This window comes from Falco rusticolus, chromosome 14, assembly GCF_015220075.1.
Source record: "Falco rusticolus isolate bFalRus1 chromosome 14, bFalRus1.pri, whole genome shotgun sequence".
Classification (NCBI taxonomy): domain Eukaryota; kingdom Metazoa; phylum Chordata; class Aves; order Falconiformes; family Falconidae; genus Falco; species Falco rusticolus.
Window position 1 is genome coordinate 20260856 of NC_051200.1, and position 121896 is coordinate 20382751.

At 36.7% G+C, this 121896-nt stretch overlaps 1 protein-coding gene across 4 annotated transcripts; it reads right to left on the reverse strand.

Moving 5' to 3' along the window:
- Positions 1-11207: 11207 nt before the first annotated feature.
- KLHL4 (kelch like family member 4) lies at positions 11208-106398 on the reverse strand. 4 transcript variants are annotated; one of them, XM_037408253.1, is made up of 12 exons: positions 106236-106398; positions 39676-39751; positions 33353-33529; positions 32754-32890; positions 29723-29919; positions 26390-26602; positions 25225-25411; positions 21989-22213; positions 19933-20095; positions 17438-17650; positions 15571-15742; positions 11208-13778 (listed from the first exon to the last, which is right to left on the reverse strand). In XM_037408253.1, exons 3-12 carry the CDS (start codon positions 33496-33498, stop codon positions 13719-13721), a joined length of 1713 nt encoding a protein of 570 aa, XP_037264150.1. In that variant the 5' UTR covers positions 33499-33529; positions 39676-39751; positions 106236-106398; the 3' UTR covers positions 11208-13718. The 4 variants fall into 4 exon arrangements, with proteins under 4 accessions (XP_037264150.1, XP_037264152.1, XP_037264149.1 ...); XM_037408255.1 differs by lacking the exon at positions 39676-39751 and adding an exon at positions 57998-58397 and having other exon boundaries at positions 106236-106372; XM_037408252.1 differs by lacking the exon at positions 39676-39751.
- Positions 106399-121896: the final 15498 nt, after the last annotated feature.

The window sequence follows — 121896 nt, forward strand, 5'->3', positions numbered from 1 at the left end:
CATCGAGGAGTCCCAAGCCCCACCCACCATCCATGCCTTAACGGCAAGGCCAGCGCTCCAAGCCCATGTGTGTCAACGTGCGGTGTCCCTGCTCTTCTGCCGGTTACCTGGAGGGGTCCTTGGTACAGCTCAGGCCTTTACCTCCTTGGGAGCCTGTACCAAACTTCTGCTAGTCTGGTTAAGGGGATCAAGTGCATCCACCACAGCATTTTGAGTAAATGGCCACCCCTTCTCTCCCCCAAAGAAATAGGAGTCCACTGTGAAATTACCATACCCAGACAGTACTTGCCTTTTTTAAGGGCTGCATGCATCTATTTTTTCCCACTAACATCATTTCCTGCTGTTAAATCTGTTATTATTGAGACACATAAGAAGCTTTTAAACTTTTAAAACCCCTAAAAGTAATGGATATGTGGTCAGGGATATGCTGTATCTGTTTCTTTCATTTAAAATGCTGCTTCAGACCTGTTTCAAACTTTCTGTACAACCGAAACCTCAGTTTCTCCTGTGTTCAAATACAGTTTTTTCCTCTCTCTTCCTTTACACTATCAACAAAACAGTCTGCTGTTTGTGGTAGTTTTTTCAAGCTGAAATTAAGTTACTGATGTTGTAATTCAATACCATATTAAAAAAATTATTTTCTTTGTAAAAATAACTGGAAGTACCATTACAGATATACTGGCTAGACTGTGTGACTTCCTGAGATCTCACCTGAGGGAAGATAAAAATAAAATTTGTCTGTACTGAATTACAAGACTATTGTGCATGCCACTAGACAGAGGTGAAATGCCAGGAGTTTCAAGTTGTAGGGAGTTTTAAAGATACAACATTTAACGCAATACAAACTTTTCCTAAAAGTGAGATGCAAGCAAACCCAAAGTCATTCATTCAGAAGGATTACAGAATATATTGAGTGTTTTCTTGCTTTTATTGAATGGTTTCAGACATAGAGTTTATCTCATCTTGAATGATCAATTATTCTAGTATTAGCTAATAAAAGATTAGAAGTCAAAAGGTATATCGTATTTTTGTTTGTTGATTCTTCTCAGATAATTAATTTGCTTGTTTGCTCATGTTTAATCCTTGTTAGCTCTCCACAGTGAGACTGTTACACTTTTCTATTCCTTTGGCACAGTTTCAGAGGACAGTAATCTTAATTTAGGAATTTACACCTATACAAAGTTTTTGAGATCCACCACTTTTTTTTTTTTTTTTTCTAAAACAGGTTTTATTCTCCACACTTTTTGGGGGGCTCGATATGGGTAGAAAAGCTGATGACTGATTGTGAGAAGTAATATACATCTTTACATCTTTTAATCTCTAGTAATGTCACTTCCTATGAAAACTCTGGAGGGGAGAAATTCCTTAAGTCAAAGAAAATATCTTAATCAGAATATAAAGAAACTAACTTTAAAAACATCAGAGAACTGAACTATAGCATCTAATTATCCATTTTTCAAAATTTAAAAACATATTTATATTTCTCTTACACATACATACAGAAACTATGACACAATATATTTAGCTCAAAAGGGTGTTTAAAATTCAGTAGAGGGGGAGGAAATCATAGTAATGTTGCCAATATAAAATACTGTGGTAGGAAATAGAGTAAAGAGTCATGGTAGAGTGTAAAATGTGCCATGTAGTCACTGACATATACTGTAATATGTATAGGTATGTATATACACATTATACAGGTAATTTATCACCTGGAGTCCATTTTTTTCAGTTCATTAAGTTTGCTTTATTGGTTCCTCCCTTTTTCTTTCAGCCTCATCTCACATACACATCGTTATTTTCAACAATCTCATTACGTGGTCTCTAATAAAAAGTGTAGGTCTTTTAACACTGCTGTTGGACGAGTGGCTGTGTTGCCTTAATTTCTCATGTTTGGGCAGAAAGGCTGGCTAGGGGCAGCAGACCTCATCATGGTAACATAACTCAATTTCTATGAGGCAAAGTCTAGAAAATGCCACCAAATACACACAGTTTGGGTATGTATTTGGTACATGCCCATTTTAAGGATGCTTTTCTTTAGTCCTTGGTTTCAGTCCAGTTAGAAAGTTCTACACTGGATGAGCTCTGCTTGTTTCAGTTTATGGTTCCAAAGCACCAATATGAAAGTAATATCTCAAGTTTTCCTAAGTTAAGGTGAAATTTCAGTAAGATACTACATTTACATATTTTCATTGTGTGATAACAGAAATTACAGCTATTTGTCTAAAGAATTAGCCCGCACCCCACAGAAGGACTACACAAGACCTCAGTCGTCATGACCTGGGTTCATAATCATAGAAACTAAAAAACCCTCTCCTGTTCTTAGCTAATCTATACAGAAATACATAACTTTTTACAGAAATAAAGGTGACAAATTTTAGTATTGGTTACAATTAGCACCAACAATCTACCTATACCTCAAATTGGAAAGGTGAGCCACAGACCTACTTAGGTATGGGAGCAGAGTTTTGGTCTATAATCAGTTCCAGTCACAGTCATAACGAGTTTATGTAGAGATGAGGCTGGCAGTAGGCTGCCAAAAAAGTAAAAATATCACCACATTAGAATACATGTCTTCCAGGTATTTTAGTTTAAAATTAAGTTATTGTTTTATGAAGTGCATCTGTACTTTTTGTCGGTCATGAAACTTAGAAAATAAAATCTGTTTACCAGAAAGCTAAGGCATGGTATGATATACATAACAGAGATTTATTTCTCCATGAACCATAGAGCTTGAATTTATTTCACTTAACAGCAGTTTGTAACAGAAGAGCAAATGAACTTGTAACAGTGGAAAAGAGAAACTTTTAAAACACTGTACAGAAGATACTTTTTAATTTGCAAATCACTTTTAGACTCTCACAAGCCCTTTAAGTCTGGATTCTAGCAACATGTAAGTTTTAAAAAAGTGCTTTCAACTGTTGCTTTTAAGAAGTTGTTTTCTATTTCCCTTTGGAGGCATTACATCTATCATATTGTACTGTTTATTCACTCATTGGGCTCAAGTGCAGTTTCCTCTGGAAACCTATAACTAGCATCTGAAAAACAAGTTAGTCTCATGCTCAAATCAACAGCTTGTAACTAGCAATCAATATCTATGCACAACTACAAAATCCTGCCTTTAGCCTCTTACAAGCGCCTCCTCTCAAATGAGAATTTGAGAATGAAAAGTGTGACTCTACAGGACATTTAGAGCCAAATAGATAATAGTTTGATTCCTAGTTAACTTTTTACTTCTTTAAAACATGCTGCAGTGGTCAATGCATCAATGGCTGTGTGTGGTATACTGGGCTCATTATAAATTCTTTGGCTGTATGTCTGTTAATGTCGTTAATGCTTTAATGCCGACCATTCGGAGATGACATGAACCTGTACTACATGGAAAAAAGTGGGTTGTCCCCATAGTTACTATGAGGGAAAATAAGTGATCAGACTACATAAAGACATTTCAAGGTTGTTTCCCTGGGAAGGTTTTGTTTTAAACAATACTAAAAAAAATGCTATATAAATAAATTATGGGACTATAAACCTTTCAAGATAGTGACAATTATTGAATCAGTTTCCAAACAATATTCCTGAAATAACTGTGGCAAAAGTTTACTTTCATCTCTAGCTACAGTACCTTTATGACAAGATGCCAACATATGTAATATAACTTGCGTTACATCTGTCTCTTGAGGGTTGAACAAACTTGACAGTCCTGAGAGAATTATAAGGGCTTTATGATGACAACCTAGTGAGGAAAAAAAGAAAAAAAGAAAAAAAGAAAAAAAAAAAAGGAGAAAAAAATGTTTGACTGTGAACAAAAGAGAACAAATACAAGGAGATAACAGACAAAGTATATGTAAAGTGAAATTCATAGAGACTGATGTTTAAAATTTAAGAAAATTTTATCCTATTTTGGTTTTTGTTGTTTTTTAATCACTTTTTGGGTTTTGTTGATTTTTAACCAAGAATGAGTTCAGGCCCCTAAATCCTCTGTGGCTAAAATAAAATAAAAACCTTCTTTGTGTTTAATCGCTATGAATTTTAACTCCTTTGTTATTTCATGCTAGATAATTGAAATAGGAATATATATGAAATTTTCATCTCTAAGATACTAAATATAGATTGAAACAGATTCCAAACACCACATTGGTTTCTGATCTGACAAAAATATCTAGTTGGCAGGAAGGAAACAGGAAAAAAGTCAGTGACGAATACTCTTGAATACTCTTATAGCTTCATTGACTCTCCTCTGCTTCATGGTCCTTTTACTTCAGTGTAGTAAATCATCAAATGAGATTTTTATATTGTATTTTTCTGTATTTAAAAGATGAAATAGAGTTCAAGAGATTCCTCAGAGTTCTTCTAATCTATTCCCTCTAGAGTTTGGAGGGGGGAGGGAACCTGCTCTTTAGTGTCTGTTTTGGCTCCTGACCTATTCTCTCCAATCTTTCTCATTTTTATAGAATATTGTTAACGAAGTGTGTATAATGTTGCCTGGGAAAAACATGCCACAGTGATTTTTCTTTATTTTTAAAGTGTGTTTGATTCCATCTAGCAGCTGCAGGCCTCCTTTTTCACAAAAGAATCTGATTACTGACTGTGATTAAAATGAATTTCTCTTTATATGATGAACTGTTTTTCCCAACTGTGAATCTAACAAGCACATGTTTTTCTGAGTATCACTGTTATACTTGAAGTTGTAAAGACACAATCATCACAAGACTTTTTATTTACTATTGTTCAATACAAACAGTGTAGAGTGAAAGAAAATAATGAGGTCTTTGATAATCAATTCTTATCAGAAATGTCTTGGGCAGAATGTGGTTTTTCAATTATCATCAGTTGTTCGGTAGCTGTACGCATTGGCTTTTTTTTTCATCTAGAAGTGCTGATTTTATCTTTATTTTAAGAAAGATTAACTTACATTTGAATGCTTGAAATTAAAACTGTTCCTATTTGGACTGCTTTCTTGACAACTGGCATTATTTTGTCTTCCATGATTTTACATGTAAGCACTGTCATACAACTATTGAGCTAAATCTTTAGAAGGAAAAACTCCAAGGTAAGAAAAACAGGCAGCTGGCATGCAGAGGTTTGGGGAATTTGAGGGCAGGACTTTTGTTTTTAAGGAGTCTGTGAGAATAGAGAAGCAGGTAATGGGTAGAATAACCTAGGCATTCTCTAGGAAAATGATGCTTCCAAATTTTGAAAGAAATTGGAACAAAGTTGCTGGTTGGTTATGGGAGGAGGGGAGAGGGATGAAAAGACAGCCACCGAGACTGCCAATGTAAACAGTTGCATTGAAATATTAGCGCTAGCTTTTAAAAGGGACCAGTTGGAGAATGAGCAGTTTGAAAAGATAAAGTGTTGAATCCATTTGGATCTTTGGATCTCTTTCCAACTCTACAGCTTGCACCCCAGAAATAAAGACCTTTGGCATTTCTTTTGCTCCACAGCTGTAATTATTGAGGCAATGTCTTTGAGGGGAGGCGAAGGTGTCCTAAAAAGCAAAAGCAAGTTTTGCCATATAATAATGGTGGTTCATAATAGATTATTAATACATTTATGGTGTTTTAACTTGCCCAGATAGAGTATAGTCAAAAATCTCTGAGCTTGGACTTATCTTGAGTTGACAGAACAAGTCATTCGGTAATGAACAGTTATCTCTTTGATGTATGGCAGGGGGAAGGGTAGTTTTCAGGTGGTGTTATATGTAATTTTCCCCAACATATTTTAAATTTATTTGTAATTACAGCTGTGTTATATACTGTATAAAGGTGATAAACTGGTCTCTGTTTCCTGAAAGAAATAATTAATAAGCTGTATTTTTTTAAAATGTTGTACTTCAGAACCTCTTTCTGAATTCCAGAAGCAATGTCATCAAGTTGTACCTTAGTTCCAGGTAATAAGGATAAATAATTTGTATATATATAAAAGCAAGTTGCAGCTCAGTAGTTTTACAGAGAGGCGAGATGAGATGAGACTGCTGGAAAATCCTGGAAAAGCTACATCCAGTCTCTGGGAACAGTATCTCTGTTCACTGCTACAGAGAAGAGATGATGCCCTGCTTTATACCCTATTGAAAAAACCATTAGGATTATGTGAAGTTTCCTTATCTTTCACGTAAAGCACATTGTGTTCACCTTTGTCCCTTTTTCATGATTCTCCTAGTATGGAAAATGGGGAAACAGAAGAAAACACATTTCGTATTGTACTTAGGTTCTTAATATCTCTGAACTTTCTTGCTTAGAAAACATGTCTCTTCTAAAAGACAGGGATATATAGATGACAGCCCGTCTCAGGAACTGCATCTCCAATGTTAAGCCTGGGTCAGGTCAGGGCACGGCTGTGTGGGCTGGCTAGCTAGCTGGGGTGGGCTAATGGGCCGGGGGCAAAATAAAGGCTCCTCTTCATCAGCCCGTCCATATGCCATTGGCTTTTCATATTGAGCCTTTGCAACTACAGAAATGGTTTTTGTGATATGTACTCAGAAAAATGCAAACCAAGCAACTTTTCCAGTGTGCCAAAACCACCGGAGTGGCACCGGGCCAGGGATGCCAACTGGTGCCTTGGAAATGTTCACAAAAGGTGCTTTGCTGTTTCTTGTAACTTTGATTCCAAATTTGCTTTTAAAAGGTCTGTGTGTTTGTGCACATGGTGAAAGTGTAGGAATGGAAAACAGTTTTACTAAAAACTGTAGTCGTCCCTGGAGATTACAAAGTAGGGAAGTGTTTATTGACAGTCAAAGGAAAAATGCTACTATGAAGTAGCCTCATACTCGCTTATAAAGGCCAGAATTATCTAAAAATTGTTGCCTAGCACCATCTTCTGAGCACAGCCTGTACTGCAAACTGTCAGTCCTGAGCTGTCTGCATCACTGTGCACTCCACAGGACAAAACCCCAGTGCTCAGTACCTGCCTGTCAGGCACTACATCATGAGCAAATTTATCCAGTTTGCTGAGCTAGAGGGCTCACATTATTAAGAACTACTTATTATTAAGAATGTGTTTAACAGATTCATGTCTTCCCTAATTAAAAACTTTACTGACAGCCATCAAGTAACTCTAAGGAAATCCACAATGAGAAAATCCTCTGTAGGAAATGCAGTATCTGCCACACTGTTGATAAAAAGATCTCACGTTACTGCACAGGTTGAAGAAATACTGACATTGTTTCTATAAGCTTTGAACGTAGGCTACCCAGTCCTTCTGGGTAGCTTCTTCAATTCTAAGACATCTAGCACAGATCAGTTAAGATTGTGGTTTAGCAAAAATGTTTTATGCAAGAAATGAAAACTTATACTATATTTTTGTCTGCTATTTTTTTCGGGGTTTCAGTATTGCTCTTAATATTAATTACTATAATTAAAAATAAAAAAATAGCCCAAAATAGTTTCTGGGCTATATAATTGGCAATATATTATAGGGGTGTTGCAATATTTTTGTAATAACTGATTTTGCAATAGAATAGAGAGATGCTTATGATGCTTGAAAATTTGAAAATTACATGGCCAAAGAGCAGCAGTTTTAAAAGTGAGACAAAAATTGAGGAGGTTATAGAAAAACAAGAGAAATAAAAAACAGAAAGTACCTACAAGAAAGGTACCTCTGTTGGCCTCATAAACATCAAAACTGAAAACAATACGCCTATGAATTTGTAAAGTTCAGAAGAAAAGTACATTTCTGGAAGAAGAGAGAAAACCTAGTTAAAGATGAAAGCCTTACAAGTGTGTTTTTTTGATAATATATGTATATATCAGTCATATAACTGTTCTAAAGGATGCTTCACTCTCAAAGGAAGGAGATCAGAGGACATTTCAGTTTCAGATGACTGCAGTTAAAGTTAGATAGCATTCTTTTGATTGTTGTGACTTTTAGTAGTTATTGTAATTTACTGGAATTTACTCAACTTCTGTTGTGAAATTTATTCAGGAAAAGGGACAGTCTCCTTCTACCGAGTTTATCTATAGAATAGAAGGTAAAGCAATAATCTGCTAACAGAATGCCAGTCTGTCATCTGACAGTTCAAAGGCACTCCCATTTGTTATTGTTTCTGTGTATCAAGCTTGATTGGGTTTGGGTGGTTTTTTTAATATATATTTTTTTCTGCCTACATTTAAAGAAGGAGACAATGTGAGAGTCTGCCTCTCCAATGGGTCAGGGAATGCCACTTAAATTACAGGCACAAGAAGAGATAACGGACAGTAAATATAAGATGGAGAAAATCCTGCCTTGAAAAGCCAAAATTCTTAGTCACCTAGCTGATCTTTTGGGTTTGTATCCAAATGCACAGGGTCTTGCCCAAAACTAGCCTATTCTTCATACCCACTCCCTGTTCTTCAACACTTTTTGTAACTTTGAAAATGCAGAAATAGTTTGGGTTAAACTTCAGTGTGTTTTCTGTAAATTGAGACTTTTTTGACATTGAGTTTGATTGAAACAGATTCATTTTCTCAACGAAAAGGACAAGTGGAATGGAAAATGTCTTGTTTTAAACTTCCTGCTGCAGTAACATGCAAACACTTTCAGATGTAGTTTTTCTATTAAGTATAAAATATTAATCTATATTCAAAATACTGTATTTAAAAGATCATTCCTGGACAGTCTTACCCAAATAAGTTGCCCAAGCAAAAAGTGGGGGATATATTTTCTTCTTAGTCATATATGGTTGGCTTGTTAAAATCTGGATAGTGTGAAGTTAGTGTCGTCCTCTTCGGAACGCTCCATAAATATGATTATTCATGCACAAGAGAATAGAGTTTTTAGGTTTTTTTGCATATGTAGAATTGTGATGGAGGAAAAAAAAGTCCTCTGGGAGGTGGGAATGAGCAAGAAAAGGTGTGTAACCTTTAATGACTCCATGTGCGAACGGTGCAGCAGAGCTTTAATGAAGAGAGAGACATGATAGTGGTGAAGATACATAGAGATATCATAATGGTTAAGCTCAGCCTTCAGTCTTGCGCAGAATTGCTTTCACAGGGGCAGTGGTATCCTTGCTTCCCATAGATCACATTATAAAAATACAGTTGCTGGTCCATTTCATGTAAAGATTATCACCCAGTCTAAAGAAGAGTAAGGTGCTTTAAGGGCCAGAGCTTAAAAAGAAAGAAAACACAATGATTTGGGCAAAAAAAAAAAGAAAAGAAAAAAGAAATAGCACAAATAATAATCATTCTGCCAGTGAAAGTCCTGATGAAAAGCACTGAGCAGTCCAAGGTCAGAGATAAGAGAGGATGGCTCCCTCCCACGCCCTGCTGGCGAGCCAGCTGGACGTGCAGCTGTCAGAGCACCTAACAAGCAAAGATGCTACTTAACTATTGCACCTACTCATGTTTGGAGAAACAGAGGAAATGTGAAGGGATGACACCTCATCAGAGAATATCTCTAGTGTTTCCTTTCACCTAATAATGTCTAAACATCTCCAAATTCTCTCCAGTTTGCTTTTCTTCTCTCTTCCTGTTAGGTGTCCAGTTTCCTTTTGTGAATTGCTGGTTTCCTTTCACATGAATTTTCACTGCTGCACAAATAATGTGGAAGAAAAAAACCCCTAAACCAAACTTTAGTACTAAAAACACTGAGGTACTGCTTTCTCTAGAAAATTAAATTGTGCTATTTTATTGCTTAAATTCAAGTACCAGCTCAAATTTTATTTTGATGCTTTCTAACACTTAAGATTTTAGTCTCATGGTAATTCTTGTTATGTCATCCTAAAATCAATTATTTAAAAATCAATTCCAGATGTGAGTGTGTAATATTCCTCTTATTCTTTGCAATTTGAAATGAACTTTCATATCAATAGCTCCAAACGGGGTTGCCAGCCTGTGCACGACCTGATTCCGAGCTGTACAGAAGCACATATAAGTATCTTGGAAAGAAATGGAAACTTCATTACTCCTGATTTCCATGGCACCTTAACAGCAGATCTCTCAGTACCACCTCTTCAGACAGAGATTGAAGCTTGAGTTTTCACTCAAGGAGAGGAACATGTAGAATTAGTTGTCCACATGTAGTTTTAAAATCCATTGTTCCTCAGGCTGACCACTTTATAAGGTTGCATTCAGATTGCCCTCTGACTTCTCTGCTTCCTACCCTTCCCATCTTTTCCCATTTCCCCTTACCCATATTTATCTTCGTGGTATTTCTATAACAAGATACAATCTTAAACTTAGAATTTAAAAAGTGTAATAGTTACCACAGCCTTGCCGTAGGAATTAGTAGACCATCTCATCACACAACACGCATATGCAAATATTCACATACTCTGCCTCCGAGGTTGTGGTTCATGGTAGGGAGATTTGTCAAGCTGATAAATGTAGCTGCATGGTGCCAGCTAAAAGAATGCAACAATTTTTCTTTCTTACACTATGTTTTAAATAAGCAAACCTCTTGACACAATTTCTTCATAGAACAGTAAAGAAATACATAAAGTGTAATTTTCTTCTAATACTCTTTTTGAGACTATATTAAACTGGAAATGGTAGTATATTTAAAGATAACTTTAAGAGGATTGCTTCTATCTAGATGTTTATTCTAGGTGTCTCATGCCTTGTTTACTGATAAAGCATTTCATAAAAATTGCAAGCTGAAGGAGGGGACAAAGGCAGGGGAATTCTGTCATCTCTGCAGTTCTAACCTTTGCAAGCCATGCAGCTCTCAAAGGCTGGCCCTGTGTGTTTGCATTACAGTACTCACCCACAGCTGCTGTTCTTCAAAACTCACCTCTTCTGTGCTCAAGCCTTTATTTTCTTTCATTACTGTAGACTTGATTAGGTTTTTAGATATGGCTTTAGATTTTGTAAACCACACAGCTAAGGCCCCACGCCTGCTTTCTCTCACTTGAGGCTGTGTGCCACCTTTTACCCCAAGCAAATTTCAAATTCCGTGCAGAGGCTTTATGAGGAAGACCCTTTGCTACTGGCAGTTTACCAGTGTTTACTCTGATGTGCCTCTTGCACTTACGTTCCACATTGTTTGTATAATTTGTATTTTAGAGTTTTAAAAACGGGCATTCAATATTGGTGCTTTCCAAACAAGTGAAATAAGCAAGGTCATACTGGTTGCAGGAAATGGTGATGCGCTGTTATAGAAGAACATGAGAAAAGTGTGATTTAGAGCCTGAATGATGAGAGTAGTGACCCTCTTCCTCTGATCCACACAGGTCTTTATTTATATAAAAAAAGCATACATGGCTGTTGCACAACCAAAGCAGGGATGGACATGAATAGGGAAAAAATGTCAGTATTTTTATTTATAATGTTTAAAAGTACATATTTGATGCAAAAGATGTTCTATGTAGGTGGTGAGGCAGGCTCCCTATAGGACAGGGGAAGAGAGAGAGAAAATTAGCATCTGCTTCATACTCACAAATGTTTTACCATGCAGATTCACTGCCAAGCCTGGTAGTACACCCCCTTGCATTTGCTTCAGATTATTGATTTGGTGGGAAATAAAAATAACTTCCTCTGATGTGAATTCTCTAACCCATGGTCTCTAAACCATAGCTGGTTTAGGGTTTGTTTCCCACTTGCTTGTATCTTTCTGTTGTTTTGTGATGATAGGGTGGTGTTTGATTTGGTTTGGGTGGTTTGGTTTTGGGGGGGTCCCCTCCACAGAAATGCACACAAAATGAAAACAGTCATGCAATAAAGCTTGTTTCTGGCCCACCAAGCTAGCAAGGGATTTCTGTGTTGGTCTAGAAATTCACAACTAAATGAAGGTAGTTCTTAGCTGATACACTGGTTTTGTTGCATGGTAGCCTCATGTAATGTCCCCAGAAGAAATCATATTAAACTGTACCATGCTCTCAGCCTTCTGAAGGCGATCAGCTCAGGTTTGTCAAAGGCCGGGGGGGAGGGGCAGCACCTTTCGTAGAAAGGGCACCCTGACATGACAGTATTGGTAACTATTTGTGACTCTAAGAAAGAAAAAAAAAATGAACTTCCTCTAAAACCAAGTGCTAGAAGGAAGGTAAATTTTTGTTTATGTGGACCAGATGCAGTAAGGGCTCTAAGACAGGATTTTTTGTTCTTTTAGAGTACAAGAATGGGATTGATACTGCTGTGTTTTCTATTCCTGAAAAAACCACAAAGTTGTTAAAATATAGTCTAAACTTTCTTAGCAGAGAAATTAAAGTTTATTTGAATGTAGCATGCTATATATAAACATAATTGATTTTTAAAGTTAAAAACATTTTTCTTTTATAAATATGCTTATGAGATTTCATCTTTAGAAGCATTCAATAGGATTAATACTATAATTTTTTTTTAAAAATAGCATATTGCTGAATTCTGAAAACACAGTATTCTATGAGGAAAGTTAGTCTATATGTTCAGGGAATTTTCATCTCTGTCCTGAATTTTCTGATACTGACAAAACAACAACATAACAAACACCTAAGCAGATACTCTTCAAATATTGTGCTTTACAGCATGGAATATCTTACATACATTCTTTTTCTAAAATACACTTTCAGCATTTGAAATTATATAAAAGAACCCGAACAAATGAATGCAAAACAAATCAAAACCCTCATTAGAAACTGGCACACAAAAAGAAAATATCATGCATGTGGAATACTTTGTGCTGTTTTCAGGTGATTCTTTTCCCGTTCTTGATTCTTAGCATTCCATTTGTTTCAAATAAAACATAAACGTGCTTATATAAATGGTAAATAACATTACACAGTGGATGTGGGTTTTTTCTTATCATATTTCTACTGTACATGAGAGAAAGCTGGTAATCTTCAGCTGAGGTCAAAGACTGTCATATCAATATGATATAAAAATTTCATTTTGTAAGTTATATTCAAGGAGTGTAATTATATAATTGTTTTAAAATGTATATTATGGTGATTATCGCAAGAATAGTCAAATTACTTGAACGCATACTGACAGATGGTTAGTGGGCAAAGACAAATCCATGAATAAGCTGACACACTGATCAGAATTGAAATATCACCTATCTATGCACTGTGAAAATGATTGCAAATTATATTAGCATTGTGTTTTGACAAAACAGATTTCTTGCTGTTGGCACATACTTAGTAACATAAAGATACCTTAGCCCTACTGTTTCTTAACTTGCACTATTCCATTTAACATACTGCTAAAAGTGGGTATTCTGTCACAGTACTAGTAATACTGGCGGTTGAATAGCAACCACATTCTATGCTTCTTCGATTTGATTGTAAAATTTATTTAGTATTTTATTTTCTGAATATAGAAATGAAGTTACTTCTGCAGAGACTATTCTGTTGCCAGTGATATTTATGGACAAATATTTCCTTTTGTGTAGTTTTCTGTTGAAGGTGTTTCTCTTTTATTTATTTTCATTTGCTTAAAATATAAAAGCTCTTTTTATAAATGTCAGTGTTCCTGCCAACATAGAAAAGAAAAAAGTTTATGAAATCTTATACACCCGTTTATCACTTTACTACTGCATTTTATAAATAACAGATACAATTTTGTAACAAACTGGAACCATTTAAACATATTATTGAATTGTTATGTATTAAGCATAGTAAAATAATTCACTTATGCAAAACTCTCTGATTTTTGTAATGCAGGAAGACACTTTTGTGCTCTAATAGCATAATGGCTTAGAGATAAGTACTCTTTATCACGGAGGGCTGCTAAGATGCGTATAGTCTGTACTGCTTTTGGGAAAGGTTTCTTATCTTCCTGACTCAGTCTTCACGAAACTCCACGCAGTTTAGTTTCACAATATTTATAATCTCAGGGCAACTTCACAACTACAACACATGCTCCAGCTCTCCCAATATTGACAGGAACTTCCTATAAAAAGGAAAAAAAACAAAAGGAAAAGAAAGAGGAAACTTTTAAAGTATATTCCTATGGATAGGACTAGAAGAAGTTATTTGAAGGTTTAAAGGAAAGCAATTTGTTTATTTAAATTAATCTACTGCTAAAAAAGTTAGATTTAATTAGGGCTCTAAAAACAGTTTTGTTTTTTGGGGAAAAGGCTTTAGCAGCCATTGAGAATTGCAGCAGTGCAGGCTGCTGCTGTTACTCCTAAGTTTTGTAAAAAACCTACACATCCCATGTTCCAATCCCACGGACTGTGTAGCTACAAAAGGATCTTGACAGTTTTAAATATTTCCTCTTAGTCTCCGCTGCGGTGGTCATAAACACGAAAACTGGAAAGTGCCTCCAGGAGAGGGCATTGCCGGCAAACACGTCAGCTCTAACAGCAAATGTAGGCACTTCAAGCACAAAATGATCGGTGCAACATGACCCCCTTGGCCGTGCACTGCCTCCAGCCTTTAGGCTGAAAAATTCTGTACAGTTATTTCACAGAAAAGGCAACCAATATTTTATAAAACCTGACTACAGTATTACTGCATCCTAATATATCATTTTTTCACAAAACTGGTGATAATTTTGCGAGACAGTAATTTTTGTTTTGCCCACTACAGTAACACAGGGTGGTGGGGGCTGGACGGAGCCCACCGAGCCCAGCCCGCGGCTGCCCCCGGCCCTCCCAGGGCGCCGCACAGCATGGCCACCGGGCGGGTGGGGACGGCCCCAGCGAAGGAGAACAAAGCTCTTCCTCGTGTCCAGAAGGAGCTTCCCGTGTGGCAGTTTGTGCCCGGTGCCCCTTGTCCTGTCGCTGGGCACCACTGCCGGGAGCCTGGCCCCGTCCCCCTGGCCCCCGCCCTGAAGGCCCCTGGTACCTGTTGGTCAGACCCCCCTCAGCCGCCTCCTCTCCCGGCTGGACAGGCCCAGCTCTCCCAGCCCTCCCTCACCGGGGAGATGCTCCAGCCCCTCATCATCTTCCCAGCCCCGCGCTGGCCCCTCCCAGCAGCTCCCTGGCTCTCCTCAACTGGGGAGCCCAGCACTGGGCCCAGCACCCCAGATGTGCCTCACCAGGGCAGAGCAGGGGGCAGGATCCCCTCCCTCGACCCGCTGGCCACGCTCCTCCCGATGCACCCAGGGTCCCACTGGCCGCCTGGTCACACTGCTGGCCCATGGGCAACTGGCTGCCCACCAGAGCTCCCAGGTCCCTCTCCGCAGAGCTGCCCCCCAGCAGGGCAGCCACAGCCCATACTGGTGCGTGGGGCTGCCCATCCCCCACCCCCCAGGGGCAGGACCCTACACTCACCTTTGTGGAACTTCATGAGGTTCCTCTGCCCAACCCTCCAGCCTGCCCAGGTCTCGCTGAATGGCAGTGCAGCCTCTGAGGTGTCAGCCGCTCCCAGCTCTGTACCATCAGCAAACCTGCCCAGGGTGCTCTCTGTCCCTCATCCAGGTCACTGACAAACTGAACAGGACTGGACCCAGCACAGACCCCTGGGGAGCACCGCAAGCTCCAGGCCTTCAGGTAGTTCACAGCCCTCTGAGCTCTGCCATCCAGCCGGGTCTCAGCCCACCTCACTGCCCACTCACCTAACCCACACTGCCTGGGCTTACCTGCGAGGATGTTGTGGGAGAATGTCAAAAGCCTTGCTGAGGTTAAGGTAAACAACATCCACCACTCTCCCCTCACCCCCTGTCCCATTATTCAGATAGAATTCTTCCTGTCTGCAGGAAAAAATCCTATTATTTGTTAGGCAATTCTTCCTATTACCTCTGTCCACTCGTTATTTTGAGCATCGTAGGACTCCACGGTATCCAGGTACGTATGGCCGTCATAGCCCCCAACAGCATATAATCTGTCCCCCAGAGGACAGATTCCAACAGCATCCCGAGGTACACTCAAGGGGGCCACTGTTGTCCAGGCATCTGTTTTAGGATCATACCTAGGATATTTTACGATCAAAATTAGAAAAATACATTTTAGAAATATATTTCATCTTTGAATTGCTGATATTTGTTTTATTTTCTGTTGTATTGTAGTTCTATTTACACCATGAACTAGTATAGTTACAAGTAATGGGATTAAATATTCAATGTAGCCACTAGAGGGGTCTTCAAGCACATGAAAAATGCCCATATTTTCACTTTTTTATTACAGTCTCTCTATTTCTATCAGATTAAACAACTAATACAGTTTAAAACATAAAATAATGCTGGAGGGAATGATAGCATGGCCACCAATTGACTCAGCAGTTAATTTCAGTATATCCTTCTTTCTCCATTAAGATTTTTTGTTTTCTCTTTTTTGCCAGGACTCATGAGTTCAGAAAATTTCACTGTAGAAGTTAAATATTTCATATAGGTGATGAAAGTTTATAATGCAAAATGTATGGCAGCATTTTACATCAGTGTTGATTTCATTTCGATACGTATTCAGTCAACTTCCAATATAAATTCAAGTGAATTCCAGGGTAGTTCCCACTGTACGCCATCTAACTGAGAACAAAACTTAGCCATTGTTATTCACAACAAGGAGTTGAATACTGGCTCAGTTTCCCTTTCTTGCCCCCAAAGCACACAAGGGTGTCACTATGGGTGCCCAGGGCCCATTGAAGAGCCCGAGTTGCCCCCACTCATCGTGTTCCCCTCTCACCCAGGGCTCAAGTGTTCTCTTCTCCTTCTACACTGTGCCACATGCCACACAGTGGCAAAGCAACATTTGACACACGACACTTTCTGAAAAAGAAATGTCCAGAATTTGCATTTTCTTAAGAACTGTGCTTATCAGTGGAGAATACAGAAATGGGATTAAATAAGGATCAGATAAACAGTATTTTCATTTAAAAAAGGTAATTACTTTGAGAAATGGATATAAAACCAGGATTTCACTGCTTACACTCTGTGCTACCAAAATCATTAGGCCAACGTATTAATGCACTATTTAGTTCTAAAGTGTGAATTCAAGCTAAAGTAGTTTTCTTCAGTGTGCCTTTACTTTTTTTTTTTTATTTTTGCTTGCAAAATCAGACCCATGGCGTATGTTTTAGCCTGACTTCCTATAGCAACATAGTTTCTTACAGAAACAAGTTTAGCCTGACTTCCTATAGCAACATAGTTTCTTACAGAAACAAGGCTCTTTCTATCAGTTTTCTCCATCAGAAAATGCCTGTGTAGTTACTACTCCTGTTTGATATTCTTCTGTGAATTGTTTGGTATTCTTATGTGAATATCCTGTGATATTTCTTATATTTTTAACCTTTTGGCCAATATCAGCCAAATCATTGGAGGAAGAAACAACTGGGAAGTATTTAGTTCCTACCACCTATGACACAAGTAGCCCAAACCTGGGGTTTGGCACTTGAAAAATCAAAAGGCCACATACTGAATTTGTTTTACTTGTCTTTACTTGGCTCCTGGGCAGCTCAAACAGAAGGGAGAGCGGAAGGAGTTTGACTGTGAGGGTTAATTGTTTTGTTATCACAAGAGTATTGGAAATGTATTGGAAAAATATTATTTCAAAAAGTATATGTATTACAAACATACATTCCAATTGTGAAGAGATTTCCCTTGCTGCTATAAATTATTTTGTACTTCCTTCCTGGAAGGTAAAACAAAAAGGGAAGAAAAAAATTCCTTACCTTTCTACACAGTCGGAAAGCCGAGAGCAGTGGTTGGAAGCAGGTGCATCGTGACCTCCCACAGCATATAAAAACCCATTGTACGTTGCAACACCAACACCACCTCTTCTCTTGGACATCGAAGCACATATACTCCACTTGTTTGTGTGCGGATCGAAACATTCCATGGATTTTAAGCAGGAGCTCCCATCTCGACCACCAACAGCATACAGTCTGGGATAATAACCCACAAGCAGACCAACAATTTCAGTGTGTGCCAGTTGATCAGGTCCCTTTCAAACCCTGGCTATTACTTACTGCCATGAAATTGAATTTATTTAGTGCAACTAATTAGAGACCTATGGACTTGTCCAGAGTAAGTCACCTAAAAATATCATTGATTTGTTTTTTGTTGAATTTTGCTTCAGAAGTGCCTGTTTTTCTCCAGTGACTGCAAAAATTTTTAGACCAATCCTGTATAATGTAACTAGAAAATTCTTGACCACTGTTAGAATAATCCTTTTCTGGCTCACTCTTCTGATGTTTGCGAGTGGAAGACAGGAGAGTTCAGTTGTGCAGTTTGTCACTTGACCCATAAAAAGCTTGAGGATTTGATTTGTTTTTTCATGTCATGCCATTAGATACGGACTAGTTGTTTATACAGCTTTCACAGAGAGAGGAAATCATTGTATAGGCAAACAGATCAGTTGGGATTTTTTGTTTTCCATAACATGTGTGGAAACATGGTAGTGTTTCCCACTCTCTAAGGAAAAGAACAAATATACCATTATTGACTAATGTTTTCAATAGACCATTTACTGGTCAAAAAGTGTTTCTCCACAGAAGCTTAAAAGTTTTTTTCTGGTGGAGCTGAATAGAAAAATAATATGGCATGACTTAGGGAAACAGGAAAAGGAGAAGCATTCTGCTTGGATAGACTGTAGTGCTAGCACTGAATGATGGACGTCTGATCTCGGCTTCCCCTGGTATGCCAGAAATTACATCACTAGACTAACAGACATGATTTAAGCCAGGCTGGAGACAGCTTCTATCAGGAGTGATTGAGAACAGAGTCAGGATCAGGCTGGATTTCCTCTCTGACAAAGTGGTTTCCTGCATGTTGCTGTGGAAGGTACCAACAGGAGTTTCTGGTGAAGTTTATGCTGAGAACATTTCCTCTAAGATACAGTGGAGACTTGAACAGGCAGTTCTGCCTCTCTTGGACTTTTGAGTTAACAATTAAAATCATGTCAGTTTTGAATGCAAAACCCCAACCTGTATGTGAAGAGGTTTTGCATTTGCAAATATCTGTTTGCTGACATCCTTGTTTCTGCTTTTTATCTTTCTCTTTCTCTGCAATTTAAGAAGTGAACAAGGAAGCCAGTGATAAAGTTTCAGGATAAATGCAGTTGTCTGCCTGCAACTGTAATATTCCCAGCCCCTACAAACTGTCATTGCTAAGAGCTTTCCACAGATTTAAATAAGAAGCTTGGCTCAAGCCATGCTCTGCAACATAACCTGGGGCCTTTTGCAAGGATTTTGTATTTCCAGCACCAGACTATGTTCCTGAAGAAGGAAAACAGAATTCTGCCAGGCATTCATTTACAAATTGTTCTTCCTCGTGCTGAAATATAACTGCTTTCGAATAGGAATGTACAACAAGGTGTAATGCGCTGTTCACTGCAGGTTACACAGTGGATCAATGTGTGTGCCTGTTCCCATGTTAAAGTGTTTGAGTGGCTTTAGTGTCTTAGGAGGATGTTTAAATAAGTTTTGAAAATCTTATTGGGAAAAACAATGTACAGTGAATGCATGATCTCAGTGTATTTAAGCAATAGATGAAGGGCAGAATAAATCTAGGTAAGATAAGACTTATAGAAGGCTGTTTATTCCATACGCAGAATAAATCTAGGTAAGATAAGACTTATAGAAGGCTGTTTATTCCATATGCAGAATAAATCTAGGTAAGATAAGACTTATAGAAGGAAGGCTATTTATTCCATACCTAATTATTAGACTTGTCTTCCTTTCATTGAACACACCATATACCTTTAGCTTTTTAAAAATTATTCTCGACTGTGAACTTGTATGTTAAAGTTGTAGATGCATGTGGGAGCTGTAAAATGGCAGAGGATTGAGTGTTTCTGTACATGTTCTTTCACATGGTACTTAGACACAGAGATTTTAAAGTTTAAACATAAACTCGGAATATTTTTTTAAAGTAGCTGACCTAATATACCCAGAAGTTATATTCTAGGTAAAATTCTGATATGCATGTAATAACATTTTCAAATTGCTATAACTTAGAAGGGCTGAAATATGTTTAAAGCATGACTGCAAGTTTGAAAACAGTTTACTACACAACAGAGGAAAAGCCTTTCTTATTTTTGTATATTTTTCTTTGTTTTCTTGAGGTGATTAATTACTATAAGATTGAAAAGAAAATTTAAGGAACTATATTTCCAAGGAAGGAAGCAAATGAAAAAAAACAAAGAGAGTTTTTCCTGTTGACTTACTTGCTATTTAATGCTGCAACCCCTACGGTGCTTCTAGGGGTTGACATGCTAGCAACATAATTCCATTGCCGTGCTTGTGGGTCCCATCTTTCTACGGTGTTAAGGTAACTCCATCCATCATGGCCACCAACAGCATACATTGGTCCTTCAAGCATTGCTACTCCTTAAAAGGCAGAATTTGGGACAAATTACAGTATCTAATAATTTCAGTAACCAATATTGTATTAACTTCATACTTTAATTCCCTGTATGCAGAAAAGCCATTTCAGCAGGTATTAAACTATCTAAAAGCTACCTTGTCATCTGGCAGAATAAGCCAAAGATAAAAAAATACTTCATATACAGTCTTCTTCTGAATAAGCATTGTCTTTTGTCAAAAGGTTAGAGGAAAGTTTCTTTAGTTCTGATTTCTTCTTGGAGGACTTTCATCTCTTCCACTTCTGTTGACCTGTTCTGGAGTAAACTTGAGCCCCTAAATGAGAAGCAATGTTGTTCTTTTAAAGAATGGCAAAGGTTGAGCCTGGAAGTGAAAATATTCCCAGACCAACCACATATTCCAAGGCAGCTGAAGTTCTGTAGTCCTGCCAGCGTGGAGCCTGAGCGGGTGGGTAGCTGCCTGTCCTTACTGGCTAAAGCACCATAACATTTCAATGCCTGTAAGGGGAACACCCTTTTGGATAAGAGCTGGGCTTGTATCTGTAGCCCTTGGGGCACAGAGAGTGAACCTGGCTGTCTGCAAAGCTCTGTGTGGCCGTACCCTGTGTCTCTGTCCCCCTCCATAGAGAAGGGCTTTGGTGCTTCCCCTCTGGGGAGCTGCTGCTGCTGCTGTTTGCTTCATTTGTTAGGTAAGGCAAAATGTTTGAATCTGGCTGCTTAAAAGTTTTCTAAATCTGTCTTTTTCAGGCCTAAATATACATGGCCTGATTTTTTCAAAAGCACTAACTCTCCACTAAATCATATGAAGCTAATAGGAGCTGTAAGTGTAAGGCAGCTGTGCAAACCAGGCTGATGCACAGGTAGAAGCCAAACTTTGAGCAATCAGATTTAGCTCTGTGACCTACTTGCTGGGCAAAACTATGCCCCTGCAGTTGGTAATTGTAAAGACTGCAATGAAAATTATTTAATCTGTTTTATCTTCTTTCCCTTTACCACCTACTAGTATTTGCTTTTATAAATTTGACAGGCTAGCTGGTAAAAATGCTACACTATATATACATTCTCCACAAAGCAGTGGAGCAGGTAATATAGGTCACAAAGGTTTGCTGAAAAATTCTGGATCAATCTTTTTCTATTATTCATTAAAATAAGTATATTCTATGTCATTTGAACTTACCAATGATTTCAAGCAATACCTGTTGCTGTAAACTTAAGAGAAGCCAGCTTTTTCGTAAGAACAGTGATATATAAATCATTCAGAAATCATCATATTCCCTTCCTTGCAGTCTCCCCAACTGTAAGCTTATCCTTATCTTTTTTTAGTTCCAGAAATAAATTCTAGATTTCATATTATTCATTCACTGTGAATAATAGAAAGGTTTATTGTGCAGTAATGACCCATAGATACCAAGTCATGGCAGAACTCTGTAAAACTTATAATTACAACATTAACATTAGCGAAGTTGTATTTATTTCCTTACCACAATGGTTTTTTCAGTGTGGGTAGTTCTCTGATCTGATTTTCAGAGGTGCTCGGTACCTATGGGCTTAACTTAAGTCGTAATTTTAAAAAAAGCCAAACTGAAAATAGTTATTGTATCACAAACATATCTCTCGACCATTAAATTGGATAAAGACTAGATAATTTTCACTGTTGCTTATATTTTGAAATGTTCTAAAATTAAAATTAACTCTGGAAGACCAGTGTAAGTTAGGTGAACACTAATACATATCACTGTCATAAAATTATGGCAATAGGCAACTCTGTCTTTGAAAAATATCTACTACAAATATTGCCACGTGTTATCAAATGTTTCAAAAATTATCTCAACTGTAGTTTTGTCAATGAAAACTCATTTGTATGCAATGCAAGCATTTACAAAGAAAGAGCACCTCTTACCTAGGCCATGTCTGTGTGTTGACATAGGAGGCATTATAGTCCAAACTTTGGTGATAGGGTTGAAACATTCAACTATGTTAGAAGTTTTCAGACCATCTCTTCCTCCCACAATATAGAGCTTGTTGTCAATTACTGCAACTCCAAACTGTAATCGTCTACCATTCATAGTACCAATTTGTATCCAACTATTAGTCCTAAGGTCATATTTTTCAATTGTTGTGGTACCTGTAACAACATAATTATGATGAGATGGCCATGAACTGATCAGTACACAGCAGTCGGTAGCTGGTACAACCCAAAACATTATTAAATTGTAAAATTTTGAAATACTGTCTGTGGAGTTTTAACTGTGGCTCCTTGGTAACTTCAACTATGAAACGTGAACCTAGTAGAGAAAGCTTGCATTAACATTAATTGCATGCATATATAATTGTCAAATCTATGAGAATTAACTGGGGGCAAGAAGATGCAGAACTGAATGCCCTCAAAATTTCAATACTGAAAATTTTAGAGATGAATTAAACCTGTTATTTAAATACCATGAGGGTAGGGGTTTTATGGTTTGAGTTTTGGGGTCTTTTTTAATATCCTTATGAATATGGTACCTCACAACGACGTACACTTTAACCATGTTTGTGCTTAAATCATTAGTGATGATCAAAACCAGAAAATGGGTCCAGGTGTCTGTCTTAGGATTTGGGCATGCCTCTTCATGAATAGTTTGGATGTTTTCCTTGTTATGATGAAGACAGGTAGAAGCCTTAGTTGTGTGTGAGTACACATTTGGTTCCCACAGGTAGCTTCCCTGAGCTTCATCTTTGCAGCAGCCTTGCAGTAACTGCTTGTCTGCTGTAATATATAAGCTGTATTTTCAGTTTTTTCAGGTCACTGAAATTCTAGCCATGCTTTTGCTGCAAGTAATCATAAGGCCCTAGATCTGTGCCATTCAAAACTGACACCTTGCCATGCGCTGGCCCCATCGGTCACTCGTCAGCGGTGATTTCTCCGGTGAGAGCTGATTTAGCACAGTGGGGGGATGGCTGAGTAACGGCCAAGGTAGAAGAGGCAATTGCCAGCTGCAGGTACAGAGCACCCTGGAGGTCAGCCTCACTCAGCTGAAGGCAACCAGCTGAGAAAAGGAGCCGAGTTCCTGCCTGTTCCTCCACTGGGATTTGAGAGGAGAGAAGCAGTATTTTGAGAATTACAATAGGCAGTTAGTGGCTAAAGAATGATTTACAGCAGCAAAACCACCATGCGATAAAGCAGAAAAGAAAGGTAGCATCTGGTTTAGAAATCTGTTAGAGATCATGTGGTAGACTTAATGCATTTAGTGAAATATCCTTATATCTTTTCTCTCCTCTAACATGTTTTTCCGGATGCAGAGACTGGGAAAGAAACCAGCAGATCCATCTTCAATAAAAGAAAAAAATTCTTTTTCCCTTCTCCTGTCTTCTTTTATTCTGAGAAACTGCATTTCTTTGACTGTTCTTCCCCTTTTTTTTTTTTAGTCTGTTTGCTCTTCTTTGCTTTGATTCCTTCTCATTTATTCTATGCTAATACGCGACTGCCCCAAAGTTCTCAGCTTCAAAAGAAGTATCTCGCACACTAACTGAAAAACAGGGAAAATACATTAAGGTATACAGCGTGTTCATATATACCCTGTAGGCTGCAATTTTTACAGAGGCTGGAAGGTAGGTTTTTAAAGTTAATGTGGCTTGGGCACATTCACATTTTTCGAAATACCAGCCCAAAAGTAGCTCTTTGATCTTCTTTTGATCACTTGAAGTTGAGATTTGACTTCGTATACCACCTGAGATAAGCACAAAGCCAAACCTGGTGTTCCCTGCCAGTTTTCTTTATCACAGAAAGTGCATTATTGCCAGAGGTGTAAGTTACTCCCTTCTCAGAGCTGTTCTTCCAGTGCATCCCAGGCTCTTAGGTGGTGTTTCCTTTATTTTACAATCCAGCGCAGGCTCAAAGTATGAGTCAGAGCTGTAGAGGACAGCAGGGAGGAGAGGAAGTGCTGTTCTTCTTAACCATCAAAAGGCGAAAGTTCAAACAATTGGCTTCATTCCAAGGTGATCAGTAAAGGGGGCACCAATGGGAAGAGCAGCTGTTGACTGAAACAGCCCTTTGTGCGTAACCTTTACTGAGAAAAACCCATCAGAAAATCTTATTCTTAGTTCAGTCGAAGTTAGCTTAATGATTACCTTGAATTCTTGGTTGTTTTATATAATTCATAGTATTGCTAATTAAACTCTGCTAATTGATACAGTTTAACTTTATTTTGCTAAATTGTCCTAGGAATGCATGTTCTCATGTTGTGATGGCGATGAATGTGTATTTTGCACTTGATTTGATTGCATAGAGATAGTAAAGGTAGCATTGCACGAGCTCTCATATAGGAAAAAACAGTCATCAGCAACTTTTTGCAAACCATGTAATGGATTAGCTTCTTTGTGATTCTATTAAAAGTGAAGTCACACAGCTAAAAGTAATACTGTTCAGCAAGTCGCTAGACTTTAAACTAATTATAATTCTTTGGCTCCAAGCTGTGGGTTTGAAGTTAACATTCCTGTAGAAAATGATTCAATATACTGCCTACTAAATATAATACTGTAATGTGTAAAGCTGTAAGCTGATTGCAGTTGTGAAAATCAAATAATAAAAACTGGAATACATTTAAAACATTTAACTTTCAGCCACAAATCTGAGAAATCCCTGTGTATGAACTCCTGAAAAAAAAGCTGCACGTACTGTAGCACTTGTGAAAAAGTACAAATCTTCCCATCTGAAATTTTACAGTAAGGATTGATAAGCTTTAGCTAAGAACTCTCTATAGTTCAGTAATGCCTTTTGGTTTTATTTTCCTCCTCTTTAAAAATTTTTCCAGCCTTCTAACTTTGTCAAAAAAGAGCACAGGGTTCTAAAACAGCATTAAAAGAATCGTCAAACTGCATGCACAACTACCGACAAAACTTTTTTTAAAATCACCATCTGAATCAAACTTCTTCAGTCTGCACTTCAAGATACATGCATATCATTTACAAACATATGCTTCTTGTAAGAAGAAAGAACATCTAACACATGGGATTGTGTTCTGTGGGGCTTTCCCCCCCACCTTTTTCACCCTGAATCACTGTTTTCCTAACAGAAAACTTTAAATAATTTTCAGATATTCTCTCAGTGTATGTGATACAATTGATTAATACAATTAAATTAATTTCTGAACTTACCTTTAGTGGCATCCATACCTCCTACAGCATAAAGTGCACCCACTGTAGATTTTCTGGGCTTAGTTCGAGGACTCTGCATCATGGACCGTCTTTCTGGTAGAAGATGGTACTTCATAGCCTCCATAAGAAGTTTCTGACACTCCAGGTCGTCTGCAAACATTGGACTATTTTCTAGGTCGGCTAGTAACTAAGAAACAAAAAGTGAGAATCTTTTTTATATAGAAATAATTAAAATTCTATGTACTTTAGTAATTAAAGTATTTGTAGCTACAAATACTCATTTTCAGTTCACCGCTCACTCAAGCTTTGCTGGAAACTCTGCCTTAATGCAAGCAAAACAATATAAAGGTAGGCAAAAAAGTCTTTAAGTATGATGTCTTTGCTTTATTTTTTCAAAAACTTTCTTTTAACCTTCAGAAAAGGTTAAAATTGCAAATGTAGTACTGCACCTTCTGAATGCATATTATTTTGATACCTAATCCAAAGTTGAATATTTGCAGCTTCAGTCATGGAGTTCCATAAAGTAGCTGTAGTGTCCTGACAGTCGTGATTTTCCCATAAGCTTTTCTGATAAGATATATAGATTCTTCTATGACACAGATACAATAGTGTCAGCTTACTGTAAAACAGTTACGCCCATCTCTGATGCTTATTCGATGAAGTGCCTCAGTCTTAAAGGACAAGTAATGTCACCGCTCAGAATAGTCAGCAATAGTCTAGACCTTTTAATTTTTGTCTATACTTTATGGCAATAAAGAAATAAGTATTGTGCTTTATCTGTCCTGCAGTTTGATAAATCTAAACGTCTTTGCACGGTATCTTAAGCTGCTGTGTTATTAGAGGAAAACTACTACTGTTGCCGACCCACACAGGAGCACTGTACTTTTGTAATACCATTAGACTGGTATTTTTGTACAGGTAATTCTGAGTCTAGTAATTACACAGGCATTGTGGGTTGTTGGGGTTTTTTTTCATCTGTTGACAAATAATAAGCATATCTACTGTACAGATTAAAAAAAAAAAAAAGGCAAAAAATGCACCAAAAAACCCCAGCCAAAACCAGAACCTTTCCACAGAATTGTTTTCTCTGTCTAAGCAATGCCTGAGGTGGAGGCAAGCCTTTCAGCTGGTAGTTAAGCTCCCTCTTCGCCCTTCACATCCATACCTGAGGTGGAAGCAGAGGCAGTCTAATATAAGAAAGAAGCATTCCTAGGTCTCGTTGCCGATTTTGCAAATCATGCCTCACCCACATCATTAACGCCTGGAATATGGCTTCTTCATCTGGAACATTGATGTCATCGCTAGACAAGAGCTTTGCAATTTCATTGGCAGGGAGTAAAAGAAATTCCTGGTTTTTAATTACTTCTGTGAAGTGTTCCTAAGAAGAAAATAAAATAAAATATATATATATTTATCAATGCACTGGTCATTTTCACACCTTGAAATAACATTTTCTTAGATCATGTAGGCTTTGCATAAATTTCATTCCTGTTCTGTTCTACAATATAGGGAAATGCAAAATATATTTTAATTATCAATGAATCTCCTTCTACCATTTAAGGCACATTTTGGCTGCTTTTTGCTGTCTTACTCTTGCAGATCTGAAGAATAATGCTCATCTTCACACCACCGTGCCTACAGACATGTTTGTCAGGCTTCTTGTCGGTATGTCCTGTCTTAGGGATTTCTCACTGACAGTTTTGTCCATCATTGTGATCTTAACACTGCAGCTTAATAGAAACACAGTTTGAAGATATGAATGTTAAGAATGCCAAGCAGGCATTCAGTAATCTGTGTAAGTTCTGTTACAATCAGATTCAAAAGTTTTAAGCAAATTACATTGAAACCTTCTGATCCTTTTACAATGAGCTGTGCCGGGTGTTGGCTATATGTCTCCACTCTTAGTAGCAGGTAATAGAGCGAGGGAAATGAAACACACTTTTCTAAAAGTACTTGTCAAGCAGTAGAAAATTGGATGAGTCCCAATAAAGGGGTCTCAGTCTCTAAGCTATTGCTATGATAAAACTCACCAGCTCCAGAAATGTCCACGAAAATTAAATCCCTAGAATCTTTCAAAGAACTATTTTTCATAAAAATAATACATTGTACAGTCAAGTTATAACAATACTAGAATTTATATTAAAATATATTAAGTATGCTTGCTTGTGCTAAATCCAAAGGAAAAAAGAAATGTTAGGAGAGATGGGGGGGTTATGTTACTTGCAAAGAGATGCGTGTAGGAATTAATGTTTGCATTTGAAATACTCATTTCCTTTTATTTATCTGGAAGTAATACATCTTATTTGGGAACAAGATTGAAATAAGGCAGGTGAAGAAATTTTATTAACTGATATTTATATTATTTGTTTTCAGTAGTGTCTTAGATTTCTGTAGGTCCTTTCAAGAGTGCCAAGGATGTAAATATAGAAGTATCAGTGATTAAAGGAGATGTTAACTTTGCTTTGTTACGCATATCCTGCTTTAATATTTTGTGGCATTCAGAGAATAGGGACAGGAAGGCCAGTCCACATTTAGTTACAAATATAGCACAAAATGTTTATCAGAATGAGCTCTATCTGCACAGCAAGACACCAGGCAGGAAACTGTTAATACTTTGCATCAATGGCCAAAGTAATTGAAGGGAAAGGTCTCCATTGTGCTTGTTTTTATTGAATGGATGTGGTGTTTATAGCTGATTGTCTTCTAAAAATATTTTTATACTACTAGTTCATGTGCATGGTCTCTACATTTACAGTACAGATTTATAGTCTTTCCCCTAATGTACACATTTACAAGTGGTTGAGGTTGGCATGCAAGAAAACTGAATGGAGTTTTTATCCTCTTCTACAACACTTGTGTGTGTGTGCATTGTTATAATCTTTTATTCTCCAAAGTTTTTTAATGTTACTTCAAGGGTTTAAAAAAAATTCTTTAAGATTTTTTAAGAGGTGCAGATTTCCTCTTCTGTCTCTAAATTGTCAGCAGCTGCAAACTTGGTGGGTGGGTTTATGACATGCAAGGTCCCCTTGCATTCTGGATCTGTGTTGCACGCAAGATACAGGAGGTGGTTCTATAGAGGTGGAAACGCTGCCGGCTGTTTCAGGAAGAAATAGTGTAAAATCTATATGCACAGTACTGCTGGGTCTCATAGATTCACCTTACTTCACATTAGACAGCTTTTGTAAAGGCCCAACTGTCATTTCTGTAACACACTGTTCTAAAAAATAGTAAAGGTCTAACTCCTGGGGAAAACTGGAGGTTTTCCTGGTTAAAATACCTAAACAAAAAAAGCTCTCTTCTCACCTGACATCATAAAATCATATATCTCACCATACGATTTTATTTCAGTTTTGCGGAAGTTTGGACCATAAATTTTAAAGCTGATGCCCCTGTGCTGGGGCTGGTGGGAGAAATGAGGCAGGAGCAAAGGGGGGAGGTTCCTGGTTTTGGCTGAGTATAAAAAGCTGTGGAGCAGGAAGGACAGCACTATCATACAGAGGCTGAGCGACCTTCTACCTTAAATGCCCTTTTCCAAACTTGAAAATATAAAAAGACTCTAGATCGCTGCTAAGCGAACCATTCATTGGTACGACAGGAAGGAGCACCACCAGTGCGTTCAATCTGCACATGCCACTATCATTTATTTCAGCATGTGGAAGTGTGCAGTCTCTTGCTGGAATGCTTTCAGCATTATGAAGCCTCTAAACTCGTTTCGACATACTACACTAATATTTCAAGCATAAAGCTGCCATGTGTCTCCTAACAAGTAGTTCTTTTTATATCTGTTTAGCTGTAGCAGTTGCTATTCTTTTTGAGTTTAAAGTTGCTATAGCACATCTTGTTGCCCTGAATATTTATCCCTTGATTTAGTTTCACAGCAAGCTATCTTGCCTCTCTGTTTCCCACACTCTGAATATTCATTTCTTGCTTTGAGCCAGAGGAGGATTATGCTTCTGTCAGGGATGTGCTTCTTTTCAGCATTCCAAACCTTTCCCATAAATTCTTTGTTTGGGGTCCTTTTATGTGTGTCTCACCTTAAAATCAGCTTTAGAATTTTCTTTGTGTTGAATCAAAAGCCTAAGAATGGGCGATTGGTGTTTGCATCTTGACATTAGCCATGTTAAGGCCCTATTACATTTTCTGGAAGAAATACATACCCACCATACTGCAAATTTAAGTTCAGTAAGTATGTCCTTCTAAAAGGCAAAACTCAGAAGGGGGAAAAACAGAACTGATTTATTTATTTATTTTCCCCCAAGAGTGCTTTTCTCTCCTTCCAATGCTTCTGTAACAGTCACAGTTCTTAAATTTCCCTTTGGAGACAGAGCTGGGCAGAGATGTCTCTGCATCAGGGACTCGACAGAATTGACCCCGCCAGCACGGGAAGAGCAGCACCACCACAGCAGCCCCGAGTCCCAAAGGCCGTGTGTTTTCCAGGAGAGTGTTCACACTTGCTGTTAGCATTGTCACTGTAAGGCAGTTAGATTGTTCCTCTTACCATAGTGTACATGTGTGCCACCTTCAGGAGCTCCGTGCAGCCCTGAGCATCTCCGAAAGAGCGAATCCCCAGGCAGTTGGATGGGTGGAGCTGCTTCATGAGAAAGTTGCAGCATACCTCAATAACCTGCGAGAGCTGGAGAAGACAAGCTGCAGCTAGCAAACTTTCTATAGTGTCTTCCTTTAACTCTAGAATACCTGTGCAGTTTGCATATAGCGGGGGGGAAAAAAAAAAAGTTTAGGTTTCAGTCATTTTCTTTATATTATTACTTTAAAGCTTCCCACTCCTCAGTTTTTCTCCTCCTCTGTAAAATTTTGAAAAGAAGTGTTCTGTAATGCACAAATTCATTTTCCTTTCTTGCTGAAGGACCCTTTAAACATATATTTTAACAAACTTAAAGGATTTGGTGGATTTTGAATGCAGTGCTTGCGACATTTTTATTGGAGTTCTAATAGTATTAGGTCTGATTTTGCATGAAAAAAAGTAAAATAAAACAAGTGTGATCGGAGAAAAGCCTGTCCTAAAATTCATATATCAATTAATAAAAATATATATCGTAAGTTTATATTACCCACAAGAACTTCAGTATCAAAAGAGAGGAAATGCCAGCAGTGTGTGCAGGAAACCCGATTTCTTCCATTACCGAGTGTTCATAGATAGACTGAAAGGTGTTAATTTAATAAGATCTTCCATTCTTGTCATCTCGCCAGTGGATGGCTCAATTCCCTAGCTGATATGCAGCACTAAGATCCTATTCTGAAAAAGGAACTGTGGGGGTTTTTTATGGCTGCATTTTCCATTTATCATTACAACCACCAGCCGCCTCAGAAACATTAATTTCTTTTCCAGCCTCTTCTGTGAAAGGGTGATACACACCGTCTCCATTTAACACATGGAGAAGGGCGGTATTGAGAGATTACAGTCAAAATTATCATCGGAGTAGAACTGTAGAGGTTTCTTGTCCAAAGTTCACTTCTGATTTATTGCAGCAGAATATGTAAACAATTCTGAAAATTATAGCTCTTATCTCTGAAAGTCACATTTATATTTCATTACCTAGGAAAAAAAGTAGCACTTAGTTTAGAGGCTTAGTTATTATCACATGAAAACCTGTGACAGAGGCAGTGGGAAAATTCTGTTTTCTATAGCAGTCTCCAGCAATCTTACCGTAGCACAATCCCATCTCTTCCTGATGTGCCTTGCTTTGTATCTTAAATAATACTTTCCAGCTTCTGCAAAAAATGTGGAAGGGCTGGCAGGGTGCAGAATAGGGCAATGTTTGGGTTTGGTTCTTACTATACAACTCAGAATAGTTACTGAATGTATATAGCAAAATTGGTACATGCTCCTGCAAATACAGATTGCAATATAATGGCTCAAAGCAAAGAGGGAATCCTGATTTCACAAGCAAACTTATACTATTTCATAGTTTGGCGTTTGCTTTAGTACTGCTGTATATGTTCTTTCATATGGCTTTGCACTAAGTAAACTGAGATGAAATTTAATCAAGAGGGATGATTTTGAGATGTATGTGGATAATAAGTAGCCCACCACCCAGCTCCTTTGCACTTGTACTAATCTATTTCCTCAGGGAATATATTCTATTTCAGTGTCCCAATATCACTGCATTGTAGATGTTCTGCAGCATTCCCTCTCACCCCCTGTATTTATCTCCTTATTTGTACCTCCAAACAGGTTTTATTTTGTGTATAGAAACTTATGCTTCCAATTTGGGTTGCAGATTACTTAGCCTTCTTGAGAATTCTCTATGTGACAGTCCAGATATAAGAAGTCCCTGACCTAGCATGTCAAGAAGTCTCCTATTTTTAAAATTTATGCTAATGCTAATATGGCAAATATAATAGGGTCTTTGCTTTACTTTAATCTTTTTAAAAAACCCCAGTCTTTTAATGCCTTTTAAAGTACTATAAGAACAGCAATAAAGGCCTCTGATACATCTTCCATCCTCCCCGTGTCAGCATCATTCAAAGGCAAACAAGCAATGTCCTGGGTGGGACAGCAGATGACAAGGATCTAGTGAATGTTCTTGCTAAGAGCAGTTAGCTGAGGGGATGGATTATTTACCAATAAATGTTCATAAATTCAGAAAGCTGGTTTTCTGGTCAGTTAAGTGTTGTTACTTCCTGGGAGAGTAATCTTCTCCTTTGGAGATTTGGACCTTTTTGGTCCATTTGGCTTGGTAGGGGAGAAAGTGTTTCGCAGGCTTGTCAGATGCCTGAACGTGCAGACTTCTGCAATGTGCATAACTTTGAATGTTTCTAATTGTAATAGAGACTAATACCCTGGTCACGTTCTACAGCATTTTCCCCTGCTCACTAGAGTGCAGATGAAAGGGATTTCACAGTGCTCTGACTTGGTCTTTTTGGCTCTTTGGTTCAACCATTCCAGATTCAGCCATACAGGGGTAAATATTGAAAACAGGAGAAAACAGACTGGGAAAAAGCTACATATTCTGGTATTAAGGTAAAATATTTAATTTCATTAAGATAAAATCTAATTGTTCAAGAGAACATTAGTACACCTTTTTCAGAATGTGGTGGCACTTTCTCATAGTAAAAGTTGTTCTGCTTGTGGGTGTGATCATATTCCTGTTTTCCTGTGATTATTCCTACTCAAGAGCCTTGAGTGAGCCAAGTTAGTGCCACCCTGGCAGACCATTGCTGTAGCTGCCCGTGGCAGGAAGGTTCATCGGATACTCTTGGGTGTCACTGCATAAGGTGGGCAACAGGCATAATATGTTCTCTTTTTAAAATTCCTGAAATAATTTGTATCTAGAGACAGGTGTCCAGTATTAATGTATATGTTAACTTTTCTGCATATCTTCTAGAATAAATTATATAAAACAATTATATTTTTTCATCCTCTCTAGAGAAAGGTTTACGTTACATATGCATGATTTATGCAGGTATTCATGTATTAGCATGAAAAGGAAGAAGTGACACTTATGTATGCATTGAATAAACTTTATCTGCCCTTACAACAACGCTGTGGGTAATGGAGGAAGAATTACCTGTGTAGGCATAGCGCACCAAAGCCTTCAGCGCATCAGGGTCTACTCCCTCCATCTTGATCTCCTCTTGCTTTGCTTCACGTACATCATTAGTAAACATTGCAGCAAAATAATCAGACACTGCACTGAGAACCAACCTTAAAATAAAAAGTATTTTAGGAGGACTGCAAATTACTTCATATCTCAATAGCAAGCATCAAATTCAGTATTATTATATCATAAATTCTGTGTGCAATGGAAACATTATCTTTAGCATAGGACTCAAATCTTACAGCAGTAGTGTGCAATAAAGTTAAAAGGGTAATTAGTAATCTAATTTTCTCCCATAGTGCTTGTTTGGGCAGATTTTCTTCACTGATCTCACAATAGTTTGACAGCAGCAAGAAGGGAAGACGGACATTATTAAAGGTTCAGGTTTGAATTTCATTCTATTTGAAATAATGAATATGAAACAGTGTTCACATAATTTTATTCTGTTGTTGGTTGATGTCCTAATTATAGTAACCATTCATTCATAAATAAACAGGATAGGCATAACTTGGCCTAGCATTTGGAAATTTCAGGCTTTGAAGCCATGTAAACAATATTGGGCAATGTACCTGTGAGCTGGGATCTTTTGGTCTCCAACAATAAGAAGAACATCACACAGCTGCTTCTGTTGCAGATAATTTTCCATTTTGCGGAAAGTTTGCTCTGCGTGGTTTGTAGACTGGAAATACTCATCGGAGGAGCCATTGGTGTTCATGCCAAGCAGCGAGCTGCTGGTCGTTGACAGCCTGCAAGGGAAACAGGCAGCACACTGAGTGTGGCATTATAAATGCAGGTTACATTCTTCATACAATTTTTCATTAAATGGCAGTACAGAAATATCTAAAATTAACAAGCGCTCATAATCTTGTCTTACTCTGACACCATCTTCCATATTTTCCGTTTGGTATCTGCAGGTTTTCATTTTTAAGGCTGACATCAATGGCAGTTTACTGCAGTTACCTGTAGTTGGTGGTGCTACTGAGTTTTCTGCTTCCTATCAGTTTTGTGTTAAAGATGCACTGTTTGCACAGTGTCGGTGCAATGAATGCAGCCTCTTGATCATTCACCGATAAAAAACATAAAAAAACCCCCTCTTTTCCTGGGATACTAATATCTAAAATATCTTGTGGTATGAAATTTTGGATAATACATGTCTTTAGGTCTTATTTCTGTTTCTCTTCATACTTTGTACATTAAATTACATTACTAAATAGGAATTAATCAGAAGACAACTTGACAAGGACCATATAATTCTAGACAAATTACCAAACTAGAAGGTGATGAAATCAGTACATTATATAGCCTTTAGGATCTGAATGCAAATAATAAAGACAAACTAATTTCTCTGCCTTTTCATGGAAATGTACATTATAAATATATTCCTCCCACTCCAAAATTCTGTTAGCTGTCCCACTTACAAACACCCATGCTGTTTTTTTAAGACATCATTTCTTACTGCCTTTTGATATAGATTATTTTGCAGATCAAAACACCTTTTTGATATTTTCTTAGAAAATTATTTGGGTTTATATTCATATGGTTTTTAGTAAAATAGTAATGTATTTGTTGATATACATGAGTATGATGTCTTGAAAATGCTTCAATCTTCAGCATTATTTTAGTGAAAGGTTTTTTTATAAAAATGTTTCCTCAGTTTAATATCAGGTATCACTAAAAGGTAAAGCATCTTAAATTTCCAAGCCCAGCTAGGAAATAATGGCAGCTACTTGACTTAATCTACTGGTTGTCTTTGATATAGTTAATGCATATTCATAAATGACTAGGAGAGATAAAATCTCATTGAAATTAACATATTACATTTAGCAGAATGTGGGATTACATTCACAACTGAACATCAGTTCAGAAAATATAGAAATAAAAATGGGTAAATCAGGTTGAATGAGCAATATTATCAGAAAAAAGTGATAAATTAGATCTTACATTTTCAAAGATCATACCTCATTAAACAGTTAATCAGAATTCAAGGGAAACAAGTAGAAATCAAATTATAACATAATGTTGAATTGGGACACAGTAGTGTTTTCTGTGTTCTGCAATACGGTACGTCAGCACTTTTCAGAATGGCACAGAACAAAATCATGGTGGGTATAGCTAGCATGTGCCGGGGCTTTTCCAGACATATCTCTTTTTTCTGTCTGAAAATCTATCAAGACGAAGTTTTCTGTATTTCTGTGCTTCATGTATAGACATCCTACAGCCCGTTTGGAATATGGCATCTTTGGGGCACTGGTATGTCAGGAACCTTTAGATCCCCAGTGTATTTGATGCCTTTCCCATGCTCCAGAGTTCCATGTACTCCTTCAGGCCTGGCCCCACCAGGCTCACAGGGTATGGACAATCACTCACAGTCTGAAGAGACACGTTATTTCTGGTATAGGTGTGGTACAGCAGCCCGGAGGTGTATGTATATGTCTCCGGAGAAACAGCAGACCTGGTGCCTCTGAAATCCCCAGGCGCGCTGCGCGTGAGCATAGTGCACACATACTGGTGCACACATGTTTCTGTCTGGGCAAATTGCAAACACATTAAGACATACCAAATCAGTGCAATAAAGTCTTTAGCTTTCTTCTGAAGCTCTTTGTTACAATTTCAAATGCATATTCTTTTCTTTTTTAAAAAAAGAAAAAGGGGCAAATCAAGTTCACCTATAATGTGTATCCTTTGTAGTTTACAGCTTACAAAACTTAATTTGTCTCAGTGAGTTTAATGACTATACTTTTTCATTTGTTTTCCTTCAATGCTTCATTGAAAATGAAGAAACTGCAAAATTGGATTATATGCTCATTAGTTTTGCATCAGCTACTTGATGCCAAATTCATACTCTTTAACGTTCAAGTTTTGCTATTTACCTCTTAAGCTTTCTTTAATGTTTTCCAGTAAAGTATTTTTTCAAAAATATCTTTTTTCAGATTCATTATATCCACTCCAAGTATTGTACTGGAGTATGCATTACATTGCACTTATCTTTGAAGCTTGCAGAAATCATCTAAAATAATACTCAACCATCCCTATTGCAAACACACAGAACTAGTTTCTTGAAATAAATAATTTTCCATAGGGTATTTATGCGTAGAGCAATCATTTTTAAGCTGCAAATATTTACAAAGGGACTTAAAGTCTAATAATTTCCTTCAGTCCTTGGTAATTTTTTCACATTTTCTAGAATGACCTTTAACTGCAGCAGAAATACCACTAACATAATTAAATCTTTCAAAGACAAAGGTCTTTAGAGACTGAAAAATACTGGAAGCAAAAAATAAGTGCTCCATTAAATTTGTTGATATTATAATTGTTGGTTTATCTTCAGCAGCTGATTCAACATGGTAGCTATAGTATATTATGGAAGGGAAAATTAAATTTAAAGAAAAATATTTATGTGTTTTCCTTACTGTACAACTGTCGCTGCAGAGAACTGAAATACTGACCTTCAGAATATAGTACTGGGGATTAGTGAACTAAAGACAGAAATTTAAGTATCTTAAAGAAAGAAGTCAAGAAAAATATCCTTGAGTCTGATGCCTTTTTGTTGAATTATAGTAGGGGATGCTATGTACTGTGGTGCAAAGATGGGCATGCTAGCTGCAAATGTGCTAGTGTGGCTCTGTCTACCTGTCATATCATATTCTATGTGGGGTGGGTTAATGTGTTGAGAACAACACATTAAGAAAACTCAAGGTTCACGTGAACCTACCCAGAGAGGAAGCATGTAGAAGACAGAGAAATACTTCTTTTCTATATGTGTACAGGTTTGAACAAGCAAAATCTGAATATTGAGAAAAAAAAAAAAAAGTTTCCAGAGGTGCATTAGCCTTGTGGTGACTAAGGAATTATATTCCCACTCAGTCAGGAGGTAAAATTATCAATGAAGAATTATAATCCCAATTGCTTAATGTCATCTTTGCTTTAGTGCTCACTAGGATGCTGAGTTGTCTTAACAACTTTAGCATCAGTAATAATGGTTTAATAACATGGCTTAACCTAGAGAGGGCAGAGATAAATCTATATTTAAATGATTCCAAAGTAGCTGAGTTCTATGAATTTCATTTTAGGTAGAAAGCCAGGAGAAATAATTTCAGCGTTCTCCTGTAAGGACAGTGAAAATATGGTACCTTTTTTTAAAAGAAGAAACATGAAATTTTGAAAAAGGAAATATAAACTGAAAAGTTGAAGAAGTAATCAGAAAGCATTAAGCATCTAGACAATAACAAGGAGATAAATATCAGCCAGCACGGCTGTTCAGAACAAATCATGTCATAACAATTTTTATTTTTTTTTTAACAAGGTAACAAAGCTTACTGGGAGAAAAGCATTAGTTGTCAGAAGTCATCTTGACTTTTGGATGACTTCTGACACTATTTCACATGACATTTTCAAAATCAAGCTAGGTTGGCATGTTTTAAGTGTAATAAGTATAAAAGATATGAATAACTTGAATAGCTACGCTTGAAATTTATCAGAGATTCACCTTCAAAGGCACACGACATTTGGAATATTCCAGGCAAATTCTGCTTCTGATGCAGCTCCATATTTTTATTACAGACAAGCATATGATAAAAACAGGGCTTAAATATTACATCTATATATGATAGCAAGTCACAAACTTTTGGGGAACAGGATTTAAATTCAGAGACCCATCTCTGTCCTTGTCTTTATTGAACTTCAGGCAAAGACCTGTTAACACATGCGTGTGAGTTGTTACTCGAATGAAGCCAGCTAAGAAATGACGGTTGAGGTAACTGCTAGATTATACTGGACACCAAATAAGCTGTGACTCAAATATGGTGCTGTGGAGGTCAGATTTCATCTTTTCTTTGGTCAGGAGAATTGATGTGATGAGTTTTCTGATTCATTCCAGCCCTACAATTCTTTATGTTTGTTAATTATGTTAAGATTTTTTTGTCTTCATAAAGTACTCTTCATTAATCAGCACAGCACTCTTCATTAACCAGTATATAAAGGATATATCCATTGTCCTTATTATTTAATTAGAACATGACAAAACATAAATGTCATTTATTTACCATGAATGTCCTTTTTAAAATTCAGTATGTGCTTGAAGTGCCTTATTACATGTGCCCATGGCCAAAAAACAGAAAGTAAACCTGATAGTAAGGAAGTTTAGGAGCAGAATGCTGCATGAAAACCAGGTGATAAAATGCAGTATTTTAATTTGATTGTTCTTGATAAACTATTGTTTATATTTTTATGGTGACCACTTCTCTTTTGGTACCTGTTTACCTACTATAATATTTGTAAAATTCAGTTTAATCAAGTAACAATTCAGTTATCTGTGTCTTTTACACCTTTTGATTTTGGATCACCTTACCTCTGCACTGTACATCGCTCCAGCCATCAGTAGCAAACTGGACACCAGTTAGAGACATTTGACATACTAAGGACTTTATCATAGCTGAGGGCACCGATGTGACTTCAGCTCTGTGGTGCGCTGTATGTGCTTCAGCGGTGACAAGGTATCAGACAAAACTGCAACTTCATCAATTCAGTTTGTTTGTGCAGCAATATTTACAATGCAACTCACCTATATTTTTTTTCCCCTCTCATTTGTTTCTGCTTATTCAAGAAAAATGCAGACAGCCCCCACACAGGCAGACTCTTTCCTTTGAGCTCTGACCTGCTGGGCAATGTCGTGGCGTTGGACAGTGAGAGATGCTTTTTTCCTATGCAAAATCATAGGACCACAGCATCTGTTAGAGATAAACCACATCAGTTGGCTGAGATATAAGAAAAATATTTCAGTTAAGAAGCTATTTCTGAACACAGATATAAAGCCGGTGCACCTGTACTAATTGCTTGCTGGTGTAATTATACCATGTCAGTAACTGCCCCAACCTCTGCCTTAAAATTTCTACTGCAGTTGTCTTCTTTGTTATTTATTCTTTGTAAATGTAACAACTAAAGATAGTATTGAATTTTTTAGGGTATGGGTAAAATCTTTGATCCAAAAGAGTATGGAAAATTGTACTATATGTTGATGACTGCTGAGGTAGTAACATTAACATGAGGTAGTGACAGAAAACAGTGGAGAAAAAGGAATAAGCAATTAAAATGTATAATTGTTTAAGTTAATGGAGAGACTGCTGACTTCTAACCTAGCTAAATTGACAATTCCTTTAGAACTTGGAGATCTTGAAACTACCTCTTTTTAATAATTTTTTATTCCTAGTGTTAACACAAACCTGCCACCTTTTTAGTTGGCAAGAGTTAAAATGAATTTTCCCGTTTGGGTTTACAAGTGTAAGTCTTCATATCACCAAACACAGGAGCTTCAGCACGGCACTCGAAGTACTGTAGCTGTTTTGAGTTTTGTTCTTCCCCTTAGACATGATAATATACAGATGAATGCCATTATGATTCATAGCAGGATGAATCTGGGTTATGATATTTTGAATTCTCCTATGAATAGAAAGCACGTATGTGGTGGGGTAATTCCACTGGAAAAGAGGTTGCAGGCAAGTGGCAGAGCCCCTGAGCGCTGTGTACAGTGCTTTATGCTTCATGTCAGCTGTGGCCACATCATGATTTCATGTCACAAAGAGGGGTAGATCCAAACAGTCTCCCCAGTAATCTGTTTTCTTTTGGAAATTGTATATTTATGGTGTTTAACAGAGGAAGTTAATTATAAAATTATTTTCCAGGCACACTGCGGTGCACATTGCTCTTATTGGCATGTGTACTCCCTCAGCTGTTGATCTTTTGTTCCTAGCAAGGCAGTTTGTTGAAAGCTTCGTGCATTCCTTTATTGACATCTTATGTCAACAGTAGAGTTTTATGCTGGCAATTTGCTTTATGCAGGTAATTAAGAAAGGAGTTATTCCTATGCACATAGAAAGCAGTTTCTGTAATTTATTACCATGTAAAAGCACAGTAAGAACTGGTCCAGATCTTCTTTGCTTGCTTTATGGTACTCAGTGAATCGCTTTTAACTGCTGAAGACAAACATTTTAAAAATTCACTATTATGTAAATGCCTATCCAAGAGTCACCATCTATGGGATTTTGTTCCTGAGTTTTGGGGCCCCGTTTTGAAAATTGCTCAGCAATGTATTGCAGACCTATTCACATATTTCAAGAGACATTAAAATTAGGAGTCAACTGGCCTCCACTTCTCTTAAGTCAGAGTGATAGGTTGGGAAAGGCCATGGAGCAAGTCTTATCAGCCTCCGTGGCTTTGCATGCAGCGCCCACTCTGTCTGGCCAGAAGGAATCGAGGCAGCAGTGCAGCTCCACGGGGAGTAAAATCCACAGCTCTGAGGGAGATGCCCAAAGTGCAGTATCCATAGGCTGAACAAAGAGGTTTCTAGAGAGCCAGTTTAAATTGTTGAATTCAATAAAGGGACAATAAAAGGGACAAACACCAGCCAATCTTTCTTCTGATATTTGGTGGTCGTTGGATTACACAGTACAACTAAGGACTTCATCACAGTGACCTGTCAGTGTCAAGATTTGTAATACAGTAGGTGTTTTCCATTTAAGTAATGATTCTTTTCCTGATCCAGACTAATGTGAATATGAAACTTTACTGTAAACATTATAATGGTATGACTTAAGAACACTTATTTCCACAGCATGTGATATTTTCTTAAATACTGGAGCTCTAGTAGTATCTAATCATTCTGGAGACCACACTGCCTGTACGTCCATGAGTACTATTTTATATAACTATTTATATAACTATACAACTATTTATATAACTATATATAACTATACAACTATTTTATTATAATAGTTATATGTCTATATTCAGTCATGAAGTGAGTGTCCCAGACAAATCATTTAAATGAATGCCATTTTAAATTACCAGTCAAAACATCATCCTCCAGGAAAATTAAGACTGTATTCATTTACGTTATGTAATAGAGAATAATAACGAAGTTAAACATTTCAGGTAAAAAGATAGGAGTATGTATGCTACCATATTAAAATTAACCTTTGTTCTGATAATGCCAAACATAGTGGGTGCTGCTTATCTCAAATATCCATGTGCCTTTTTTCTCAAATCATAAACATATTTGAGTTCATTTTTTATTCTTTGTTTGCAGGTATATAATAGCTACCATCTTACTATTCATAAATAGAAAGTTTTAAAGTAGATACTTTGAGATTACAAGTAACTATTGAAAATTAATCTAGAATTAATCAATCTAAAGTCTACCTGCCATTCGTTTATAACTACCTTTATAACTACACAATGTTAAACAGATGCCTTATCAGAATAACGAAATTAGAGAAACTGAATTACAAAAATTGAATATTGCTCTGTAACTATGGTTCATCAGTAATAAAATCAATTTTCATACACTGATAGCAATAGATGTTTTTAAACTAACTTAAAAAGTTTGATTAGGAAATACTAGGTTACATGCTGATGTAGGAAGCAGCAAATTCATAGAAAACAAAGACATTACCCATGATGTTGTTTATATCAGTGATGTTTAGGGCCTCTAGTCATTATTTAGTATACAACAAAAAGCCTATCCTTTCCTCTGAACCGACACGCTTAACCATTAACACACTGATTCAACCATTTCCTGCAGAAGAAGGAAGTATTTCCCTGCATGGTAATATTGTATGTCTGCCACAGTGAATATTGCTATATAACTTATTTTTAAACAAAACCATATTTTAATTAACATCCATTTTTTGTAAGACAAACAAGAAAATCAATACTAAGTCATTATACATTGAAATTTACCATGCAAGATGTGCCATAATGTAGACCATGAGGAATACTTCATTGTTTTTATGAACACAGGCTCCAACAGTACAAGAAGCAATCTGCAGTTGTCACAGCAACGCATGATTTCTAATCTAACATTCGTATTATATGATTATGTTGGAGGGAAACTGAAAGTCATGAAGGAGAAATGCAACAAGGCTGACTAATTCTTGCTCAACTTTCTTGTAGCTAGGGATAATATTGTTAGATATTTTAATAGCATCTTTCTAAAGAACAAAAAACGATGTGACCAGAAGGCATGACATAGCACTATCTCAAGCTGTCATGTACAAAATGAAAAGTAATGACTAAATGCTGGACATGAGCTTGTGGCATTTTTATTTAGAGGACATAGAAAACAAAATACAAGCCAATGGAAAAATTAAATCCAAGCATTACTGTTGCCAGATTAAATTAAATAAATCCATGTTTCTTCATTAAGCACCTTTCAGAAAGACTCCTGTTGGGAGAGATTGTAGGGAAGGCAACCTGCTTTATGCTGTCCCCTTTCACTGTGGTTGGCAAAGAGAGAACAAAGGGGAGCTTGGGAGGTACAAGAATAAGAAAAATGTAAATGTAAAGTGGTTCCATCTCTAGTGAACAGAATTTTGAAAAGCCAGAGTGTAACAGTCTCAATAGCAACTACCCTTGCCCCTATCATTCTGAGCCTTGCAGCTAATTGTATATGGATACTGCTGTGAGGTTTTTTGTAAGACATCTTGATTTATGAAAACACAAACCGCTACCACAGCATCTTCTTTTTTCTACTTCACGAAATGCAAAGGGACTCCATTCTTTTGTTTTCTGGGACCATTTCCTTTTTTGCATCTTTGCCTTTCTACTTTTATCTGTTTAGAATCTAACTAAGCAATAACAAGATTATGTTTCACTTAAATGGAAAAAATATGATAATCCCCACTTCAGCTGAAGTCACCACTTTACATTTCATTTCACTGTACATGACACTTCCCCAGTCATGTAAGATTCTACAAGTTTGTTCCAAAACATCTCCTCACCTGACTCAACTGATCTACTAGATACCTCATTCAAGGCAAAACATTGCTGCAATGGAAAAAAAGGTGTGATTTGTAACCTATTTAGCCAGTGTGCGCCATCATAATTACAGATTTCTTAGAAAAGAGTGAGAGAGAATGTGTATAAAGGTATGGTCAGCCTGACAGACAGGAAGCACATTTGAGAGGTAGACTGAAGTTTTCTACTCCTAAGGTTTTGTTAGCTACATAATTTCACCTGTGGTCAATTCCTCCCTTGTCTTGACTGTGTAATTATACCCTGAGAGGGTTTCCCTCTGTAATAGCCAAATATTTCTGTGTGTTCATAGGTACAGGTATCCTGATACCAAATTATTCTCAGCTAGTTGTTACCTTCTGGTTTTCTGTGTCAGAATACATGACTCAAATCTAGGTCTAGAACAATATTAAAACAACTTAGCCTGCTGTATTCATACCTGGCTCAATCGAGTGGATATTCTTTCAAGTCAGTATAATAAAACCAACATACACTGAATACCTTTCCATATATAGCGGAAGGAATCGTTAATGTTATAAATTATGTACACTATTGCGCTTTATCTCCTGTTTTATCCTTGGTCACTGACTTTCACTTTTTTAATATCTGAGAAATACCTTAGTATTCATTATTATATGAATTTTTGCTAATTTCAGGAACTAATGTCCACTGAACATCTAGCATGCTTGCTGAGAAGAGCAGAGGTTTGAGACAGCAACTTGCAATAATTCCTTGTTAAGGAAACCTCTATTCATGAGTCCATAGTGTCTTTGTAAAAGAGAAGGAGAATTGCCTTTACAACCTTAATAGGTAGGCTTTTGGGTTTACTTTTATTTGACAGTACCAAGTGTATTTAACACTATTTCTGACAACATCTTAAGAAAACCTGTACTCTTGATGCCATTGGTTACTTGGCATTTGTTCTGGCAGATAACAGTGATAACTGCTCCAACAAGCCAGGGTCTGTGTCAATGTCAGCTCACTGTAACTGAATTGGAATAAAACCATGAAATCTAAATAAAAGCAGTATATGAAACCAAAAGAAAAATAAAGAAAGGCTGAAAAGTACAAGTGGAACTGATACAAACTGCAGAAAATATTGCTTACAGTAGTATTATGACAGATTTTTTCCTGGAGTGCCTGTATTCTTCATTATTCTAGGTTGGAGGGAGGCAAAATTGCATTATAATGTGAGCTTACAAAATTTAAAAGATCAATTTTATCACATTTATTCAATAAAATATGTATTACAGCTTTTGCTGAGGTCGTAATACAGCAATAACTATATGAAGCATGCAACAGCATACTACCATAACTAATCTTGATAGAAAACCCAAATATTTCCTTAGATTTGTTTTATGCCTCCTGAAGAAGGAACTGATTATTTAGATTGTTTGTAACCTGCATTGTTTCAGTGAAAACATGTTACAAGATATGCCTTCAAACTATTCACCAAGTCACGTAGTCTCAGTCCGTAGAGGTTTTCAAGCCCTGATAGGATAAAGCCCAGAGCAACCTGGGCTGAACTCACAGCTGACCCTGCTTTGAGCAGAGACTGGGGTGGAGCCCTCCTGAGATTCCTTCTAACCCAGGTTACCCTGTGATCTTATGGTTCTGTGACTCCTGGTGATCAAAAAAACTGGAAAGAAGTAATAGTATAAATAATAAGGATTTCAACTGGAGAGTAAAATCCTTTAAGTAGATTAATGTCAACACTTACCTGTTGCCATCTAAATGTTTTAAGGTTGTCCTGAAAGCATTAATGCTCCCCTCTCTGGAATTATTTTAATGAAGCTTCTCTTTTGGTAAGTTTTACAATTTCTCACAGTTTCCTCTTATAATTAGAGAAAACTTCTATTAGTTGTTTAGTCTTTGTGCAATATCATAACATGGGTTGTACTGCGTTCCTACTGACCATATTTCCACCAGCAAGAAGATCAAATGAGAGTTAATCAAATGTTTTAAATGTAGGTCAGCCTTTCCTGCTCAAATTCTGCTAGACATTGTCTGCTAAACACCCCTTTACTGAATACAATTAATGTTCCCTCCAAATTCAATGTGAAATTTGATGTATTAAATTGCTGCGATGGAGAGACGGGACGCAGCTTGATGCAAGCAAATGTTGATTTATTGTACAGAAACAGGAGTTTATATATAGTTTCAGAACCTGCGTGTTTTAAACAGATTGGTTCTTGAAGCTAAGCATTGCATACTAGGCAATCCCCGACTGGTGGTTAACTACCATCAATTAACAGCAAGGTGTTACCTTTCTTTGGCGCCATCCTTGGTGCCATCCGTCCCCAACTCCCCTATGCTCTCTCAGCATGACTCATCATGTTGTTGTGTCTATTCACACTCCTTGTCCTCCCAGGGTTAGTGACCTACAAGCTCGAGCACATTCCCCTCAGCTAACTGATTGCTATGCATGGTCCTAATTTCCAGCTGGCTCCTGCATTAAGTTGAACAGGCAAAGCTAAAACTGTGTTTATTTTGCTTCTGAGTCAGAACCCTTACTTGCTTGGGTCTTACCTTTATATCTTGCTGCAAGTGTACAGATCATCTTAACATATTGCAAGTCTTTCCTCCAAGTAATCTACATTAGAAATTGGTCTTGCATTTGAAAGAGTTTGTTTGGGGTATAGGAAAACCAGAAATACATCAGTTACAGTTTATACAATTAAAAAGCAACAGATTAAAAGTTTAGGAGCCTAGAAATTAGAAATTTTATATTTTGGCTATGGTATTCTCCAAGATTGTTTTAAAATATGGTTATGATTGAAAGCTACTTATTAGAAAAGGTAAAAATTTGTGGGTTTGAACTTCAGTTGATTCATGAAATATCACAGCAGTAGCCAGTAAAAGTGAAATAACAGCCTCTTCGCTTCATGGCTTGGCTTATGAGGAACAACAAAGGAAGTTCTAGAAACTGTAGAGACTTAAAACAACTTGTGAAAAGTCAAAGATGACGTATCAATCTGATGTATTGTTAAAAATATATAAGGAAATAATTCCAAATGAAGAATAAAAGCTTTAGTAGCATGCTAGTAAATGTGTCAGAGCTTTACTGTTCCATTGAACAAGCCAAACTTTCCTTCCAGTCCTGACTTTGTTCTTTTACTAATTGTGTTAAGTTCAGGTTCAAATTCATTATAACACTAAGAGAAGAAGTATAAGGAAGCTTTAAACAGCTAACTAGTAATTGAGCTACATATTGAATGAGGGAGTAAAAGGCACAGATGAGCTCTACTGCTTTGTGGCATCCCATGGGAGCTTCATGCTGAGCAACTTCATTGGTATATTGTAACACAAAGCCACTCTGTATTTCTTTCATAGACAAATTTGGGATCCTTTAAGTGAATGAAAAAAACAAAAAAACGAAAAAAAAAAAAAAAAAAAAAAAAGAGATAAAAAATTAGTCCTGACTTACAATCTTGTTCCTTTTGGTGCTTTTCTCACTGCTTCATTGTGTTCTGAGTGAACAGCCTGGCTACTGCACGATCACCAGGCTGTAACTTCCCAGGCAGCTGTCTTACACTGCTTGTAAATCCACTACGACAAGCTATATCAGGAAATGGAGTTGGCTGCACTGCTGGATGATTTTACTAGGTCAAGCATCTCAGACAGAAAGATCAAAAGTCCATCCTAAGCCACTGTACTAGCATGCAGAAGTGGGTTTTGGGGAAGTATAAGTAATGGTGTAGGAGGGAATTTCTGGCTTTACATGTAGTTTTCTGTAAACTGACTGACCAGTGGAGAGACTGGAGGCAGTCTTCTATGAATGTCCTGAGACCATCACAAAAATCATGATGTAGAACAAGCATTTTAATCTTTAAATGTTTTTTACAAGGTATTGTTCTAAAAGATATTTATGTATGTTTGGTTTAAAACTCTTGATATAATCATAGTTCAGTGTTTACATATGTTTTGAATTACACTTCATGACCCAGAAAAGAAGCACACAATTCTCCAGTGTACTGGACAAAATAGTGAACTTTCTGCAGAAAGCTGTGGCTGTGACATCTGAAGTAACTGAAGGATTTCATTACTCCAGTTAAAGCACTCTGTAGCAAGAATCATTTTCTGCCTCTTTACTACCTAGCCTAAACTAAACTTTGGTACTGCTAAGATCCTACAGATCTCTGACCCACTATCTCTTTCTTTCTCTTACATTACCCTCTGGTATGTAAATAACAGTATGGTTCACAAATAGGGAACACTGGCCAGTTTGGGTACTAAAGTTGTTAAAGTTTGGTCAGATCAATATATATCCATTATGAACATAATTTCAAACTGTAGAACACAATATTTTTTTGTTCACAGTCTATCTTTATTCTCTTCTTTATCAGCAAGTATTTTTTGGTGTATTGAATAAATGAAAGTCAAGAACCTTTAGTAGCACATCCATAGATGGGCTTAAGTTTTATCTTTCTGAAAAGTATTTTCTTATAAATCCATTTTCTGTTTTTTTAATAATTTTATTTTATTGAGGGGTTTAAACTACAGGTAATTGTTTAATTGCAAGTAAAACTTCAAGACTTTAGAAGTTTAGTACTCAAAATACTGGTTCCTGGCATACCGTATGGTCCAACAATAAAACTCTGAAAAGCTGCTTCCTGAGCTTGCAGCACGCTCCTGAGACCGGTTATATACCTGTTATGTGACTGCACGTACACATGTCCCCAAGATGTGATTCTGCAAGTATGTGCAGTTCTGTCCTGTGCCGGGCTTACGATTCACACAGTGGAATTCCTGAATTGTTTCAGTGCAGTTGAGGTACCTTGCCTGGACAGACAGTGAGAATGCACTCTCTTTGTAGTGGGGTCCAACACTGGATAGTGGTATACAGTAATTACATGCCATTGCCCAAACTATACGCAAGATCTCTAAAACTGAGAGACTGAAATAATGCAAAATTTGAAAAAGTAATTATTTTTCAATAACTCAAGTCCTGTGTTTTCTAAGTTAGTTGAGATGTTGCTCTTTGAAAAAGAGAAGAAAAGGCAGCGCACATTTTCATGCTCTGGGTCCGGCCCCCTGCCTGCTCAGCAAAGGCAGGCATGTCTCTAGCTGTGGCAGAGGGCAGCTGCCTTCCAGGCTCTCTCCTGCCTGGGCACTGACGAGATACAGGGGCAATGCAGAGGATGCTGTGGCGCTAAAGCCTGCGTGGAGCAGGTTATATGATATGATTTGGCAAGTCGCATCTGCCCCAGGGTCAAATGGTTGGCCAGAAGTAGTGTCACCAGAGCTGGTCGTCTTGTATTTTCACTACGTATATGGTAAAGGCAAATAGATGACTGTCTAAAACGGGAACTTAAATACATCAAAATCTATGGTTTTAATGTTTTAACAAATATCCTCAGTCTGGCGACAGAGATTTTTTAATTGCAAAGCTTTTATCACCGTGGTCATGGCAGAAACGAAAAGAACTAACTTCCACCAAAGACGTACAACGTGCCTAAGAAAAATGGCACAGACATGTTTGTCTGCATGTGTGTGTATGTGCTTCTCTATTCCCTCACAGTCTGAAGCATTCTGAAATGGTATGACATGGAGACGCAGAGCTTTCCTGAGCATCTGTGCTAAATGAACACTGTAAAAGAGGTTTCCCTAGCAACACAAACCATATGTAATAGCTTAAAATAGCTTTTCTCCAACTCCTAGGATTTCTTAGTGGTTTGCTCACAATTTCCATTTAAATCTAGGTATATTTGCCCAGTTCAAAAAGGTTCTTCATTTTCTCAACTTCTATTAAAATGTACAGGCTTTGAAAATGCTCATTTCTTGCAAGAATGCCTCCCTTCCCTTGACTTCTAATTTATCAGGTAAACTGAAGCATAGCCAATCGTGACAGTGGCTGTCCACTTTATCAAATGTATTCCCTTTGTTTGGTGTACAAAATATTGTACTGTAAGTATATTGGTGGTCTCTACTGCTTATTGTAATGGGAAACTTCTAGTTAAAGCAGTAGACTTTGATTTTTGTGATATTATTATAATGAGAAGATAAACCATGCAACTATATAGTATAATGCATCAATCATAACGTACTTGTATTCCACTTTGCATTTTAATAGCAATTTGCAGGCAAATTCTGACACTTGAAAACACTCATCAGTTCTTACTGTGGCCTTAGGAAAATAGGTACCAAATGTTATCTTAACCAGGAATAAACTGTGACAAGAGGCTAAGTAATTTCTCTGAGTTTATATAAGAAGCAAGCAACAAATTGAAGACATAACCCATGGGTATTGATTTCCAGATCCTAATACAACTAGTCATAAAGTCATACATTTAAAAAGTTAGAAGCAGGCTGACAGGTCTTGAAATTGATTACATCAAATGTTAGTATACAGGTAAGATATCTAGAATCTTGTCAAAAAAATTTCAAAATATGTATAGCAAACCTGAAGAATAAACCAGGTATCACACATTGCTTTCCTTTCCAATAAATATATTTGTTTATCCTAAATGGGTTTTAGTTGAGAAAACTACAAAGCAAACTTTTATTCCTCTTCATGTATCCATATATATATACATTCATAAATAAGGCAGCCTCATCCAACTGTAGCACACAGCATGAGAGTACAGCACCTATTTCCTGATAAAACATTTCTAGGCTGTAGTCATTTAGATACCATATCATATATTTCAACCTCAAATGTAGTAATGGCTACAAGGTAGGGTCCTTGAAATACTTTTAGTTGTCCTTCTTGTGACCTGTGAGCAGCAGACTTCTCGTGAAGTATCCTGACTTATTGGATCGAATGGAAACAGTTACTAGAATGAAGGGAAAGATGTTTTACGCTAATAATTATTGAATGGGTAGACTTGTTGCAAAGAGCCAGGCTCTAAGGTCTTGTTCTATCTGTTTTAACTAGCTTTGAGTTGAGTTTTGACTATTAAGCATTTGCTTGGAAAAGGAGGGGAGGGGGCGGACTGGGAGAAGATTTGCTGTCAGCTGTGTGGGAAGCTCTCGTGCCAGGGTAGCTGACGACAGTCACTGAGGTAGAGTCTGATTTCACAGAGGAAATTTTCTTTTAGCTTTGGTTTAGAGATTATGTTTTAAGTCTATGTCCTATACTTACCTTAAGCTCTTTCTGTGAATCCCAACAGTGCTTCAGCTTCATTTTGGTGTTCATTTAGCCTGCATGCCTATAGGTCTGCCATACCCAAGCTATATTCTTATACTTATCATTGGATGTAATCATTCTCTAAATATAGTAACATTTTATTCTAGCAGAATGAAAGGAGCTAAATTAAATTTGTATATATTGGGCTACCTTAGCTGTTTGACTATAACAAACAAATCACATTACTTCTTTAAAAGTGAAAGATTTTAGTAATATTCTTCATTACGGTATTTCAAATAGTTCAAAGCAAACAATTCAGCCACAAAACAACAATGAAAATAAATGGTACATTTCTTAGAGAATACTGTCTAGCTATAACTTTCAAATCAAGCAAACTCTCTCTCCCCCCTTCCCAAGAATGCTCCAACAATCGTACGATTCCCTGTTGATCGTACAATTGCATAAGCTCAGTATGGCTGTAAAAACTGCTCTGCGTCAGTTGCATGTGTTTAATCATCTCCTTAACTTTTTCTGGGGACATTAAGAAGTGATTTTAAGAACAGTAATAACTCTTTAAAAAGTAATTTAACAGCTGTCTTTGCTAAGAGCGAGCTGTATGGAGTGGAAATGAGAAGATAATTGAATCATAAAGAAATTGTTTTGAAATTAATAGAATTGTCCTAGTTTCTTAAATTACTATTAAATGACATTTTTTTCCTTTGCCAGTAATAATTCATCTTTGAAAGCTATACATTTCAAATGTAGGCCTGTGAAATATTATGTGGTTTTAGTAAATCATATTATTTCTCATTATCGCTTTTATGGTGGGGGGTGGGTGGACAGGGTTATACTTGGTGGGGGGTGGGTGGACAGGGTTATACTTGGACATCCAGAGGTCCTTTTCAGCTTAAATTATTCTGTGATTCTATTTATGTAGCTATGAAAAAAAAATCTTATGCATAAATAGCCACTCCTTCCACAGGCTAAATATAAAATTATTTTCAAAATACAAACCTACTTCATTTTTTAATAACTGTTTCAACCAATTTTAATTTCACATGCTATATGCTTTTTCAGGTTCCTCATAAGATGTCTTAATGGAAAAAGCATGAATAAAATCTGCTGATGATGCCTTTGAGACATATTGACTTTAATTCCTGTACCAAGAGCTCTTGTGTGAGGCAACAGCATTTGTTTAGTCAGAATGACTTCTTTGGTCACTGCTCATTACATTCACACATGGCCTAAAAAAGTCGTATCCCTCCTTGTGAATTATCTACTTCTGGGAAAAGGCAATTCTCCTTAGATTTTAATCCTGCATTAGATGCCACTTACTATAACTTCACAAGTTTTCTAGACTTAGCAAACATGAGATACCAAAGGAAAATTTTCTTGGTTACTCTCACCTATCATTTTCCATACAGTCATGAGTGAATTGCTGTAAAATGCTATTAAAATTCAGTTTAACGTCACTAATTATCTCATGTGCTACATGTGCCTTTGCTCAGTTCGTAAGTACAACTAATCTCTGGTAGCAGATGCAGCGTCTCAGGGATGGCAATGGGGTGCTCCCCAGCCATCGTTGCCTAGAACATCGCCCTCAATCCCCTGCTGCAAACTGCGCTTCCACTGCACTAAAGCATTGAAAGGCCACATGAGCTTTCAAGCATCACTTCTGAGAGGAGATCAGCTACAGTATCTTAATAAGCCATTTCAAATGTCTCCAGCTTCAAATCCATATTTTGACCTTTATTTAAAGGTCATCTTTAGAAGACAATTGGTTTTTGCTTGTCCCTGAGGTAGCAGTGAAGCATTTTGGTTATCCACAGCAGACTGGCATAAAATCATCTTTTTAAAATACACTACTGAAGTATATATTGTTGTAAGTATTAAAGAAACCGTAAAATTCTCTACCAGACAGAAACATAATTTCTTCTCCTAGCTCTAGCTTCTTGCAAAATTCTCAGTGTAAAAGTAATACTATTTTTGAACACTTAGAAATGAAAAAGAATACAAAGAGTTAGCAAGAATTTGTCAAGCATAGGATGTCAAAACAAATTTCAGTCCTTCATTGAGAGGTTGCAGAAGGTATTATGGAGAACAGAAAAGAAGTAGTTGGCATTTGAATCTTGGACGTGAGAATATTTTTTGTTACAGTCTCATATCAGATAGTACTAAGTTCAACCTGAACTACTGTTTGAAGTAAACCATTATGAAATGGGTGCAAAACTGGTTTGATACCATTTAAAGGAATTATCGGTCGTTCACTGATAAATAGGAAGCTAAATCAAACTGGGTTCCTAAGGAACTTTGCACTGAACTTTCCACTATGACTTTTCATAAATTTTCTGAAGTATTTGAAGAGAGGAGGAAATAAAGAAAAAGCTTTGCTAGGAACTTTATTACAATTAAAGATCAGGCTGATCCGAGAAGAGCTGCAGTTATATTGGAGCATAGGATCAAAACTGAATATTAAATCAGTAAATTGGAGACATTATCTGTTAAACATAAGATGGAATTTATTTGTGCAAAGTACTATATTTAGGAACAAATGACTGGAAAAATGTACAGATGGTTAGGGAACAGGTCCTTGGTACAGGGTCAGGAGATTCACATGAATCACAAGCTGGGCATTGAGGAACAGCACCATGTTGTTGAAAAAAAAAGAACACCGAGCAGGATAGTCCAGCATATTTTTAGTCAGAATGATATGTAAGTAATCCTGCCCTCTACACTAGAATTGTCAGGCTTTAACCAGAACATACTCAGATCTGACCACAGTACTGCAAGTACGGACAGACATGCTGGAGAAAGTCAGGAGAGCAATGAAAATTAGTTGTCTAGCATTGGACTTCTGAAAAAGAGACTGCAAGAATTGCATCTTTTAGACTTACAGAAGTTTTCAAATATAAATGAGTGCTGTAAAGAAGAATAGTGTGGGAATAAGAAGAATAAGGGGAGTAATATGCTATCTATATCCATAGGGGAAAGATCAAGGAAATAATGAGCTTAAATTGCGCTACAGGTAACCAAGGAAGCACCTAAATACAGTTGATCCAACTTTGTCAAAGAAGGACTGGCATGCCATATGACTTGATGTCCAGTGTTCTTTATTATGTTTGTAAACCTTTTATTTGTTAATGTTAAGATTTTTTAAAGCTTTTTTTCAAAATGTTGGAGGTTTAGTGAAAATTAAATTGGAACAGTTATGTTTTCATTTAAAAATAAAGGCTGATGCTATGTGAGATTAGGAATAATAATTTCTGAACTTTTACCTTAGGCATCAGAGATGGTGCATTAAACTGAATTCTTACTCATGAGGGGAAAATAGTGTCACAATGTACCACTCTGAAAGCAGCGCTTCATCATGTTCTCTGCAAAGGATACAGCGTAGCCCTTCCATTTACTGAATGCATTGTCAGTCATTCTCATGAATCAGTGGTAGGATTCTGCTTATTTGGATACCCAGAACTGTACCCTTAATGCAAAAAACGCTCCCTGACTGGTTTGACTAGTGATTTCATAAAGTAATTTATATGCTTTATTTTCACCAGAAAGTTTATCACATTTTCTTCTTTGGAAATGATCTTTTGTTTTGAAAAATTAAGCAGACATCACTTCAGTGAGTATCTGTTGCAAACTTCAGAGGATGTGATGAATGTAATGGCTGTCCTCAAAAAGTGCTAAGCAGAAGGAAACATGACAGCATGTGTCCTTGATCTGTGCCACATTAGCCAACCAAAAAAATGGCATCATATGTGCAAGAAATTGGGGTCAGGCACCGCACACTGATTTATTCATTTCCACCTGTTTCATATCTCCTGGGATACTGCAACCATTAAAGGGGTATTTTTTTCCTTGTGGTACCTGTATTTCACACTGGAATGTGAACCAAGGCTGTTATGTGCTACCAGAAATAAAAACAGAATTCCAGGAAAAACCCTCATATAGGAGATAATATCTGAAATAGTTATGTATATGTATATGCGTATATATTTATGTCAGAGACAGTAAGGGAAATGGTCTGTCAGCTATTTCCATATGGCTGACAAAAAAAAAAAAAAAAGATAATCAGAAGAGTTTTCTTGTCTTAAGATGAACTATCAAAATAACTGAACATCATAAACTGTTGCTACAGAAAATTGCCTCAGTTAGGAGGATAATCCTCACAGATATGTTTCCATGTACATCAGTACCAACTGTTTGAATTATGACATCAAAAGATTCTATTAAAATTAATTAGAAGTGTATTTTTTCTCATATGGGAAATTAGAAAGCACATATCTTTAGCAAAACTAAGGTTTGTCAGCCAAACTAGAGTTTGTCAGCAATTTTTCAGCCATATAATTAAAACAATGCGTAAGAGAAAAATGATAAATGGAGTTACATTCAGCATTGAAATATAACTGCCTTTGGTCAACGAGGAAAAGAGGTACACGCATATTTTACCAGCACACATGGTCTTCAATAGTATATTATAGAATCATAACATATCTCCTAATAAACATGCATAAATTGATCTGGAAATATAGCATAATGTTAATAAATACTAGGCATAGGGCTCGTATTGAAAGGTCAATACAGTCATGCCAGTGAGTCTAAATGTTATCAAGGGAAGTCATCAAGGTAATTCAAGATCATAGATCCTTCTTATTAGGAGGTACCTGTGCTTTTTCTGTTTATGTGTGCACAAGTGTGTGTTCACACGTTGCACACAAGAGCAAAGTTTTTTGTCAACTGCCAAACAAAATCTAGCAAATCTCCAAGGTTTTGCTGATGTCTCTGGACCATTGCCAGATCACTTTCTTTGAAGGAAATGGAACTGCTTCAAGGTCTGCCTGATGGAGGACCCTGAACCTCAAAAGATTCCAGACAGTTAGAGGAGATCATAGGCGATCATCAGGTAGCTAAAGTCTGCAAAAATACACAACCATGCCTTCTGAACCAGAAGCAATTCGCAGTTTATTTACCATGCATTGTCTTGGAACTCATTTAAGCTCCTACTTACTTTAAGCCAAACCTAAAATCTTTGAAGGCTTTTGCTCTTCATTTGCTCGGCACACTGATTTAGATTTCTGACATTGCCAGTAATGCCATAAAATTATATAGTGGGAAAAAGAATGTACAAACAAACAAAATCGCTTGGTATTTATGCAGGTTTTAGCTATTTTCTCTGTTTTTCACCTGTGAAAAGGTCCCAGCCCTCATTCAAGGAGGATGGTCAGAATCAGACTAAGTCAGTGAAACATGTGTCGTCCACTGCTCAGCCTTTTTCAAAACTATGGACGCAGCTTCTATAAGCATTTTATAACAGGTCAAGGCCCGTCATTTTAGATGCTTCTAGAAGACTGTTTGGTACCTGTTGAGTATGTTCCCTTAGCCACACTGGATGAGACAGTCCCCAGGCACGGTGGGAGGCTTGACTTAACCTTGTGCCAATAAGCAATGTATTTGTCTGTTTTGCACGTAGCAGTTATGTTTGGCCACATCTTAACTGGCTACTGTTACTACAAAACTAATGAGTGTTGGTCATTTAAGCCCTTGTTTACTTTGTCATGTGTTACAGGACATCATTCAGGAGCAAACTTGTAGGCCAGAAGGGCTCCTTTAGGTCTTGCACTATTTAAAGTACAGGAGTACCAAACAAGATTGAAGAAAGCAGAAACAAGTGTATTGATGATAGTATATTCAGAATGGAACTGTTGTTTGGAACTTTCTTGTTTAGCTTCCTCCTCAATGAACAAGCCTTATTTTCATCAAACCCCGGGGTGCTCTGTGTGTATCACTGAAAGCGTTAAGTCCTGAGGTTTCTAGAAAAAGACATCTCAAGTTTTTTTGGGAAAACTAATATTGTTTTCACGTTTCTAAAGTTTTTTTGTAGGAAGCACTAAGGTGCTAGTAGGAATTGTTTTCATAGTCTGCTCAAGACTCTATTCTACCCTCTTCCACTATTTCCAGTGTCCAAGGGACAGGTAGCAGTGCCCTGCTTTAGAGCCCAGCTGCAAGCGGGACCTCTACAGGCACAGATGCACTCACTGGATTAGGGGCAACACTCTGAAGGTGTCATTTCTTTTACAGAATAAAAGGTTCATTTGTATGAGATTCTTTGGTGTCCCCAGGTAAGACTGTGAATGAGCATATGGCTGCAATAATTGTATAGTTTGTTATGCAGCGGCTGTAATGGTGTAAGGAAGTGGACTCTGGGGATGTTGCAAATGCCTGATTTTCAGATGTGTTAATTACTAGCAGATCCCATTGATTACAATTGATTGTGAATATTTAGAACTTCCAAACAAAAATGAGGCCCAAAATGACTTTAAAAGATTATTTGAAATGTTTAAGATTAGGTATTCTGAAGACATGAAAATACATCCAGCAACTAGCTATAGATAGATATTGATATAAGGCTGCTTCTCTTTATTTCTTCTTCTCAATATTTCGTTTCTACTCAGTCAATTAGCATATTAATTCATGTGGCCTGTGCTGGATGCTATAGGGCAAGAGAACAGTGATTTCCTTAATTATTTCTGTTGGTACATATTTAAGAAAATGGAGATATGTGAAGGTGTCTTTAAAAATTTATTTTATTTTATTGAAATAAAATTTTGATTATAGAGAAACTAATAGTCATAAATCATTTTCTAAACAATTTCTAAGAAATTCAGCCTTTTAAGGCATTAAGATAGGTTTTAACCTCAACATGCATAAAAAGCCTTTACTGATAACTTTACAGAAAATGCATTTATTTGAATACAATATTTTATAAAATATATGCATTTCCATTTATAAGATATGCGCATACGCAAAACTTCTAAAAGCTGTACATTTAAACAGCTCATGAGTAGAACTTAAATCTGAATGAATTTGAAGGCACTAAACATCATGAGGTCTTAGCAGAAAGTTTATATGTAGCTGGAGAAAATGTCATATCTTATTTTAGAAGACAGTGTCTTATTACCTTCCAAACTGAATTGATTACGCTTTTTTTACCACCTTCTTCACCCGATAGAGAATCCTGTTTTGATTATTCAGTGTTCCTTGTTTTCTTCGAATGAAATGGACTTTATTTCTAAGGTGTGCCTAAAATTACTTTATCCCCCCTCCCCACCCCCCAGGAAATTTGTACTGTCATTTAAAATGTTATACTAAGAGTCTGCTTCTTACACATTACAAACCAATACACCAGTAAACATACAGAACTACCACATTCATACCTCACTGATTTTATTGTGTGATAATTTTATGCAGTACATATTGACTACTAGTACTGTTCTCAAAATGACATTTTGAAATACATCTTTCTGTTTAGCCTGCAGATGTTCCCTACACCAGATGTATAACTTGAAGAATAATAACTGCTAAAAATACACAAACTGTCAGCTTTAGTTTTACTGGGAGAAACTATAACTTCAAGTAAGATAGATTTGTTTTTAAATACAATGTAAGAAACCTAAATTATTCCCAAAGACTAATGGCAATCTCAACAAATGGTGCAAATAATCACATTATAAATGCATAATTTGAGTCCAAGGTGGGGTAAAGGTAAGGCAAAATTGTTGCTGTATGAACTAATAACACTGAAATCAGTCTTGAGAAAAAAAAAAAACAACAACAAAACCCACAAACAAAACCCCATAACAAAATTAAAAAGCTTGCTTGGTCAAATAAGTGGTATTAACATTTTCTTCTGGGTATTAACACCTTAAAAATAGCTCTTTCATTGTGCTTATATCTTTAAGGTCTCATAGCTGTAATGTTTTTTCGGCTGACCTTGCAGAAAGTATTTTTCTTAGTATACTAAAGAAACTGTGAAAGTGATTCCAAACAAACCTTTTTAAAAAAGCAAGTAATGATGCTTCCTTTCCACTTAGTTCAAGGTTAATTATACTTGTCAAGAAGGCAGTAAAAATAAGCAGTGAGAAATTTGACAGCTCGATGGCAACCACACAGACTGTGCACCTCCAGCTGTTCCCATTTGTCAAAGTTGCACCCATTGATAAAGTCAGAATGAGGACAATATTTTAGAAGGCTCATTTTTTCATTGCATTTCAACATAATAAATCAAGACAAAAAAATTAATATGCTGTAAATTGTAATAGAGAAAATCTGACCAACTGACAGATTTTATTTTTATGGAATAGTTATGTATCTTAAGCAAAGATCAAAATTTCATGACAATGTTCCTGTTCATTTTTTAAATGTGAATGTGTTCCTATTCATTTGAGTGTGGGTGTGTACCTATATAAAGTGAGACTAACGCAGTCAGGAACATTGGTTAAAAAAAAAAAAAAGAAGACAGTTTTAGTGATTAACTTGTATAGAAGTAGGGCTTTCTAAGTGCAGACTTTAAAACTCCTACCTCTCTGCAGATTCATCTGAATTTTCTTCTGTGATCATCTGCAACTCCTGTGTGTTTTTACTTGAATCTTCTTTGACACAGTTTTCCTCTGAGCTTGTTTTGGAAATATCTTCATTTGATCGAAGCTGTTCTATGAGATTTTGTTGATGCCAGGTTTGAATAGATCGGTGGTGCACTGGGGTCGGACCTGGCACGGGTGCCAGTATATTGTGGTGGACAGGACTGCTGTTTTTCTTCAGCCCATTCCTGTCCCGAGAGTGGTTCTTCAACCTGTTCTGAACCGGTGTCCCTCTGTGCTCATATCCTTCCTGCTGATGGCAGCCCCCCGTGCCTGTGGAGCCTTGCGAGGGGTGACTGAACCACCTCCAGCGGAGCCTCAGGATCTGCTTCACATCAAACTCTTTCTTTCCAGATACGGACATTTTTTTCAGGAAAGGAAAAAAAAAAAAAAAAAAAAAAAAAAAAGACAAAAGCCTATTCTTTTAGAAAGGAAATAGATTCTTTGTTATCTCTTGTGTTTCAACTCCTCTTCTTAAGAAAAGACAACAAAAGAACAAATACCGGTAGCTCTCTCCCTCTCTCTTCTGATTAATATACTGCAAGCTCTTCAAGCCGATGCTAAGCTGCTGCTAACTGTATAGGTGGGAATCCATACTGACAGGATGATGAGGTCAGACCTTAAACAAGTAAATCAGCTTAGCACAGGAAAGCAGCAACCATAACACTACCCAGCTGCTAGGCTTACACACTCACAGCACTATAGCACAGCTCTCTAATATATAACCGAGCCTCACATGATCCTAAGGGATCCGAAGCTGCAAGTTAAGATGCAGGAAAGCACATACAAATAAAGTGACAAGACTTTCTATCTCACGAGGTTTTCCATCAAGCCTGCTAACAAGCAATGCTGCATTTCACAGAAGATTTACAGAGAATTCTTTTACAGTTGTCTTACGGAGATTTTTGGTAACGATTCACTGTGAAACTATCCTGCAGTTCGTGTGTTTCCTTAAGCTGTTTGCATTTGTTTATCTTGCTGTGTAAAATTCCTACAAATGGCCTCAGTGTGGTAGCACTTACCTAAAGGAAAGAGGCAGCATTAGAATACACTGTGCAGAACTGTATGTATTTTCTCACCTACAGATAAATTTCTTGATATAATTACAGGAGTATGAGAACAGAGGGAGGAAGCTCATGAAAATCAGAGATGTGCTCCCTGAACGACTGTATCTGTGGAAAACACAGTGTTTCCTGGCTAAGTGCCTGTGTAAACACCCTCTGCCATCCTGCTCTTAATTTCTCACGGATGGTGAAATGAGTGGGGGTTGGGGTTTTTTTTCATTTTTTTTAGAAAACACCTTTCTTTTGATAGTGTACACTGTAACATGTTTTCAACAAATTTAATAGATTAAATATATCCAATGCCATCCATTCATTAATAGGCAGGATCATGAGAACTGTTCCCTGTGTGCTTTGATACAATGTACACAGAATGTTTTCGTGTGCAAATTGAAAATAATCAAGGACTGGATTATTTTTTCTTATGTTATATTCTGCACAGTTTGCTACTGATGATCTATACAAGATCATGTAAGCATTGTGCAGAAATAAAAAAGGCTGTAACACAGAGTCAGTAAAACAGGATTCACAACTATATGAGGGTACCCCTTTCCAATACATCTTACATCTCCTCTTCAGACCTTCCCATTTTAACCTCCTTTTTCTCTCTCTGTATTGTCATTTTTTCTTCTTTTTTTCCTAAACTCTACTGATGGGATGTTGAATCTTCAAATACTAAAGCCTGCTTTGCTTTTTTTTTTTTTTTTTTGTTTGGCTGCATACAATGCAAACAGAGAAATAATGAAGTACAGTTTCGAAAAGAAAAAGCAAAATGAGGGGACAGGACTGAGAAATCATCCACCTTCATACTGGGCTGTCAAGCTCCTGTCCTGTTCCTGGTATTCAAGCAAATGATATGCAGTATCATGGACTGGATGTATGTGAGAGAAATTACAGGACAAGTGAAGAGCAGTAAAATAGTTGAAAGGTATTATACTATTTAGATACATAGAGGGACAGAAAAGACCGTACAAAGAAAACCTATGAGGAATGGCTGGAAAAGGCAGAAAGGAAGGAGCTGAGGAAAGATATTTGACAGACCTAGCCAATGCATGTTTATTGCTATATAGAGCATTGAGGCTGAGCTATGGCAATAAAATGTACATTAGTATGTGGCTTTGATAGTAGGATAAATGTCTATGACAGACAGAAAAGAAAAACTTGGTTGCAGGTAAAGAGCCTTTTCTTATAGGAAAAAATAAAGTATTAGTGGGAGCTAAAATGCAAGCCCCAGCAAGCCTTACTGCAGTGCTTTGGCGTAATTGCTCCTGTCGCTGACCTTGGTCCTCTGCTACAGGCTACTGTTCTTGCAGCAGTTGTTGGAACCTGTGTGTGCCCTGGCTGCTTCAGTTAAAAGTCACGCGTGACATCCAGCAAAGGCTGCCTTATGCTCAGGCACCAGGCTCAGGGTCCCAGCAGCTCTGCTGCAAGAACCACCCTGCTCTGCCGCTGCCCTTCCCAGTGCTGGGATTTACACAAGAGCAAAGACTGCCACACTGTCATGCATGGCCATCCCAAATCAGTGCAGCTTCCCTATAAAAGTAATACTCTGTTTAGCAGTGCTTCATTAAGATGGATTGGATTCTGTAATATTTACTTGAGAATGAAATAGAAGAAGGATTGCTGTGTTAGAATATCAGGCTGTTAAGTGTTCTTAAAGGAACATATTTTTAAAAGACTTCATTTTCTGTGTTATTGGAATGGGTAGAAACTAGAAAACTTGTTCAACTTCTAAGACGTTATATTAAGAAGAGGTATATAAAGGCCTGTTTGTAATTTTAATACAGGGTTTCAATTTAAGCTTGTTGAGAATATAGGCTAATAAAGAAGTTGCTCCCAAATTTCAGAAATTTGTAGGGAATGAATGAATAAATGAAAATGCTGGCCATTGACTTCTGGACATACAGTAACCTCTCTTACTCAGTGTAAGACGTTTTCACACCTAAATGATGAAGCATTTATAACAATCTGACATTTTCTGCAGAGCCAAATATTTCAGATATTTTTTCTTGCATTACAGCTATGTAATATTTAATTTAATGTTTCTTCACTTTTCCATTTCAGTCTGCATGCCTATGGGTGTTACTCTTTTCAATGTCATAAAAGTAATAAGACTTAGTGGTATCTATATATATATTCCTCAGGATTGCCTACATGGCAGTCTGAGGTCTAATTTAAGGAGGTATATCTCTACATACCAAGTTAATAAAATAATTTATATAAAATCTTGTAAAGGTGGACAGAGAACATGGCTTCTTGCTACTATCTTAATCAGGTCATTGAGCTATCTCAGCAGCTCTGTCAGCTCCTCTTGGCAACATCTCTGATACATTTATTTTTTTTTTACCATGTTCATATTTTTTTATCATGTCACAAAGCTTCTGTTGGTTTGCTTTCCTTAAATCTCTTTTGCAGAAGTCATCCTTTACTCCAAGCTATCATCAAAAGCATATTCCTTGAATTTTACTTGAACTGTGCAAACAGTACTTCTGTTTGTGAATTACTCTGTTTCCTACTAACTCAGTACAGGTTTTCACAGTGTATCTAGCTAAAATTAAAACAGTAAAACTGGACATTTGCTGAAGAGACTGCCTTGCTCAAGAAATCAGCTTGAGTCAGCACAGAATATGTTTCAGGTAGCGCATAAGTAGATTATTTTTCACACAGCTTGTTACCATTCTAGCTAAAATTTCAATTTGCTGTACTAGGGCAGTGTAAGTGATTTGATAATCCAAAACTTCAGGCCTGAAATGATTAGAAGCAGGTGTGTGGCATAAAGCTGCACCTTGTTTATACATATATATGCCACATACCTGCTTATAATCATTTAGATCTATCTTCTGGTGGGAAAACTAAGATTCCTTGAAATTGAACACAGTGTGTTTACTTCTTGACAATTCCTTTATAAATCTCTAACACGTTTTTCAGTGTATCTCTGGCTGGGTTCAAACATCTAAATGTGAAAAGATATTATTTTTCTGTTATTACCATTCCAATGTAATATGTTTGGTGTCATTTAGAAAAATATCCACTATGGAAACTTCCCCCCCCCCCCCCCCCCCCCCCCCCCCCCCCCCCCCCCGCCATGGTTGTAAATTTCCAAAGAACAGAATTTTCTAGAGCTACAGAGCTACAGCAAGTCTATCCAGGGCCATCAAGAAGGTCAGGCAGCTGGAACATGACGGATGAGGGAAGACTGCTAGAATATGATTTGTGCAGCCTTCTGAAGACAAAGCTCGGGGCCGCTTATTGCTGCCCTCAGGCCCCTAGTGGGAGCACGCAGAGAAGGCAAAGCCGGGCTGTTTGAGAGGTGCTGGTGACAGGCCTAGAGGCAACAGGCATGTGTTGGTAGATGGGGAAATCTGATCAAATATAAGGAAAACTTGCTGCTCATAAGGGTGATCAAGCAGGTGGGAAGAAGCTGCCAAGAGATGCTGTGACATCTCTTTCCTCACAGAAAGTGAGATGGCAAAAGGACTTGGTGCTGTGAAACTGCTGTGACTGGACTGGCTGTGAGCACGTGGTTGGACTAGATGAGCTCCAGAGGTCCCTTCCTACCTGTTATCCTCTGCCTGTGTGACATGCCAGGGAGTCTTTGAGATGTTTGTGTAATGAGTAGAGCCAAGTAAAAATAATGTGGTTGTCAGTTATGAAAAAGAGATACATTTCTAGAAACCTTAACTCCTGTTTGGTAGCAAAACAGCTCGGTATCACTGCCTGCAGTTGGGGAGGGTATCTAATTGCTCATCCCACGGGAGGCTTGCTGGTACTCTGAGGAAAAAAGAAGCCTCTAGTCTCTGAAAAACCTCCATTCGATTCAATGGGTATGAGCTTTTGAGGAAGATCTTTGATCAGATTAGGAAATTGCACTAAATATGATGGCAGGCAGGCATCTAGAGGGAAATCTGGCATTATTTTAAAAGGTTTTTATAAACTTGTTGAACTACTAGATAATCTGAAAGGTCTTAATAGTAAGAGTCTAAATAGATGTTTATAATAATATTAAGATTACAAGTGTAAATACCTATACAATATTTGAATTAGCAAATGATAAAATTACTTTTGTCATAAACTACTCGTAAGAAGAAATTGAGAATTTTCTTTCCATCATAAACCATGTTTAAAATAGGCTTCAAAAATTGCTTTTAGCTACAGCTGCTGCCCATGTTCATCTGCCAGCAAAACACTTTACAGTAAGGAGTTTTCTAATACATTTCAAAAGGTCTGGATTTTCTAGTTAATAACTTAGTAATAATTTTTGAGAATTTAAGCAAGTGGAATATATTCAGGCAGTAACATAATGTTTATTCTCCTCTCAAAAGAGACATAGCAAATGATTTCTTATTCTTTTTCTGTTTGCCCTGAGCCGTTCGTTCAGTCCATGTATGAAAAGCCTATTAGAAAAATCTCTGTTCCCACAAGCCTCGCAAGGAATAATAAAAAGGAATCATCTAACTTTCTCGTAGAATAATTCAAGAAAGATACAATTTGCAGACTCTGAAACCAGGAGTATTGCAAGGGATAGGTTACTAGCAAGTGCTAAGGAAGTAGATCTTTGCTGGATGTGAAGCAGACCAGAAAAAGCAGATTTTTTTTATTAGATAAAAGTCAAGCATAGCTTTGGACCAGAGGTCTTCAATGCCAAGCTCACTGACCCAAATAGGACAAATCTGCATATGCTGAGTGAGACAATCAAAAAAGCAAGCTAAGCACAGAAGGTTAAGAATGGTTCCTCATATTTTTCAAGATATTTGGTGTCTACTCTGACATTACATTCTTTAGAAAGACAAGTTAATACAAGCTCATACCAATACTGTATACTCTACAGTGCTTGCATTTAGAGAAAACATCATAGTAAGATTTACATATGTACAGATTTTTGATAACTAAAGTCCTATGAAAAAAAGCTGTACGTTCTCTACCCAAACACTGTATTCTACAGGGTCTTCATAGTTTGTGTACTCAGCCTATGTACTCGCATATGAGGCCAGATAAAAAGAAGAAGTTGAATGTTTTTATTACACTGTTTTGAAAATATTCAAGAGAATTCCCATTAGTCCATCCTTTGTAAAAGAGATGTTCCAGGAAACATCTGCATAGCACAGCACCAACATTAACAGAAGTCAAAGTTAAATGGAAAATAACAAGACAAAACCCAAAACAAATAGCTATATTTAAAATCTGCAGGAGAGTTCAACTTTTTTTTAAAAGAAAACTTTGAATCCCAGCAAATGCAACTCAGCTTAAGACAATCAGTTGCTTTAGATACTTCCTACTAAAGGAGGCAGTAGGGTTGATCTACTTAAGAGAAAGTGTTGACACATTTAAATGCAATTGCTTCCTCAAATAACTGGAAACTGTACTACAGATTGCAACCCACCTACAAAGCTGTATGCCAAAACTGGAAAAAATTACAGCATTTCTACAAGATCCAAGGAAAAAGAATGTGAGAAGTAAGCCTGGTATAAATAAGTCTGATTAAGATCTTGCTAAACAGGAAGAACACTGTCACTCTCAAAATGAAACCAGAATATTAGAGTGAAATAGCAAATAGCCACTTCACAGCCAACTGGGAAGGATGTGAACAAGGACTTGAAAGTGATGATACTAGTGCAGCAAAAGTAAGCTCAAACACATGACTTTAAAAGAAACTCCTGTCACAGGTCAAGAACAAGATATAAAAAAGTGGAAAAACTACGGATAGATGCAAAGGAGTATTAAAAATATTTCATACTGATTTTTATAATATTTAGTAAAATTTGAGATGTTTTTTCTTGATTTTTCTAAATGTCGTTCCCAAGAAAAGCCAATTGTAACATTATTTATCACCTACTGGTAGAATTAGGAACAAAAATACAACACTGTAAGATGGAAGAGGTAGAAAAAGTTAATAATGGTTATGAACTTATTGAGAGTGTGGAAAGTAGCCTTTTATCGTATTTGTTCTTCTGCTGTATACAAGAATATCATATCAGTTGCCAAAGCTAATGAACCTTTTCAGTCCCCCAAAATATATGGTTTTTGCTGCCAGGGACTGAGGTAAATGAGAGAGAAAAGATAAATGCCAACAGATTTGAATAATGAAGAAAGGTGGCAAAGGGTTAGGGCCAGAATTTTCCAAAATAATTACTGATTCTGGATGCCTTATTTGAGAGATCTCAGAAACAGGAACATAGCATTTTCCAAAGCACTATTTAAGTGGTATTGTGTTGAACAGTTAAATATACTGTTCAGTTTAGACAATCTTTTCTAACTTTTATCTTTTCCCTGAAGGTTTACAACAGACCAGATGACCTCCAGAGGTCTCTTCCAACCTAATCTATTCTGTGATTCTCACCCTGTCCAGCACTAAGAGGGAAAATGGTACTGTAAATGTGCTGCCAGTTTGCAGCATCCATCTTTTTAATCTGCAGGTATGTGGTACAGCTGTAACACAGCCCTTCTGCACACTTGCATCCCTTCTGCCGGAGCAGTGACTGTTCTAAATCTCTGCCAGCTGGTATGAGAGTTTGGAACGAGGTATGCTGCGGGCGGTTTTCCTCAGCTCCTTCCCTGGCTACTTAAGAAGTCTGCAGACTTTCTTGATACAGCGTGTGTATAAACTCATGGAATTTTTATGAAGAGAAATTATACAGAACTACTACTCTTACAGAAAATCTGCTCCTTATGAAAAGTAACACTTCCAACTATCAAGAAGGACTAGCAGAACCAGCAAAAGGCAATCTGTAGTGCTGCATGTACAAATGGTGCTTTGCACACTATCATATGTAGAGTAGAAAGCTCATAGGTGCATTTTGACTTTCTAAGAGCCCATTTCTAAGAATGCATTTCTCCAGGTGGGTTAGACAAGAAACTTTTGTCTTAAAATAACTTTAAGTATACTCAAGATGAAAAAATCCTTACGAAATTTCCAAGGTGAAATTTGAAACTTAATACTGGTTTGCTTTTCAGGGATAGAACTAAATTTCTGGGATATGTTTTGTTCTGCACATCTCAGAAACAGCTGTTTTACTGTATGACATTATAAAAATTCCTATTGCTCTGTTTTTGACTTTTACTAATAAGTATGAGCAAAACTCCATAGTCTGCAGATACTAGCCTTAATTATTTAAGAGTATTGTTTGTCTGACTGGATAGGTCTCTGCTTCGAAGTTCTGACAGATTTTAAAATAAATTATGTTGTTAAATTAATCTTGTTGAACGAAAATATGTATGACCTAAAATTGGGAAAACTATTCAAAATGAAATATCTTCTATGCAAAATCAAAACAATTGAATACAGAACTAATCATTGTATTTGTAACAGGAAAAAACCCAACACCTTAAACTGGACTTCCAAAAAGAAAGAGAAGACATGCAGGGAAAATATTTCTTTACAATGTTTCCTACTGCCAACGAGTAGGGTCATTTACCAACGGAGAACACAGTATAAAAAGACATTATGACAGAGATGCTGTTACAAATCAATAGGAAACTTGGATATAAACATGACATGCACCATTTATGGCTTTAACATCAACAACATACTAATCAGTCACTTCACAGACAGTCAATATAAACTATATAGATTAAAACTAATGTTTACAGTGTTACTGTATCCTAAGCAAGCTCCTAAATTAAGTAAGAGTGGGATCTTGACAATCAAGTTTTTTTGTTATTAGCATAAAGCTGTTAAGTAACTGTGTGATACGCTATGATGTAACCATATAGCTACTGCAAATAATGTAAGGATAATCTCTCAAGGAACTGAGGAGGTAGTAGAAGCCATCATCAGTAAGCCAAGTTCAGTTCAGGAGTGATATAGTGACATAGTTTCTCTTCTTTTTGGGCAGAGGGTTCAATAAAAGTATTCTATATTATTCTAATATAATCCATTTCATAGGTGTAGTAGATAATAAATATATCACATCAAGGATTATAAATCCTTTGTCACAAAAGATTTCAAGCAAGTAGCTTTATTCATTTGAACTTCTCACTAGTTACTACCTGTTTCAGTGTAACTTCTAGCATTAGTCTACTAGTAATTGCCTAGTGTAAGAACTCAGTGTCTTGAAAGTTCATCTTTTAAGCTACAGCACTTGTTTTGCACCTAATATTTCTTATTCCAAACATTACCACAAGTTTGACCTGTTTAATGCAGTTTGTGTAAGATGCCTTGTTGCCCCTGTTGACATCTAAAATAAACCAAATAAAACCAGCCCTCCCTGCTACTTAGTAGTTAATGACAACCCATAAAAGAAATGTGTTGACATCACTAAACTCTCCATATAGCATGCCACATCTTTGTAGTGTGAGGGGACAGCAAGCTTTTGTTTTCAGCACAACTGATTATTTTATATTTAATTGTTTTTGGGAAACTGCACAAAGTACTTGGAAAAATGTCTTGAGTTTTAGAAATGCAGGAAACAGCCCTTTTCCCTTGTTAACCCCAAGTAGCACACAGATGTCACACGTCCTAGGAATAAGTGCAGAGTTGAATCCTAATGCGTCTACCGTGGAGTCAGGAAACGTCTGTTGATTTTTGGTTTTGTTTTTTTGGGGTGGGTGGTTGTTTGTTTCTTTGTTTTTTTATTTTGTATTTTATTGGTTTTGTTTATTCTTGAAGTATTCTACTAGTTCAAGTACTCCAGAACAAATAATATTTGTTCTTCTGTCACTGGCCCTTAATTACCTTCTGCAAGAGTATTTTCGGTAGAGTTTGAAGTAAGCAAATCCTTTCTATTGTAAGAAAATAGATCTGAACAAGTCATGGGCAAAATGCATGAATGAACTAGTTAGTCCCATATTGCATTACCCTTGAACATTCGGTAGGCAGCTATGATCTAAATATAGTTTGTCTTCATTGCTGTTCATGTAAAATGTTGTTCCTTAGGGGGAAAAATATACTAACGAAGCAATTGGAAATTGAGGCATATACTGTGAAAATCAAACTGTTGCTGTATGTTTTGATTCCATTTTACTTAGATGACATTGTCCTTTCTGATGGTAGTGTTTCCAATTTACAAAAGAAATTATTAGAAATAGAAACTGAAGTAAATGCAAGTACATCTGCATTGTTTCAGTAGATACTATCAGCTTAACTCTACACTGCTTCCTATGTGAATTGGCATAAACTATTTTCTTTTACTAATCATTTGAATCAAAAAGGAAAACAATTACCCACAAAACATGATTGTGAAGACATGGTGCTGAGAGCTATGAAGATACTCAAAACAACACCATAGTTATTATGTAAACCTATAATAGGCTGTATCACAGAAAAGCATATCTTTACCTTTTTCTGCAATAGTGTCACAGAATAATTCTGTTTGGAAGGGAACTCAGGAGCTTTCTAGCCCAACCTTCTGATCAACACAGGGCAAGGTACGAGGTCAGAGCAGGTTACTCAAGCTTTTATATGCTTTCATTTTGAAAACCTCTAGGATGGAGACCAGAACAATTCTGGGAAACCGATTCCAGTGTCCTAATAGTAAACAAGTTTTTCTTATAACTGGTCTGAGCCTGCCTTGTTTTAATTTATGCCCACTGACTGTTACCTTTCCTCCTGCTAACATGTTCTGTGAAGGACCTGGCTCAGCCCTCTTGATGACCTTCCTGTAGGCACTGCGAGGCTGCTGAAACTGTGTCTTCTGCAGACTGAACAAGCCCTGTTCCCTCAGACTTTAATCTTTGGGTGAGTGCTTCAGCTCCTAACCATCTTGGTGACCCTCTGGTGAACTCACTTCAGTTTATCAGTATCTTTCTTGTGCTGTTGGGAAGGGAGTGTGCAAACTTGGCAGTATGCCGTATGTGGTCTAATGAGTGCTGAGTAAAAGATGACTACTACTTACCTAGTAAGTAGTAGCACAGTAGATGGAACCATTTATTACATGTAACAAACATGTTGAAACCAGCATTGATTCTTAGCATGTGATGACATCTATTCCATAACTGTAAAACAATGATGATAGTTATGTTCATGTAGAAAATACCTAAATTTTCTTCTTATTTACTGATAATAACAACCCTTATTTGTCCACCAATTGTTATCATTGGCTATTAAAGAGTATGGAAAAGATCTGGCATACTCTCAACAAAACCTCGTATTTAGATTGGACACTTGTCAGTATAGGGCTGTATCATATGCCATCTCAAAGCCATGACAGAATAAAGGTTTATTCCCAAGGTCAGCCTTCTCTGGTAAGTTTTTGAATGTGAGACTTGCTCATTGTCCCTTAAAAACTAATAAATGAAGAAATGCTGTCTTTAATTCCAAGATAGGAGGTCTTCAAGGCAGTTGTACTTCTGTGCAGTGTAGGATGTAATGAACCTTACATGTATTTGGTTTTTAGTCCCACAAATTTCTTCTGAAACTCATGAAAGGCATTGTATACATCAATAAAAAATGCTTAGAATGCATGGCCATGCATGTCCTCTGAAGCATTGACATCAGAGGTTACAAAGCTTTTTGATTATTCATGCAAAAAATGACCTGACTTGGAGCAGGTGTTTGAGAGGTCCAAGGTAGTCACTTCCAGTCTGTCTCCCTTAATGACTTCTCTAACCTCCAGCACACATATTGATCCGAACATAGACACATACTCAAGTTCACACAAGCTGGCTTGCTGTACCTACAAGTGTGGAACAAGGTATTCTGGTATACCATCTGGTTTGCCTTCAGATTAACACAGGGAAGCATGGCATTTTTTTAAAAGGCAAGTAATTTTGAGGCTGTTACTATTGAGTTTTTGTAGCTTAATAATCCATCAACCTTTTCTACCTTCAGTTTCCATCCCAGTTGACATCAGATTTCCTACCAATTTTCCCAGATGTCTGATCTCTCCTTGGTGATGCCATAAGAATGCAAGGGACAGAATACTTTTTTAAAATCATATGATTATAAACATCACAGTCAAAGCTCATCTGAAGTGCTGTAAACAGATATTGCCAGCAAACTGTCTCCCAGCATCCCAACACTATCGTTTTGGCCATGTCACCTGTAAAGCACACAATAACTCAATTTATACTTTGACAAAAAGCCATAGAGATCCACATCTCACTACTATTGTTGTTCAGCCTGGATCTAGCTATTCTCAGCTGCCAAGACGCCTTGAGGCTGAACTTTTACTCTGTGATGCTAGCCCAGAATATAAAAATACAAACCCATATTTAAACCATTCAAGTACTATCTTTCTCATGCAAAAATCTTTGGTTCAATCATGTTTGCAATTTTTAGAATAGATAGGCTCCGCATGTATATTTTGGTTTGCAAGAAATTTTTAGTAATGTTTTCATATTTTTCTGGGGAAAAAACATAGATGTTGTACATATGACTACTGCATTATAAGATTAAAATCAACGAACCGATAGTAAAATACAGTATGGTTTATCTTCACATATATTTATTAATAATAAAAAGGTACTAAAAACATAGTGGTCAAATTTTCAAGTGATAGCACATTTCAGGGAGAGAATAACAGGAAACCTCCAGAAAGCACAGATTACTGAATATAACATACAGTATTCTGAGGCAAAGCCTATTAATGACAGATTCCCAAAGGAAGAGAGAAATACAGCCTGCTGAAAGAGAAACAGAAGCCAGCACATTAAGTCTGATTATTTAGCATAAAATCGTTGAAAAAATCCAGTTACAGGCTAGGACAGGGGTGTGATGGAGAATAGCATCTCTTGGTTCAGTGTAGATTAGACTGTCTTTAATTTTTTTCAAAGCCTTGTCAATAGTCTTATTTGATCCAGTCCTATATCTCTTAATCTTAAACACAAATTTTGCTGTGACTTGTGCCATGCCAGACATCAATGACGTGAGAAGATTATCTGTAGGTATAACAATCCAAGTTTCTGTGCTAAAAGCTGCAGACGAGGAGTCCTTATGACAAAAGCTTTAATTCCATTTTAAGTTTCCAGCTCAGTTTTAGTTGAGATGCAGATAGTCTATCCTCCATACCTGGAAGACAGCAATCCTACAGTACTGTACCGGTCAGCAGGAATTTCTGGTACCTCTGTGATAGTGCCAGGTAGCACCATTTCCTGCAAGGTCCATTGACAGACTGTACAAATGGATGCAGAACAGAAATGCCCATATTTGATGGATATATGTATACTGATGAGATTTGGCAATGGAAGTTGGCCTTTTCTCTTCAATTAAGGAAAATACTTGCAGCTGCATACATTAACAATAGAAATTCTACAGCAAAGAGAGCTCTGTTGTAATAAATTAAACCATATTGCAAATAAACTACCAGAGAACTGTTCTAGAAGAAATTAAGCCTAGCAAGCCTCCTGAAATTAAACTTCTGCTGAAATAAATTGGTAATATCTAACTCATATAGTTTAGCATATGCCACAAACAAGAGATGCTCTTGGTTGATTATGTCAATTTAAAAGGCTGTTTACATCAAATAGTTTTGAAGTCTCAGTTTTAACAGCAGGGGTCATAAGGTACTTTTGCTTTGCTTTAGAACACATTTTAGAATGCATACTTGACACAGAGTGACAGTTTGGCATTTTGGCTTACTGAGTTTCCTAAATGAAGTTACTGATAATACCTCTTGTTAGTGAGTAGCTGATGGCTTCACACTTTCTTGATGCAGTGAACGCTTAGGAATGTTATCACCATTTTAATGTAAAATACGATTGACTTTAAAGAACAAAGTCTGTAATTGTGGTGGTGTTAATGTGGAATTAATGATCACAGGAAAAAACATCCCTATGAAATTCCAAATGCTTTAAAATACAAAGCTTACCTTGAAACATACAGAAAAGGCTTTGACACATGATTGCTTCTTAATCACTGTTAGCTGCTGATTTTTTTTTAATGCTTTATTTCATAATGTTATGTTTCATGTTAATGAAAATGTTATGGGAGAAACCAGTGGGAAAAGAAAAGCTATTTGCCTCTCCTTACTTAATAACTCCTTCTTGCTAATCCATTTAGGTATTTTTTTCCCTCTGAAATTGCTTTCTGTATGCTGGAACACACCTCATTGTTTTTCTGCCTGACACAGTCTAATCATTCTGGCTTGCAGACCTCTCACATAACAGCAAGTACATGCCACAGAAAAGGCATTACTGTATTACTAGGACATATAGTCCTCTTGAAAATAATACATATTTTATCTTCTAAAGAAAGCAATACAGAAATTCTAAAAAGCTGTTGTGTGATTCACAACATTTATATATTAGGATCTTTATATTCTTTTCATGGACTTGATGAAGTCCAAGAGGCTTTAGTAAAAAGATGAAGATTACTCAGCCTGTTTTTTTACACCAGTATAAGAATTATTTTCTTTCTGCAACAACCTGCAAAAATAGTTGCCTTTTCACCTGGTACTACAGTGGAGAATTCTTTAACTTAAGTATCTTATTTTTATCAATATTTTCATTAACTGCTCAAAATTTTTGTACAACTTTGAAATTATTTTCTCTGTTTTATTTTACTTCTTAGGTTTTTTATATATATAATTATATGCTTATAATACATTCATATGAAGCATTAAATGTTGAAGAAACTTGTTAATTCTACTTTGGTTGGGTTTTTTAGGTATTTTATTCCAGGAGTATCAATTAAGGCCTAGTGAAGGAAAGCTTGTTAAAAAAAATAAAATAAAAAATAAAAAATACAGCTAATAATCAAATTGATGACCTGAGTGCATTTTAAATTCTTTGGCAGTACTCTTACACTCAATACTGAACTGGGGTGAATCCAAGATATTCAGTGTTTCTGGAAGTAAAGTTCAACTCATGTAAGTCTCATTCTTACAATAGTTTATGTCTGAAAATGGAGACAAGTAAATTCACTTGCACAGAGCAACTTCTAATTTACATTTAAGATTGTAAATATATACAGTCTGTATTGGTTAACTTCAATTAATGTATCTGTTGCACTAACCCAAAAATTTTGTACAAAAAAATTTCCAAAAATAAGAGATCCTTTTTATAACAAAGACAATATCATTTTTATAAAACAAGCTACTATGCAGTCTGTTGAGTACCTCAATGATTTGTTGTAATGTGTTGCGTATCAGCTTTCCATTCAGAACATCCTTCCTTCAGAAACAAATAAGTTTTCCCCCCCAATATCTTGCAAAGTAGTTTATTTCAGACAGTAAGCTATTTTAAGTTTATTAAGCATATCTATGTTATGTGATGGTGGATCTTCTGATGTGTTTTTCAACTATGTGAAGATTGCAGACTTTAATCGAGTGCTTCAAGATGTATAGCTGAGCTTTCTACAGATGACAATGACATATTTTCTTATCCAGTCCACTTTTAGATATTTAGAATTCTATTCTATTCTTTTTGGCACAGATCTTTGGATTATGGTTAGACTAAATGATCTTACAGATCTTTTATAACCTAAATGATTCTGTGATTCTATGATTAATTGAATTTGAGAGTTCTGAAGAATTATAGTTCTTCTCTCATTATGTTATCACACAACAGAGTTTTGGATTGTGTGTACATTACACACATTCTGCAATTAATAACATGTTGCAAACATTTGGACATATTTTTCCTCCTCCTTCAGTAAAGGAAGCACAAAGCCAGCCCACTGCCTCAGCATCCTTCAGGAGAAATCACACCTTCCTGATACTTTCTGGTTCCCTCTTGGTAAGACTCTTTGGTCGGTACCCAACTTGCTCTCGCCATATATGACATACGATGCCAGGTTTGCCCCTTTTAGCTTTTGTCACACATCTGGGTTCGACATTACCCGGTCCCCTGCCCCGCCAGCGCCCCGAGGCCGTGCGGCTGGAGCCTGCGGGGCCCTGCAGCTGGGAGCAGCTGGCTGGGCATAGGCAGGGCCAGGGGCTGCGGCCCGGCAGAGGCCTCTGGTTCATGCGGCGCTTCTCGTTAGCCTGCCTGAGAGAGCCGGGGCCACTGAGGCAGCCTCGGTGGGTGGCCCCGAGGGGACAGGCCGCAGAGCCCTCCCTGATGGCGCCGGGGTGGGGGGAAGCTCTGTGGGGAGCCTGGGGAAGGTGACAGAAATAGAAACTTGGCAGGGAAGGTGAAAAGAAGAATATTGGTATTTTTTGTTCCCTGAAATAACTGCAATAGTTGGAGCACAAAGCGGGGCAGGAGGGAAGGCCCTGCTGTGCAGCAATGCTGCGGAGAAGTGACTCCTCAGTGCTGGGGTCAGTGTGGGCCCTGTCCTGGGGACTGTTCAGAGGCACACCTTTGGAAAGGATCTTGGGCTCTTCACCATTGAGAGTGTTCCTTATCAAGAGCCTAAATGAGGCAGAAACACAGCATCTCAGTTTCTTGCCCTTCATTGCAGCAGGTGTGTAACGGCCTTGCTCCCCCTCCACAGGAAGCAAGGAATAGAGGCTTCTTGAATCCTGCAAAAACATCTACCTATAGCAAATGACATGCTTTGCCAGCATGTAGTTAACTCATTAAGATAGACACACAAATCAGCTTTTGCAAGACTGAGAGCTGAACAGCGGAAGAGCTGCACCCTGAGCTATACATGCTAGAAACTCTGTGAAGGCTTTATTGCAGGGCATTGCCTCCTGAAAACCAAACTGCAAGCTCATTGCCTGGCTGTGTTTGAGCAGGACAAAGAAGAATATATTTAGAACAAATGCAGCATTTGAATTCTCAACGTGTAGGAACTAGTAGTTTTACTTGGTGCCACTATGATATTTAAGGATCAGCTTTACTTTGTGTCACTGTTTTTATAGCTGTGCACAGAACTGTTTGAGACGTTATTCACACATAATACCACGTGAAACCGATAAGAAGCAGCAAAATACAGAATTAAAGAGGGATTGAGGCAAAACTAATAGTCTGTCCTAGTCTTTACAAATTTTAATTAGTGTTCATCAACTGCTGCTGCTACTCAGCTCAGCTCAGGTTTTGTCAATTAGCACTTAACACCTATGGAGAGCTTTGCAGTGCAGGACACATCTCAGCTGAGTCTTTCAGAAAGAGGGATGTGGGTTTTAGCGGCAGAATTCAGAGACTTTTCAAGCCAATGGACACAGCTTGTGTGGTACCTGAAGTTATCACCATGCAAACAGGCTCTGCCTAGTGGAAACGAGCCCCATTAGGAATGTTGTATGTGCCCTCCTGGGGGCTGAGAGGCACAGATTTGAAATAATTTTAGACCAAGAATTAAAAAAACATGCTTGGAAAAAAGAAATGAAAAAATTATCAGATTCTTTGTTGAAGCCTGTTTAAAATACTCTGTCAGCAGTGTAAAATGATGTAAAATAGATCAGAGCTGCAATCTCAATTTTTAATGAGGCAACCTGAAATAGGAAGATCTCAGGCACCTAGTCCAGGTCAGTGCGAAATTGTCCTTACATTGCGTTCTTTTTAGGAAGCTTTAAAGTAATTGAAACAGATCACCCATTTCTCTGTAAAAGAGACAGCATTGAAGTAACATTTTCTATCAACAGGCTAGCTTTCTTTAACTGCAAACTAAACATTCTTTTTTTTCTTTCTTATGTGCACAGCTGTTCTGTCATTCCTATAAAGACTTCAGTACTGAATTACATAGCATGATTAAACTCTTTCCTTACTTCATTTTTTTTGGCTCAAGGCATTATATTTTATTCTTTATTTTCTTGATCTTCCTGTTTTTCCTCAAAGTCCTCTTTTTTTCCCTATATTGTTTACCCCTTAGGCTAAGTGCACATTTCCCACCTCTTCAGTTTAGCAGAAGAATAGGAACACAACTATATGGAAATTCCTGTGTTATGTAATCCACACAGTTCCATTAATAGCCTAACTAATATAAATAATTCCATTTGGAGTTTGAGACAGTCTCCTGAATTGCTTGTTTTTAAAGCAAATAAATGTAATATAAAAACTTTTTGTCAAATTCCTTAGTCAGGAAATTATATGGTCCACCGCTGTAGTCATTATGTTGGTTCCATTCTTTTCCAGTCCTGTCAAAAACCTATTAGGTTTCAGTGGGTTGTCCCCAACCCATACATCTTGCCAAATGTCTTATTTCTTAATCGCATGGTATGGACTGTTGGTTTACAAATGTCGTACAGTATTTTAAAATGTCAGGGATACACAGTTTCAAGTGATTATTTGTTCTACTGAAGCTGTGCTACAAAGCTGTAATTTTCACACTTGCTTTCTTGGCTAGTTTACAGTGCAGTTCTCATTACTTACACACAGTTGTGAAAACATTTTTGGATGGAGAGAAGTAAGCTTACCATGTACTCAACAACTATAGAACACATTTTGCTCTGTTTTATCAGCCATAATGGTAAAAGTAACAAGATACTTCATATACTTGCTGTTACTTTTAAGTATTTGGGGTAGATTTCAATTTCTCACTGCTCTTGTACAGGTACAAAATCAGGTCTGTGGGTTTGTGCAGCCACAGATAAAACATAACTCTGTTCCTAATAAGCAAAAGCAATATGTCTAAAACTCTGGGATTTTTCTGCCAAAAATATCACAGTATTGGTCTAAAAGTTACAATGATAATACATGCTGGGTGGTTTTCAGTATCTTTGATCTAAGGCTCTAAGAACCTCTTCAGAAATCTTATGATTTCTTAGAAAAGTAATGTGCTATTGTCTTTGCTCTACAATATATAAGTTATCCTTTTGGTCTCCATGACTCTTCTCTCATTAAAGCAGGGACCACAAAGCAGATTGATTCATAATTAATTTGGCCTGACCACTGTCCTCGTTTGTATATGTGTATCATCCTAGAAGGAAGTACTTTGGGAAAGATAACATATTGACTATACCAAAAGGTTTCCATGCCCCCAGTGCACATTTACATGCCAAAGCCAATCCTCCTCTATTCTGTTTTACTGTGTAACCAACACCTAGCAAGAATACACACCTGAGTAGAAGAAAATCCCCAAAGACAGTAATGCAATATATCTGTCTCATCAGTATGCTTTCATCATGGCTTTGGGTAAGGTGACTTTAGTGGAAAGGTTTGGGGGCAGGCAGTATTTGATTTACTGGAAAATAATGCAATGGATCCAAACAGATTAGTGCAACTGTTAAGCTACCTAATTTTCACTCTTAAAATAAGGTACTCGAAGAATTTTACATCACTTTTCTTTGACTAGTGTATATTTGCCTGATATCCTTTTGTATTTCAGAAAAATTTGTTGCCAGTAAATTCATCTGGGTAAATATCTCCCCTTATAAAAAACACGCGTTCAGTCATTTTTTAGTCAAATGGAAGAATGTCATGCAAGCTTGTCAGGCTGTGCATGTGCTTTCATAGATGGCTGATGCCAATGGGAAACAGCTCTGCAAACACCCTGATTTACTCAGTCTTAGCTGTACAAGAGCAGATCCTCAGAAGTTTTGTGTGTTTCCATCAGCCATTCAAATGATTCCAGTAGATAGCTAACCACATTAAGGATAGCTGTAGTGGTTCCGAGATGTATTTTCGCCATCTTATGATCAAGACCACAAAAGTAAAGTAGCTATTATTTCATGCTCTTATTAACAAATAAATGATCTACTTTCATGTTAAACTTGTACATAGCATCTCCAAAGTTAGAAGATATTTGTTTCCTTTGGCAAATATGTCTTTCTTCAGTATTAATGTATTGTGTATGATTTCCGTGCATTTGTTAAAGAAAAATAAAAAAAAATAATTGATGTACAATGCCAGTGTGACATTGGCAGCTGATTACATCAGTAATGAGAGAATTTTCTAAAATGCCACAATTTTAGCTCCGTTATGGGATAGGGTGAACTTTATTTTGCTTTGAAAAGCTGTGAATGAAACTGCTAAAATTTCTACTGATCTCTTTTCTCAAATTAATTGTTAAAATGATGCTGCAGGGACTTTTTCACTTGAAGTCCAGAATATATTCTGGGAGGTTTGAAGTCATTTCCTCTCTGATCTAAATCTATAAAGCTCTTGCATGCTCAAAAATTTGCAGGAAGCACTGAAACTTGTGGATACCACTATGTCATTAGAATTTATAAGTACATAAGATTTTTACTAAGGTATTAAAGTCAGGATAATTTCTAAAATTTACTGCTGAGGAAAAATGTGAGTTTTAAAAAGTCTTCTTTCATATTGCTTGTGTGTTTGGAACATTATCCTTGAACTTTCCTCTAAAGATTCAAATATGTTGCCATAATCTGTTAACAAAAAACACATTTGAAATGTGCAGACATATAATTATAGGAAGTATAAGACCTCTGTGTAAAGCATAGCACAACAGAGAATCAGGGAGGTTTATGATTTGAGTGGTTTAAAAGATGGGGGCAGGGGAGGGGCGGTTAATAGCTGATGAAGGAGATTCAGCTTGCTTTAGGAAGCATATATAATAATAATGCATGCACTTAGTGCAGAAAGAGATGAAACAAAGCAGATATTCTGCTTTTAGTCAACGGTATTTGTATGATAAACCACCTAGAATAAGGTATTTCACAAAGATACTTCTTTAAAAATATTTTGTGAGGCAATCTGATTTATATTTTATGCATGAATCAGCCAGACCTGTTGTGCTTTATGATTTTTGTCCCAGTTATATTGTTTTTGCAGGAAACAGATCTCAGTGATCTAAAAATTTTGGTGAAAAGTTTATATACCACAACATGAAATTGTTAAAGGCAACTTCCTTGTGCTTTGTAGGATTTCACCATTCATGTTATGACTAAATTGAACTTCCCTGTAGTCCATTACATGACTTTGGTATAGTGATGTTATCTGCAGAGAAGCACTCTAGTGATACAGAACCATCATGTTCTGAAAGAGAAAAACAGGTAAGAGCAAATGCTGGATTCAGAATCCATGTATGTTTGCTGTTGAGAAGCCTTCTGAATGAAGTAGAGCATGCTTTTTGCAGATTGTCATCACATTCATTTTGATTTGTGCTCCTCTTTTCAGAGAACACAAACTGCCTCCTTTACTTATCACAGCTAAGATGTGATGCTAGTCTGTGGTGTAGGATTCTCTAACTGCTGAACACTGCAAAGGTGCTACGGAGGCATTTCATTTCTAGCATGAAAAAGCAAGATGTGCAAGGCAGACTGTGTGTATTGAAATTTTGGTCTGCAGATGCCTTGCCATTTGATGTAGGAATATTTGCATTTGCTTGACAGTGAACAGTCTGAGAAAATCCATAGGCATATCCATCACAGAGAGGGGTTTTGAAGATGATGAGCTTTCTTATATGATGTGCCAGTGATTGTTAAACTGCATCTCTTATTTTTAGCTGTTTCCAAATGTGGGCCCTTTTTGAAGACCAAGCAGAAAGAGATTGACATTCTTAAGAAAAAAAAAATGTCCTTATGTACTCTATCACCTGTCATTCTTTCTCTGTATAGGGTTTTTGAGTTGTTGCAGATAATTGGGGTATTTTTCATTGCAATGCAGTTTAAATTTATATTATCTGTTTGAGAACTTAGAGCTGGGAGAAGGAAACCCAAATTCAAATGCTCTAACAGTTGGAATGTAATGCTAGAATTGTGCCATTGCTGCAGTTTGTGAATGACATTCAAAGCCTTTTATAAATTTAACTCATTACTGCCTTCTCTCCTATATTCATAAAACCTGATAGGTCTAGAGTTTTTTCACACTCCCCTACATTCCATAAAATTAAGGCAACCATTTCTACTGCTTTTTCCAAACTTCCAGGAAACTGAAAAATTACTTATTGGGAAATTTCTATTTTAATTCTGCTAAGGTTCGCAGGTGACTGCACAGGGCAGTGAATAAATGTGCTTTGAACACCTGCAGGAAAAGAAGTGCTTTTTAAACTCTGCTACTTGCTTAAGAAATGGCATTTGTATCTTCTACTGCTTGTATAGAAGTATATAAATACTGCATGCTTGATTTATAGGCAGGCGAATTCATAGTGGAAATATAGCATTTTAATATAAGAGAAGCCAATACTGCAGTCAGAAGAGCTGGGGTAACAGCACTGGAAGTAAATGATGGAGAAAGGACTGCATTCTTTTACATGGGATGGAATTTTTTTGAGAGGAATATGGTTGTGTGTTTGGGTTTTTTTAATAAGAGCTTAGAGATTTTTTTGGAAAAGACCTTGGTTTGAGATCAGCTTTCAAACTTGAGCTCCAAAATTTGGCAGCAGGCAGAAATGTTGCCACGGCAACCTATTATCTAACACTGTATTACTGAACCTCCTGCCAGTTCATCCACAGTTGAATGGTGAAGGCAACCTTAGAGGGTATTAAATGTTCTGTCCTGAAACAGTTCAGCAGTTCCAAAAATAGGTTGTGGCTTGAGAATATGAACAGCTATCTGAGAGAAAAAAACCCACAAACCCAACAAAAAACAAGAGGGGAAAAAAAAAGCTTTTCCTTTATAAAGGTGAATGAATACACTCTCAATACTGAATTTTCATCATCTCCGTTAAACTATTGGGTATTTTATCGTGAGTGGAGGCAGTTCAGACATTTTAAGTTAGAAGGGTGATTATGCATTTTGTTCTAGAGTAGCCTCTGAATTTAGGATGCTGTCATCTTCGTTTCTCCTGCATTGAGAATAATGGTCTGGATGAGTCTGGGCAGTGCTGTCCTTAAGGAATTGAAGTCAAGACTGGAATCCAGTTACAATACAGTTGTCCTCAGACCAGGTACTGCAAATCTTCAGTTCAAAGTAAAAGGAGATCTTTAGGCTGGCTTCAGAGCAAACAAGCTGATCTACAGCCTTCCCAGACCTTCCTATGACTAAGACCAACACCAACTTATTAGTCAGTTGGAGGGGATAATTTGTTCAGCATTGAGAAATAATAGCAGTAGTCCCACTGTGGTATAAAATTAGCACAGACTTCAGGGTAACACAGCAGTAATGGCCTCAGCAGCCAGTGTTAGCTCAGTCACTTCTCACAGCAGGAGGTGCAGATTGCCCAGCAGACCAGCCTCAGCTGCACCCGTCTCCAGGGTGCCAGGCTGGGATGGAAGATGTGCTGTGAGTTACATGCACCTTAAGGGCTGCATGTTGGCCACCCCTTTACTACTGCGTTATGTTTATTAAATCTAGCCAGCTGGTTTTAGTGAGGTATCCTCAGTCCAGACAATTTTTAACATCTACAGTTCACAGTATCGTCTGCTCTTTCTTGCTTTTATTTCACAAATAAGCACAGTGCTGGCCACAAAGAAAACTGAAAAATCACAGAATGAATTACATGACTTGTGCTCATATCCCAGGTTTCCACATCTTAAGGACCATTTTCTGTATGCATGCTTGTTATTGCTCTGGAAATATTTGTATCTATTTTGGCATTCTACTTTCCAGACTTCTGTGTGAAGCAGTTATTCCAAATCCCTTACTGCTCTGCATCTCTCTGTGACTGCTTCCTAAACTGTTTCTTGGTTTTGAAATACTTGTACTGTGATACACTTGTCAAACTGTGCAGAGAAAATAAGCCCCAACTAGAAATGCGTGTCAAATAATGCAAAACTGACATTCTAATTAATGACGACTGATACGATTTGCCACAAGCATCAAAGCTTCCAATAAGATGTTATTGCTGCCAGCAAGAAAAATTTTTTTTTTTTTTTTGCTTGAATGTTTTTTTTTTTTCATTCAGTGGTATGATATGAACAAGGTTCGGTTCATATTTACACAAATTCCTTTGTTGTTTGTCTCATGATCTAGTTAATATTGGCACCGTTTAATAAAATGCCACCTCTCATGACATTGTTTTTTATGGTTCATCCATAATACAAGAGTAAAAGAGGAGTCAACTGAGTTACCAGTAAGATTCTATCTTTTTTCAATCATTTGACTTTCTTGTTCTACATCTATCAAGCTGAAATATTTATATATGTATAATGTATATTATTTAATTTATATATTAATGTATTTTATATTACATATGTTTTCATATATGTTTTATATATATAAAAACTTCAATATTTTAAAATAAATTCGTGGCTTATCTGTGTGTGGAGGAGTAGTTCTGGGAATTTAACTTTCAAACCTAGTACAAGATTACTGCTTAAAGGCTGAGAGACTGCTAGGTTATGTATTGGGAGAGACTGCTAGGTTATGTATTGGATTACTGGCAGAATTTCTGTTTGATTGCATGTGCTGTTTAGAAGAAATTAAAATAAAACCTTGACTTTTGATATGAAGGTATCCAATAGTAGAAGGGATAGGAAATTTCATTGGATTTCACACTTTTAAACACTTTTGAACAAATGAAACCTGAATTCTACCTGAATTTCTTTCTCAATTTACTTCTGCTATTTGGAAGCTAAAAACCTTAGTGATGAGCACTCATCAAAATTGTAATATTTTCTCTGAGTTATTGAGGAGCAGATGTAGTCTTAGTTTTATATCCTTCATTCTGCAGGAAGCAGAATCTGCAAAAAAGTTCAATAGTTCTTTTCTTTTTTCTGAAATCATTATCTGGAAGATATTATGAAAATAGAATTTTACATACCTCTAAGGTATAGAGCTATACCTTAGCTCTACTGAAACAGTGGTAAGCAGAGGAGTTAATTCACCTTTGTCACTGCAGGATTTTGAGCCTACTGAAAGCTGCTCTGGATTTGGCAAGCCCCTGTGGGGTCCCAGTGCTATGAGGGATACTGCTACCATGCTGCTGCATTGATGCTGAAAGTGAGGGGCTCAGCAGCAGCTGATCAGAGTTGCTTGCCTAATATCAAGGGAACCTCCAGCTGACCCAGGAAGGCTTCTTACACTAAATAAAGCAGCAAAATTAGAAGCCAAGGGCTGGCATGTTCTAAATTGCATTGCTTAGATCAGTCATTCTTTCAGAGTTTTTATTTCCTTTTTTTAATCATTTTCAAAATCGGCTGTTTACTACATAGCTGAAGTGGCTCACCCACCAACTACAAGACACTCTACCACAAATTTTGTTTGTGCTTGTTAGGAAACTGGATGCATGGATCTTCATTGCTCCATTGGGCAGCTGGGGATCTAAAGGAGAGTGGCAGTCCTTGGTAAGCCTGTCTTTTCTTAGCCTTTCTTAAGAGAGAGGTCTTTCATATTAGGGAGGTTTATAATATAGAATAACACATGGCAAAATAAATGGACTTGTTGTCTCATAGGAGCCAATGCAAGGCTGCCAAATCCAGCAGCTTTCATAATTGAATGCGTGTATAACAACAGTTATTTTATCATTTAAAATTTGCTATTTAAGATTCTATAGCAGTTTCAATAACTCTCATCCTATACCCAGGGCACAGCATGTAGTGTTTTGTCTGGGAGATTCGTAGCTGTACAGCTTGAAAGTGCAGGACATCTCAATAATGGACAGAGAGCAAAGGTCTTTCCCTCTGCATTGGGGATGAGCAAAACAGCTTCTAAATGCAGTCTCCTGTGTTAGATGTGTCTTCCATGCAATCACTCGCCTTTCCATGTAACCATGAAAGTAGTGCTGAGTTCTGGTGTTCTCTGGACACAGTTTTAGACGGGAAAAGTCATCAGGTTCACAGAGGCTGAGGTTGTTTGGGACAGCAAAATAACCCTGTGAAAGGTGGCCTATGAGAGCGCTGTAAAGCCGAATTGATATAGCCGCTGTCTTTGCCTGCACTTATGTTGGTGACTCCGAGAGCTGGGGAGGCTTACTGAAAAACAGTAATTGCTTCTTACTTTGCACTGGGACTATCTGAGTGTCATTTTTGGCTTCACACTCAGCATGTTCCCATCCCTTACCATACAGGCCCCGGCTCCTCAGCTTTGGAGCAATGAACCTGCATTTTGCTGCTTCACTGCTGGGGATCTGAGCCAGCTCTGACATAGTGAAGATTTTCAGGTGCCATAGCAGTTTTAGGAGGAGAGCAAGGTGAGAAAAACTTTCCATTTGCACACTAAGGCAGATGGAATATGTCTCCATGTAATATTTGCATTTCATTGTGTGAACAAATTCAAGTTTTAAACCAAATGTCCAAGAATATTTCAATTATTTTTGCAATTCTCACATTTATTCAGTACCTATAGGAAAAGTTCTTATTAAAGACAGTAGGTAATCTGGGTTTAATACAGATTACTGCTGGGCTGTGTTAGGTTTGTATTTGTTGCATTTGTGATAAATTTTAATATTTAGCATTTGATAATTTAGTTTGCCAGGTTTTTAATGATGCTACTACCATTTAAGATGTTTTTCTGTCTTCAAAAATTAAAACTATTTCAGGATATAAAATAACTCTACTGTTCATTTTAAGGCACATGTCACTGCATATGTTTGTAGTTCTGTTTTTCTGAATGTGTAAGGTTTTTTTACATATATTGGTATTTCATTCTGAACCTGGGGAGAATTAATGTTTACAGTCACTGTTTGAATTCATTTTAGCTCTAATTGTTAAGCCTTATCCTCTGGGAGTAAATGAAGGAATCCCAAGGAGGTAAACAGAAACAAAGGCATGAGAAGAAAGAAAGGAAGGTGGTGGTAACAATAGCACACAGGGTTTTTTATAGCATTGATTTAGTACAGAAAAGACTGTGTGTTATAAATCCTTTATATATTCCATATTCATTCTAACTGGTAGAAATACCATATTTTTCCCATTCACAAAATTAATTTTGAGCCATGAATTTTGGCCAGTAAAAAACCCTGAATTAACTACTCCAGCTAGAACTATGTCTCATGTTGTTATATTGTGAAAGGATTACGCACCACTTAAACTCCATGAATCTTCAAAAGCAGCACACCAGCAAATAACTGGTGGTGCCATTAGGAGATCTTAGATTTTTTTTTTTTTTTTTTTTTTAGAATCTTACATTTCTGTAACTGGCTATTAAAATTTATTTTATTTATCTGTTTGAAAGGTATAGGTTTTTTCTTTCTAAATGAACAATATTTAACAAGCTCAGAAAGGGAAAAATATAAGCTTCTCTAATGGTAAACTGGTAAACACTGACTGAACTGGGGTTTTTCCCCACCTCCCCGGCTCCAGTATTTTGTCAGCTGTTAAATTCTGCTCATCAGTAGCAAACCATATGTTAACCATGTTATATTTGACAATGATGGTGTCTTACAGCCAAATTATGAGTTCACTTAACAATTTGTGTAATAAATATTTCCACTGTATTTTCTAAGTAACCTGACATGGGATCACTACTCTAAAGAGAAAGAAGTGCTCTGGATTTAATTCATTGGTGAATTTTCCCTTCTCACATCCCTCCAAAAAAGAATTATAATTTAAAACAAGTTCATTTAGCAAAAATATTTTGATGTCAACATGTCACTCAACATTCCATGCCTGTTAACCATGAAATATTTTTTCCAAGTGACATCACTAGATAAAAAGGAAAATCTAAAAGATAGCCTTTAGCATTCAAAAAAACAGATTTCAGTTTTATTTTTACAAGCCATGTAAAATGAATTAAGTTCCATTTTCAGAAACTACATTTATATTCTGACAGGCAGAAAAGCTGTAGGTTTTGGTTTGGGTGTTTTTTTTTTCCAAATGCTGCCTGTTCAATGAAAAGAACTCATTACTGAACTTGATAAAGAGCGGGTATTAATACTAAGCGTGTCCATTTCATATTAAATGTATTATTCTGGCAGAAGAATATTTTCATTTCCAGATCACAGCAGAAATAATTAAAATTTGAGGCATTAATTATACTTTAATTAAACCAAACCATATTTCATAGGATTGTTTTGGCAATATGAGGAAGAAGTCTGTCTCCTCAACAGCTAGTGAGGTGGTTACGACAAATTATAAAATCACTGAAGCCAAGTAGAATTGTTCCGTCAATTAAGTGTGTCTGTGAAGGAATATATACAGTATATAAGCAGATGGAAATAATACAGCAATATTTTAATTCAGACATACACACCCATTGTATAAAATCACAAATAATGAAATCTGCTTTTTTTTTCTCTCCATGTAGTCTAAAGAAGTCCCTTGGGTTTGGTTGGGCTGATGATTCTATGTTAACATGTTAGGTATTAACAACACGTCCGTTGACCTGTTAATTTAGATTTCTCTGAAGGACATGGTTCAAAACACTGTTTCTATGTATGAGAAAATGTGTTTAAAAGCAGAGAACATGCTAAAACTTGTGGCACGCAATGCTTTGAAATTTAATGGAAATGTATGTTATTCTTTGTGTTCATTGCTTTCTTTGTAAATATTTTTACATCTAAATGTAGACATGATCTATAAGGTTTTTTGTGATTTTGTGATTAGAATTGAAATATTAAGTTAATTTATATACTCAGAAATATTCTTTCTTATTGTTATTTAAGGATTTTTTTTTTTTTTTCTACAATGTAAGCAAGTGTCAACTGCAAAGCTTTCTTATTACTATAGGCCAGATTACCCAGCAGGCAGACACCAATTTCCTAAGTATACTACTATGACATAGAGGGTTGGAACAGTGACTGGCATGTGCTGCAGATGTGCAACAGGAAGCTTCGTGCTTCCTGAGTTGCTTCCCATCTCCATGTTCTAAATTCTTCACTTTAGTGAGTAAGATACAGAGATATATATTGGGATTTGTAGTTTCTTTGATTAGTTTTGGCCTTTGTTTAAAAAAAAAAACAAACACCCCACCTATAAACAAAAGAAGCCTAGGAAATAAAAGCCTTTTTAGATATACCTAAAGCTCTTTTCACGGTGATGATGGTTGGTGTACCAGTGATAGTGGGGACAGCAAACATACATGGATATAGACTGCTGAGAACATTTAGCCAGTAGCACAGCTTTTAATATCTCTTCCATAGGCTTAATTAATTGTGGACAAGACTTTGGATCTGGTAGATATCTGACTCCTATCTTTACTGAAATTAGTTAAGCAAGTAATTAACACTCATGGGACTACTCAAAAGGAATGTCTTTCCTTGCATAGTAAAGAAATTAGATGAGACCAAGGCAAATGTTAAAATGGACAGTTATACAAGAATGTGAGAAGTGCTGATCTATGCAAAGTATTGACAAGTAAAGTCATGCTGACATAGTTTGGTAATCTGAGTTGGAAGAATGTTTGTATTTGACTTTAGTAAATAGGAATAAATCCATATTTGAGTTAGCATAGAGCTGTTAGTGATATGTCCAGCATATTGCTGAGTTAGCCATCTTTCTCTACGGTGACCGTGACGTTACCGAGCCCAGTTAGTTCTAAATTACTTTTGTTAGTCATGCTTCCCATAAGTTAGCTTTTCATGGTAAACAGAACGTGGTAAACAGGTACTACCAAAGGTATTTCCTAACAGATTGGCATGGACATTTAGAAAACTATATAAAACTATTTTAAGGTGTATCAGCCACATATAGAGCCTAATATAACTGTACGTAACAGTTTAAGTTACATCTGAACTTTAGTCTTCAGTGCATGAGCAGGGCGATCCAAATTTGATCCATATTGGGGATTCTCCTGTAGCTGTATTTGAATAAATAGTAAGTCATGCTAGGAAAAGGACATGTGGTTTGTAAGAGCTCACTTAATACTTCCTGTTCTTAAAACTTCCAAGAAATTTCTAATTAACATTTGTATACAAGTTCATTATAACACTTGCATAATGTATGACAATGGCTGCAGAGGGATTTGAACACTGATGCTAACTAATATGAAAGATTGCATATTATTTCTTTCTCTTTTTCCATAATAGTCTCAGTTATTTCCCAAGTTTCTCATACCTGATGGTACTTAATGAGTAAATCTTAATTTGTTCAATGAAACTGTGATTTTGAAGTGGAAATTGCACAAAAGATGCAAATTGAAGTTAAGCTTTGCAATCTGATCTGTTTTTCCTGTTATATTTGTGTGAATCTACCATGTTAGAACTTTGATTCAATCCTCTTGTATGATACATTGATTCTTAGTTTAAAAAAAAAAAATATTTTGGAAAAGGAGTTTATTATCTGAGAAAAGTCAACATATTTTTTGCAGATTGATCATTTTATCTGTTATGTTCAAAGTTTCCTGAAGCTAGGAACCATCATTATATTTGAAAAAAAAAACACCACACCTTCTAACTGCCATTCCATCTCACTTTGTGAATTTAGAGTACAGTTAGTGAACAATCCTTGCTGTTTTGTCTCATTTTTCTATGAAGCAGGCAGTTCCTTGGAAGCTGTTATCAGCCTCATTTCAGATAAAGTCTATTCCTCTTAAATATTATTTGGACTGCAAAGTGCACCTTTCATACACATGGAGTGCTACCTAAGAGGGAGTTTTACCAGGGGAACTCTTTCCTCATGCTGGCTAACATGTTAGGCTGTTTTCTTGGACACATCATATAAGACTGTAAGTAATTAGTCACAGCCTTGAGTTGGTTATCAGTTGGAATTCTTAAGTTCTCCTCTCCTACAAAAGTACTGTACATGATTAGATTTGGTCTCAGATACCTTCCAATTAAAACAGTTCTGCTACCAAAAATAAGCAATATTGGGCCAGAGTAGGTATGTAGTTGAAAAGTGTAATTCCTTGATTCAGTGGACAGGAGAATTGTCTTGGAAGTGTTCTGTAGGTTCCTATCCGCTCTCCAAGAATCTGTATTTTATTAAGCAATCATAAGATAAATGTGGAAAAGGTCCATCACCTCTCCCAGATAAGCACCATGGCTGCAGAAAGCCTTGCTTCTTTCCTTGTCCATTTAATACACTTGATTGTGCATTGATCTAGCTGCAGCAACGCTGGTGATGTTTTCCCCAGAGCAGTTTCTAATCTGGTTATATACAAGCCTTCCCTAGGAAGATGGCTTTGCATCAGGATAAAAGCAGCACAGAACAGGTCATCACACCTGGGGGGAATGCTTTAACCACTTAGTTTTGTATGAAAAGCAGGCACAAATACTGCTTTTTCTATTCTGGTCTGTTTTTTAATGAGAATGTTTCTGGGCACTGTACCTACAAGCACAGATGTTATGTTTGGTGTGTTCTGAATACCAGATTCTTCCTTCCTGGACGAAAGATTAAAAAAACAGGCAGTTTGAAAGTCTTGGCCTCTTCAGTGTATAATGAAAGCTACTCAGCTGTTCCAAAATATTGACGTTGTATACAAAGCAGTATTTTAAATGTGTAGGGAACTTCAGTTTTAAAACAGTAAATGGACTACACATTATTTTTCATTGATCTTCCTAAATATTCATTGTGTAAAATGAACTGTCTCCAGTAATAAAATTAAAGTGGTTTTTTTTCATTTATTTCCCCCCCTTTTCTGGTCATATTTTTGCAGTAATCGCTGTACTGTGTATACAATGAAACCATTACAACTTCAAGAACAGATTCATAGGAATACCGTTTTAAATACAACCTATTGTTATATTTACATTAAACATTCAGAGAAAATCCTCATAAACCCTGAGATATTACTAGAGAGAAAATCAAGATACACAGGCTACTTGAATACTTAGATTTTAAGAGTTTTGAGCAAACCTTTTTTATCATGAAGCGTAATTACAGGTCTGAACATTTAAGTCTAATATTTTGTGGCTTAGCATACTACTTCTTACTGATAACCTTTCATATACTGTTTATCTGATGGAGATGGCTCCACATTTATCTCCTACTTTTAAGAAGCATTTTCTTTAATACTGCCTCTTGCACAACAGAAACAGTTTTTCAGATCAATTTAGCTATAGGCTGCTTTTTCTGGTCAAGTTGTTTGTTTGTTTGTTTTCCCCTGCAAAATCTTAAATCTCCAGTTTAAGTCATATACAGAATAAAAAACTTCCCATGAAAGAAAATGTTCAGGATTGCTTTTCAAGACTATATGAAATATAGAACTAAGGGTTAAAGGGGAATTCTCAAAAAAGAAATGCAGACATAGGTGTGAGATGCTTAGCCACGTGAGAATAGATAAAAGGCTATTTCAGAGTGAAAGCCTTTCCAACATGTGCGCACGTGAGAGTGTATTAACAAGGCTGCAATGCCTCTTTGGATATGAGTCAGAAAGCTGCTTCTATTTAATTAGACAGGAAAATTGTGACACAGCCATGGTATGTGGCTTAGAATAACAAGAGCGTTCAGCAAATTACATTGAATGATAGAGCTGTTGCAGGAGGAAAAGTGAAGCATAAACTTGAAATGATTATTTATTTATTTGTTTACAAAATAGTGCTTCTTTTCTGTCTTTTTATAGTGTATGCATTTTTACTATTTTTTATATCATTATTTCTGTTATTTTCTTCCTTCTGGGACTAGTTGACTCCAGTTACACTGCTTTATGGCCAAAGACAAAACTGCCTGTGAAGTTAGCAAAGCATGTTAAATAAGCTGCCAAAATATGAACTATTTTATACCTTACAGCTCAGTAAGAAAGACAATTTTATACAACTTAGAAGTAAAGACTTTGTGTCACCTTGTAGGACAGCCTGAAGATAGATTGTATATAGCTACTGTTCATTATGATGCATCTGTAGGCTATTAAATTTCAATAATAAATGGTGAAAGAAACATCACAGTCTTAGCAAACCGGCACGATAAAAGGGAGGGTTTTATTCTTCAGGAACATGTTTTAAATTAAAACGAAAAGAATATAAAAGGGGTTCATAATGTTATAGTAGGATGTGGGTAGATAGATGTCAGACATCTTTCTGTGTGGTAAGGAATCCTGAGTTTCAGATATGTGAGAAAACAGCACTTTGAGTGAGAACCTCAGGTACTTCAGAGCAAGTATTTGACTTGCCATCTTTGCATTTCTACCAAGGGTTCTATTCGGAAGTCTGACTACAGGTAGTTTTTTATTTGTTGAGAATTTCATGTTAATTCAATTATATATGTAAGCTGTACTTGATTTACACACATGATAGAGTAAGAACTCTCTGAAAGGTACAGAAATTGTAACTAGAAGAAGCAGGTATTGTATTTCAGCAGGAATAGCTTCATCTTAACAAAGGTAGCATCTCTTACCATCTTCTCTAAAATTCAGGCATTAGAACCTAGCCCTGTCCAGATGAAAGTCAAAGGAGAAGCTGAGTTGTCCTTGATTCCTATTTACTTTTTTGATTCAAGGGAGTATGCTTGAATGCCTCCAAGCCAGAAAATATTATGTGAGACAATTTCTAAATGTGTTTCTAGATTAGCTGTTCCTATGACCAAAGGACTTCTTTGACAGTCATATACTACTAAAAGCATTAGCACTTAGAGCTGTGAGAATTGTACCAGTCCATATTTGCTGAAGCACTGATGAGTACTGACATTTTAGAAATGATCTAATTAGAAAGCAGTGATTTCTTGCAAAGTTTTGACATTTTAAAATACAATAGTATTTTTTGGAGTAACAATGTAAATGACAGTGATTTCTTAAAAAAAAAAAAAGTCTAAATAGAAATTGATATTAATTGATATTTAGGAAAGATGCCTAACAAAGGGGGAAAAAAAATCTTTCTGTTGACTGCTTATAGAAATGTCAATAGAGAGTAATGGACAAAGCTGGAAAAGAAATAATAAATATGAACCCTGTAGCTAGGGAGCGGAGGGCAACACAGCTTTCTGACAGAGCCCAGAACAAAAACACTTCTAGTTGCATTTGTCTGTTTGACTATTCTAAGATGCTCCCAAAATCATTTGGTAGTGAATTATAGCATTCTTCCCCGCAACTCTTTCTTTCAGTAGTCCTGTAGAGTGTCTAGATGCCAGTATTTTAAGTATCATTAAAACATTTGCTCAAATATGTCAGGTTTTTTCCAAAAAGTTTTTCAAGGAAAAAACTAGGTAGGCTTAAAGAAACAGTAGAACCTGATTCAGGGTTGGATTTGCCATGGAAATACATTCATCTGATGTTGAATCTGAGGTAGCAATAATTACAGTGTGACTGATGAACCGTGTTGAAAGTCCTACCTTTCATAAGCTAGAGAAGCCAGGCTACAACTCTTCATTTCCTCTGTTCTCTTACCTGCTATGACCTATTGCACATCTCCCTTTCTGATTGATTACTCATTTATCCTTAGATTAAGCATGCACACAAGCACCAATAATTATTGATTCCATGTGTTTACAGCTGCTGCTTTCTGTTTCCAAGTGTCACATCTGGATATTTCCTGGTCTGCGTATCCTCTTGTATTTAACAACAGAAAACTCTTACAGAGAGCTATGTCAGTGTATAACTAGACTGCAGGCATCCTGCTTATTAATCAGTCCGCTACTTTGCTGCTTATCTGTCATTCTCTCTGCTCCCTATTGCACAGTTAGACTGCTTTATTTTTTACATGCCTTATTGAGACCTTTTAGATTCAGGGAAATACAGGCCTATGTACTTCATGGTTTTGTCAGAAGAATTACTTCCAAAAATAGAATAAGTACACACATGAATAAATTTGCTGTAATTGGAAAGAAGGGAAATTGTGACCCAAAATACACATAAGTTTTTTGATGCATTCAGAAAGCATGTTCTTGTTTACATAGATTCCTAAAAAGCTTTTGACAAAGATCATCATCAAATGTTTTAAGGAAACTATACAGCAATGGGATAAGGAAAGTACATAAATGGATAAATAATTGGCTAAAATGGGAAACAAGAGGTTGGAGTCATTTTTAACCTTGGAGGAAATTATTAGTAGTTACATAAGGCTTTGTGCTTCGACCTTTGCTCTCTAGCATATTTATAACAATTGGGAGAAGGATTTGAATTAAAAGTTGTTAACATTTCCTGATGATGTTCAGTAGCAGGATAGCAAAGTCAGGGCCTAATGGTGAAGAATTATAGATTTGAACAAAAAGTCAGCAAGCTCAGTAACTGGGTAATAACATGGCACATAGGATTCAATACAGAGAAGTACCAAATGATGAAGTGATGGGCTCTGAGTTGTGTATTACTACACAGAGGCAAGATCCAGGGTTATGATGATAATCCCATGAAAATACAAAAATGGCAAAAAAGATAAAATCTTTAACATTAATAATAATATTATTTTCTACATAATTAGAAATTATTTGAAAAGAAATAGAGAAGAAAACATTATGCCAAGGAATGAATGCATGGTTCACTTGCCTTGAATACTGTGTGCTGCTCTGATTCAGAACTAGGGAAATGGGGTTTGTATATGAGAAGGAGTTAGACTGTAGTACTTCTACCACAGGGTGTTAGGGATGGTAAAAGTTAACATGGGCTTAAAGAAAGATTGGACAAGTTTACAGAGGGAGAAGCACTAGGATTACTAAACACAAGAAACCGTTTCCAGCTCTGGGGATGTTGAGCTGTGTGCTTGCTCTGCTCTTGCACACTTTCCTGATATCTGCTTTTGGTCGCTGCAAGAGGACACCTTTGGCCTCGCGCCCAGTGACCATCCTGTAGTTCTCACAGTGGCATACCCTGTGACGGAGTTGCTCAGTAGTTTGAAGACAGACTTGAATAAAACGAGAACTCTAAAGCAGGTCGGTGTAAAGCAAATGAAAAATAGTATAAGAACAGAAGGAAATCAAAGTCTTATGTTTCTGTCTAATTTCAGACTGAAATTTATGGACTGAAAAGAGAAACTCAAGGCAGATTTCACTGTGCGGTGCTATTGGTTTAACGACATGCCCTCCCCCCCCCCCCCCCCCCCCCCCAAAAAAAAAAAGGTGTTGAATTCTTCTATTAAAAAAAGTAAATAAAGGAACTTGTAGTTCTGAGATTCCTGGGTGTAGGCCATGTACATTTTATAAATGCATAATCTGGCAAAAAATAATTAGATCAAGAATAAAGATCTAAGCACAATCTGGAAAATACATATGAAAGCAACAAATGTTTCATATTTAAGTTGAAAAAACATAGCAAAGGAAATATCAGGGGTTTCTTTATTTTTTAAATCCTTCCCTCCTTGACTTCAGAAATGTTATTTATAATTTTTTTTCTAGTTACATTGACACTGTTCAAGCCAACAAAACCAAACTAAGTAGAAGGATGGCTAACAAAATATCTTGGAGTACCAATACAAGAAATCCTGCTATTTTTTATTGACTTTCATCTGAGTCTAAAGATTAATGCTTTAAGCACTGCTAAAATGTATCAACTGGTAGAAAATTAATTACTAATGTACTTTTAGTGGAGCATATTAGACTTCAGCAGGTTTTACTATAGAACAAACAGTATTGAAAATTATGATCATTATGGATGTCAACAAAAAAAAGACATTTAAAAGACATGGAAACAGTACGTGACTGTGAAATGTTCTGTGGGTTTGCCATAGACAAGTTGGAGAGAGGCTTCTATCGCTTTTCAGGAGTAGAAAGCCATTAATTCTCCACACAGCTTAAAACACATAGCATTTTAGAGGCAATATTTTTACCATGATATTTTTTAACATTTAATTTAGTTTTTCATACTAAACTGTTTTGGTTCTGAGCATCATCTGTAGTTTATCTCCTGGTCAGCCTTGGTCAAACCCCTTAGGTTTAAGATTTTATTGATCTTCCTGAGGGATGTCCTGCACTATAAGGTAGGGTGGATTGCTGTTTAAACAATAAATACTTTTAAAAAATATGCCTACAATGAGGGAAGTGTGTTTAAGACTAAAAACCTCAACAGCTATTGTTAGAATTTGCAAGCATTTGTTGCTATGGCTGTAATTAAAATCCTGAATGATAATCAAGCTTTTAGGCCAACTCCTGCCATCCATAAAAAAACAAATAACAATTTATTCCAAAAACATTGTCCTCAGTACATTTTGTTATTTATCAAAACAAATACTGATGTAAATTCTGTGTTTATTTTGTTAATTATATTTTCACCAATATACCAGACAACGTTCTTTCAGAATATTAATTGCTTTATGGAAATTAAGGAAGGGGTTTTGAAATAACTGCTGCTGCAAACCATTAATCTGTTTTGTGCTGTAAAGAGATCCAATTTCAACTGATTTCAGGATGATACTCCTAGTTGCTTTCCTGATTAACAGATCTTTCAGAAGGGACTTGGGCTTGTAACTCATGGCTTGCAAGACTTGTGTTTTCAACTTTTCATATGGATCTCATTCAAGAAATACTTAAATGTTCCAAACATAACCGATTATCATTCTTGCTTTTATATTTATACAGGCTTTTAGCAGCCCTGTACTCACAGGACTCCTCCAGTCTTCCTTGACTCGCCCTTTCCCATGCACCACACACTGATATCTTTCCCCCACCCCGCATACCAAGAGGGATGGGTGACAAAGAAACAAAGACGTAGTCCAGGGAACAGTTCTTTTGCTCTCAGAAATAATTTTTACTCAGTCACTGGCATTTTCTGTAGGCATTCATCTAGTAGGCTTATGTCTGGCATTCATTTAGCCCATCAAATTTGTAATAGTGAGGAGAGATTTGGACGGGTCCATTGCCATGCTTGTTTCCAGACAAAAGTATTCCTAAATAGCTTTGTTTAAGTTAGACATCAGCAAAAAATGATGGATTTTCTGTCCTTGAACAGGTTATTACCTGGGATTATTTTGGGGATATATCTGGCTGAATAAAAGGAATTTTGCCCTTACTACCATTCCTTCAATCCTGAGAATGCAAAGAAAACCAGAAGGAAGCATTACCAATCCTGATAACAGCACTAATAATCCTAGAAATCTTAAACCATCTTTCTCTGGGTCTGTATCTGTCAGTGAAGGCCTTTCTATTTAAGGATGTTATGAACTGGAGGTTCCTGGAGCTCCATTTGCAGCACTGCCCACCTCCTGGTATAGCAGCTGGATGTTCTCCAAAGTTGAAGCTGACTGAAATGGTAGACAAAAGTCCTCTAGGGGATGCAATGAATGAGTGGTCCTGGGTTTTCAGTTGGTTTTCATCAAGGTCATTCTGCAGTGATTGTAGTACTGAAATATTTCACAGTCAGTAGTGTTAAGGAGAAAGTCTGTCACTAGCCCAGTATGTTCCAAAGCAAAAGACCAGAGGTGGACACTTCATTTTCCGATCGCTAAACCATACATAAAATGGGGGAAAAAAATGACACCTCTGTACCTATTTGATAGTATTTGCCACAAGGAGGCAAGCTGTACTCTTGGTTTCATTCCAGTGACCGTTAAAAACAGATTTTTAGCTACACTGTGCATTTCAGTACAATAACCTGCAGATGCTGCTTCTTAATAACTGTACCCTTGTTTATAAACACAGTATCTTGAGGCTTGTGTGATTCTCTAAATAGGAAATGCTGTGAAATCTAATTGGAGTTTTTTTAAAACACAAAAATTATAAACTAGCTATTAGTGTTTGTTTAAATAATACAAATGCATTTGGAACAAATACAAGTTTGTCTTACTTTCTGGAAGTAACTTCATATAAGTAAAATAGATAAATATTGCATTTTGAAAACAGTTTCCCCCAAAACTATTATAGTTAATTTATAAAAATTATATCTCTGACAAGAAAGAAACAGTAGTCTGTTCTCATGTTTCAGGTTAATCATTCCAATTTCAAAGGCATATAACGCTAGATGGAGAATAATTTGTAAAGAAGTTGTTGCCAGGTTTGTACTGTCCTTCAATGCAGTAATAATGTTTGTTGTATAAGATTTGGTTGAAAGTAAGTCTTTCTAATGATTTTTTTTTTTTAGTTTGAAGTGTCTAAATTGAACACTAATGTAATCAGTTATGAAATAAATCTACCAAGGTGCTGAGAGAAAAATTGGAGCAAGGAGAAGCTTCTTCAAAACAGGCTGTCAGGAAACTGTTGTACAGTCTTCCAGAGACAGCAAGCTTGTGAACAATGACTTTAAAAAACACAAAGGTCTACTGAGACAGAGACTTCTGTTTGGCTTTTAAAAAAGGTCTACTGAGACAGAGACTTCTGTTTGGCTTTTAAAAACAGGCCAGGTTGGAGGAGGTACAGAAACCCAGACAGCTTACAAAAAAGCAGGAGTAGGTTTTAGGGGAAAAAGATCTGCAAGGAGCAGGATGAGGTTTAGAAGTTAGTGTTGCGTTGATGCTTAACATCCTTTGCCAAAGCAAGGACAAGGGGACAGTTGGGTTGTGTTTACACCGTAAACACTGGAACAGCTGAAAGGCTGGATTCATTAGCTCAGCCATGAGCTGTTCACAGAGCTTTGTGCTCAGCATATTGTGTTGTGAGTTCAGCAGAACAGAGCACATTAATTCTGTGTGATGATAATGAACTCTCAGAGCAGGGCACAAATGAGATGAGGGGAACCATGGGACAGGTGGTAATGGTTTCATGAGCGTGCTGCCATTTCCTGGGTCTGCGTTATGCTTCAAAAAGACATTAAAATAAGTTGTTTCCAAACCGTGAGTTTTCTAAACTGAATACATCTATTTAAACGTAAGCTAGCTCTTTTGCTGTTACAACATAATGATAATAATAACAACCCTATTGGCCCCTCTTAAAATACAGTTGTAACATTTATAAAGCTATTCTGACTTAATGCTTCCTACAGCATGAAGAGTACTGACAGTCATTTAAAATGCTGAAAGAGAAATTAACTGTAAAAGCAGATGAACCAAACAGATGAAAGACATGTAATTATTATTTCTTATCTAGTAAATACTTCTTCAAACAAAATACATTTTGAACAAGCATCACTGAGATATTATATGGAGGGAAAATGTATAGGTTCCTTAAATGACTGGCTTTATTTCTTAGAATTTCAAATAAGGCCTCCAACTGATTCCTCTTGGAAGCTAATTCTCTTTCAGCAATTCAGTAACAGATACCAGCAAAATAATTTTCAGTATCTAGTTAAGCAATACAGGACTTAAATATCTCCCTTCTTCATGAACATGCTACTGAATTACAAATTACAATGAGGAAGTAAATTTCATATGACATAGATTACTTCGGTCTTTTAGTAAATAAGGAAACACAGCTACATTTTTACCCTTCTTCATTTACTATAATTTTTATCTGACTTTGAATGAAGTCAAATATCTAAGGCTGTCAAATGACCCTGTCCTTTATCATCCAGAGTAACATATTAAGACAAATTTTCAAAATTCTGAGATGAGGCACTTTACTGGTAAAACTTCATCAGCATCAACCTGACTTTAATAATACTAGCCAAATTCTCCATGGAAAGAACCTATACATAAAGAAGTTTGAATGTAAAATAATTGCAGACAACGGAAAGCAGTGGGACATTAGTTTAATTCTGCATACACTTACAATATGAAAAAAAGCGATAGAACACCATTCTTTTAAACCGCAGATTGTCTTTTGTTAATTGGAGCATCTACTAGGACAAAAGTGAATGTAGGAGCAGAAACTCATGCAGTAGTTACAGTGAAATCTTTTATTTAATGGATAGATTAGAAGCTTGTTTCTTTATGATACCTTACGCTGGAGTTTTAGGTTTTTGCTGTACATAACCACTGAAAGGGAGACACTATTTATCAAAATACTGCTTGTAAGAATGGCATTAGCACTAGAGGCCTAGTTAAATATATTTTATATTATAAATAGCCTTAGTCTTCCTAAAGAGCTCTTAAAACAATTTTATCATGAGAATAAGTATTAAAGAGCCAAGTTCGCAACTTGCTGTTAAATCATTTAGTGTCTTCAGTAGGTTACATTATGCACATTTTATGTATTTGATCTCACTGCTAGCAAAAGAATTTGTTACTAGGAATGGAAATGGAGATAGTAGTTTTATTTCCTGTGTTTTCCAGTTCTAACATGATGTCTTTGTGTAAATCTTGAAAATGTTTATGACCAAATAAATGAGCTCTTGCACTATGCGTAGTTAGAGAGCTCAGATTGTTTACAGCTTTTCTCGTGCAGCAAAGTCAGAGTAAAAATTAATTCTTTAAAGTCGATATATTACAAAATATCTGTCATCAAACTGTCAGCAATACTGCATTCATCTTCGTGGCCCTTTTTTCTGAATATCTCAAATAATACTCTGTCATGCATTAGGATTTAAAATAAGTCAGTTTTAAGCTTTTTATGGTCACGTGTTTAGTATTTTTAGATAAATACTCAGACTTCATAACTTAATTGCTGAAATAACTTACTTGAAGCATGACCTGAGTTTACTTCCATATATGAATTTTAAGAAAGAATTAAGACTGGCCTTTGGAAAGCAATTCCAGTTCTCTTATTAAGACATCATTCCTTTTCACAGGCAGCTTTGATCTACTATTCTCCAAAACCATGCAGGGGTTTTTTTTGGTCTTTTTTTTTCTTTTTTCCTTTAATAGAGGTTTTGTACTGGATAGGTACTTAGGAAACTAAGTTATACATTCAAATTCTTACTTGACATTTAGTGAAAGGCTGTAATCCATAGAAGATGAATAAACAACCAAATATGAATAACTTAGAATAACTCAGAATAATAATAACTCAGAATAACTGAGTAAAAGATGAATAGTAAATGTTGTGCTCCAAATGGTAGGAATATTGCTGTCAGCAAAGAACAAAATTTCTGAAACAATACTGAAAACCGTGTTTCAGAAAAAGCCTCCAGACATTTTCTAGGGTTATGTAGAACTCCTTTCTTACGTGTTTTGTACCTCAGCTCAACTTTACAGCATTTTTTCTTCCTAACACTGTTACATAGTGAGATACTCATTGCCAGCCACTCTCAGCATCTCTGTTCACTTCAGTCATACCAAATGGTTTACTACCGTTAGGAGTTTGTAAAACTGGGAAGTGTGCAGAAAATGTTACGTTTCTGTCCCAGCTCCCTACTCCTCTACTCCTCTGCAAGCTGCCTGTTGCCTTTGAGGAGTTGCTAGAAAGGAGGAAAGATTGTACAAGACTGATACAGAGAATGAGCAGAGAAAGACAGTGAATAGAAAGACATTACAGTACTACAGGCAGGCATGTTGAGCGATGTCCTGAGTGATTCGGAATGACAAGGTTTGGAGCCAGTGGGATGGGAAAGAATTTTTGTAGTCTGAATGAAAAACAGTGGATTGCTGAGAAAAATGAGTTAGTTTAACTACATTGTTAGGGAAAAGGAAGTAAATAGATATATCATCGTGATTTTCACCTCTCAGAGAATTCAAAAGTGTTTAACCTGAAGTCCCACTGAATAGTTATGTACTGAAAATGAAAAAGCACTTTGGTGACTTATTGACGAGTGGATTAAATCAACATTCAAAAGTGGCATGTGGACAAATTTATTATTTTTTAAAAAGACACTTTTTCATTATGCCTTCCAAAACAAGAATGGAAATTCAAATAGGATCTAATCGTATTTCAATTTACTTGATAAAATATCTTCACAAGTATAAAAGTTCTTAGCCATCATAGTTTATTTATCTGCAACGAGCTATCTTGCATGCTGTAAACCATTATTTTTGACTATCACTAAACAATAGCATACAATTTGCTTGCTGTGTTCCATGAGTAGCTTCAATATCCTCCTGGTATCTAGAGACTTAATGTGTGTTACATCAGCTCTTGCAAGTTGGTAATGGTGTCACATGTTCTTTTCCATTATGATGTAGTGTAATATAAGCTGTTATACAAGATTCTGTGTCTCAGGCTTTTTGATACAGTACATTTTTTTTATAATTCTACAAATGCTGATACACCAAAATGAAACAGAGAAGTGTTGACAGCATGAACAGTAGGCACAGTGAAAAAAAGCAAAAATTGGAACTGAAAGAGAGTATTGGATTATAATATACAAGTTTTGAGTATCTGATTGTTAAAAAACCATTTTTATAAAGTTAAGATACTGTCGCGACGGAGGGAAGACACAGTCACTCAATATGAGCGATCAGCAGACTTCATTTATTGTCCCTTACAGTCACCTTTTATGCCTTGTTATAATTAGCTCATACATATTACAAAAGTTAAGCTCATTATTGGTTAGTTACCTAAATATCAAGTCCGCCCCTAGTTTCTGTTCTGTAGTTATCTGTTCCCACCTGCAACATTCTTTTCCCACCGCAGTCTTCCTGTTATTTTGTAACTTTTGCTTTACTTCAGATAAGCTGAGAGCGATGTGCATTTTTGTCCAGCCAGCTGGACTATGTCTATGAGACCTTTTTCAGCTAGCCAGTTATCCACAAGATACTCAAATCCCTTGAACTAAAAGCTTAAATCTTATTTGCTTTGCAGTATGCTTTTCTCTTTGGATTTTGCTGGGGGGGAAGGGGGGGAATGGGGGCGGGGAGCATTGATGTTCCTTTCTATCTAGCTGTATCAGACAGTAAAGCTACACCAAATCCTCTTGTACCAGGTTGCCTGTGAGAGTCATAAACTGTTTTGCTCTCCCAGACACATGACCTAAGTAGTTCAAAGAACAGGGAGAACGTCTCACTCTACTAGGAACATTGATCAATCTTTTTCAGACCGCATCTAAAATGGGGTATTTTCTACAGTATTGGTAAACCAGACTGTTTACGTTTGAGATAAGTCACAAAGAGATACAAGTCTCCGTACTTCAGTCTGAACTGTGTGATACCATATTGCTTTCCTCTGCAAGACTGCAAACCAGGTAAACTGTTGGTTCTCTTTAACAATTCTTATGCTCTTAAAAGTATAAATAAAGAGGAAAAACATTGACTTCAGACTTTTTAGAGAAAACATTCTTGTCCCTAGTTTTGGTAAATGTGTGCCAGCGATTTTTAAAGGTTGCTAATTGAAAATCTGACAGTATCTATTGCAATGTCATCATTTTGCTGCTATTTTCATACATCTCTCTATATCTTATTTTATTAAAATTTCATTTTAGCTATTAGTCCATAGCTGACGCTGCTTTAACAGGAAGATTAGGCTGTCTGGGCTAGCACTTCCAGAAGACCCTTGTAGCCTGAATGATTTCATGATTTAAATTGTTATACATGTAATTGCAAAGACCCATGAAATACACTCTGACAATTCAGGGTTGCCCTGAGAAACAGGATCTGCAGGATTGCTGCAGTTAGTGGGGTTTATCCCTTTCTCAGTGACTTTCAAATCCACTCATTTATGAATATTATTACTTTACAAATTAGTTTTAAAAGGGCTTTAAAAATGTTGTAATCTTTAATCATGCTTTATCTGCTTATTTTATTTATACTGATCCAGCACTGGTTGTCTTTGAGTTACAGAGTAAAATTAGCCCACTGCTCAGTTCAGAGAATGTCATATATTTAAGAATTCCTAGAGTTTCATCAAATCTAGGCAAACTGCTGCTTTAAGATACTGAAATTTTTTTAGTGCATATTTTTGCAGGTTATTTATAGTACAGAGTTATTTGTAGTATACACTCCAGAGTGTTTGAGAAAAGGTGCTATGTTGGATCTTGCATACAGGGAGAAATGACAGTGTTGGCCAGACTATCTGCTGCTGTAACAGATACATGTATATATTCCTCAGTAAGAGCAAGTGAGAGGGATGCCAGTTCTTCCATCCCATTGACCTTGTTCAGTGAGCCTGATCTAGATTATGTTATACCAGTCATCATACAGTTGGATCTGGTTGTAAATATAATATGACATACAGACTTTGGTAGAGCTGATTTTCCCTTCTGGGTATTCACACTTCAGTCTGTGGGCTAAATTTGGGGGCCTTTCTGTCTAAAAATTCTACACTGCATATGCAATGGAGAGAGAGAGAGGAAAAGAAAACTAAAAATCCTCCAAGGGATGGTGTTACCAGATATTATTATTCCTTGGACGTTTGCCCTGTAATTTAAGTAACCTCAGTTCACTAATGGAACAAAAGTGACACTGTCTTATTATTTGACAAGATAATTATCCAGCATGTACTAAACAAAGTTTGATGTAAAGACTTCATATTTTCATAAGAGAAAAAGCAGACAATCCTGTTCCTTTTCTGAGCAAAACATTCAAATGTTGCACGCTTTGGATTATGCAATTTTAATTTTTTATATTGAAGTCAAATAATTAAATCCTGCCTCATCTGGTTGTTTTGAAGACTCATTGTGTCAAACTTCTGAATATAGCTGTTGAACACATAGTGACTCTAAGGACTGCTTTATCCTTGTATAGTCTGTGGCAAAGTAGGTACTGCTACGCTGTGCAAAATAGGTGTTGCACAGTTTGGTCCAGCATAAAGTGTAGGATGCCATGACAATTTAGTGCCCTTTAATACTTTTAAAAATACTTTAGCTGTATCATTATAAGACAAATATAGGATGATGTCTTCTAAGGTATTTTATTCAGTACGAGTATAGCATAGAATCATATTGTAAAAAGAGTTTAACTGGGAATTTTATAATAACTGTATATCACATATGTGTATTGTATACTATTATTTATTCACTTATGAGATTACTCGTTTTCTGTGCCCCCAGAGTTTCTTGTTCTCCTAAATGGACATCTGTGGATTCAGTTGTTTCACGTATCCTAGCATCACTGCCTATTTTGACCCTTTATAATTACAGAGAGTATACTTGACTCCATAAAGGTTTAAATCGATTATGTTTCATCAGAACAGACAGAATGTTGAGGAATCTTGCTTTTCATGGCTGCAATTGTGTTAACAGGCAGTTTCCAAATGGAAAATGGTGTTACCCAAGAGCTAGACAGGTAGTTACTTAGTTCTTGTTTTCCTGCCTCAGAGTATGCTCGTATGAATACAGAAGTTTTATTAAATATGGTGCTTGCAGAAACTGATACTTAACATGATGCATTATCTTTCTCTATGCTAAGTATTTTTGAGAGGTATTTTTTGTTTGTTAGGTTTTTGACAGTAAAACTCCAAGTGTGAGTAAAGGTGATATGTTCTTGTTGCAGTCTGAGATAGTTGAGATTTTAACAAAAACAGTTAAATCTTTTTCTTAATTGCAGGACTAAAAAGCAATAATATACTGGCTGTTTTTCAGTAGGTGGCACAATATATCTACCAACAATTAAATAGTAGAAATAATGAACTGTTTAAAAATAAACCAGCAGATTGGTGGCTCTTACAATTGAACCTAAACCTACAGTTATTTGTGCAATATTTATAGGAAGAGGATTACAAACTTCCTCCCCTTGATATTCCCAAATTTAGTCTCCAAACCTGATCCAACCGGGGTCAGGTCTACTGTGTAAGAAAATTAGGCAAGATTAGTGCTTTGTATTGACACTGCCAGCAAGGTGGTGGGGTTTTTTTGTTATGAACTCTGCTAGAGAAATTTATCTGATTCTGATCTCGCACTTCACGTAGGCATATGAATAGTTAGCTGTCATCACTACCTACATAGCTTTAAGATACCCAGTGTATAAAAAAGATAGAACTCTCTGATTATATACAAGTGTCATGAAACTTGGAAGTAACTTGGAAGGATTATTTTCTTCAAATATGTATATATATTCTCCCTTTTTTAACTCCTTCCTCCCTGCCAAGACATTTGACTTATTTATTAATTAAAAACAGCAACAACAAACAAATTGCAGTATAAATGTTACTTCAACATCCTTTTCATTAGCTGATGTGGTGGAGCTGTGATACACACTGGCGATAAAGGCCGAGTCTACACTTCAGAGAAGCTCCTAAGGCACTCCCCATGCTGCTCCCCAGGCATGCTCTGCTGCATCCTGCTTCTGCATGAGAGGAAACTGCAGTGCCCTGCTCGATTGTGCACTCAAGTTTCCTTGCAAAGGAATGTTGGAAAACAAGCCAGTACTATAACACTCCAGTCAGTCCCCCAGTGTGTGCAGTGGGCAGGTTCAGGGCTGCAGGGCACATCCATGCCCTGCACAATCGGCGCGCTCCCAGAGATCCGCCCATACGGCTCAGGGAACTCCTCTCAGTCTTCCCAGTCTTGCAAAGTGAAGCAAATGACTTACAGAAATAAAACCAAAGCTACTGAGAACACCTTTAATGCTTGATGATGTGATCACATCTCCCAACTAGTCTATGTAATTTCTTTGTGCTTTTCTCTTCCAACAAAACAAGTTTGAATTGCTTCTGTACTTGTGCCCTGCTCTTCAATTCTGTTGCATTCCTCCTATTTTACTGTCACGTTAATCTGCATCAGCCATGGTCATTTTAGCATTTTTGATGTTATCGTTTTATGAATGAGATACTTTTAAACTGTTTTTTCCTCACTGAGGAAACGCTTTATAAAGATACACTTTATTCACGTACAGTAAATTAAAGCCTACTTCAGAAATGTTATAAGCATTTAGGCATCCGAGTACACTATCTATTTGAATGCTTTTTGATGAAGTCACTTATTTATCTATGTTAGAAGTTAAGGAAGTGGTAAGGAACACATAGTACTGTAGTTTAAGCCAGAAGGTAGTGTGAGAGCAAAGATACGAACAGTGAACAATGGAGACAGGAGAGAAGGTGTACAAAGACAAGCACCCAGTTGAGTGCAAGACTGCAATCATGCTGATTATTTTCCTAGCGCATTGCTTCTTCCTGGCTTGCAATGTGTTTATGTACTCTTGATACCAGACGTTGTAGGACATATTCACTTTGCCTAGCTTTATAAGCCTTTTGAGTGCACTTCAGAACAACGGGCCTAATTTAGTTGCCCTAAATCACCCTCTGGAGGAGCCTTTCTTTTCCGCTGAGGCATTTAGAGCATTTTATTTCATAATATTGGTATCTGGAATTAAACAGTGTGAATATTCCATATAATGTACTTCTCTCTCTCTTTCCCACTGTGTTTTCAGATAAGCTTGGAAAGCATCTGTCAAACTGAGGGCATTACTACAAGTTCTCTTGAATAAAAACTCAAGGATACCAGAGACCAAAAGATAATGCAACTCTAATTGCAGCAGCTATGATTTCTAGCATTCATTTTTACCTTTGAGAAAGTTGGTGGGGGGTTGTTTTTGGGGGTTTTTTGTTTTAGGTTTTGTTTTTTTGTGTTTTAAGCAGAGAATAAAAGATATGGCTGCAGGCAGGGTTTTTTACTATATTTCCCTATATAAGGGCTTACTGTTCTGCTCATTTGATAATATTACAATAAAAATACCAATAATTAAATGTTAATAAGCATATATTTTGTCTTCATTCATACAATCAGCTTTATTATTTGTAACTAAGGCATTCTTGATACTTAGTGCCTGTGTAGTCAAGTATTTCAAGGTTAAAAATACAGTTCAAAGCACAATATTCTTTTGTACCCACACAGAGGTTTAGTGCTGCATGAGGAGCATGTTTCCTCTTCTCTGCATTTGCTACCAAAAGGGCTGCTCCACCCCTTGTCCCAACACTGGCAGGCTCAGAGGTGACACCCTTTGCAGAGGTGTACTCTGCCCTTTTATCTAGGCTCCTAAAAGACTGACTGAATCATAGGTGTTTCTCTGCAAGCTGTAAAAAGCAGCAAAGTCAACTGTTGCGACGTTTCTAAGATGTCTTCTTTCCGTCATAAACTCATGGTTTTCTGTGAGTTATTCCAAAGGCTCAAATAATAAGCATGCAAATGATATGTCAGGATAGGAACAAAATTAAGCTTTTTATCCTACCTTTAAGAAGTTTCAACTGGAAGTAACCAACTTTCTGATAATGGCACAATGCTGCAAAAGGATCTTGAGTTGTGGAAGGCTTTAAAATAAAAGAATTGCCAACACACGAGTATGTTTTCTCACATTTCAGTGGCAGATTATTTCAGAGAACTCTCTAGCCCATTTCCTATTTCCTTTGCCCTTGGTCTGCTGAGTAATATTGGCATTTTCCCTTAAAACAGCATATCTCCTCTCTGGACGGAAATTTCTGATAAGTGTTTTCCGTTGAACTTCCTCCAGCGTCTACATTAAACAGCGCCTTTGCCAAGGATCATTTCCTGTGGTCTCTGCTTTCTGAACAACATGTAGCCTCAAGATTGTGTCGTGCCTGCCCACTACCACGGTGTGTTACTTGGGACTGCAGGAAGTTTTCCAGTCTCTAAATATAATTATTTCAGAAACCACTCCAGGAATTGTTACCTTCCTATTCTGTGGGGGCTAACTAATTTTAACTTTATTTTAATTTTAATTTAATCTTTTAACTGATCCGATAATACTGAATGAAAAATATGGGGCAATTTTGGAAATAGCAATGGAGATACTTTAACTGGAAATGCTGAAACAGGATGATGTCAAAAAGAAGGTTCCACTTAAATTTTATTGCCTGATTCCAGTTTGGTCAGAACCATGTTCCATCAGGATACACTATGTCAAAATTTATGCAATTAGTTTTGATTCCTTAAATACTATCTGAGCTGAATAGATTTTAGCAATAGCAGTCATGACCAGATTTCTACATAAGAATATGATGGCACTTTTCCCTTGCTCGCTATGTGAGGGCCATGATAGTGTATGATGTGCAAAGTACAGTGTGGGGTTTTTTTCAGAAGCTGAAGTGATTTTAATAGAAATGTGATAGAATACTCTGCCTATGACTTTTTAAATTTGTTTACTTCAATATCTTCTGTATTAAACTAGCCAGCTGAGAAAAGTAAATATAACCCTGAATTTAATTTCTGCTTTCTGCAAAGCATGTATCAAAAAAGAAAAGCTGCTAACTGTCAAGCTCAGGGTGCCAGACACCTGAATCTGTTACAATTGTGAGACACAAAAATGGACTATAAAACTTACTGGAACTTAATTTCCCACCCCCACCCCATCCCCTAATATTGCATCCAAAAGCCTAAAGTGATAAGGACTCTTTCTTCTCATCTTTCGTTTTAAAGCTTCATGTGTAAACTGACTCTTGCAACAGAAAAATGCTGGAAATCAGCATGGCTGGCTACGTAGTCTGTCTCTCTCAATTTTCATTTCTTTAAATGTGGAGATTATTTAAAGCTTTGGGGTTTTTTCAGTCAGAAGCCAATAGTAATGACAAAGAATGAAAATTTCTGTAAATACCTTAAAAGAAAAATTCTTAAGCATGTTACACTAGAAAAGAATGAAGAATCCACCAGACTTAGATTCCTTACTTGCTGTTGCTGGGGCATCAAAATAGCATGAATCCCTTCTTATTGTTTCTGTTATATTACATAAATTTTTGAGTTTTGAAATTGTCATTTAGATGTCTAAATTCAGTTGGGTTTTATTCAAATTCTTATTTTCCAGAAATCTGGAAATTTTGATTCTGCTTTCCTTCATTTGATATTAACGTTGGCTTATATCAAAGTCTCAAAGCCAAATAGCCTTTTATGAAACTTTCCTTTTGGAGGGTAAATTTTTTGGATTTTTTTTCTTATAGTCTCTATGTTTGCTAGGAAAAAGTGAGTAAGCTTTCGGATTTTGACTTAAGAAATCCTTATCTGGATTGAACCCACTTTCACTGTGAAGAGAAAACATTGAAGAAATGTTTAAATCTTGGTGGAACATGAAGTTTTCTGTCAAAGAAGTATTTGCACGTTGCATTGCCGTTCAGAGTATTGCAATGACATATGTGTCTGGGGGAGTGAGTTTGCAGTTAGCTAAAGTGCAAAAACTCTTTGCATAGCTTACTCCTTTTATGGACACTTTTAGTATGCACTGGTAAGCTTTGTAAAAGGTCACGCAACCCCTTTGAAATGGTAAAAAGATTCCTCATGGTTGGTGTGTACATCGAGCTTTGAGGAGGAACTGGTATAGTCAGAACTGTTGTGCTGAGCTTTGTTGGCTTCCTGCAGATCAATGTGAGGCTCTGCACCTTCCTGAGACAATCTGACCTCCCAAGCCTGACTTGTGTCAGAGGCTGTGCACTGAGGTTATGAGCACGCCAACCCCAGTGCCATCCACTGTGGGTATCGCTCTGACTGCTCTGGCACCAGTATCAGTCCTGAGCTCAATGTTAATGATGCCCTTGAGTCAAATGATAAAGTGCTCCAAAATAGCTGGCAGCACTAATCTCAGAGAAATCAGCAAGAAAAGTTACCTTACCTCCAAGTTTATTGAGTAATTAGCATGAAAACTGTAGGCCATGTTTTGCCATCATCACATTATACAGTAATTTATCCAGGAAAAAAATTATTTAGCCATGGACTTGGTGCAAAGCACAACATAACCCTGTGTAAATGGAAGAATCCAGTTTTCAGGTAAAATTCCCAAATACTTTAGCAAGTTTCTCCAGAAATCTTATGTGTCCTTGAAAAGATAGAAAGATTTCCTACAAAAGAAATAAAAGCTAAGAAATAATAATTCTTGAGAGTTACAGCTGGACTTATTTTTCTAGAATGTCCTTTGAGGATCAAGATAAAGCACATGCTACAATGTTACGTATTTTTTGCTGTGGTATTGGTAGGCAATTAGCATTTTAGGAGGCCAGCAAACACATTAAGATGAATTATAGTGAGGTGGTCTGATAACAGCTTTCATCTATTTTACAGAATAATATTCAGCAAGATACCACCACTTCCAGTCTGCTAAAACCATTTTCTGTTTAGTCTCATTGTCCTCTGAGTCAAACTGTTTAATAACTTTACAATAACAGCATTTAAAATTTAGGGGTTTATGTGCACATTTCAATGGCAGCTAATGATTCATTAGAGTTTTACTGTGAAAATAAAATTGTGAGCTACATTCATATTGGAATGAACTTTAAATTTAAAAATCTCTTAAAGCAATCCTTTAATGACCACATACAAAAGGTTGCCATTTAAGCTGAAGCACAAAAATGTGTTAGCTTAGACTTCTCTCCAAAACATATTTTTTAAATAATACAAAGGTAGAACTTGATTGTGCTGTAATATTGACCAAAAAAGCCTATCTTGAAATGTTATTTTTTTCTAAAAAAGTAATGCCTTCAGAATAACATTTTTTATTTTCCTAAATTTCTCTTCTGCTAATAACCACCATTTGACTCCAGATGAATGCAAATCTGTGCTGATAGATGTGATTTGCCATATATTGCAAGAGCATTGGACTATCATTAATTAATTTTATCATGAAAATTGCATTATTTTCCCCAAAGAAAAAACACAAAATGTATTTGTTTTAAATATGGTCTATAAGTACATTTGTTACTGACAAATTCTACAAAGAATTACACCTAGTATAATGTATTTTAGCTCACATACTGATGCACGTATTTCCTCCAAACTGTTGTGGCAAATGATAAAAAAACCTGTAGTGCTGCCTTACCAAGAATTATTTTTAAATCTTGGTAATTTATCTTGAAAGACTCCATGATCAATATTATATAGCACTGTGAGCCTGCTACTTTATTACCCTTATTTTATTCAAGTGTAGAAAGGTAAAGTATTGATTTTTGTTTGGTTTATATGCTTCAAAAACAAAGGAGAAATGTCATTTTTGAATACCAAGGGTATATGCCCATTGTTTTATTGATTTTAAATGAAATAAAACTTATGTAAGGCTATAGTTGAAATTGCTTTGGGGAAAAGTAAATAGCATTGAAATTAAAAAAAAAAAAAAAAAAGTCAAACAATACCATTGAAAATAACGTATAGCAAGTTTACCTCTCCAGCTGAGCTTTCAAAATATATTTTGCCATTAGATTCGAAGTAGTGTAATACAGATAACACGCACAAACCTTAACATCAATACATTACAAAAAAGAAAAGTACACTTCTGTATTTTGGTGGTTCACCATCTTTTGGGATTTTTAATGTTTCTGATAACTTATTTCTTTTGGAGATTGAGTTTGGAGACAGCCACCAGCTTAGATATTACCAGTAAAATGAACAAAGATGCTCATGTTCTTTTCTTCACAGCATACCAGCTACCAGTGTTCATCACTGTTCATCTTCGGTTCCCTAAACAATTGTCTAGTCTTGTTAATTGTCTGTCTTCTGTTATCTGTGTGACCAGTAGTTAGCTTTTTTTTTTTTCTTACAGTCTTCAGAATGCTTTTTAATCCTGAAAATAGCATGAAGCATTGCTATTATGTGTCGATGTTGTCACTATCTTCTGGCTTATTTCACTACTAAGAAAACTTCAAGCAATCAATGGGGCTGCCAGCCCAATCAATAAAAGACTTAATATGCAGACATGAGAGGGTGCTGTACAGGAGCTTATAGATAGATTGTTGTAAAATACAGATATCCAGAGCTGAAAAATAGAAAAAGAAAGCGAGGGGTGGGGGGTGGGGGGGTGGGGGTGGGGGTGTGGTAGAAAATCAATATCCTTTCCATAGATACCTCATCAGACTGTTGGATTTCATGATTTTGATTTGAAAACACAGAATTAAATTTTTCTCATTTCCTGGTTCCCTTGGGTGAGTTCATGGTCTCCTATTTCTAGGTTTCTTTCTTTCTGTGTCTTATTGTGGTGTTTTGGATATGCTTTATTAACTGACATAAGTTATGAGAAAGATTACATCTGGAGAACAGACACAATTTTCGGTTTGCTGAGCAAACACAAGTGCGTATATACTTCTAAATTTTACTGAGCTGAGAATGCAGTGATGTTTGCCTTGTTTACATAAAGGAGCTATTTACTGATTTTGAAAAGTATGATTAAAGCACACTTTGAACGGTTATTTTGATGGTATATTGTTGATGGATTATGTCTGATTTGTTCTCAAAATCTTCTTCCAGTGAAGACTCCACAATCTCTTCCATAACAGTTTTGTCTTCAACAATTTTATTTCTCTCTCAAGGGCTAAATAAATGCTTCTTGTTATCATTTAAGCCCCTTATTTATTGTCATCTTCTATGTATTTATAGACTATTCCCTTTTTCTTCACAAAAGTGTTTGAGACCTAAAGATGTCTCCTCTTTTCTAGCCTAGAGTAAACCGGATTCTTGCAATCTTTTTTTGCATGTGTTTTCCTCACTTATGAGATACTGTAGGACAGAACCAGTCTCATTGCTGTCCTCTAGACACTTTCCATGTTCCTCCTGAAATGCAATATCCAAAATCATTCCTGCTAAAGCTTTGCTGAGTAGGCTGGGGGCATTGCTTTGTGTCTTCATTCTGTACTGATGCCTATCTATGTGAATGTACTGTTTATCCCCCTTACAGCAGTATGCTAAATATGTTTATATAACCTGCACAAAAGGAGTTGAAACTGAATTTTAGATTCTCAGGTTGTGAGAACACAATACGTTACAACTGCCTTTTGTAAGAAACAAACTGAAATTTCACACTTCCTCTACCTCAATTTTTTCCCAGTATTAACAATTTATTTTAACATTTTTAATTTGCTAGCTAAAGCAAATTTTTGTTGTTCATAAAGTGTGTTTGTTTATATACTTGGTGTCTTGTAAGACTAAGCTCTTGCACTTTTAACATAGAGGAAAGGAAGCCACCTGTTGATGAGAGATAGAAAGTAGTGTTCTGGTATAAATGCTTTATAGTAGGGGCAGCTTTATAGTAGAGATAATGTACCAGAAGAAATTCCATATTTAAGTGCACTTGGAGGTAAATTTGTTATACCAGTGCTACAGGAGCCACGGTGTTTGGTGTGGTCTTCAAGCATATTGATGTATTAAGAGTTCAGTGTTCAGTAAATGAGATGTGGTTCTATTTTCTATGCACTAGAGCTAAGCAGTACTGCAAATCTGAAGTGTTCAGCACTGAAGTGCAGTCAGACCATAACCGTTAAAAAATGATAAATATTTTTATAGACCTATAGTTCTGAATTTATATTTTCCTCCCTTTAGCTGTGTGCCTTAGAAATGCAGCATGTTCAAATGACTAGTGAGGAATTTCTGTAATCCCAAGATGCTAAGAATTTAGCCACTCTGACTGTGTAAATGCTGTAAAACTTCAAGAATTCGAAATGTGAGTGGAGATTTTAATGTATATAGTGTTATAAGTATGTATAGAATTTGATAGATATTGATACATATACACTGTTCAGAGTTCTCAATTTCACAATTACTTACCTGTATATACTCATGAGGTAAGAAACCTCTGTAGAAATACTCAAATAGGCAGGCTTGAGAAAACAGGAAAAGTAATCACATACCTTTTCATCTCTTTCTCATTTTCCTGGCCATATGCTTTCTGCCAGCAAATTCAGGTCATCTAATGAGGCTTTCAAACTTACAAGTTGTATTCTTTCCCTGTGTGGTGATCAAAAACTCACTGTGTGTCAGGCGGGTAGAAATTAACATCTGCCATCTGTCTTCAGTGTGATAGTTATTATCGCATTGCTTATGTGGGAAGAAAATACTTCCTGTGTATGTATTGGTAGATGCAATTGAATTTCATTTCTTTTTGGCAGTGATCGGGAAAAGAACCCAAAAAGTATTAGGAATGTGAAAATTAGAGATCAAGATAGCCTGTGAATAGGGAAGAGCAATTATTTTTAATGTTTAAGTTGTCTCTTTTGTTGAAACACTAAATGAAAATTTTATCATGAAAAATTATCAATACCGTCCTGTCATAAAATAATTCTCTGCAAACTGTTTTCTGTTATTTCCCACGTTGCTATTCTGATACACGCTTTAACTTCTCCATCATCTTGGCATACGTAATTAAAAAATTATTTCCCCAAATGTTTTTTTAACTCGAGGTAAATTTTCACACGTCCATCAAAACTGATGAAAAATTGAAAAAAAATATAATCACTTTATACTGACATCCTGACAATCACTTTGTGCTGCAAGGCCGTGCATGTGTAAGCCTATTAGAAGGAGGGCTCGAGTTATTAAGATAACATAAGGGAATGGGTGATAACTGCAGTGAGAGAAGGAAGGAAGCTTCAAAAGACAGTCTGATGAGGAAGGACATGAATTTTTAGACAAAGGGCACAGTGAAAATATTATGTTGTGCTCAGGGAAAGAGCTTCTTTTTGTCTTGCTGTTACTATAGCATTGTTATGTTCAGTAAAATTAGTCTTTTTATATCATCATTAATAAATAAGTGCAAAGATAAGTATGCCATCAGTTTCCTGTCTAATCACAGTAAGTTGCTGGATAGTGAATTTTATCTATTAATGACAGAGGCATACCCTTAAAGGTAAGGGGTTTACAGGTTCCACTGCCTTTTTATGTGTAAATAATTTATGAATTAGTAGTAGTGATTATAAAATGAAGTGCTTTTCTCCACAGCTTTTTTGTGTCTCAAAACCATATCTGAGCGTTATTAATTCGTATGAAAGAAATACAACCTGGTTAAATTTCAGTGGGTGGAACCTGATTTACTTTTCAGTCTTGATGTAATCCCATAGCTATGTTATGGCCCATGTTGTAAAGTAGCATTTTACATGTAATAAATATCCTAGAGCATTGTAAAGCACTGTGAAACAGACAGCACAATAAGCTATCTTTTCTGAATTTGTGTTAGCAGAATTTCATAGCTTACTTTTTTTTTTTAATAAATCTTCTAGAAGCGTGAGGTTTTGCCATATTGCAGCATGAATAAGCATTGGTTACAAAGGTTTTACCACTTACAAATAGATAGAAATAATATTCTGCAAGTTCACAGAATCTAAGAATAAAAAAGCAGAAAGTTATAAAATACCACATTTCTGTAATGTGAAAAATTAAGCGTTTCTACAATGGCATGACTGTGTAAGCTGCCATGGCAACTGTTGCAAAAGATACATTCCCTGATAAAATTTCCCCTCAAATTAAAGATACATTTAGGACGCGTTTGCTTCAGAACCATACTTTCTAAATATATGTATTTCAATACTAGTCATCAACATGCTTCAATTCCAGCCTTAAAGATGCTTTATGAATTCAGACATTTCTTCTGCGCTACTTCAGTTTGAGATTGTTGTCATATAGTTAAATTCAGATGGACATCCTGTATAATTCTAAAGAAGACAATGGTTTAAATAAGGAAGAGACATTTTTAATGTTAATTTCTGCTCCTGCCATAGCACTGTTTCTAATTCTACTGTCAGGTAACAACATACATTTTGCCTAGCTAAGTTTCTTACCTCTAATAATGACATAGTGTTATTTAGCAACTTGGGGACAGTGGTAGCAGTCAGCCTAAATAATATATAATTAATTGAATGATAAAATATCACATAGTAAAGTAAGTTTATACACCTTTTCATTGGAAATGGATGAACACCAAGAGAGAATATATTATTGTGTTTAAACCTCTCTGTCTTGTATCAGAAATATTGCTACACTTTGTGAGATTTTACTAATTTAGGCACTATCTGGGACTGTGTGACTAAATAAAATCCTTGGGGGTTGTGAGTCAATGGTTGATTAATGGATGAGTCTTAATTTTTAACTGAAGGGGTCCCTCTGCTGGATCGTTTCATAATTCACTGCACAGGTTTGGGGAGGATGTGTGTGTGTTGTGTTTGAAATATAAGTGCACCATTTGGTACTATAAAGCATTTTCATAACAATGCAAATAAATATTCATTATGTAGTGAATGTAGCTGTCTTCACATGATTTTACAAATTAGTTTTACAAAGACATTTGCAAGAAAAAGACTGAGTATTTTAATGATAAATAAAATACAATATAAGATAACTATATTTGAAGAAATTATAAGGAGGATAATATTTCTCTTCTAAGTACTTAAGGGTTTTTGGCCTTTATAAAAAAATAAATAAATCTCTATTGGAAGCAGAAGGCTAAGATAAAAATATTTACCTGAATGTAGTAATGTCCCTGATGTTCTTTAGATCCTAATTCCATTTATAAATTACATTGCCTAACAAAGATATTTAGAAGAGTACCACATGAAATTTCAATGTTTATAACATTATTTATATTTTTAATGAATATTAGATATCTGTTCTAAATAAGATATTGGCACTGGGCTGGGATTTTGAAGGTGTAGGTTCAGTTTTAGATGGTTTTGATCAGAATTTCTGTAAAAAGCACTGAAACACCAATAATAATGTTTGAAATTTATAGATAATTATATAGATAATGCTTCAAAAACATAATTTCTGTTGAGTTTCTTAACTGTTTTGTAGTTTTCCACTACCAAATTAAGAATTTGAGTGCGACTCCTTTGAGTGGAAACTGTTACCTTTGAAGAATGACTTTCATTGAAAAATATGATTATGGAATTTTGAGTGAATCACATAGCAATTTCATATTGTGTATAAATATTCAAGTAAAAAAGATATGGGTTTTTTTATTAGCAAATTGAGCCCAAATCACTGTTACTTTCAGTCAGTAATAAAAGGGCTACAGTTCTAAAAATACGATGTCATATTCTGGCTGAGTCCACAGAGTTCATTGGGACCATCATATGCTATCCTTCTGTAAAGGCTTATGTGCCTCTAAACAGGTTCTCCCACCACCTTCCGCTCAACGTGACACCTGTTCCGTTACAAATCTGCCAGTCTCTGATGCAGCACATGACACCTAAGGCCTCTTCACCTCTGGGGCCCGCAGCTGTGGCTTCACACAGTTTGCTTGGCAGAATGGCAATGGCTGCCGCTTTCTCAGCACATGATCACCCCCCAGCTATCACTCTTTTCTTTGGAGGTTTGATGTAAAGCATCAGGAGTGTGTCACATACACACAATTATTTCCTCCTTCACTGGTAAGAATACTCCCACTGAACACATTCATCATAGCTTGGGAGTCTCTTCAGACTAGCAGTGGGCTCGGGACAGAGGTATTTTTCAGTAGCGCTTCCTCCGCATCAGAACATTTGGACTCTATTATGTCCACAGTACACATGAGATTCTCAATAAGCACGTAGAGATGATCACAGACATTTCCACCATCCTGTATTACTAAACTAATGAGGGAAAACAAATTCATTCTAGTCCGCTGAGAAGCAACAAAGCTGCGAGTGTAGAATGTCACCAGTGAAGCCCAATTCTAAGCAATTCACATACTTTTCTCTTCCAACTCTCTCGTGAGTGGTTTCAACAGGAATCCTTTTCTATGTGAGCAGCAGCTGCCACAGCTCCCACAGATAGAGCCGGTTGGCGATAAATTTGCTCCCAGGGGCAAAATAAAGTGTCACAGATCTTGCTAAAAAACAGGGTCAGAAATCTTTATCAGAGGCCATTCTGGCTGGAGTTTTTCCCTTGATTCTCCCTCTTTTGCAGATTGTCTGAGACATGTAGGAAGTGAGGGTGGATGTGACTATTGATAGGTTTTGTTTCACATTATTATGTTTTCCAGATCTGTGAGGATCCTGACCCAAAGACAAAAGTGTGCAGTCACTTTACATAACTCTGGTGCACAAAGTCATTTCTCTCCCCAACCTGGATGACTGGTGTCTAAAACCCAGCTTATAAAAAGATTCTTTTATCAGAAGTTTTTTCACCTGTAACATGTAGGTAACACGTAACAGTAACATATGTATCAGTATTGTAGGTTTGTCCTTTATTCTTCCTGACTGTGTTGCCCCATTATTATTGACTCAAATCCAGATTAGGATGTACAAAGCCAAGAACTTGAAATAAGCTATAGAAAATCTCAGTGTCTTTGCTCTTTACCAGGCTGTTCTGTGTGCTTACAGATAGCACCACAGTTGTGTTTTATACTGTCAGATGTTTCTATTCCTATAAAAATGCTGGCTGTGGAGCACCAAAATTTAAATCACCTTTTAAGCTCTTCACATTGCAAGAAAGGTGAAAGCAAAAATGGATTAACTCAGCAGCAGATCACGGGAGCTGTTTGGTTTGAATGATTCTCTTATTCTAGATATTTTTGCATAAAGTAAATAACCTGCTAGAGTGCATGAAGATGGACAAACCCTGCTTCTGCCCCGTCCTCCAGCAGTTTTCTCCTGGGTAAAAACCATCACCTTTGTATGTTTCTGTTCTATCTTTCCTATAAAACTAAAGGTCAAATGTAGAGGAATTGTAGAGGGATGAAGGCAGGTTAATTAACATTGATAATATACAGCTGTGGGCTTCCTTCAGGGGCGGTGGGCTGGCTGATGTAGATAAGGTGCAGCTGTGGCTGGTTCCTTGTGGGGGATTGGTGGCCATGCCGGGACAAGGTGCGGGAACTACTTTAAAGTTAACCTGGTATGGGGTGGTAAAAGCCTTGTTGCAGCCAGCTAGTTTTGAGAGTGCTGTAGCAATCAAAAGGAGGTTCAGATTGGACAGAATTACAATTACACTGATAGGTATGTGCCATTATCTCAGCTGTTTAGATCACTGGTCAGTTTTTTGCTATTTCCAGCCCTTTTACCATCACAGCCAAAGAGGATTCTGCATCCCAGTCCACAGTAGCATAGCAAATAATCTGGTGGTTACTGTAGACCATATGTTTCAAGGTATCATTTTGCATGGATAATCTCCACTCTGAAATTACTCATTATATCTGGTATCATAAACGTGTAATAGGAACCAAGCACAGCATTTTTACTGCTCACTGGTTGTTACAATTTCAATCAGGAGAGATGCTTTGAAGTCAGTTGTAAATGTAGTAGTCAAAAATAAATCAGAGTAGACATCTAGACTAAACATTAATTACTGTTTGTAGAGTATAATTTCTTCCTAATTGGAAAAGAAAACCAAATTGCCATAGCATTTAGGAAACAAAACCTACTTTGCCTCAAAACTTCCAGAAGGAAAGTGCCAGTCTCTCTTTGTTTAATCTCCATAGTAAGTATTCGGTTCCTGCTCTTCAAAGTGTTTGTGCCTAAATTTACTGAGAGGGCAGGAGCATATCAAAAGGAAGCAGCAATTAATTGCACTGCCGAAGATGAATGCCATTCTCTTAAGTCTCCTATGAGTTTACAGTTAGAGCTGGATCATGAAAACTGGTGGACACTCATTAAAATGTTCCTTTGAGACACTCAGCAAAGCAGTGTGTGCATGAAGATTCTTCAGCACTGTTCAATTATGCGGGGTTGTGCTGCCCTTTGGGAGAAAAGTTGGCTAAACTAAAATACCTGGAATGTTACTGAGTAATTCTCTGAATGTGCATTGCTTTACTCGGCATTTGGTGTTTCTAACAAAAAAAGGAGAACAAAGGCTAAGGAAAATACAAAACTATAGTAGATACTGCCAGAGACCTGCTTGACATTACACCTCTAGCACGTGGTAGCAAGTGCTCATCCCTCTTTGTCTAGGCTGCTTAAGGGAATAGGAAGCAGGCAAGGGGGGGGTCGGGGGGTGGTAGATGTGGCAGCCCTGTGTTTATCACCTACCGCTTCTTTACAAGTAGGGAAGAAAGCATGGATCTTGTGCTTGATATGAAGTAGGGAACCTACTGCGTAAGGAATGTCAGAGAGTAACTAAGAAATATGAACTCCATTGTGTGAGTTTGTCTTTGGTGCCATGGCTCTTGTCCAGCTAACTGAATTTAGGGAGGGCCTCTCTGAAGCCCCAGTGCCATGAAGAACTTGTTTAGCTTCAAGCTGTTTTGAACTGGAGCTTCAACATCAAATTTCAGATTCAAGCATTATGTAAAATATAAAAATGGTCTGGTATGCATTGAAGTTCGGTATGCATTGCATGCCACAAAAGCTGAAAAAAACCAGACTTTTGTCACCTCTTAATGAAGCTGGACACTTGAGGCAAACTCTATTATCCAAACCCACTACTGTTATCCTTGCCTGAGAAACCAGTTACTTACAAAAGAAAAGCAAACTCTGACCCAGAAAGGTAAATAGGTTTATGTGTCTAAATCAATAAACTTAAGTATAATATTGACATTTAGATTTAGAAAGTAACTCATAGTAAGTTTAGACTCAAGCTTTAAGTAATCTATAATGAGTTGACGTTTATGTTCTGCTCTTGTAATTGAAAGTAGTGACATTTTTGTTTTCTTCAAGCACATCTGTATTAGCCCAGTGGAATTGATAGTTGTCATTTCCACATGGACAAGTTGAATGAGCAGAAAAAATGTGTCAGAAAAATTATTTGTACAGAATCAGTGTCATAGCTGTTGTATAGACTACAATGGGAAAAAGATTACTAAGGATCAATTGCTTCTGAGGTCTAAAGGTTACCGTGGTCTCTCATTTCTGTTAGTAGCTGCATTTCTCAAATAGCTGAAGTTGTAAAATAAGTATCTGAAAACATACGGTAGTTTACTTCCATTAGAATGTTGTGTGTGTGGTATTATTGGATTACAGTAATGCATGGGATTTGATAAAGCAACTTTAGCAATTGCTGCTCTATGATCAGTGATTTGTAGAGTGGAGTCCCCCAAGAAGTAAATTACAATTGAAAATTTCGGACCAATTTATATGTATAATTGGTTCAGAAACTGGTTGAAAAGACAACTTTCTGTTAATGCCACATATAATATGAACAACTGGAAAAATTTTAGGGACTTGAGCAAATTAAAGACTAGGTAATCACTGACTACAGGTAGCTAATTAGTACAACATCCTGTAATGGATTGGAAGTTGATTGAAGGTACACAGTTTCCTAGTGTCTTTTTGCCAAGGAGTATGTTTTACTTGTTCAAATTTCCTTGAAAGAATTTTTCTGTTAAAGACAGAAATTTCTAAAAATGGAGGGCAGGAGCAAAGTAACAAGGGAAGGAAGTATGACATAAATATAAAATTTCTCTAATCACAGATTTGAAGCAGTAATAACAACAATGGTAACACTGCAAGTGACAGGTGTGGTGATGAAGTGAATCAGCTGTGAATAGTTGTAAGTCAGGAAATGTGATGGTCAGGAATGATAGAAGGTATTCATCAGTGGTGCAGTCACAGAAGTGCAGGAGCTGTTGGAGGAACAGCAGAGATAACAAAGATGCTGAATGGGAAATTGTCCTCTGTTTTCCAGAGTGGCCAAGTCCAGAGAGCTTCAGAGAAGGACTTGAGGCTCAGAAGAACTGCTTTGTCAGCAGTTTACAGGTATGTCCTGACAGCTGACATGCTCTCCAGTACACGTATTCAGCTGTTTGTAAAATGCAGCTACCGATGGAAACAAGAGGCCATAGTAATCAAATACCTCAGCGATTTTCCTTGGGTTTTCCAGTGATCTGTTTTTGGTTTTTTTTCCATTTAAAATATGGCAAGAAAATTTCATGCAAAAATACAACTCGATACAAAATATACAATGAACTTCTGTGAGGAAATGAGCAGCTGACAGACATAGTTTACTGTGATTGAGAGGAAACATTTATCTGCTTGTGAGAAGAGCAGGTTTGTAGTCATATGTCTCAACAGAAGGAGAGCGATAGTGGAATATCCCCCGAAGCAGGGGCACTGGAGCACTTTGAGGAATGGAAGTATGGTCTTTCCCACAGAAGCGAAGACTTGGGTTTTTGGCCATTTCACAGCCTGTGTTGAAAATGAAATAGATGTTTTTGCACAGCTGAATGACAAATTCATAAACTCTGCAGGGCAAACAGGTTTTATGCAAAACTATCTCGAATATCTGTGTCGCCTGTATTTCTGGACACCAGTAGCATCAAGGCAGCTCAGTTCTAGCCAGACTTTTTTCTCTCCGGCTGTATACTAAGCTGAAATAGCACCACAAAGACCATTCACTCTGTACTGCACTATTTAGCTCTCTGGAAAGCTTCATTGGCTTCATCTGTTGATTTTTCAGACACCTGACTAGGTTCTGCAGGAGTCAGTCTTTTGGGGTTTAGTTTGCTTTCCACCAGAGCCACACGGATGTTGGCGAAGCACACTGTACTGTGGCTGGTTTGAGATTCATACTGCTGGGTGTTTTCCCCTTGTTCCACAGTATTTCAGCATCAACTATTCTAGCGAAGAATTGGTGGATTTAGGAATGCTGCAAGTGGCATAATATATTGTTTTGTTTTGCTTCCACTTGATTAGGCATTTGAAGATATCTCTGATTTTCAGACAAGATCCAAAACAATCTGATGCAAATTTGCTGATTGAATGGCTACCTAGCAGTGACCTAGATCTGATGAAGAATTAGTATGGATGAATTTTAATTGTTGGAAGGGCCATATAAAAATTTGTAAAAGGTCAACTAAAAAATAGCGTATTGTCAGTGATTTATGGAAAGTATTTGCTGAAGTCAGCCTGTATTTCAATTATTAACAATTTAGAAAGGCCTTTCCCTGCAACCTTCTGACTGAACATTGGTATGAGGATACAATGTTGGTGCAGATGGAGATGCTTTGGCACTGGGTGTACTGGTTCAGTTAATTTACGTCAGTGTAGTCCACTGTTTTCAGCCTTTCATGTTAGGTCAAAGATGGATTTAAGGGTCCCATATATCCATCTAGTTTTTAAAATAAATAAAAACAAACCAACTGATGAAATATCTCAAGATCGTGCTAAAATTTTATATCCTAGTGGACATGCTAGGAATCCATTGCCTAAACTAGGGATGGGACAAAGTTTTGCAGATGTTCAGTGAGGTTCACATGTCTAAATATTTGCTCTATGTTTTGACTTATC

What these genes read in the sequence shown, in the direction of transcription:
- KLHL4 (XM_037408251.1), bottom strand. Translation starts at nt 58,419, where the DNA reads ATGTCCGTATCTGGAAAGAAAGAGTTTGATGTGAAGCAGATCCTGAGG. An exon ending in TGGCACACATGTACACTATG is followed by an intron (nt 26,603 to 29,722) that starts GTAAGAGGAACA and finishes TTTTCTTCTTAG; the next exon opens with GAACACTTCACAGAAGTAAT. An exon ending in AGGTATGGATGCCACTAAAG is followed by an intron (nt 22,214 to 25,224) that starts GTAAGTTCAGAA and finishes ATGTTGTTACAG; the next exon opens with GTACCACAACAATTGAAAAA.